This window comes from Nuphar pumila, chromosome 1, assembly GCF_984573655.1.
Source record: "Nuphar pumila chromosome 1, dmNupPumi1.hap1.1, whole genome shotgun sequence".
In the NCBI taxonomy this organism is placed as follows: domain Eukaryota; kingdom Viridiplantae; phylum Streptophyta; class Magnoliopsida; order Nymphaeales; family Nymphaeaceae; genus Nuphar; species Nuphar pumila.
The window spans coordinates 39,301,766-39,445,944 of record NC_143249.1 but is presented as its reverse complement, the minus strand read 5'-3'; the positions used below and the strand labels follow the sequence as shown (position 1 = coordinate 39,445,944).

Sequence of the window (144,179 nt, the reverse complement as noted above, 5' to 3'; positions counted from 1 at the left end):
AGAATCACATATACAGCTTTTTCCTGCCTTAGAGCACATATGAGCATGGTAGAATCACATATCGAGTTTTTATTACTGCCTTAGAACACATATGAGCATGATATAATCACATATAGAGTTTTTTTACTGCCTTAGAACATATATGAGCATGATAGAATCACATATAAAGTTTTTTTTCTGCCTTAGAGCACATATGAGCATGATAGAATCACATATAAAGTTTTTTTGTCTACCTTAGAACGCATATGAGCATGCTATAATCACATATTCAGTTTTTTGCCTGCCTTAGAACACATATGAGCATGATAGAATCACATATACAACTTTTTGTCTGCCTTAGAGCACATATGAGCATGGTAGAATCACATATAGAGTTTTTCTAACTGCCTTACAATACATATGAGCATGATATAATCACATATTCAGTTTTTTGACTGCCTTAGAACACATATGAGCATGATAGAATCACATATAAAGTTTTTTGCCTGCCTTAGAGCACATATGAGCATAATAGAATCACATATAAAGTTTTTTTTACTGCCTTAGAACACATATGAGCATGCTATAATCACATATTCTGTTTTTTGACTGCCTTATAACACATATGAGCATGATAGAATCACATATACAGCTTTTTGCTTGTTTTAGAGCATATATGAGCATGGTAAAATCACATATCGAGTTTTTCTGACTGCCTTAGAATATATATGAGCATGATATAATCATATATAGAGTTTTTTTACTGCCTTAGAACACATATCATTCATGATAGAATCACATATAGTGTATAATTTATTTCAATATATTTTGTTGATCAATACTGACCTTTCGTTTCTTGTGTAGGTTGCTAGCGATAATCAGCGTAGTGGAGCTGAAGGGACAGATCAAGGCAATGAACAAGAAGACGCACAAAATTTTGGCGATGATTAGATTAATGTGTTGAATTTGTTCTACTTTTTTTTGTTTTGAAAATATAAATGTTGAATTATAAATAATTAAAATTTGCGAATTTTAAAGTGAAATGATTAATTGTTTTAGTTTCCTTTTATATGTATTTTTATGTGTACTTTGTTTTTTATTCACCGGAAATATAAATTATACCACAAGAAATTTTTTCTCGATATTTAATTTTCAAATATTTTTTTAATTTTTTTTCCTTGTTTGCAGTGGATTAGCGATGGATATATCTGTCACTATTTATTATTATCGTTAAAGTTAGCGACAGATTAGAGACAACAGTAAATCCGTCACCAAACCGAAGTCGCCATTTAGTAACGACGACCTTGCGATGGAAGTTGCCATTCGTTATTCCGTCGCAATTTAGCGACGGAACTGGCGACAGATACAGTCTGTGGCTACTTAGCGACATAATGGGCGACGAATATATTTTGTCGCTTATTAGCGTCAAAAAATTCGCGATGGAAGATATCCGTCTCTAATCCAACGCTAATCCGTCGTTAAGTTGTTTAGCAATGGATTAATGGTGGATTAGCGACGGATTTAGGTCATCGGTAATTCGCTGGTTTGTTGTAGTGTTATATCACAACTCATGCATTACATAAATTTGTTTATGTTATTAATCAATTAAACATGCAGTATACATAAAGATGTGTTGAACATAATACATCTAAGCATGCATGATCTTAAGTGCATACTATAAACATCAATAAAAATACATATTGATATTCAATCATTCATATCTTAATTTGGTTCAGTTCTAAAACTAAACTTTGTCCCTATTGGTCCACTTTCAGAGCCTAGACAACATGAGCACAAGAGTTTCAACTCATATCTATGGAGACTAAATTTTATCAGTCGGTATAAGTGATGTCTCGGTTATGTTACAACGAGTAAAGATTTAAATTTTTAATAGTAGATAAATGAATGTGTTAACTAAACATAGCCATAGACTTTGCCTAACTTGAAATTTGAAGCACAAAGAAATAATTATTTTACTGAAACTAATTTTTCTACTCCTGAACTGACCTTTCAGCTTCAGTCCCTCCAAAGAAGCTTCAAATCAATAACCTTACAGAATCAGAAAAATTTTCTAGGAATTACTGTAAATAGATAGATGTGTCTAGAACAATCTTCCATAGAAATCATGTCCATACTCTATCAAAGTTGTGAACTAAAATTTGCGGATTGCACTCTGTTTAAGTTCTTGGTTAGACAGGGCTCCAAAAATTTTAAGTTTTTGTCCAAATTCTATGATTTTTAACTCACAAACCGTAATGAATCTGTGTACCAATTTTTTATTGGGACTTCATCAATATGTATCATCCATAACTATAGTACAAATTAAGAAAAATAAAATTGGCAATATAATATAGCCGATACAAGATGTATGTCAGAACATAACATGTTTCGACTTCCGAAGACTATAACTTCTCATTCGGAACTCGAACGGAGCCAAAATTTCTCCTTGGACTTTCTCAATGAGTATAGAACATCCCTCTAAAATTTAGGAATTTTTGGCCAAGCCGTTTGAGCGTACGATAAAGTTCTTGAAAAGTGTCAAGGACTGTAAAAATCAAGACTGTGTCTTTTTATGAAAAATGATGTATATTTTATACTTTTCACAAAATAAACCATATAAACATGATTTTCATATATATTAGATCTAATATGATAAATAAAACATAGTTGATCATGAATATAGTAAACATATATCACAAATAGAACATTACAATCATCAAACATAAATTTAAATATAACAAGGTTCATCAGGCTTTTCCCCAAAACTATTTTTGTAAAAACCCTTCCAAGGCCTTACAAAAAATGTGAACCATATATTATCAGTTCTAACATGGTTTAGGGGTTGATTTGAATCCCAAATAATATCTTGAATCACAATAAATATATTTAGTATAATTTTTTTTATAAAACAAGTTCTATTTGAGGTTTTCTCAAAAAAGGTTTTTTGTAAAAAACCCTTTCGAGGTTTTACAAAACAACAAACATTATGATATCAGTTTCATAATAATTTATAGATTGATATTACAAATTAAAACATATTACAAATAACACAAATCAAATCTAACATGATTTGACAATGAAAAATAATTTATACGATGTTTCCTCAAAAATGATTTTTTGAAACCCCTTTTTGGGTTTCTAAAAAACTAATAATAGGTGAGATTAGTCCTAAACGTGTTTAGGGATTGATTTTACACAAATACATACCTATGAAATGTATGCATTTTTGGTGCATGCACTAGCAAAAATTCTACGAAAATCTTATCTCGGAAAATCGGGTAGGTCAAAATTCAGAAAATCGATGGATTCGGGTGCTCCAACACCTTCTTCCTAAGCTCCTTCAAGTTGCGGGTTTAATGGTCGCAACCCACCTCTAAGAATCCTCTAAGGGGTGTGAATGAGGAGGGAGAGAAGAAGAACAAAAAAAACAAATAACAAGAAACTAAATAAAAGAAAAAGAAAATATGAGAATTTAGAGAGAGATAGGATAGGGGGGCGTGTCCCACCCCTCTTTCCTATTTACAAAGGGACTCTTTCTTCCAAAACCATGTGGTTTAGGAGAGAGTCTCATCTATTTGGATTCTAGTATTTTTTTATCACCTTCTACTACCATTTTTTTTAAACTCTTTGTTAATTTAGAACCCCATCACTTTTGACTTTTTCACTTTAATAACTTACCACTAACAATTAACTGTTGTTTAATGATTTGAGAGGTGGGGGACGTCCCACCCTCTTTGATTTTATAATTAATTACCTAATTAATTAAGAATTCTAATTTTCAAATAAAATCCTAATTAATTTCTAATTAAAACCAAATAAAATTGAGATTCAAATTACAAGGACTCTTGGATCCAAACAAAGCCCACATAGGCCATTCCATATGAGGGTCCAGTCCAATGGTATTGGATCCAATTAACCTTTTTAATTAAACCCTATCCATTTATTAATCCACATTCATATTGAATCAGAATGCTAGGTTTTAGATCCAAATCTAATATCCAAAATCTAAAATATCAAAATCGTCTAATTGTTTGTTTAGTCTATATATTTTGAATTCTTACAATTATTTGAATAATATTATAAATACATTAAGACTAAATTCCACACTAATTTGAAAATCAAGAAAATAAAAAAAAATCAAGAATTTCAAGAAAACCAAAAAATTCAAGAATTGAACTCAAGTCATAGATGCACATAAAAATCCAATTTATTGATTATAATTTTAGAGAAAAATCTCAAGTTTTATATATATATATATATATATATATATATATATATATATATATATATATATAGAGAGAGAGAGAGAGAGAGAGAGAGAGAGAGAGAGAGATACAAAAAGAAAATGACGGAATTGTTTGACAAGTATTTAAATTCTGATATGTGGACTTGAGCATACACAACATTTGGGGGGCAGAGCACATGTAACATGTACAAGTCAATGGCTGCCCTACTTCTTTAGGAGGGGGTCCCACACCGCCTCTCAATGGTCCTCACTCCATTGCCGCATACCTACTAGAATACCAATTTGCCCATAGCCACTAATAATGCATTCATTATCGTTATCCTTTCTGATAACACATATCCATGTAATCGATGATAAATCGTTATTAGAAAGGATAACTCATATCCATGTAACCATGCATATCCATATCCTGACGATAATGCATATCATATGCATTCCTTTCTGTTGTTTGTAAACTATAAAATCCCTCATTGAAGGGTCAATATGATTAATGATTTTTTTTGTCCATCGAGTTTTTCAAACTTTCTCTTTTCTCATGGTATCATAGCAAAACTAGGGTGCCACTATTTATTGAGTCTTTCATTGTTGTTTTTGCCTTTGCTAGTCCTGTTCGAGCAGTGCTGCTGGTTGAAGTATTTATTGATACCTGCAGATCATCTTGTGTTGTTGTTGATGACAGCCATTGCACTGCGAGTTTGGTAACTAGTTGGTTGCCATAGGTTCCATCGACTTCCATAGTTGATTTATTCAAACTTATCTACATAAAATTGATGGCCTCTATCGAAGCGCAACATAATGATGACAAATCGAGAGCCTCAAATATTCCAGTGACGCAATTTTATTTGCACTACTATGATAATTCAGGTGCAATTCTAGTCTCCTTTCTCTTGAATGACGATAATTATTCAACTTGGAAGAGAGCCATGAAAATGGCTCTTAGCACCAAAAATAAATTTTGATTCTTTCATAGATCCTTACCACAACCCGATTTTCCTCCATCAGATTCCCAAGCATGGGACCGATGTAATCATATGGTATTGTTATGGCTTTTAAATGCCCTAACTAAGGAATTGGCGAAATGTGTCATTTATGTTGTCACCACTAGAGAGGTATAGGTCGATCTAGAGGAACAATTTTCTCAATACTTATTCCGGATTGCACATGTGGGGCCTTCAAAGAGTTGAATGAATGTCAACAACATGAAAAAGTGTATCGATTTCTTATGGGTTTAAGTGACTCGTTCACTACTGTGAGGTGTCAGATCTTAACCATGAAACCTTTATCGATTATTAGTCAAGTGTATGCCCTTGTAATGCAAGAAGAAAACTAGAAAATGTTATAAGCCAATCTCGCAGTCATAATTGAATCAATTGCTTTCGCTGCCAATACAAATCTGCATAATCGATGTAACACCTTTTCCCATTTTTTGGGACAAGGTCAAGGATGCCCAAGGTGCAAACATTATGAAATGGTTGGTTACATCAAGCCACAATGTTATGCCTTACATGGTTATCCGGTTGGCCATCCTAAACATAAGGCCAACAATGTGTCTGCATCCAAACCTCACTCTTTAAATGTCATAAATGCAACAGTCGAGCAACCAACACCACTTGCCATGAAAAATGATGTTTTTTTTTCTTTGATGCAACTCACTAATGACCAAAAGAATAAGCTTATATCTCGGCTCAACACCGATGCTCAAGTCACCTTGGCTAATCTAGCATGCAATACCTTTCCAAATGTTTCTTTTTGGATCATAGATACGAGTGCTTCAGATCATATGACTCCACACGTCTTTATTAACCGATTGTTTTTCTGTCACTAATATTAAACATGTTAAATTATTCAATGTCCAAAGCATGAATGTTACCCATGTAGGTACCATCAAAATATCTCCGGATATTTCCCTCAAGGATGTTCTTTGCGTTCAATCTTTTCAATTTAATCTATTACCGGTTAAAAAATTATCTCAATCTTCTAATATTGTTGTCACCTTATTTTCGTCCTTTTATATATTTCAAAACCGTTTAACGAAGAGGTCGATTGAAGCAGGTGAAGTTCGAAATGGGTTCTACCACTATCCACTCACCGACTCACACCGTCATGCTATGGCTTTCACAAAAATTACTACCTAAGAAATATGGCATTCACGACTAGGTCATCCCTCTAAGGATCGAATTTCTCAGTTATCTAAAGAGTATTATGACATTTTTTCTTATTTAAGATTTTTTATGTGATGTTTGTCATCATTCTATGCAAACATGGTCTTCGTTTTCTCTTAGTGCTAATAACGCTTTTGATCTTATACATTATGATATTTGGGGTCCATATCATGAGTCTACACATACTGAGGCTCATTATTTTCTCATCATTGTTAATGAATTTTCTAGATGTACTTGAGTTTATCTCATGAGATACAAAAATGAAACCTTTCATTTCTTTACACCATGAACAAAACTCAATACAATTGTCACGTGTAACATGCTTGTACAGACAATGGTACTAAATTTATGTCCCACATGATGCAAGATTTTTTTACCCAAAATGAAATAGACCATCAACGTTCTTATGTTCATTCACCCCAAAAAAATTTGTGAGTGAAGCGAAAACATCATCATCTTCTCGAAGGCACTTGTACCCTTCATTTTCAAGCTAATATGCCATTAACTTTTCGATGAGAATGTATTTTAGCTGCCACTTACCTCATTAACTGAATTCCTACACCAATCCTCCAAGGCAAAACTCCATATGAGATGTTACTCAATGTCAAACCCTCCTATACCCACCTACGTGTTTTTGGTTGCTTATGCTATTCTAGAAATTTGGAACCTCGCAATAAATTTTCTTCTTATTTCAAACGTTGTGTCTTTGTTGGATACCCTTTCAGTCAAAAAGGTCATCGTCTATATGACTTGGATAAACACATTTTCTTTACTAGTCATGATGTCATATTTTATGAGACAATTTTTCTCTTTTAATATCAAATTTTTTTCATCCAGATCCATATGTTCTACCCCATCTTGTGCCCGATTTAAAACCTTTACCACCAACTTTTCCTTAGCCTCCCACACCACCCACTAATCACACTCATACCACATGTCATCGCGTCCAACCTATCCCCAATCCATTATGCCAATCTGCTCGACCTCACCATCGTCCTTCTCACTTAGATGGCTATGTGTGTTCGTTCGCCCATCATGACTTCAACCATTCATTGGTAATCCTTAGGTAATCTTACCCAATTTTTTACTTTCTACCATATCATAAATTCACTCATACTCATCTTGCTTTCCTAGCTTCCATTACCTCTCAGGTTGAACCCCATAGTTTTAGCGAAGTTGCTAAACATGAGCATTGATAAAAGGTTATAGTTGCTGAAATTGATGCATTATAGAATAATAACACTTAGGATATTGTCCATCTACCTCTTGGCAAGAGACCGATTGGATGTCGCTGGGTTTTCAAAATTAAATATTATGCTAATGGATCTGTCGAACACTACAAAGCATGTTTAGTTGCCAAAGGGTACACTCAAGTTGAAGGATTTGATTATCATGAGACCTTCGCTCCAGTCGCCAAACTTGTTACTATGTGTTGCTTAATCTCTCTTGCTGCAATTAATGGATGGTCGCTTTTCCAACTGGATGTTCACAATGCATTCTTACAAGACGATCTCCAAGAAGAGATTTACATGGATCTTCCCCCTGAATTTCCTAGTAAGGGGGAGCACCATGTACGCAAACTCAAAAAATCTTTATACGGCCTTAAATAATACTCTCAAAATTGGTTTGCAAAGTTCTCACTTACTCTTAAAGATGTCGGATATCATCAGTTCACCACAAATTATACTTTGTTCATCTGCCGATCTGGACCTCGGTTCACTACTTTACTCGTTTATGTTGATGATATAATTATTACTGGTAATGATTCTCAATATATTACTCAACTCAAACTTTTTTTTCACTCACGCTTTCACTTAAAGGATCTTGGTAAGCTAAAGTACTTTCTTCGCATCGAGGTAGCCCGCTCGTCCCAAGGTATTTTCTTGACCCAATAAAAGTACACACTTAACATTCTTTCTGACAATGGCTTATTAGGTGCCCGCCCAATGGACTTTCCCATGGAGCAACATCTTTCTCTTTCAGATCAAGGCGCTCCACTCGACAATCCTACTCGTTAAAGATGCCTGGTGGGTTGCCTCATTTATCTGACAGTCACTTGACCAGATATCAACTATTCAGTTAATGTCTTGAGCTAGTTCATGCAAACTCTGCAGAAGCCCCATCTTGATGTTGTCTATTGGGTCCTTCGATACTTAAAATCCTTCCCAAGCAAAGCCATTCTTCTGCCTTCTTCTAGCCAACTTCAGCTCACCGCATATTGTGACTCTGTTTGAGCAAGTTGTCCCACAACCCGTCGATCAACTATGGGATATCTCATCTTTCTTGGTAGCAGTTCTCTATCCTGGAAGACCAAAAAGCATCATACAATTTTTTACTCTTTCGTTGAAGTTAAATATCGCTCTATGGCTACTGTCACTTGTGAACCAATCTGACTCAAAGCTCTTTTCTGAACCTTGGTGTTACTCATTTACAACCCATGCAGTTATATTGTGACAATCAAGTCGCCCTTCACATTGTTGCCAACCTTATTTTTCATGAGCGTACTAAGTATATTGAACTTGATTGTTACCTTATTCGTAAAAAAACTTCAAGCTGGTGTCATTACCACGGTTTATATTCCTTCTTGGGCCGTGACCAGTTTCAGTTCTTGACATCCAACATTACGGATCTCCATGCTCCAACTTGAGGAGGAGTAATAACGCATTCATTATCATTATCCTTTTGATAACACATAACCATGTAACTGATGATAAATCATTTTCAGAAAGGATAACGCATATCCATATCCCTAAGATAATGCATATCATATGTGTTCCTTTCTGTTGTTTGTAAAGTATAAAATCCCCCTCTATGATTAATGAATTTTGTTTTTATTCATCCATTTTCTCAGACTCTTTTTTCTCAGCCACAAATCTTGGTATCCCTAAGCAAAGCAAAACATCACATCAAAACCTCATGATTGCTCCACTTATCTCAAGTACGAATTTATGTGATGCTGGTATCGCCATGCTTGTGAAAACGAAGTTACATTTGGTGTTTGTTGGACTCAATATTTGACTTGGATCTGTTTGGTTACCAACTCTTGATGGGATCAATGAAGAAGCTTTGGTTATTCCGTTCTTCGGTTGAGGTGGGTGTACTCTACTGATGAAATTCGCTTGATCGCTTTGTGTCTCTGATCATTTAACTGTTTGTCAACTCCTGTTCTTCTTTTGAGCATGGTGGCATTCGTGCATATGCTTGGAGCCCCAATTCATAGCCAAACAAATTCAGGCAAGTGCGCATTTGCATGTCGCAGAAGGATGTTTCTCATTGCAATCCATTGAATCGAAACCCCTATATAGGAAACCTTACTATGGTAAAGTCATATTGAATTCAAATGCTAGGATTTAGATCCAAATCCAATTCATGCAGAGAATCCTTCCACTGTAAATTGGAGTGTCCTTCCCGTCTATTTTGACCCATGTTTTCTTGTGGAGAGCAGGTGTCGTGTTTGCATGTGATGTGCCTGCAGGCCAAACCTAAAAGGTTTGGGGTGTCACGCCATTAGGCCAAAACCTCCCTTTTAGGTGACATGCAAATGAGCCCTTAAATATCTTAAAAGCCAGAGATTCACAAGGAATGACCACCATTCATTCTTTATAACACAGTTTCTTTTCTTTTGTGAGCTTTTATGACAAGGGGAGCCCAAACTGTGACTGGCAAAAATTTTCCATGAGACAATGACAATGCATGAAGAGAAGGGTTCTTACAACGATAAGATTCCCACACAAAAGTATGTGGTAGAAAAATGGATATGGTTAGAAAATGCCTCTCTAAAAACAATATTGGCATGTCTTCTACCTCTAAGGTGGATGCCCACCTCATCCCAAACTTAAATATTGGTGGCCCAACCCAAACAGGATCTCTCTCTCTCTCTCTCTCTCTCTCTCTCTCTCTCTCCTGGTATTACACGCCAATGGTTTTTTTTATGATGAGAAATCATGGCACAAGTGAGAAAAACGACATGTGGGTAAGGGTGTCAACGGGGTGGATTTGGTTAGGACCCAAGTGAAATCAAACTTAGACCAGATTTTTGGATATGGTATTGGGTTCAGACCCAAGTCTAATGGTGTCTACTATAATAAAAATCATACCCAGATCCGATAAAAACTACATGATCCAGGCCAAGATCATTCCCAGTAAAATAATATTTTTTTATCATTTTTACATTAAAAATTTGTGGGTCTTAATTGGAACTCAGGTCGGGCCCAGGTCTGGTATAAAATTTCACAAACTATACCTGGGTCCATGTATTAATCGGACCTTCAGGTCCCAATCTGAGTCTTCTTATTTGTCACCATACCGGGACCTTTAGGGTTTGGTTCGGGTCGAGTCTAGGTAAACCTGACCCATTGACACTCTTATGTGCGGGTCTTCACCACCACCCTGCCTTACCTCACCTACCTCTGAAAGCTACGGACATACCCGTGTGCCAGCGAGGGTTGGATCTAGTGTCTTCATCTCAGCAGCCTCACTAGAGCCAGCTAGAATTAGCTGATTCAATTTGAGGCCTACAATTGCCCGATTTTCAATTGAATTAGGTTGATAAAGCCTGAATTGATATTCTTTTTTCTTTTCCAAATTTTGTGTGCTAATTATGATTGTTATTATATTGTTTAATCATTAAATGCACATTTTAAAATTTGATTGTACCTACAAGTTATCATTTACTTCATGCATTTTTTGACATTTTTTTTAAAAATTTTAGGTTTTTTGAGGAAAAAATCTAGTTAGGGCCAACCATTTGTCACTAATTCCAAAAATGGTCTTGCATTTTTTATTTTCCAGATATGGACCCTTTTTTTTCTAAAGTATGCCAAACACGAGCCTACCTTTATTATTATTGCCTATTACTCAGGTTAAATCACAAGTCAAAATACAATAATATCTTTTATAATCAACTGTTTAAAATACTTGTTTTTTTTCTTTATTTTTTATGACCACGAGTATTCTTCAGTTTCAACAGACAATACAAGAAACAAAAAAGGAATCACGTTTTTTAAGAGGATGAGGATTGACCTGAGGTGCCTGTTTGACCATTTCCAAGAAAACTATGGCCAATATTAGAAATTTGAGAAGAATAAAGCCCATTTTTTGGAATTATGAGCAAAAAGTTGGCCCCTAAATCAAATTTTCTCTTTTCTAAATAGATAATTAAAACAATTCAATTCCACATGTTTCAGGATGATTTTCTTATTCTTTTACCAAACTAATTAGATTTAGAAAAAGATTTTGACTGTTGGTAGTTGGTGCATGCATCTTATCATGCTTCGAGCAGAGAAATCAACCTCTTGTGAGTTGATTTACTCTAGGGTACGTTCGGCTGCTCCTTTAAAAAAACATGATTCAGAATCACTTTCCAATTTGCTTGAGATTCATAATCACATTGGGACTCATGTGATTTTGAATCTCAAGCAAATTAGAAAGTGAACTTTCTCACAGCTTAACTTTTTATGTTCAGCTGCTTATACAAATCATATTCACTTTCTCTAGAAAGTAAATGATCCAACTAGACGTCCCCTAAGTCATGGATTTTGTTGTTTGGAAGATTGATGAAGAGAAAGGAAAAATCAACTTCAAGACAATATTGATGAAGGCGTCTTTAGAAACATTTCTATCAATGAAATGTTGCTAGGAAAATGGTTTGAACTAGGGATGTAACTGAGTCAGGTCCAGATGATCCAGTTCAGGTTGGCTTGACAAGCCTGATTTTGAATTGGGTCTGAAAGTTAAACCCGAACCTAACCTATTCTGATACAGGTCTGGGTACAGCTGAAAATTCTGAACCCATAAATATTAACTGGTTCATGTATGTAATATGTCATATCTAGAATAGACTTATTTTTTCATTGGGTCTAAGAATTAGACTCAAATCCAACCCTTTTTTAATCGAGTCAGGGTATCTTTTGAAAAATATAGACCCATATGGATTAACAAGTTCATTAGTTTGGGTTTCAACAAGGGTATGAGAAAACTCAATCACTCCATGGTCAAAATCTAAATATGTAAATTAATGTAATATGTTATTCTTTATGAATATTATATGCTGGCAAATTTTAGGCACTTAAATTGAGACACTTATTAACTATTCTAAAGTATGCCAAAATCTAAAGATAAAAGTATCTTTTTGAAAGTAATTGATCATATCAAGTTAAAATAAAAGGCATAACTTTATATCATATTCAAAATGAATCAAAATCAATGAATCTTTCAATATTAGTTCTTAGAATTATGATATACTTTAATAAAAAAAATTCTGCAAAACAATGACAGTGAGGAGTATATGCAAAAACATGAATGAAAGTTTTGATTCCTAAAAGCCAATGCATACTGGTTCTAAGTTTATCAACACCTTTAAACATTTAATTAATTATATAATACAATATTTACCAATTCTTCTAGTTATCTCATCTTACTCCTTTTCTATCATCTTTTTTTGTTTCTTCCTCTTCTTCTTCATCTCGAATTATATGATAAACAACAACACATCACATCATGTTAATAATATAAATAAATATATAATTAATTTATTATTTCTTAATGTAAGCCAAAGATAATCTTGTGTACAAACCAACATTTTCAAAGTTTATGGATTCATTGTACTACAAAATTTGTTGATAACACAACTATTAATACTAAATACTGATTTAGAAACAATGGTTGACAATGGAACAATCAATGTATCATGAGCCATCTTAGAAAACACATGATGTTTAAATTTGTTGTTTTTCAAAAAACAGAAGACATCAATTCCCTCCTTAATTTTGTGAGATTATTTATGAAGATATAAATCCACAATATTTAATTAAAACAAAAAATATTAATAAAGAAGAGAAATGTAGCCTTAAATTTTATTAAAAGAATATCTTATATAATGCAACTTATATTTAGGATAAGAACCATTGCAATTATAAATAATATATAATAAGTGTTTCACTACTTCCCAAATTTTGTAGTCATTTTTTTATGAGTGATTTTATGAGAGTTTGGATGTCATCACATTCCTTCTAAACACAATTAAATCTTACAAACTTTTCTAAAAAACAAGCTTGCATTTATGCATTTAGATCTTAAAAATATCAAAGTTGAATGATAAAATGGTTTTAAAAACTCACAAAGAACCTTTGCCTTTGCTTAATCAACTTTCTGTAAGTGATTCTAGAGTTACAATCATAAATGGTCAAATGCATCATTTGATAATAATTTCTGTTACAACATTTTGTATATAGAATTTCATTTTAAAGCACATCAAAGTGTATATTAATTTTCTCTTAATATTTGATAATCTCACCTTTCCAAAGGTTTTTTTTGTGTCTGAGAGCTTTTTTATACTTTACTCTATTTTGGATCCCTTCTATTGCATCTTCTATATAGTCAAATCCTTCTTTAACAATTAAATTTAAGATATAAGTAGCACATCTTGTGAAAAAAATCTTAAGAAAAGTGTATCCTTGATTTTTTTTAAAGAAATTTGGAAATGGATTTTTTTGAAATGGGTTTTAAAATTAGATTTGTTTTACAGAGACAAGGGATTTATTATTCAAGAATGTGCACCTTCCCTCTTCCGTTGAGCAAGAAACGGTTGATTCAAGAGTATAGCCTTTCATCTTTTAGTTCTTTGAGTGTGATATGATATACCTCAACTTGAACTCCTAGAAAAAAAGGCGAGGCTAATGATGTGGGGTAGCACCAACACTCAAAAACACAAAAAAATGAATTAAATGTGAAAATTAAAAATAAACACACTCTAATGAAAACTAAAGTAAATAACAATAAATAATTAAGGAAGAAAACTTTTCACAAGCTTAGGTATCCCTTTTATGACATTGATGAGTGCAACATGGGCAGAATTTTTGCAAGGCAAAGATTCTGAAGACCTAGGTTCGACATAGTGGACCCAATAGGCTAAGGATCTAGACCTAAAGATGAGATGTAGACTAGATAGGGTGTGGGTAGCTAGGCTAAATCAACTCCTCACAATAGCAGCACTTTCACACTCTGGATCTAGATGCCCTAGAATGAGTTTCATGCTCTTCTTAAAAATGAGTTGTGGGATCATGTTCCTACCTCACAAGCCACTAGTTTGTTAGATTGTAAGTGAGTGTTCAAGATAAAACAAGGGTCTAATGAGTCCCTTGAATAATAAAAGGCTTAGTTAGTTGCTCGTGGGTTCACTCAACAACTAGGTCTTGATTTTGATGAGACCTTTAGTCCAATGGTTTGGCCTATGACCATTCGTTTGGTTCTTAGTTTGATCATTTCTCAAAATTAGTCTATTCAACAACTTGACGTCAATAATGCCTTTTTATATGGTTATTTAGATAAAGAGGCTTACAAGACTTGCCCCCCCCAAGAATTTAGCATCCCAGTTTTTCTAACCACGTTTGCAAATTAAAAAAGGTTAACTATGGTTTAAAGTAGGCCCATCGTGCATGGTTTCAACGTTTCAGTTCTTTTTTGTTTGAAGTTGGTTTTAAGGACAACTCTGCCGATCTTTCTATGTTTCTTTATCAGTCTCCTAGAGTTTGCATGATTTTATTGGTGTATATGGATGATATTATTCTTGCTGGGAATGATTCTTTTGGAATTCAAGCTTTTATTACTCGTCTTAGTGCTCAATTTGAAATGAAAGACCTGGGTTCTCTTTGTTATTTTTTGGGTATTGAGGTTTCTTCCATTGCTAATGATATTATTTTGACCCAACAAAATATGCTTTAGATTTATTGACTTGGTTTCGTTTGGATGGTTGTAAATCGGTCACAACTCTTGTTGCTTATGGTGGGAAATTATCGCTTTATAATAGTAACCCTCTTCTATATCCTACTGAGTATCGACAATTGGTTGGGTCCCTGCAATACTTGACTCTCACACGACTAGATATCTCCTATGCAATGAATCAAGTTTCCTAATTTATGCACAACCCCACTATTGTGGATCTCACATATGCTAAATGTGCTTTACATTACCTGATCGATTCCTTATCTTATAGACTTCAGCTACACCATGCTCATTATCCTAGTCTTGTTGCTTTTTGTGATGCTAATTGGGATGCCTACCTTGATAATAGGCGATCTACCATAGGTTATTGTATTTTCTTTGGTCCGAATCTTATCCCATGGCTAGTCTAGTAAAGAAGCAACCGACAATGGCCCATTCAAAGTTTGAAGCAAAAAAAATCCTTAGCTACTATTGTTGTTGAGTTAGTTTGGATTCAATACTTGATGCAAGATCTTCATATTTTTTTTGGTGATATTTCATATAATGTGATAATATCAGTGCTCTTTACGTGGCTTCCAATCCTATGTTTAATGTTTGCGCACGCCAAATGGAGATTGACTATCATTTCATCTGAGAACGTGTAGTTCAAGGTGATTTTCAAGTTAAATATGTCTATAGTAAAGATCAATTGGCTAATATATTTACTAAAGGTCTTTCTCACACTCAATTTTTTCATTTTTTAGACAAGTTCATGGCATCTATGCCCATTCGCTTGCAGGGAAGTGTTAACAAGAATATTCACACCCATCCTATAAGTGGATGTGATTTAAATGAGGCAATATGATGTGATCCACAATCTGGTTCAAGTAAAGAAGATCTCTCTAAAAACATTGGCGTTCCTATCCAAAAGGAGTTGAACTCAAGAAGAAAATTCAAGGACTTACTAAATCTTCAAGATGAAGGTTCCAAAGAGAGAATTGTTGCCAAAAACCATGTATTGTGAAAATTTTGAAAAGTGTAACAAACCCCTTAAACATTATATCATTGTCTTCCTTGTTGAGAGAGAGAAATAAGAAAAAGTAAGGATCCTTAACAGTCATAGACGCAAGTTCTTACAATAATTGAACCACGTTATATTGGCTTGTCTTCCTTGTGATGTGTCTTTTATTTGAGAGTGGACCCCTATTTATAGTTTTTCTACTGGCTTTAAATCTAAATCCTAAGTCATTTAGATTTCGCTATCCAAATTTGGATGTTGCATAACATCCAATCTTGATTGGCCATAAGGACTACATGTAAGAATCCTATCGGTTAAGGCTGCATGTCAATTCTTGATTAGCTAGAACTATCCTAACTTAAGGGCTAAGCAAGGTAAGATAGGCCAGGTTCATTGAATATGATTATATGATAAGTTCATTGAATATGGACGATAAGAGAGGTTAATTGAATGTTGAACTAGATAAACTTTTTTCTTCCAACCAATAATCCAACTAAATCTAGGATATAAATCCAAGACAAGTCAATTGGATTTGGATTAGATCCAATTGCATAAATGATGATCCAATGTTACACATTGACCTAGATGACAATTTAGGTCTATGTCAGATTTGGATATGGATCAAGTTTATTTTAACAACAAAATTTGTTTTGGCTATAACTTTTGATTCAGATGTTCGTTTGACATGATTTTTGGCTGGCTAGAAATCTTATGACCACTACTTTAATTCCTTTTTTAAGTAAAAATATTTTTTTCTTGGCAAAAAATGCACTTAAAATGGATCCAACCATTTTAGATGTAAAACATCGATGTTTCAAAAAACCAATCCTTTGGACAAAATCACAAGAATATGATTGGTTAAGATTGTGTGTCTACAAAAAGTGATAAGGAGTACTTCATATGATTTTTTTATTTGTGAACCAATAATGTCATTTGTTAACTTATTATCTAATATAGCTGCAAATAATTTTGCAGAGATATCTTAATTCTACAACAACTCATAATATATGGAGATGAAACCATCTTTTTTTTTCTTTTGTAATTTTTATTCTTTGTTAACAAAGTGTTGTTAAAAGCACATATCCTATTGCCTAAATAGATACTCATATATGAAAAATGAAGCCAAGTCTTTCAAGAAAATTATTTAATAAATCTTTGAGTTTTTTCATGTCTCGCTTATACAACCTAACACAATCTTTTTGCACAGTCACCCATGAATACATTTGAAACATAGGTTGCAAATTCATTAACAAATTATTGAAAGTGGGTTATTCAACTAATTTAAATGAATGACCTTTGTAAAATGATGAATTTTGCAAGATCTTCTCTATTATGCTCTTGATCAAATTTATGAACTATAAGTTCATTACTTTGTGAACCATCATTCTTTTGAGCAACTCAGCACTGCTTGATTTCTATCAACATTTCTTTTCTTTGCACATATATTACAATGACTTCTCAAACCGTTGTTTCACTTGTTACCAATAATTCATTTCCACAAAGTTTACACTTTCATATGCCTTTCCATCTTTTGTTTGCAATTCAAAACAATTCATATGCTTGATCTTCTTTTATTCTTGGATGCACTTGAGTCAACCACAATACAATCAATTTATTAAGATAATAATTATCTTCTTTACTACTTCAAATTCTCAATATCCAACATCATACTGAGAATTTGATACAACAAGAAAATAACTATTAATTAGAACAAATAGAAATAACAAAAAACAGACAAAACTTTACATTGAAAATGAAAAGTATGCAGTTAAGAAAACTATATCTCTATATGGAGTTGACCTATTAGTGGTTGGATTTGGACATACTCTATCAATTTATGCTAGATCTCAAAGAAGGAAATTGAAATTTGCAACTAATTGAACTAAGTGACAACTGACACCAAAAATATGCAATATCAAGCTTTTATCTACAAGAGAAAAAATTCTTATGATAAGTACCTTTTATAGAAATTTAAAATAATATCAAATATAGAATTCAAATAATTTAGTATAATATATAAAAAAATGTGAAGAAAAAATTGGAAAAAATAAACAAATGACAAACAAGTTAGTGTCATGTTAAAATTCATGTTATTTTGAAAATATCATGAATTGACCAGAATTTTAATGCATTATGAATATATCATGAGAAATTATGTTATTTTAAAATATGATTGTTGGTTGTGATTCTGGCATTAAGAATAAGAAAGCATTGCAAATTGATGATGTTGTTGAGAGGTTGTGGTGGTAGTTATGCAACAATTGAGACATTAGTTGGTGGTTTTAGTAATAGTCAGTTTTCATTGAGGCTCTGTTTGGGAGCATGTTACTGAAGTATTCATAGTGTAATCGGAGACGATTATCTTACGTGGCACTCATCTCACAGATTTGGCTATTGTTTGGAAGTAGGAGTTGGAGGGAGTCGATATTTTAGGTTGAGACTCCAATACCATCAAAATACCCATTTAAACTCCTCTTAAAAAGAGGAGGTATTTGCAACTCCTTGAATCATAAGGATTCTGATAGGTTCCTAAATTTTTGATGGTTCAAAATTTTTATCCCATTTACCTTAGTATATCTTATATTCACCTATTTTACCTAAATAAACAATAGGATTTTACCTCAATAAATCCTAAATTTTTATGTTATATATACATAATATATATACATACATAAGATATATGCATACATAATATATATTATATGTATATATACATAATATACATGTATACATAATATATGTATATATACATAATATATATATATATATATATATATATATATATATATATATATGTGTGTGTGTGTGTGTGTGTGTGTATTATAGAAAATATATATACATATAGGCTAAGGCCTAATTTATAAGCCCCATCTCAGCTCAAATACCGTACTACAGGTTCCCAAACATAGTGAAGAATCAAGAGTAGTTACAAGCTTGAATCCTTGAAGGAGTTGTTTATGCTTCCAAACAAAATAGGAATTCACAACTTCTCCCAAATCCATTTTTTTTAAATTCCAGTGGTTCTGCTCTCCCCAACTCCTTGCAACTCCCTCCAACACAGGTTACCAAATAGAGGGTGATGGTAGTAGGACTTAGGCTTGGAGTGTGCAAATAAATCAAACAAGGTTTGAGTTGAAGCAGTTCAGACCCATAAAGATAGAAAAATCAGGATCCTAGACAACCAAGCCTGGCCTTAAACTAGGCCTTCTCACGTGTAGTGAGACATGTTGGACTAGATCCCTCCAAAAAACTTCACTTGGACCCAAGCCCAGCATAATGTCTAACCTTAGTGATAGGGGTAGAGCTACATATGGGCCGAGCCAGTGTGGGCAAGTGCCCACCGTGACCCAAAAATCCTCAATAAAAGGATTTGGGACAAGCTAGGCACTGACACTCAGTTACTAGGGTTGGTAAATGAGCCTGACCTGTTTGGGCTCGACTTATCACTTGTGCCCACCCTAATTTGGATTTTAGGCTACGCCATTGCCTAGTGTTGTGGGTGCATGATGGAGACTGAGCTAAGGATAGATATGAACTTGATGACCCATAATGATATAAAATAGACATTATTCCTAAACAAGAATCCAAACTCAATATAGATTGATTGGGATCTAGATCGAACTTTTAACTATGCATTAATGACTTGGGGTGGGTTATGTCAAATTAGCTTTTCATAACAAAGAAGGAGCAACTTCTTGTACCAAACATGTGATTAAAAAATATAGTATAAAAGTTAAACAATGAGTTAAAGATTTCCCATAGATAACACATTAAGTAATATAAACTCAAAGCCAAAAAATATAAAACATTAGACCCACAAAAATAGGAAAATATGCACAATGTTGAATTAACAAATGAAGACTCAAAGTTTTGCCACAACTCAGAATTATAAAAAGAAAAAATCACAAATTCATACATTCTCTACACCATACTATGTTCAACAGTAAAACTATAACGCCTACCTAGTGGGCGTATCCCCTAACCTGGTTTGGTTACGAAGAGGAGAGGGTAGAACCTCTCTCTCTCTCCCATTAAATGTGGGAGTAACCCCTCGCTATCTCCCATGTTTGGGTAGTGGGGGGAGAGAGAGAGGGGGTGCCTTTTAATGGAGGAAAGAAGAGGGGAGAGGGGTAACGCCCCTCACCCATGGCTATAAAAGCCATGGTCTCTCTCTCTCTCTCTCTCTCTCTCTCTCTCTCTCTCTCTCTCTCTCTCTTAATTTCACTTCATGAGGAAGAGAGAGGAAAATTGAGAGATAGGGAGAGACTGAGAGAAAGAGGGAAGAGGAGGAGAGGAGAAGCAGGGGACAATGAGGAGAGTTGCCGCCGACGAACAAGGTAAGTCAACTTCTCTTGCTCTTTAGAAAAAAAAACCCAACAATCGTGTGGTTGCCAACGACTGCATAGGGGCAGGGACAGGGAGGCGATCCCATCTGTGCCGCCCAAATTGATGAAGCATAGAGGGGGGTTCCCTCTGTCCTCACAGCTGGCAACCCGCACGTTGTCTGCGGTAGAAAAAAATTGAAAAGAAATCGACAACCACGAGGGTTGTCGGCACAGTTCAGAAAAAAAAAGAAAAAAGAAAATGGCAAGGACAAGGGTTGAACCATGCCGCCTATCACTTTCAGTGGGGGAGACACAGAAAGGATCATCCCCTCTACCCTCACCGCCAACAATTGTGTTGCAGGTGGCATGCTATTGCAGAAAAAAAAAGATGAATACCGGGGAGAACAACCGTCGATTGCCGACGGTGCCTCCACATTCGCAATGGAAGGCAAGGGGGGATGTGCCCTGCATCAGCCGCCGACAACGTGACGTTACTAGAGGAAATCATAGCAGAGAAGATGGGGAGACAGAGAGTTCTGACTCTCTGTCTCGACCCTGAGTAACCGGAGTAGACTCTATATGCACAAAATGGCAGACCGAGTCGGCCACGCTGCTCGACCTGGGTATGACCCAGACTGAGCTAGTTCTACATCAAACCAAACTACCCAGACCAAGTCACAATAGATAGACCAACTAACTTGGTTTGGCAATGGTCCAGATCGAGTCAGGCAAGAAAAAAAAGCCATCGGACCGACTCAGTCTAGACAGACTGAGTCAGGTCTATTTTTTGGCAGACTGACTCAGTCCAGACCGAGTTGGGCCAGCTTTTGGACAGACTGACTCGGTCTAAACCGGATCGGCCATGTTTTTAGAAAAAAATAATAGTAGTAAAATATAAAATAAAAATAATAAAAAACTTCATATATATATATATATATATATATATATATATATATATATATATATATATATATATATATATATATATATATATATATATATATGTGTGTGTGTGTGTGTGTGTGTGTGTGTGTGTGTGTGTGCGTCTGTGTGTGTGTGTGTGTGTGTATAAGCAAATATTGGCATGTATATGGAACAAGGCAAAAATTGAGACGAAGGGGACCTCGATTTTTCGAATACAAGTCAGATTTGGGTTTAGATCTAAATTGTATCTAAACTCAGATCGAACCTCATGTATATACCGTGAATCTAAAACAAATTGGATCCAGTTGGGTTTAGTTCAAACTCAAGTCCTTTCCATTATTGACACCACACTTGTACCAAACCTTTTATGAACAAGATTGGATATGGATCCGGAACTCAATCAATAAATCTAGTTAAACTAAATCTGAACTATAGTGAATGTAAATTAGACGTGGTGTAAAGACAAAATGAATATGAGAAAAATTACATAAACCCAGTTATTGGTCGAAGAGTAAAAAAGACCATTTTGCCTTTGATATGCTCGATCAATAGATTTGACATAACTTTTCACCTTGATATCAGATTCAAGTGATTTTTTTATCCTTGGATTCTTCTTTTCAAGTAGTATCCATTAGCATAGGAGATCATGACAAACTCTTAAAAAAACTAGACAAAGTTTGGCATGAAAGCTTAGAAGTATTTTCATAAATTTTTATAAAGACAAGACTCTAAGTGATGATATAGGATTTTTGTCTATTTCAGATCAAAATTTGTGAGAAGACTAAAGTTATTCCTTAGAATTGAGATTTAAGCTTTTCAGATAAGTGAACATTTGCAAATTTCTCCTTAGTTAAATAAAATACATGTTGGTTAGTTTAGGCATTATGTAATGTGATTTCATGTATTATAAGTATGCTAGTGCCATCTTTTTTAATAGAACAACTAAGTACCATGCTTAGGAATTCATAATCTTGATGTTCATTATTATGCTTAAATATGATGATATATGTTACATATTCTTTGACTTATGACATGATTTAGATTATGAATGTATCCTGTGTAAAGATAATCATGATATTGATGTATGTAAAATATTGTTAAATATTGATGTATGACTTTGAGAAATGATAGTAGAGTTTCAAGATAGGACTTGTCTTGAGAATGTTATACTTATGACTTGGGCGGGGCATTGTAAGTGTCATGACATAATGAGTTAACTCTATAGTGAATTGTTATCCTTAGATATATGACATGTGTCTATATGTTAAAAGTAGTTAGTGAACATACATTAGTTGTTATATAAAGCACTAACGCCAAAAACTTAAAGCTGAAAGAATAATGTGCATAAGATAATAATACAGAGTATGATAATGAAATCTACTAGGTGAGATATGGTCTAGGACATTATTTAGGTTGTGTAGCTCATTCGTACCTCAGGATTTGCTCAAGAATTCTTAGGCGACCCTTAGAGGTTAAAAACACTGCCCACTAGACATAAGTAAGATGTAGCATGAACCACAAACCTTGGTAGCAGGTATATCTCCTTGGGGGCAGGTATAGCTCTTTGTGCACCTTGGGGGCAGATATAGTTTCTTGAGTTTTTCGGCTAGCTACTCATGAGTACTTTGTGGCTCCTAGCAAACAGTGATTGTGAGTTCATAGTCTGAGCCGATTTGGACTATGTTGTTGTGGGTTCATATGTCTGGCCAATAATATAGACTCTGAATTATCTATATAAGTTGATAGTCTCAAAGAGACTATTTCCGAAATAGTCGATTAGATTAGAATGTGAATATCTATTTTGAGAATGACAATAGAGAAACAATAAGAGGGTATAAAATCCATAAACGCATGTACTTAGTTAGCAAACTAAACTAAAATTAGGAGCTTAGAGCTCACTCCAGTTGTAATAGTCATGTCTAATTTATAAATGAAAACTTATTGAGTTGTAGACTCACCCTATTTTTTGGTTACAAATGTAGGTTCATGGACTGCTATCAATCGAAAGGATTGACTGTGGACTTAGACTCTGCCGCTACCAGACTTCTCAACACTAGGAGTATTTTTCATCTTGCATTTTCTTTTATTCTGAATATGTAATTTGGATGCTTTATTCAGATGGTAATAGTTGCTATTGATGGATGTATGAACCTTTAAATAATTTGAAAAAAATATAGCATGATTTTTTAGATTATTTTGGATTTTTTTTTTCTAAAAACTAACGTCCACAAATCTGAGCTCGAAAGGCCCAGTTTGGGTCGTTACAAAAACACACACAACAAACTTCATGAAAACAAAGGAAAAGAGGAAGAAGAAAACCATGAACCAACCTAAAGGATAAAACTGTTAATGCAATGTTCTCATGACACCGCATAAGTTTGTGAAATCCAATAAGGCCTAATTAAATAAAAGGAGAGATACCCACCAAGTTTCGTGATGTCCCCTTTCACTATTCAACCTTCTAAATTTTTCTCTAGAGTAAATCAATCTTACTGGCATTACGAGACTATTATTGAAACATAAACAAGCAATATCAAATTAAAAAGTAAAAAAAAAAACATAATTCTAATTTATAAAATTCTTAAACATACACTTTCTTTCAAGTATGTGTATGGTTTAGATTTAAAAGTGCAAGTAATTTCTTCTTCTTGCATCAGGCAAGTTTTGAATTCATCCATTTCTATTGTACCCTCACATACTGGCTTAGAATAGCTATTGATTGAAACTTCACAATTTTTATTAGGTTAATATTTATTATAAATTGTTCCAAACAATCACGAATATGATGATCATGTATAGCAACTAGAGGAAGAAGAAGACCGAGAGATTGTGAGTCTTAAGTAATCTCAAGGAGTCAGCAAAGCACATTTATCTACAACAATTTCTGGTGAACCTCGGCATTAGAAAGATTAATAACCTCATCTTGAAGACAACACTTATGTTTATTTCTCTTGTAATCCTCGTGTTGGGATATGTTAACTTAAGACGACATTGGTCATTCCTCTTATAGGGCACGTTTGGGAGCAAGAAAAAGTCTCAGAGAAAAGAAAATTTTGCCTATGAGAAGTTTTGATATAATAACTTTTCTAAAATGAAAAGTTTTCACTTGTTTGCCTAGCATGAGAAAAAAATGAAAATTTTCATAAAAGCCAGAGCTTGTTTGCTGAAAACCCCCACCTGTGCAGCCCCCACCTCGATCCTTTTTTCGGCGATCTCTCACCGTTCAAAAGCCCATTGATTGTGAAGTTGTTGTTTCTGCTGTCCCCCTGTGGTGAGGGTTGTTCCGCTCTCTCGTTGCTGCCAAAGAAGGGTCAAAAAAATTATACAACTTTTTCACTTTATATCATTTTTTTTACATCTTTCCCACTTTCAAACGTGCCCATAATCCAAGAGTTAAGAGTCAAATTTTATTTTAAAATCATTAAATGAGAATTTGTTTTTATTATTTAATTATCGTTTTGGATCTGGATCGACCAGAGGTGGCCCAAACCCATATGGTGCCCCTCTAGAGGACTTTTGTGGCCATGAGGACCAGCTGGTCAATGGTTGACCAGCTGGGTGGTAGCATCCTTGTAAAAGAATGCTTTGCTTGAAAAGGGAGGGCCACGATTGGCCAAGCCCTTGGTTCAAGGTCTCATGATGAGGCTCAAAGCTTCATCATGAGGGACGTCTTTCCAAGAGAGGAAGGCATGGAGCTGCGCCCCATGGCCTTTTGGTAAGTGTTTTAAACCTTTTCAAATTTGCAAGCAACGATTGGTTGTAAGGGGCGGTAGCCTTGGGGCTCCCCTTGTAAATTTCTTAAGATTTAAATGCTTTTACAAACCCTTCTCAAGTGGCATTTTTGAAAACCTTTTTGAAAATTTTGAAGAGAGGATTTTGGTTGGTGGAGTGGGCGGCTATGGGGGGGCGTGAAGTACCCCAGCCCTCCATCTTTCCCCAATGCATCCTAGCCATCCATGATGTTAACCCTACCTTTTTAAGCTTTGAGTGGAAAGAGAGAGAAAGTATTTTGGGATGAGATTTATATTGAAAATACAAATATGAGACCCCTTATTATTTACCTTTTCTGAGAGAAGCATAGTTGAGCCATTATCGTTCCACTTTGGTGGAAACGACAATACTCATAGTTGTTCCGTCTCTTCAATTCTCAAGGAATTGACTTCAGTTGGTGAAAATAGCAGATCATGTAACCAGAGACAATTCAGCATTGTACCTTTAGGTACGAACATGCTTCAAGGGCTGAAAAACACATCTACTATGACACCCTTTGTAAATTTGGAACACAACGACCTACCTTTGGGTAAAATCGATGTTTTATAAATTCACACACAATCATAATGATGAATCTTAATACGGTCCAAAGAATTCTCAATCAACACGACTCAGATCACTTTGGTGATTACATGAATTGGCCAATCAAAATCTTTTACCGAAAACATATTTGTATTATAGAGCACATCTATGCACACATTTTAATGCATGTATATTCATGACATAATACGAGTTCATGTTTCAACTAATATACATAAACTAACTATCACGAATTTAGTCATAATTCATGCTTAAAGCCATCATGCACAACTTAACCAACATGAAACACATAAATTAATATGCCTAAGTCATGCTTTTCATACAATAAACACTTTATAAAGCATAAAAAATAACAAAAGCATGCTCATAAGAGTAAAACCCAGGGTCTTCAAGTAGGAACAGGTCTAAAAACACCCTGAACCGATCTGAAATAGCCCCAAACCGGTCATCAAAGGGTTCAACAAAAAAAATAAAAAATTTCTAAATCAAGTAGCGATTTACGAAAATCGAGTAGTGAAAAAAAAAATAGAAAATCACGGGAAAGGGTGTTACGAAAATCTCGAGCAAGAAACAACTGAAGAAAATATATGAGCGTCACGATCAAACAAAACACTTTATTGATCTTTTTCAACAGTTACAAGAGGAAAAGAAAAGAAAGAATTTATACAAAGCCAAAAAAAAATTTATTTTGGGGGGCACGACTCCCCCTGGACCGCTACCCGCTAACCACGCAGCGGGACCCGCGTCGGGGGGAGCCCCCGAACCCCCCTTCTTTAATGACAAAATCTCTGAATCAGGCTTCATAACTCATCAAGTTGAACCATGCTACAGTCAATGTGCAAGTCCGTCGGTGCTTGATGGAGCAATGTAGGATTGTTTGTTGGATGTGCAGCGAGAGAGAGAGAGAGAGAGAGAGAGTTGATGTTCATGGCCTTTTTCAGGGGGGATTCCTTTCTCGGATAATCCTGCAGTGGAGTGATTGCGTCTTAAATAATCATCTTCGCGGTACTTAAGTCTTTGCAACCATTCTTTTTCTAGAATCGTCATTTTATGGCATTAATGGAAGAAAGGGTGTCTTTGCAACTGCACCAAACTCCGACGCTAACTGATGCTGACAAACATGAGGATACGAGCTGCACGTGCTTACATACGTAGCGCTCATTGGAACCCCCGAACACGAGATGTAGCTAACAACCGTCTTCGGGTGAGGGGAGGGACATATAACCAGACCTGAGTTGTACATGATAAAATAATATTTTTTATCATTTTTACATTGAAAAATTGCAGCTTCTAATAAAAACTCCGATCTGTCTGGTATAAAATTTCACAAACTATACTTGGCTTCATTTATTAATTGGACCTTTTGGACTTGAGTCTTGATCAAGTCTTCTTACTTATCACTGTATCAAGACTCTATAGGGTTTGGTACGGATCAGGTCTGGGTAAACCCGACCAGTTGACAACCCTATTTAACCACAGTTTGATGCAGGTTAATAAAAAGACATTTTTACCCATTGTCTACCTTTTTTTTTTTGCCTAGTAACACTTCTGAAAAAGTTATACCCTCGTAATTTTTTTCCAAAAATTTTCAAACTTGCACGTGTAAAACCTACGTAGCGTGTCGCATCTACCCGTATCATTGTGACATAATTTGCGTCCCTACTTGTCCACCAAGCAAAAGACAGTGGCTCCTGAGAAGGGAAGAGCCTTCGAGACCTGAAGACCATAACTATAACCCTTCTTTGCTGAGTGATAGGGGAAGAGAAGAGAAGAGATCTGTGTCTCCAGAGAGGGAGAGAGAGATGTTCTTCTTCTTCGTTGGGGGAGTGGAGCAGCAGGTCCGGCAGGTGCTGAAAGAGGGGGCCGCTCGCTGCATCCGCTGCGGCTCACGCGCGTCCCTCGTTGAGTACGAAAACGTTCTGAAGCTCTTCTTCGTGCCCGTCTGGCGATGGCCCGTCAAGTCCCCCGCCATCTACTGCGACAACTGCTCCCTCCTCATGCCCTACAGCTCCTCCCTTCCACCCCCACCGGACGAGAAGGAGGCCCCTGCCCTCTCCGACGTCCTCCGCTGCCACTCCTGCGCCCGCGTCGTCGACCCCGAGTTCCGCTTCTGCCCCTTCTGCGGATCCTCTCTCTGAACAAGTAAAAGATCCAGATCCCCCTTTTGTTGTAAATTGGTCGAGAGGGGAATAAGTGGGGGTTGTGCCTTTGTTTAGGGGTTAAAGAGTTTTTTCTGGGTTTTTATAGGAAATGGAAAGAGTGTTGCTTAAGAGTGTGAAATAAATGAGAATCTCCATCACCATCAAGTCATAAACTTCAATTTGGTCTTTCTTCTTCTCATTCCCATTGTTTTTTTTGCAGCCTTTTTTTGGTTATTTTCTGTCTTTTTTTGGGTGAGTGCATTCTTAGCCAATGTCCGACCGTAGATAGTGATTGTTGCGATTAAACAATTACGTATCACGTTGAGTCTCTGCATCCAAGTTAAGTCGGTACTCTGTTCCTAGTTTTCACCATGTTAATGGAGTTGCCTGGAGGGAGACATACATACATGGAATTGGTGCAGATGAGTGGAGCACTGACTTGCGTTCGTTCTTTTCATTTTCCCTGAGTTTAGAAATGCGACGCATACGATATGTACTTGGCTGATGGCTCTTTCAACACTTCTTTTATGATTTTAACTGTTGAATGTTCTGAAGATCTAAGCAAACACAAATTGGCTGTGTTTGCTGTTGTTAAAAAAAAAAGAGAGAAGGATGACCAAGCACGACATTTTGAAGTTTGAATCAAACATATGTTCACAGACATTTCAAATACAAGTTGAGGGATAGACCTTGGTACACTCCATCCTTCTGCATAAGTGTATGTGTGTCGAATGGTGCATGTGCAAGATCCAAAAGATTATTATCTAGAAGCATTCCATGGTGATCTGAAACTATAGCAGAAGAAAACATTCCCTTAACAGACTTATGCAGCAAGTATGAATAATCAATTCATAAATCCATATCTACCAGATATACAATGAACAACTTGCGGTACATTATGTAAATTGGTAAAAATGTAAACACATATACGCCCATTCAGGCACAGAAGCACTAATTTTACACGCCCATGCAGGCACTAAAATTATAGAAGCACTAATTTATACCAAGGTTGACAGACTAGAGAGCTGACAGACTATGGGAAGAAGAACGGAAGCGATGCATTTTAAAATATATAGAAAGCGGGAAGCTAAAATAAAAAATAATATAAGAATTGAATGAGAATTAAAATAAAATACAAATAAAAACTAAAATAAAAGTGATTATTCTTAAATATTATGATTTTTTAGCATAAGAATTAGATTTTTACCAAAATTTAAATAATGATGATTGCCAGTTTAGCTAAAGCATGTGGAAGTGAGCCAGAAGCCTGAGACACACATAAAAACATGAAAAGTAGAGTGAGAAAACATATAAGCACGGGAGGATTGAGATTCTCATCAAGTTTTGAAAGCGTGGAGTATCTTTCGAAACGAGTGTTTATGAAGCAGGCTTTCCACCTATCTAAAAAGCTTCCGGTAAGTGTGAGAGACCCCTTATCTCAGAGCTTGGATTTTAAAAACTGGTGCAGGCTGCAGGGAAGGGAGGGTGGCTGTTGCATAACCTGCCCAGATCTACACCATTCCATCTTGTTCAAAGCATGGCAGAGATCTTATTCTCATATCCAACAATCTTGCTGATGGCATTTTCTGGGCAATACTCTAAACCTGAAACAGAGTAATGGAGTCAATAAAGGAGTCCAGGAGTCACTGGGGACAGGGGCGTAGCTAGGATTCATGTGAGGGGGAGGGGGGCAAACAGGGGTGCAGCCAAAAAAATTTATTTGTGCCATAGTCGAGGGTTCGGGGGCAGCGCCCCCGGAATTTTTTTTTCTTGAGATAAAAAAAAATGGCTACAATTATTAATAAAAATCTATTTCATATGGACAAATCAAACTATTTGCTGCAGTCAGGGCTGGGCTGGGCTACAAAAATGGATAAAAATCTATTTCATATGGAATCGGGGCTGGGCAAGGACTGGGCTTTAAAAAAAAAAAAAATTAACTGTTTCGGGAGGCAGGACTGGGCTACAGCCCAGTCCTGCCCCCCCCTAGCTACGCCCCTGACTGGGGACCTAGTTTGGCAAGAACTTTAGGAAACATTTGTTGGCGACATGAAATGTTCAGAACCTAATAACTAAGTTGAAATTTATGAGAAATGTTTCTCAGTTTTGTATGACCTACCAGCAGAAATGTGTCACTTAGCCTGTATCTGTATGCCTCGGATTTCGTGCTAAGAATTATTCTTGCACTTGCACTTGGTTTCTGCCTAGGCAAAGTTTCAGCTGAGAATAAATCCGTTTTTTAACTTTCTATTTAATAACCGTGGTAAGGGCATCGGATATGGCCATCATTCAGAAACCATGGTGAGGAAGGTAAGCTGTAAGAGCACATGTATTGTGGATGCAAGAGGAGATCCAGTGATCACACTGATTACCTTGCAATACACTCGGTTCAATCACTGAATGCCATGCATTCAGTTATTCGGGTGGCCGTTCATGGCATTTAGTCATTCGGGTGGGGGTTCAATCGAGTACCTTTGCGAGGTAGGAACTTGCTCGATGGAGCAGATCCAGTGATCGAGCTTGAGTACTTTGCAAAATACTTCGGCCACACAAAACACAGAAACTCGCTGAAGTTATAGTGATTTTCTGTGTTTTGTGTTTTACACAAAAAAACGCTGTGGTTGATTTTTTTTTTTTGTGGCCTGAGTACTTCGTAAAGTACTCGGGTCTGATCACCTAACCATGCCTCCTTAGTTAAGTACTCTATCTGTTCTCTGTGGCAGCCTACTTTCTTATTAAGGCTAGACAATCATGGTGTCCAACATAACCAAATCAAAATGCACCAGCTACATTGATTGAGATAATGCACTAATATCATTGGTAGGTAGCCACACACAACATGCTTGGTCATTCCAGAAAGTACACCCAGCTATAACCTTGCGGCAAGGGATGCCCCTATGAGTTTTTAACTCGTAATGTCCCTTCAACTTGGTAAAGTTCATGAGTTGCCCTTACCAGATGCTGAGTGAAAACCTCATGGGCTGCTAAATGCAGTTCATGATGTAAAACATTTACAATTTAAATTCTACACGCAACTTAAAGGATTAGATGTATGGTGCTACACTAAGTTGGTGAGGGGAAAATATGTTGACCCTATAGACTTTGCCTTACATATTGTCATCTTTCAGATCATCTGTGGACACAGGGTGCTAGAAATTCTTCAGTCTGGGATGATATAACCTCTCCTTGCATCCTTGCCTTGAGATTATGAAGTGCTTGGAGAAATGATGATGGATCAGATTCTGGTGAATATGGATGGAAACGGGTCAGACTTGGGTCATATATTTGATCTAAATCAAATTTAGAGTCAGACTTGAAGAGTGCTTCTAACAAACTTGGATCCAATTAGGCTATATAACCAATTCGGATACACATTTACATGCAATTGGGTTGGATTTCAATTCTAACTAGGATTTGGTTAGTTGGGCATACTCCAAACAGATTAGAGTCCTATTTGTCACCAGATACATGTTTCTCTACCAAATCCGATCCAGCATACTCAGATTCCATCTCTCTCTCTCTCTCTATCTATCTATCTATCTATATATATATATATATATATATATATGATAAAAACCTGAAACATTTACATTCCTATTGGTTAACAAATTTTCTAAACTATGCTATCATTCCTCTGGTTGTCCAAAGCTGTCAGCAACCCCATGTGTTTATCATTGTTTGTTTACTAGAAAGCATGCTTTCAAACTATTTTAAGGAAAAAGCCTTCATAATTTTATTGTAGAATTTAGATGCAATATGATTCATTGACTTTTAGATGGTTTTAGAAACATGCATAGCATAAATTTCTCTAATTTAATACATGTTTTTACCAAATAAACCACAAAGATCATTTTAGATTCTAATTTACAAAACAATGTACTGCGACATTGAATCCACGCTCTAAATTGTTTTTCTTTGGATAACGGAAAAAGTGCCTCTCCACTGAGTTCATTGATGTAAAAAACCCAAGTCAAGTTCGCTCACTAGTGAGTTCACTCAGTTTCAGCCTCAGGCCAAAGGATGGGCATCAGTGGGTTTCGAACTCATAATGTTGCCAACTTGATGATGTTCATGGGTCACTCTTGCCATGAACGAAGCCCGCAAAGGCTATATGCGAGTACTATTCAATCCTAACCATCCAATCAACAGCTAGAACTGGTCCACAATTTCACTTGGATGTGGACTGATCGTAGCCGTTCAGATGCTTCAGCTGGACCGCTAGGATCTAACTGTGTAAATGCACTCTACGTGGTTTGTTTGTTAGGGATCACGTCTTAATTGTGCCATTTGACATAAAAAAATGCTTTTTGAATTGTAAATATTTAGTGCATTGCGAGTTAACGTCATGTCTTTTTTTCCTGAATAAAATCGTCATAAGTCTTTCAAACACTTGAAGAAGCTGTTTAGATGACATCAAATGTTACCTTAAGTTGTGATGTATTTTCTACTGAAAGTTGTGGTCGCATGCTTTGCATAATCAGTCTGACGGCCACTCATGGTTTGTTTTCTTGAGGCTGATGATCAGCTCATCATATGCCAATCTTGACTGAAAAAAAACAAAATTTGATGTTTTAATATATATATATATATATAATATACTTTCTAATGTAATATTATTAAAAGCAATAAAATAATATTTAAAAATATTAAAATAATTCCAGTACGTGTCATGGTTGTGTTGGCATGCCATGTCGTAGCTGACTCGTGTCAGCCATGACAACCCCACCCCACCCCCAAATGGCGTGTCATTGTGACTTAGGGTAGATCACATTGGTTAAAGCAGATCAAGTTTGGATCCATTTATAAATTGGATCCAACCCAAATCATAGGGTATGCATGACCCTATGCCCCCTCTAGGTGGGATACTGAGCGAATTTCCAGCAATCATTCATTGCTTCTGATAACCGGCAGCACCTCATTCACAATTTCAAGCTCAATCTTCAAGGTTACAATTTCTTCAGCAATGCAAGTCTTCTTTTTTTTTGGAATATACCAAGGGAAAACAATTCCCCCCACCCAACTACTGCACATTGGGTGGCTTTCGGTTGGTAAAACTCTTGAGGTTCCCCCTGACCACCGGAGTACACGCAGATTTAATCTTGTAATAAGGGATGTCTCCCATGGGTTTTGAACTTGTGACGTTCCGTGAACTTGATGACATTCATAATACAGATCTTATCAAACCTAAACCAAGAACCTTTAGCTACAAAATAATAATTCCTTCTCGCTTCTACCAACCATCCTAGTCCATGTTTACCATTATGGTCCCATTACTACCTGGAAACATGTAAAACTTCTATGGTCTATTTTGTTTGTTGATAACAAGTTTTGTATTCATCAACTCTTTTTGGACATGTTAAGGAATAACAGCATCACCCAAGAAAACAACTATACATCAAAATGGTGGAGGAAGCACCTTTTATTCCATTAGGATATATAAAGGCTATAGCAACATCTTTATTACAAAAAAAAACTGTATGCACATATGCATTTCTTATGTGCAGCAATAAAATCTCTGTACAATCGACCAATGCAATCTAAATCACAACCTTGTGTTATGTTCCATGATGGGTTCCTACTGACAGTTTGAGCTCACGCCTGAAACTACCCTTTCCTTCCCAATAAGAAGTCACCAACAATGTACCTCATGCTCTCAGCCTCAGCCAGCGCTGTTGAAAATTGTTGCAGTCCTGCCCCAGAAAGTTTGGATTTCACTCCCAGTCTCCTAGCAACGACAATAATGCAACCTAACGCAAAAACAGAAGATATAAGTTGCATTTAGAAAGGGAGACAAAGCAAATGAAAGACGAAACAGCTTTTGGAACTCTGTGGTTCTCAAGGCATGGAATAGAGCCTCACTTCTTCTTTGGGGCGCACGTAACTCCCAATCTCCTCGTTTGAGATGTTATGACCACAATTAAAGACGTGCAGATCAAGCAGAGAACGATAATGTCCCTTCTCTATTTCCTCTTCGCTTACCTAAAGTCGCAAATCCAAGTTAAAGAAACATTGTTAATCACTTCACATGCAACAAGCTGGCTATCTCACTCCTGGGCTGAGTACACAAAAACTTGTGCTATAAATCCATGGCATGCTAACACAGAACATATGAATGATATTTAGGAAAATGTGTCATGTTTATACACATACCATCAGGTATTCCTAGTCGTCTGAAGAATAATATTGCTGCTGAATATAAGAATTACGGTGAGATGTTTTTCATATACATATATTCACTCAACCATTGTCACCGACATCACCGATATTTTGAAAATATCATGATATTATCACCATTTTCAGCAAGCCGATAATATCAGCAAAATATTGCGATATTTTCAAAATATTGCCAAAATGAAAATATCATGATATTTTTTAAAAATTCTTTTTTTTTATATATTTTAAGTTCAGTTTTTATTTTATTTTTTGGTTTATTTTGTATTATTAAAAAATTTTAAAACTTGTTTCTTTATATTTTTGCAAGAAAAATAATAGAAACCAATTATTTTCCTATCTTTCTTATTACTATTTATATTTCTCAAATTTAAAGATTCCAAGATTTTTTCGAGAAATATTACTTTCTGAAAATATCTCCGAGAAAATACCTTGAACGATATAGGTAATTATGCAATCAACACACCAGATTCTCTCTCTCTCTCTAGGAAAGACATGACCAATCATTAATTATTTTTATTATTTTTTTATATGGGGGAAACAGCATTGGGTCAGGGGACGTGCCAAAGTCCTGGCTAACTATGGTTGTCATGCCCAATGGCATAAAACCCAAAGGCTGCCTCTTCCCTCACCAAAGAACCTAGAACTTCATGATGTCCATAACTTACAGCAAGGGACACACATCCAGACTATCGAACTCATGATGCCCTTCAACTTGAATGTGGAGCCCCTGTGGGCATGCATTAAGTTTTAATTAATCAAGTGAAAAACATAAAGTACAACAACTAGGAGGTGGTGTTGACATGTTTGCATCCTCATCTAATTAAACAAGGAAAACCAAACATTTTCAGGAAAACGCTAGTAGTACAAAGAACCTTGGATACCTACTCATTACATACTGAAATAACAGAAGCAGATGATTATGATCATTAAACATCACAATAAATAGGTCATTTGTCAAAACATGATTATGATCATTAAACATCACAATAAATAGATCATTTGTCAAAACATGTTAATAACTTCAATACTTTCCTTCTTTGGTAGTTTTTATCATGATGTCCAAGTTACTTCTTGCAATCAATAAGAGAACTACAAATTACCATCTTACTGGTTGCTGTCAGTCAAGAACCCTTGCTGAGAAAGAAACCATAAAAGTAAAATCTTCACATATAAATAGAGGTGAATCAGATTGCATATACCTGATGCAGGAGGAGAAGTTCAATAATACAATCTTCCCAATCAATATCTCTTCCCATTGCTTGCTGATATTGTTTGGTTGTATCCCAGGTTGCTACACTGCAACCATCATCTGCATCTGAAAGAAAACCTCGCTCAATCTGACTGTCATGGCTCAGAGATAAGATTTTGGAGCTCATAGTTTTGTGGATTCGCAGTTTTGCAGCTATTATCTTTCTTCTCCTCCTGAACCACAATGAAATATAGGCAATCAAAATCTTGCTTGCCAAATTAAATGTTGAGAAATCAAAATCCATGAATCACGCACATTTTCCATCAAATTTTTAATGGCTTTTCTTTCAACTTTAATGAACGGAAAACATGTGGATGAACCCTGGTCATCGGGTCACAAACTGTTGGGTCATGGACTGTGGTTTATTAGGTGCCTAGCAATCCCAGCATACTATAATAGTAGCAGTAGCGATAGTAGTAGAATTGCTATTATTATTGTTGTTGTTGCTGCCCTTGTTATGATGTACATATCATAGTCATGAAACTAACATATTTATAAGTTTAAAGTTATATAAACCATATGCAAAGTGGATAGTGCCCATTCGTTTCTTTCTCTCTTTTTTTGCTCCTTCCAAAGACTCATCTATGAAAATTTGGATTTGCTGACAGCACACCATCCAGTTTGCACAAACTAATTCATGATCTGATGGCAGATCTAGCAAATCTTATGGCCATGAAACAAAATGATTGGACTGCCATAGACAAGCCAACTTAAACAAAAAAAAAAAGACCAATCTATGAAAGCAACACAAACAAAAATAAACAGTTACCTATTTCAGAAAACACAAGTTTAGAGACTAAACAAGCAACATAAAAGTGAATGGTACACTCTTTTATTCTTGCATATCTATTTGTACCTTGTCTAATCATCTGCTCTTTGTTCAATTTTAAATGCATGCATGCATGTACATATTTAATTTTTTTGGTGCAGACAGCCATAGCAAAATTTTGTTTCAAACGAGTGGATTCTTTTTTACTCATGCATTTTAAGTAGATCTGACCATACAGTTGCATTTATTGTGATTTATTTTGCATCTTAGAAAAAGAAAAACAGCTTGACCAAAAAACTTGATCTCATCAAGCTCATTTGCTTTTGTTTTTTCTTCTCATGGCCCAAATACCATCAGGTCATTGTACAGAACAAAATGGAAGACTGGATTTAGCAACCAGAATAACTTCTATTATGTAATACTTTCCTCATAAATATCCTTAATCAGAGTCCAGACAAACCAAGTCAGAGAGAAAGAAACGGAAAATAAAATAATCTAATAGTGAGAATAAACAAAAAAAAACCTATAGCCATGTCACAGGAGTTAAAAAGGTGGCTTGTTAATGGGAGACCAAACCACAAGATGACACGACACCTATGCTGTGAGCGGTGTTAGACACCATATGCATACATTTCAACAATTGCCTTAAATACTTTTATGGTTGTTTTTTGTGTTTTACCTAATAATTGAGGGTTTAACCATTAATTGTGGATATTATAATTGAAAGATAAATATTATCTGACATAAGTTATATATAAAAAGCTGAAATAACATATTTTTAAGACTTAAACATTTTAAAAAATGCATGTGCTGATGTGCTAATTCTCATAAAAAACATGAATTCATGTCTCGTGTCCATACAGTATCCATGTCGATATCCATACCCATGGGATGTGTCCTATAAGCATCCATATGTTTATGGAAAAAGGAAGAATAAAACAAGTTAAAAGTGAATGATAAACAAGATAATAGGCCCAAACCTCCTAGAAGCATCCACATTTGCCAGAAAAGATGGAGGAAAAGCATCCAATCCGACATCTTGTTCAAGTAGTTCATGAGGTGAAACCCTCTTATTCAAATCAAAGTTTAAGTTAGAGATACCAGCATATGTCATTTCAACAGATGGTGGTGTATTATTCCTCTTTCGCCTTTTTACACCATATGCTGTTTCTGGTGCATCTTCCAACAAAGTTTTAGAAACATCCCTCTCTTGAAACTTTGCATATGCATTCTTCAAACACTCCACTGAAAGCTTGAGCTTTTCATAATAAAAAAGAGATGCATGTGACCTGTCGTCAAAATTCACTCTTGCATCTGGTTCTGACTGGGTATCCCTTGCTACAGTACACTTATAGGTGGAAGATTCACAAGATTCCAAGAGCTCACTTAGCACAGCTTTCACAGAATGACTGGATCCAGAACTGAATGGCACAGTTTCAACATTCTGGCATCGTATCTCTGGAAGAGACTCATCCGATGTAGATGCAGGATTTATCTTTGATTTCATCTGCATAAACTTTAGAAAGAGAAAACAAAAAAAGGCCATGTTATGTATTGTCAAAAAATAAGAGACTCTGCAAAAGATAAAGCTAGAGTCTATCCAAGGCTTCCAATGCAAGTGGAACACAAAAGAAATAGAATATTGGTATATTAAGAAAGTTGATATAAGTATAAACTTTGTTCATGCAGAATGATTCTTGCGCTTTCCAATAAATGACCAGAGATTCCCATCAGATCACATCTTTGTATTTAGCAATTCTGTTGTCTCTTGCTGTATGATAAAATAAGAGTTACCAAGAAGCATATATAATCCAATTATGGACCATTTGCTTAAAGGAAACCCTACAAAATCGTATCTGAATACGCTCAGAGCTCCAACAAGGAGAGTGAGGGAAACATAAGTATGTAGTCCATCATTTCTTTCCATATTGAGTAATGCTCATAACTGGTGCAAATGTATCGAACTGGGTGTGCCCATGTTTTACTTACCAGATGCACGATATATACGAGATCAAGACTAGAAATTGTAGGATATATGAGACTTCCCACCAATTGTCTACATCAAGTACGATAATGTTAACTCTTTACTTCATTTGAGTTTGCCATGCACTTTGGTTGGTTATTAACATTCTTTTCATCTTCTGTCAATCATACCTTTGCTCCATATCTACAACACATGTTAGTGTAATAACTATCCTCTCCTTAAATTCTAACCCAAGGATGTTAGGAATGTGTTTTGTAAAATGCCAAAGGGTGTTTGTGTAAATTGTAAAAGTGCTGTGTGTATCTTGATATTTTGTACATCATGCAAAGGTATTCAGGTAAAATATCAGAACCCTAATGTAATCCATCACTATATATATACATAATGATAAGAGCAGCCAACCCATTGTGAGAGCACAAGAGGCATGGGATTGGCCTTCTACATTAAATACATTCTCTCTTCTTCTCTCTTTTTGTGATGGTATCAGAGCAGTCAAGGGATCGTTCAAGGTAAGTATCCAAGGGTCTCCTAATCCTATCTCTAGTCCTCTTTCTGTTTTCCTTCTCCTAATCCTTTCCTCCCTTTATTCTTTCTTTCTTCTTTCCCTTTCTTCTTGTCATTACCTTTCTTGATCTACATCAGATCCAAGTCTGACTAGATCACATTGTTTCTCATTATCCTTCTGTTAGATCTGAATCTGATACAGACCTGGTCAGATCTGAATCAACCTTGTGATCCTGTTTTCTCATTATCCTTCTGTCAGATCTGGTCAGATCTGAAACAACTTTGAGATCCTACCCACGTCCTTCATATCTCAGTTTCCAGAAAAATCTTTGGGTTTTCCCCTCCTTTGTTTCACCATCTGCCTTTCTCATCTTGTTCTCATCAGATTTGTAACAGATCTGATAAACAAATTGTGTTCCCTTTTCCTTGATCCTCAAGAGTCTTTGTTTGCCATCACTCCAGCATATTGAATCTCTGCTGCAGTCCAACAAGGTACAGGTTTCAAGACATTGTGCATGTTGGCACACAAAAAAGGTCGGCTTGCTATCATTGGAGCTTCCTTGAATCTGAATCTTACGCCATAGGGGCCTTTGATCCGATTCACTCTTCTTCCTTGAATCTGGATCTTAAGTCGAAAGGCATATGATCCGATCCAGTTATTTTGGATCCATTGTGTCTCAGATATTGGATCTTACGTCGAAAGGCCGTTGATCCAATCCAATTCTTTTGATCCTACATCCATTGGATCTCCAATATCAGATCTTACGTCGAAAGGACTTTGATCTGATTGGGTCCTTTGGGATCTTGGGTCTTGGATATTGGATCTTACACTGAAAGATCTTTTATCTAGTTTCACAATTCGATTTTGGATCCACATCAGATCTCAAATCTATTCAAGGTTTTATATTGCTGAAGTTATGGCCCTCCCTTTTTCATTACCAATCAATTCCTCGTTCCTTTCACAACTTGTTCCTGAAAAGCTGATGACTTCCAATTACTTAATTTGGAAGCACCAAATACCTCCCTTTATTGAGAGCAACACATGGACAATTCCGATCCTATCCCATCGGAGTTCCTTGAGGAGACAAAAGAGGAAGGAGAAGGTAGTAAGACCAGAGTTACCGGAAACGCCTAGGTAAGTGGGGAAGCGTGCTTCCCCGAAACGCGTTTCGGAAGCGTGAAATGTCGCACTTCCAAAACGCGCTGGGAAGCACACTTCTCTTTTATGGGAAGCACATTTCCCTTTTATGGGAAGTGCGCTTCCCCCTCACTTCCCCCCTCACTTCCCCCATTTTTTTCATTTTGGAACTGCGAGTTACAAGCAAGGACAACACATATTCAAATATAACAGTCAGTTTAAGCCTTATCAAGATTTACTGCCTGTCCTTTCAACTATATCTTTGAAGCTGAAAGCATAAAGTAAAGCTCAGTTGAACATGTAATTCTTATGACCGAGAGCAACAAACATACAATCACATTTAACCTGGAACTTGCAGGGAAAGCATGAAGCAGAAATTCATAAGTTAATCAATGCAGAAGTTTAAAGGTTAACCAGCGACTATTTCCAATAGTTCAATCACTTCTTATCTCTTGATCCCCTTTGACATTGAAGTTAACTTTGAAATTCAATTAATGTACCATGCCTTATGAAAACAATTTTAGCACCATGCAAGTATAGGCTGCGTGGGGAGATCAAGTAATACCAACTGTAGTTATCAAATGAGAATGGCAACATTGAAATATTTTTATTCAGAAGAATTGCCAATGTTAGAAAATTATTTTCCTCTGATAAATCACTAACAAGAAGACATTTGAGAAATGCTCTTTTATGAGTATGTTTACACTAGCATACTTCTTCTGAGATACTTCCACATAGAAGATCTGCATATAGTACTTGGGCAAAATAGAGTATCAACAGCATTACTTGTGCCTATATGTAAACATATAGATGTGATATATCTGGTTATCAAGCTATGCCACTAAGGAATCATTACATGTGCAACCAATGTCACAATAAGAGAAGCAAAATTATCAGAAAAGAGCCAATTATCAATACGGTCTCTCATTTGCAAGCAAGAGTTGGGAAATTTTAACAATAAGAGTTATGCCATTTTTTCTCTTTTTTTGCTTCCCCCTCGCTTCCTAGGTCGCTTCCGAGACGATTCCTGATTCGCTCATAAGTCGTCCCACGCTTCCCGCTTCCTAAAATTTTGAAAGTGCCTCGCTTCCCGCTTCCGCTTCCCGTATCGCTTCCCGCTCCCGCTTCCTCGACTGGCAACCATGAGTAAGACCATCCTCACACGTAATCTTGCATTTCACAACTGGATTCGACAAGACAAGATGTTTGTCGCATATTTGCTATCTACTCTATCACAGAAAGTTCTCATTAGTATCGATGACGGAATGTCTGCTAGGCAGCTTTGGAATAAACTTCATGAAATGTACTCTCAAATTTCAGAATCTCGTGCGATGGAATTGAAAGAGCACTTTCAAAATGCAAAACATGGAGATACTAGTGCCATGGAGTATATGAACAAGATTAAGAATCTTGTCGGGCAACCGGTGTAAAACCCATGTGAAAACAAAATATCGGACCCGGGTCGGGTCTGGACCCGACCCAGGCCCGTCCTCGTTAGGGTTTTAAAACCCGACGCAGGAGAAAGGGTTTTTAAGAAAACCCTCTCCCCTGTGTGCCGCACCCCGCCCGTGCCGCTCCATCCCTTCGACAAGATAAGGGAAACCCTTGAGGGTTTCCCCGATTGTCGCCCCTTCCTGAGCTCTTTAAGAGCATCGCAAAAGGGGAGGATGGACGCATCTCCCTCTCGAGTCTCCTCCTCCTCGCTCTCCTCGCGACGGCCCTCTTCTCGTTCCCCGCGCATGACACCAACGCCGTCGATCCTCCCCCCCCCCCCCCCCCGGTACGTCCTTTTCCCCCCTTATTCTCTTCTCCTTCCTCCTCTGTTGCTGGAAGGCCGGCAGGAGGCCGTCGGCCCCCTGCCATGCATCTCCCTTCTCCTCCCTCTCTCTATCGTCTTGCCAGGAGGCCGATGGCCCCTGTCGTGCCCTCCCTCTTTTCCCTCTCCTTGAGGGTTTGTCGGGAGGCCGACAGGTGGCACACGGCCCCTGCCGTGCCCTCCCACTCCCTCTGTGCCTACCTGAAGGGTGGCAGGGGACCGACGCCCCCCCCCCCCCCCCCTGCTGCACCTTCCTCCTTCTTTTCTTTGCGTTGTCGGGGGGGCTGGCAGGGGGTCGACGGTCCCTGCCATGCCCTTTTTTTTTTCCTTTTTTCGCCATTGTTCTGTCAGGCAGGAGCCGGGGGCCCTGCCATTCGTTGTTTTGTCAGGTAGGGGTCTTGGGCCCCTGCCGTTCAATTCTTTCCTAGTAAGCAGGGGCCTTGACCCCTGCCACGCATCAGATTTTGTACGACAGGAGTCTCAACCCTTGTCGCTCATGCTTTTCTACCGACAGGGCAGGCCTTACCACTGCCCTTCTGTTCTTTTGGACAATTATGGCATAATAGCTCTCATACTCTTGCAGATTTATGCAACGGGTCTCGTTCGTGCTCCGTAGCCCGACCCCAGTATCATCTACACTCGTAGGTGCACACAACTACACAACATCCTGAGGTAGGGGAAAGTCGCACGAGGATTTTAAATGAATGAAATAAAATATAAGGATTCTGAGATAGAATAATTTATTTTGCATACATGCTTACCTGCAGGATTATTTAACTTATGATTGTCTGTTTTGTGTTTCCTCATTCTTACTCCGTTGAAAGTACATGCTTGATGTATGTTATATGGGTAGATTCATTTCTACAGAAATCTCTAGTATTGTGTTTATGTACTTGCTCACTGTTGTGATTTTTCTATAGATGCCCTGCTTGTTATTGCATGATGAATCTTGTTGCCACCCTCAGACAAGTCTCGTAAGGTGTGCAGGTGCACGTACCACATTTTGCCCCTTTTGGAAAGGTGCAAAATTGTGCACAAGCACTAAAAGTTCGAGAGGAGGTGTTTCCTTGTGCAAGGTTGACTCCTCGAGAAGGAATTTCTGCTTATAAAGCTTGTGATCTAGTTATGTGTTGCTAGATGCAACTAATGGTACCCTGAGTCGTTTACTCGAAAGAAATGATTGGATCCACGGTGATCTCAAGAACCATTTAAGATTTCTTATGACATAGTATTTGAGCATGCCAAGTAAATTACTGATTCTATAAGATACTGTGATGGGTTATCCATCGAGAAACCCACAAGTTTGCTATCGTAACCGGACCTTAAGACAGGTACAGTACAAATATTACGAGAAGTATGAGAGGTCATTGAGTACCTCGAAGTGGGCAATAAGCACTTTATTGAAATAAATAAAATAATAATGTCGGCCTCCAGAGGCCAAATGCTCAAAGAGCAATGCATATCATGTATGAACTAAAGGAATTGCAAGACATTAAAAGTTTGCCCTCTCATCGTAGTCACACCTTCAGGCAGGTACGATCGTACTTTTAGACAAGTACATCACGTTGGTGTTACGATGTTTGAATGATGAGGTTGTGGCAACCTCGAAGCGTGCATATGGCACAATGCAGAGATCACATAAATGGTGGCAACTCGCCTTCACAAGCAAGATGCTCGAGTGGGTCTAACAGACCAGAGCATGTAGAATGGGGCAGCGGTTAAGAAACCCCCATCGTATCCATTTGACCTTCATGGTTCATCAAGAGAGAGGATGGATGGTACAAAAACTCTGATGGACAGGTTGTTAACAACCACCCTATGGGCAAAAAACTCAGATTTCCCGGTCATCGGAGTTAGGAGAATTGGGATTACCATAAATTATTTTAGGTGGTAACTCCCAGGTACTTCTGCAGAAGTTGGATGCATCCATAGGCCACGAATGCCTTTGGAGATTTACTCTCTTGGTCACTGACCGTCCCCTTAGGAGCGGACTCAGTCAGCCATCCAGGTTAATGAAAAACACCTAACATAATAAACCCTCGGATCGGTCTCGACTGTTTTTACGTTTCGCGTCTGTGTGTACCCACATGCTAGTTAATATCAGAACTCAAAGAATATCATTTTCATAATAAGTTGTAGATGATTGAGATTTATATTACTCGAAATGTTGCTATATCTGTTTCAAGACAATAGAACTTTGCATATGTTGTACCTGCTATAGTATATTATATATTGTACTTGTTGCTTTTAATGTAATAAACTGTTTATCTCGTGAATGTTCTACTTTATTTTATTCTACATTGTCTATTCGTGCACCTACTAGTTTGTTATGAAACTGACCCATTTCATGGGCAGGTGATGAGTAGGACTTCACAGGCGGCCGATGGCGCGATGCAAAATGGCTCAAGATTTTCCTTCTTTCTGCTAGCGTCTTGGCTCTGAGTTTTGAGTTTTTCTTTAGATTATTGGATAGTGGGAAAATGCTCATTTTGTAATAAACTGCAAATTTTATTAATAATCTATTATTTTATTTCCTCACTTCCTTTAAGTAGTTGTTTCATGTGAAATGATGATTTTTCAGCTAACGTACCCAGAATTTGGTAACTTGTGGTCCTTTCTAAATTGTTTCCGTTGTCGATTTTTAAAAGTAAAAACTTTAATACTTGAAAGGTTTTTCGTCAATGTTTTCAAAAACACAAGTTGAAATTTTGGGGCGTTACAACCGGTGTCTGAGAGAGAACAAGTCCAACAAATTCTTTCTGAATTAGGTCCTGAATACAGTATGCTAGTGGTGTCTATTAAAAAGTATATATATATATATATATATATATATATATATATATATTATGTGTACATACCAGAGTTGTCAGTCGAGGAAGCGCGAAGCGATTCGGGAAGTGGGAAGCGAGGCACTTTCAAATTTTTAGAAAGCGGAAAGCGTGTGACGACTTAGAAGCGAACCAGGAATCGTCTCGAAAGCGACCTAGGAAGAGAGAGGGAAGCAAAAAAAGAGAAAAAAATAAAAATAAAAATACAAAAAAAGGGAGAAGCTAGGGGAAAGCGTTCTTCCTATTTTTTTTTGTGCGCTTCCCAGCATGTTTCAGAAGCGCAACGTTTCGTGCTTTCGAAATGCGCTTCACCACTCTCAAAGGCGCTTCCGATAACTCTGGTACATATCAATGTATATACATGTAGTTGTTAAATATATATATATATATATATATATATATATATATATATATATAAATTTATGTAATTTTGATATATTGCTCGATATGAGTATTTTAGTCTTTTCACTTGTACAATAAGTTGTTTATTTGAAACAACTTATTTTTCATTTTTTTTTTCTTTTTTATCTTTTTTATTTTGCCTTTTTTGAAGCACCATTGGAGTCGTTCGGGCCCCCAACGGTCATAATATGACCGTTGGGAGCTCCCCAACGACTCAAGTGTGGGGAGGTCCCAAGGGCTCCCTCTCCTTTTTCTTGTATATATATATAGGGGTATTCCCGCTTCATTTGTTAGGAGTTTTCTCTCTCTCTCTCTCATTCTCAATAATATTTATGTTCTTTGCCTTTTGGCATTATCCTTTTGTGGATTTATGTGTGTGCACTTAAAGTGCTTATGTGACTTGTAAGTGTTCTACACTCAATATTTGTATTTTCGCTTACTTCGTTACATGGTATCATACCCATTTGGGTTCTCTTGATCTTGGAAGTCTTTCTTGTGATATTTAAAGATCGTGACAAAGGTACTATCACTCTCTTCTTCTCAATCTTCCTCTTACTAATATGGAGCATGAATTAAGGGTGGAGCTCTCCTTCAAGCTCAATGGATCAAATTACTTGATGTGGGCATCGGCTATGGAGAATCACCTTAGATGGAAGAAACTTTGGGGCTTTGTGATGGGGACCTCTCTTGAACCATCATTGAAGCCCATCAAAATCAAAGAAGGTATTGAAAAAGCTCTTTTTGGGAAGGATCGCCTTAAAGTCATTTATAATCATCAAGTAAAGGTAGAAGATTGAGAAAGTAGCTATGCTAAGATTTTGGCGTGGTTTTTGAACAATGTTGACATAAGGATTTGTGTCAACACTGCTAAGTTTAGAAGAACCAATGAAGCTTGATTCTTCTTTAAATGTAGTATACCCAAAAAGATCTTGGTAAACAATATTTTTGTCAAGATAAAATTAGATCCACTAAACAAGGGAACATGTGTGTCCGTGATTATTTTAGTACTTTGTCCCCTCTTTGGGATGAATTAGCTCTTCTTGAGCCTAAATAGGTGGCTCCCGAAGACATTGAAATGAGAAGAGATCAAGTTGAAAAAGAGCACTTTTTTCAATTCCTTCATGGTCTAAAACCGGAATTTAAACAAGTGAGGGCATCTCTTCTTCATAAGAGCAAGGCTATGCCTATTGAAGATGCTCTTGCCAAAAGTATGCCAAGAAGAAACCCGTCTTGGCATGGCTCATAAGAATGATGATATTTCGGCCGTTACTAGGCTGGGTTCCAATGTAAAAACCAATAAGCCACCTCACTTTGCAAAAACTAATAACTATGGAAATAGAAGCAACTATAATAGTGGTTATAGAAAGGGTGTCACTTGCCATTATTGTAATGAACCGGGACATATTAGACCAGTGTGTCCTAAGCTTAAGGGTAAAGTTGCTTTTGTTGGTGAAATTACACCGAAGAAAGAAGAAGCAAACAAAAATGGAGATATTAAAGATACACCTAATCAAATATCGGAGGCACTTCAACAACTTCTCAAATCATCTTCAACTTCGGGTGCCGCCATTGCAGCATCCTCGTCTCCTCCAGGTACGTGGATTCTTGACTCTGGTGCCTCTTTTCATATGAGACCACATAAGAATGTTCTTTCTAAAGTTTATTCCAATCCTTCCTCCACTTATGTTTTTGATGGAACTTATTTGAAAATAGAAAGTATTGGAACACTTGATTTAAAACATTTTCAAAATTTTCTAGTTTCAAAAGTAAGGGTGGTTCCAAACATAAATTTAAATCTATTTTTTGTCTCTTAAATTTTTAATCATGGTTGCAAAGTTTTTTTCTTACCTAAAGATTGCACTGTGCAGGATCTCTAGTCAAGGAAGCTGATTAAGCAAGGTCATAGGAAAAGCGATCTTTATTTTACGAATTTTTTGTCTCTTCCACCTGTCATTTTGTAATTTTGTAAATGTCAAAAGTATTGATGTTTGGCATAAGAGACTTGGTCACCCTAGCTTTTCAAAGATATCGCTTTTCTCTTTTTTAGAAAATACATTAATGAAAAAGACAACTTGTAAAGATTGCATTTATAGAAAAATGAAAGCAATTCTCTTTCCCCAAATAACTTTTGTGTCTACACGGCCTTTTGAATTAGTTCATTCAGATGTATGGGATCCCTCACCTATCATATCAAAAGGAGGTTTCTCATATTATGTGATTTTTGTTGACGATTTCACTAGATACACATGGGTCGATGTGTTCTCTTTCTTTAAAGAATTTTATATAATGATTAAGAATCAATTCTTAAGCAATCTTTCTATTCTAAGATCGGATTCGGAAGGAGAATATATATCTAACGATTTTCAAAATTACTTAAAATAAAATAAAATTTGTCATCAAAGGTCTTATCCTAGAACTCCGCAACAAAATGGCTTAGCGGAAAGAAAACATAGACATATAATAGAAACCACTAGCACTCTTTTAATTTTCAAGATTATTCCAAAAAACTTTTGGGCCAAAGCCGTTCTAACTTCAACTTGATTAATAGAACTCCTTCAATTTCATTAAACAATGTTTCTCCATTTGAAAAACTTTTTAAAATGACTCAGAATTTCAAAAGACTAAGAATCTTTGGTTGTAAGTGTTATGTTCTTACTCATAAAAATGATAAACTTTCTCCAAAAGCCATTGAGTGTGTTTTCTTAGGCTATAGAGAAAATAAAAAAGGATACAGATGTTTTGACCCAATAAATAACAAACTTTATATATTGAAGGATGTTACTTTTCTTGAAAATGAAAATGGGTTTGAGAGTAAAGAATCAAGAGAAAACATTGATTATTCATTTCTATTTGATTTATTACCAAGAAATGATAAGTCTAACCCTATTGAGGTTTTTGAGTCCTTTGACAATGGTTCTAATAATAATGAACATTCTCTTGATGATAAGGATAGTAGTCAACATGAGAATTTTAATGAACATATATCAAGTAATACACATGTGTATACTAGACGGGGAGAAGGTAATCATCCATATGCTCTTGACAAATTCTCTTAAAACATATCTTTAGAAGAGTCTCAACTTAGAAAATCAAATTGTATTACTAATGCACCAAATAGATTTGTATCATATGAATCATTTTCTCCAAATTTTAGAGCATGCTTAATAACCCTTCACTCTTACTATAAACCATACCATTATAATGATACCAAACAATATCCTCATTGGAATGAAGCTATGGAATTTGATCTTAATGCTCTTAAGAAAACCAACACATGAGAAATAGTTAATCTTCTCTTAGGTAAGAAACCTATAGGATGTAGATGGGTTTTAAAGTAAAAACCAAAAGTGATGGGTCATTAAAAAGATATAAGGCAAGGTTAGTTGCCAAAGGGTATGCTCAAGAATATGAAATAGATTATGATGAAACCTTTGCCCCGGTTGCTCAAATGACAAGTGTTTGAGCTCTCATTGCCATTGTATTTATTAGAAAATGGTCTATTTATCAATTATTTGTTAAAAATGTTTTTCTAAATGGCGATCTTGGTGAGGAAGTTTACATGTAACCCCCTCCTGGGGTGAATTTAAATGAAAAAGTTTTAAAATTAAAAAAGACATTGTATGGTCTTAAACAAGCTCTTAAGGCTTGGTATGGCAAATTCAGTAATGTGTTAATTAATTTGGGATTTATTTATTGTTATATTGACACTGCTCTCTTTATCAAGAAAACAGGTGACGCTATTGTGATCCTCCTTTTATATGTTGATGATATGATCATCACAGGAAAAGACAAAGAAGAAGTGAATGAAATTAAAACAATTTTAAAGAAAACTTTTGATATGTCTGACTTGGGTTTCTTGAAATATTTTTTAGGCATTGAAGTAGCCTACTCACATACAGGATATATTCTCTCTCAAATGAAATTAGCTGCTGATATTTGTGCTAAGTCGGGGTCTCAGATGAAAAGAAGGTAGAGACTCCAGAAGTTATAAATGCAAAATTAAGACTTGAAGATGGTGTTTTACTTGAAGATCCTATTCCATATCGACAATTAATTGGATCTCTTACTTATCTCTCCATTACCCGACCTGATATTGCTCACATTGTTCATGCGGCAAGCCAGTTTCAACGTGCCCTTACCATTGTGCACATGGCAATAATAATAAGGATCGTGAAAGGGCTTTTCTTATCTTTTAATTTAACTGCTTATACTGATGTTGATCTGGAGGTAATCCCAATGATAGAATCTCAACTACTGATTTTTGTATTTTTTTAGGAGATTCGCTAATTTTCTGAAGGTGCAAGAAACAACAAAAGGTATCTCTATACTCAACCGAAGCCAAATATTGTGTCATGGCTACTACAACAACAGAGACTGTGTGGCTTAAAAGTCTTATCAGTGATATAGGTATCATCATCTCAACTCCATCGAAGATAAGTGCAATCTACATTGCAAGCAATAATACCTTTCATGAGTGCATTAAACATATTGAAATGGATTGTCATTATGTTCATGATGAATATTTAAGATGAACTATCACTTTGTCATACGTCACCTCGAAGTATCAATTGGCCAACTTCTTCACCAAAGCTCTTCCTACTCGCCAGTGTTGTGAAAAGCGTTGAGGCGTATCGAGGTGCTCCACCAAAATCTGAGGCGAGGCGTAAGCCTCGAGGCGCAAAGCGTAAGCCTCAAAAAAAAATTGAACTTAAAAAAGCAATAAAAATTAACTAAAATTATAAATAAATAAGAAATGCTTTATTGATGAAGCACCAACCAACACGAAATAAAAAATCTCAAATAAATACAGAAAAAATATGAGATTAACATGTAAAAGTAACTCATTTACTAACTCTTTTAGCACTAGCAGATCAGCCAATTTGGACAGGAGCCCAATCCCAAGTTGAGCCAGGATTTTCAACAATGAATTAAAAGAAGGGGGAAGAGAATGGACTGTATACAGGTGGATTGTCCTGAGCAGAATTGTATAATGGTCTGACCTAGATCCAGATCCAACTGGATGAGTGCATCTGACTCATGTAGTTCGAATCTAGCCAGATGGGGCCATACATAAAATACCATATCCTACGCAACTTGTTCAGTAACAGGACAAGCCCCCATCTCCAGCTGATTTTGCTCATCATGAAACCCTTGACATATTAGAGGACATATTGGTAGCTTGTGAAAGTCAAAAATCAAGAATGCCTCTCAATGAATTCATTGTGTAGCATTGAAAATTTCAAGCCAGTGGAAAATGAAGCAATTATAACCAAAACTATCTCTAATACAGACGTTGATTTGGTGGTAGAAGCATAAAAGGAAACACAAACAAAGTAGAGATTAAACCTACAATAACTGCCTCACTACAGCAATCTGCCTACTCACAATGAAAGGCGACGACAGGGGCTCCGCCCCCCTGTCAGTCGACCAAGAGAGAAAAGTAGAGTGGGGGAACCCCCTGCCGACGAGAGGCGACGACAAGGGGCACCGCCCCCCTGTCGATCGACCCCAAAAGAAAGGCAGGGGGTAACTTGAGAGGTTCCAGAAAAACTAGCTTAGAGCATTTCCTGAGGTATCGCGATCGGCAATCAAAAAACAAAAAAATCATGGCAGCATCGCTTAACAGCATCACTTCGTCGGACTTTTCTGCATAAATTGATAACAGATCACTCCCTCTGAATCCGTACTCTTTCCGGAATTTGATCTAACGCGCGACGAATTCATTCGGAGAGTTGCTTCTCTTTCTAAAGATTTAACCGGCGAAGTATTTGCCACCAGCTTGCCGGTAACACATACCGGTACGAAATAGACTCCAAAACATCATCAATAGCCTTCACAAACGGCACTGTTGGGAATCCACTGGAAAGACAGTGAAGGCTTTCACTGAAAACAATAGTACAGGTGCTATCAAAAGTGAACCTGAGAAGCACATCTTGGAGATCGATGGTCGATCCCGAGAAGGCGGGTCGCTGTAGGATTGGGATGAGCTGGGTCTTGATCATCTCTTCGGTAGTCCGGGCCACGAATTGCCGGAAAAGCTTGGAACAGACGTGAGCATTTGCAATCTTCCGCTGCATCTTCCACGATTTTGCCGGCGTCGCGGCTGATTCCGGCGAGGAGGAGGCCGAGAAGGGAGAGACGAGAGAGAGGGGCTGCGAGAGAGAGAGAGGGAGAGGCTGTGAGAGAGAGGAGATGCGAGAGAGGGAGAGACAGACGAGATAGAGAGGGGCTGCAACAGCCAAATTAGGGCCCCCGACCCTTATTAGGGTCGGGGTAACATTTTAATGTTGGTCAAATGAGGGCTTTGAGCCTTATTTGACCAACAAAATGAGGCATGCGCGCCTCACCGTGAGGCGCGCCTCGCCTCGAGGCGTACACCTCAAGGCGCATGAGGCGTACGCCTCCATGCTTTTATGCTTTATACCTGTGCCTCAAGGCACAAAGGCCCTCGCCTTGAGGCGAGGCGCGTTTTTGATAACACTGCTACTCGCTTTCTTTTTCTTCTTAGCAAACTTTTGGTTCTTTCCTCGTAAAGTTTGAGGGGGAGTGTTTATATATATATATATATATGTGTGTGTGTGTGTGTGTAATTCTGATGTATTGCTCGATAGGGGTATTTTGGTCTTTTCACTTGTACAATAAGTTGCTTATTTAAAACAACTTATTTTTTATTTCTTTTTTATCTTTTTTATTTTTCCTTTTTTTAAGCACCTTGGGGACCCCACCATTGGAGTCGTTCGGCCCCCCAACGGTCATTTATGACCGTTGGGAGCTCCCCAATGACTCCAAGTGTGGGGAGCTCCCAAGGGCTCCCCCTCCTTTTTTTGTATATATATAGGGGTGTCCCCCCTTCATTTGTTAGGAGTTCTCTCTCATTCTCAATAATATTTATGTTCTTTGCCTTTTGACATTATCTCTTTGTGGATCTACGTGTGTACACTTAAAGTGCTTATTTACTCTCTTTGTTTCTTGTCCATTGTTGGACTTGTAAGTGTTCTACACTCAATATTTGTATTTTCGCTTACTTCATTACAATAGTAGATATGTATATTATATATTATATATTATATATTTATATAATATTTTTTTTCTTTATTTATTTTTCTTTTTAGTATCTAGTTCCATTTGAAATAGTTAAACTAGTCAACATATTGTTGACTAGTTTGAGAGTCGTTGGAGCTAGTCCAATGGCTACAAATAGAGCCATTGGACTAGCTTCAACGACTCTCTTGTGCTTCTCTTACCTCTACTCCAAGAACAACTTTGTGTGTAAAAATAGGGGTCATCTCCCTCCAATTGTATCAATGCTTTTTAAGCATTTTATGTAAAGTTAAATAAAGATTATTCATTTTATTCTTGTGTCTTTTTATTTGTGCCCTTTTGTGGGCTTTTGTTAATGTGTTTTTAATAGACACTTGTGAACATTTGTGTTCTTATTGAAGGCTTGTATTTCATTACATGGTATCAAAGCTTGGAAGCTCTTGGATCTTTTTTTGAAAGTTGTTGCTTCGTTTTCCGTGACTTTGAAGCAAGAAGATGACTCTTCCTCCGTCCGTGATTCAAGTGTTCTTATGCTTGCATAGTTGGAGAAAATAGTGGTTTGTTGGCTTGTGTGATCGTTGACTCTACTCAAATATCGTGGAACCGTGATTGTGCTATTGTTCTTTCTCTCTTTCAAATTCTTTTCCTTTCTGTCTCTCACTTTTTTACCCTTATAAGAATGGATGACAATGATAAAGTTACTATCATGCCCATAAAATTAAATGATACCAATTATATAATGTGGGCATCAATTATGAAACATCTGTTAAGACATATGTAATAATATGTAATAATACATCTATATATATATAAATATAGATGTATTTACCATAATACCCGATAGGGGTATTATGGTCTTTTCACAAGTACCCAATAGGGGTACTTGTTTTATTTCTTTTATTTTGCTGTTTTTTATTTTTGTTTTTTTTGTTTTTTAAATGTATTTTGGGATACCGAAAATGGGCCCCACAATGGAGTCGTTGGGGCCCCCAACGGTCACAATTGTGACCGTTGGGGGCTCCCAACGACTCTATTGGGAGCCCCCTTTGGTCTCCCTTCTCTTATAAATAGGGGGAACCCCCCTTGTATTTGGCATGGCTCTTAGAGAGCTCCTCTTCAATAAAAGAAATATTCTTTTATGTGTGTAGCCTTATTATAAGGCCCTTCGTATATCCCTTGGTGGATTTTCTCTCTTGTGCTTGTTTCATTTGTCCGTGTTGGACATTGTGAATGCTTTGGCATATTCTTGAATTCTTCTGCATACTTCATTACATGGTATCAGAGCCATACGATCTTCTAAGGTAAAATCGTCTCTCTCTACTTCCTTTCTTTCTCACATCTTCATTTTGTAGCAATGGAAGTCAAGATCGATCTATCATTCAAACTCAATGGGAAAAATTACATGATGTGGGCATCCGCAATGGAGAATAATCTCAAAAGCAAGAAGCTTTGGGGTTATGTAATGGGAACCATTCCGGAACCCCAACTTAAGCTCACAAAGATGGAAGGAGATCAAGAGAAAGCACTTGAAGGCGATGCTCATCTCAAGGCCATTGAAGATTATAATCACCAAATGGAAGATTGGGAGAGCAACCATGCAAAAATCCTAGCATGGTTTATGAATAATGTCGAACTCAAGGTATGTGCAAATATTGCAAAATTCCGCCGGGCAAATGAAGCTTGGTTTTTTATGAAGGGTATGTTTACCCAAAAGGATCTTGTAAGAGCTTATTTTTTGCAAGAAAAAGTAAGAACCACAAAACAAGGTGACATGAGCATACAAGATTATTATAGTGCTCTAAATCCTTTGTGGGATGAATTGGCTCTTTTAGAGCCTAAATGGGTGGCTATGGAGGATGTGGTACTAAGACAAAAACAAATGGAACAAGATAGATTGTTTCAATTTTTATTTGGGCTTCGTCCCGAAAAGCTCCTTCTATTATTGATACTATCGAGAAATTAATTATGGAGGATAATAGGCTAAAAAAACATAATTCAAAAAATGAAGATGATTCTGTTATAGCCGTATCTAGACTGCGGAATTACATGTGTACCTATAAACCACCTCATTTTGGAAGACAAGACAATGATTATGACAAAAGGAAAGTGATTTGCCACCATTGTCATAAACTGGGACATTATAAGCCAAAATGCCCCAAATTAAGAAGGGATAAAAAGAAAGTAACTTTGATTGGCTCATCACAAGAGTCAAAAGATCCAAGTAATCAAGATTCTCCTCTATCTATGGCACAACTAATGAAAATACTTCAACCTCTTTTCAAATCAACATCTTCATAAACTATATCCTCAATTGGAGCCGCAATTTCATCCTTCCCCGATCCCGATAAATCTCCTTGGCTTCTTGAATCTAGTGCTTCTTTTCATTTAACCCCAAATAGTAATATTTTGACCGAATGTCATAATAACTCAAGTGTGCTAAATGTTTTCACAGTCGATAGTACATCTCTAGAAAAAAAAATGAATAGATAATTTCGAAAATTTACAAAAACTTCAAAAAAAATTCTATTCTAAAAGTTAGATATATTCTCAAGTTAAATTTAAATCTTTTATCTGTCTTTCAAATATCTGATCATGGACGTAATATTTCATTCTCTTCTCATGGTTGTTGGGTACATGACTGGGAAAGGCCATAGAGAAAGAAGTATCTCCTATATGGATTTTTTGGAATTACCCAAGGATACTTTTTGTTATAGTATTCAGAAATTGGATTTGGATCTATGGCACAAAAGACTTGGTCATCTTCATATATCCAAAATCCAACATTTTCCAAGTTAAAGAAAATTTAGTAATTTTAAAAATTTTGCTTGTAAAGATTGTATTCTTGGTAAAATGAAGAGATTACTATTTCATTATAAAACTTTTGTTTCCTCTAGGCCACTTGAGTTAATACATTCAGTTGTTTGGGGTCCCGCACAGGTGACATTAAAAGGTGGATAAGCATATTATGTGATTTTTGTTGATGATTTTTCTAGGTATACTTAGATTTACTTCCTTAAAAATAAATCTGAAGTTTTCGTACACTTTTAAACTTTTCATAAAATGGTCAAAAACAAGTTTCAAAATGATATTTTCATTTTTTGTACCGATTCGAGGAGAATTTTTAACAAAAGAATTTAAGGATTATCTCAATTTACATGGCATCATACACCAAAGATCTTGTCCTCACACACCACAACAAAATGGTTTGGCTGAACGAAAACACATACACATTATGGAAACTATTAGGACCTTATTAATAGCAAACCAAGTTCCAAAAGAATTTTGGGCTGAATCAACCTTAAATGCACCTATCTTATTAACATAATGTCATCTTCCTCATTAAAAAACATAACTTCAATTGAAAACTTGTTAAATTATCTCCCGATTACTCTAGATTAAGAGTTTTTGGATGCAAATGTTTTGTTTTCACTAACAAAAATGATAGACTTTCTCTCTGTGCTATCCCCAGGGCCTTTTTAGGTTATGCAAATAATAAAAAAGGCTATAGATGTTTTGACCCTCAAAATAAAAAATTGTATATTTCAAGAAATACGTCCTTTTTGAAAAAGAAAGTTTAATTTATTTTGAAAATGCTAAGGAAGTAACCGAGTAGTCCTTTCTATTATTAGATTTAACTTCGAAGCATGATAGTTGTAATTATGAATGTGACCTAGATGATGGTCAAGATATGATAGATACAGAACAAAACCTTGACAATGTATTTAATGATGAGCAAACCCAGAGGGACACCAATTATTTATAATACTCCAAGCGTAAGTATCCCAATCTTCCATGTGTACTAGAAAAATATTCTAAAACGCAAACCAAAAGATCATTTAGAATTTCTAAACCTCTTGCTAAATTTGTATCCTAAGAATCTTTTTTCAAAACTATAGGGCATTAATTACATTAATACTCATAGATAAAACCTTCAACCTATGCTCAAGCCAAAGAACATTATGAATGGGTAAAATCCATGAGAGTAGAATTAGAAGCCTTAGAAAAAGTTACACTTAGACTATTTAAAACATTCTACAAGGAAAGAAACCCACAAGATGTAGGTGGATAATACAAGGTTAAAACCAAGAGTGATTGAACTCTTGAAAGATATAAAGGGAAATTAGTTGCCAACGGATATTCTCAAGAGTAGGACATAGATTACGAAGAAACTTTTGCTCCAATTGTCAAGATGACAACAACCTTAGTAGCCTGAGCCTCCATTAAAAAATGACATATATTTCAAATGTATGTCAAAAATGTCTTTCTTAATGGAAACTTAATTGAAGAAGGATATATGGAAGCAACACTTGGTATAAGTATTCCTAAGGGTAAAACTCTTCGTTTAAATAAAGCTCTTTATGGTCTTAAACAGGCACCAAAAGTCGGGTATGATAGATTTAGTCATGTTATGATCGTTATTGGATTCAGATCTTATTTGATTGACACTGCCTTGTTTGTTAAGATTTCTGATGCAGATATTATTATTCTCCTTCTTTATGTAGACGACATGATCATTACCAAAGGAGACAAACAGAGAATTGAAAACATTAAAAGGCTTCCTAAAAATCATTTTGAAATGACTAATCGGGGTTTATTGAGATATTTTTTAAGAATTGAAGTTGTTTATTCTCCTAAAGGGTATCTATTATCTCAATCTAAATTTGCTTTTGATATTGTTTTCAAGTCTGGAATAGCAGATGATAAGAGAGATGATACTCTTGAGGTTGTCAACACCAAAATGTGAATATCAGATGGAGAACCTCTTCAATATCTGACTCCTTATAGACAGCTTATTGAAGCACTTTTTTACCTCTCAATCACTAGACCTGATATAGCACATGTACACAGTCAATTTCAGCATGCTCTCACTTCTGCTCACATGTGAGCAGTTTTGCGTATTATTAGATACATTAAGTCTTTTTTTTCTCGAGGCCTTTTCTTGTCTGCTTTATCTTCATTAAATTTAATTGCTTATATTGATGCTGACTGGGGAGGTGATCACAATAAAAGCCACTCGACCACTGATTTTTGTGTTTTCTTAAGAGAATCATCGATTTTGTGGTGGTGCAAGAAACAACAAAAGGTTTCTCTTTCATCAACAGAAGCTGAATATCGAGCTATGGCAATCACAACCATGGAGGTAGTTTGGCTCAAAAGACTGTTGGCTGATATGGGAGTTGAAGTGACAATAGCATCACGCATGTGCCATGAAACCAGAGTGCGATATACATAGCTAGCAACCAAACATTTTATGAACGCACTAAACATATTGAAATGGATTGTCACTACGTCAGACAAGAGTATCTACATGGGACTATTAATCTGCATTATGTTACCTCAGAATATCAATTAGCAAATATCTTCACCAAACCTGTCGTTACTCTTAGATTTCATTCTCTTAGACAAACTTTCGGTTATTGTACTGTAAGTTTGAGGGGGAGTGTTAAAAAGTGTACATATATAGTTATATATATGATATATATGTAATATATATTATGTGTACATACCAATGTATATACACATAATATATGTATATTATATATATATATATATATAATATATTTTTTCTTTATTTATTTTTCTTTTTAGTATCTAGTTCCATTTGAACTAGAATTAAACTAATCAACATATTGTTGACTAGTTTGAGAGCCGTTGGACTAGCTCCAATGACTCTCTTGTGCTTCTCTTAGCTCTATTCCAAGAGCTCCTTGGTGTGTATAAATAGGGGTCATCCCCTTCCAATTGTATCAATGTTTTTTAAGCATTTTATGTGAAGTTAAATAAAGATTATTCATTTTATTCTTGTGCCTTCTTATTTGTGCCCTTTTGTGGGTTTTGGTTAATGTGTCTTTAATAGACACTTGTGAACATTTGTGTTCTTATTGAAGGCTTGTATTTCATTACAGTGTATTTGACTTCTAACATAAGAAGCCTTAAGTCCCACTCTTCTCCATTATGAGGCATCTCATGTCCCAAAGAAAAAAATGAACAAAGAAATAATCATGAGGTGTTGAATGTTAACATAAATACAGGGGGGACGTGGTCGTGGATGACAAAATAGTAGAAGAGGAAGAAATAATTGGAATGGTGGTAGGGGTATTTTACAGTCATCACAAATTGCCAATGGCAATCAAAACAACAAGCAGAATGAGGTATTCAATTAGCAAAGAAATATAGTTGTTTGTCAATTATGCAAAAAGAGGATCATAGTGCCTCAGATTGTTGGGATTTACCATACTATAGAGTTGCTGCCAGTGTAAATAAGAATGGACAATATAATGTCAATTATGCACATGCTTAGGATAACAATGGACAACAACAACCAAGCACTGAGGTTCTTGCGCCCGCTTATGAAAATCTAAAAGTATATCAACAACAATCACCTACTGAAGAAGCTTGGTTTATTGACTCGGGAACAAGTAATCATGTCACTGGAAATGCAGTTAAGGTATCTAAATTCCAAGTTTATAAGAATAGTGTTAGAATTCTCACTGGAGATAGGACACATCATCCTATCACATATACAAGAAATGCCCAAATTTGTTCTAACGTGGGTCGTTTGTCTTTACACAATACTTTTGTTGTTCCTGGGATTAGGAAAAATTTAATCTTTGTATCCCAATTATGTGATCAAGTTAATTATTACGTCGTCTTTACCCCTTCTTTTGTTACTGTGAAGAACCTCTGTACGAACAAAAAGTATGCTGAAGATGAGACACCTCATCCTATCACATATACAGGAAATGCTCCAATTTGTTCTAATGTGGGTCATTTGTCTTTACACAATACCTTTTTGTTGTTCCTGGGATTAGGAAAAATTTAATCTCTGCATCCTAATTATGTGATCAAGTTAATTCTTACGCCGCCTTTACCCCTTCTTTTGCTACTGTGAAGGACCTCTGTACGAACAAAATGTATGTTGAAGGGGTGAGGCATGAGAACCTTTACATCATTAAGAAAGGGCGTAGTAATTGTCTGTCTCACCCTTCTCAATCAAAGTTGCTAGTTTCTGAAGTGGAGTCAAGTCGAAGATTGATTGACTTATGGCATCGTCACTTAGCTCATTGGGGTTTTCTTGAATTCTTTGTTTAGTAAAGGTCTTTGTCTAAGATGTTGTATAATAGAGAGTTGGTGAATGAATCTTTATGCTCAAGTAGTCAAATATGTAAAAGTCATCAGTTTCCTTTAAACTTTATCAATAAAAGAGTTTCCATGTTGATTCCTTTCATCTGGCAGATATTATGTTTCATTCATAGATGATTACAATAGATTTACTTGGATCTTCCCCATGAAACATAAATCAGAAATCTTCAGTCTTTTCCAAAATTTTCATATGTATGTTGAGAGTCAATTTGGGCTTCCTATTGTTAATTTCCAAAGTGATAGGGGAAGAGAGTTCTGCACTCATGAGTTTAAAGATTATCTATTGAGTCACGAGATCCATCATAGAAAGCCTTACTGCACACACCCCAACGAAAATGCAAGCACATTATAGAAAGTGCTTTGAGTATGACAGATACAAGTAGAGCATCATTTCGACTATGAACCAATGCTTTTCATTTTGCAGTATATGCTATTAATAGACTGCCAATGAAGGTTCTTCATAATAATAATTCTCCTTATGATATTCTATTAGGCCCGCTTTACTATATGGTACGGAATGTTGGGCTGCCAAGAGACATCATATTCAAAAAATGAGTGTAGCTGAGATGCGTATGCTGAGATGGATGTGTGGAAATACAATAAAAGATAAGATTCGGAACGAGGAGATACGTAAGAAGGTAGGCGTTGCACCCATTGAAAATAAGATGAGAGAGAATCGTTTACGGTGGTTTGGACATATTCGGCGAAGGCCTAATGATGCTCCAGTTAGAAAGATGGAGAAATGGGAAAATATATTAGTTAAAAGAGGTCGGGGTAGGCCTAGGAAGACATGGATGGAGTGTTAAAATATGTGTACTCCTACACATATTTGTTGAAATATAATCTTTAAATTGTACATATATATATTTATATATATATATAGATACGTATACATATATATATATATATGTATACGTATCTCTATTTATATATATAAATATACATATTTTATCTTCCTAAAATACCCTCAAGGGTATTCTTGTAATTTGTCATTTTACGCATATTCCAATTGGAATATGCATTGTAATTTTTCCTTTAAATTTCTGTTTTTTATTTTTTATTTTTCGTATTCGTACCACATTGGGGGTCTCCCAATAGAGACGTTGGGGGCTCTCCAACGTCTCCTTTGGGAGCCCCCAAGGTGGTCCCTTTTGTGCTTATAAATAGGGGCTTGTCCCCTTTGTATTCTTCACTCCTTGGAGGAGCTTATGCTCCATTGTATAGGGTTTCTACCCTCTTCTTATTTCTTCAATAATATTCAACTTATGACTTTAAGTCATATTTACCCCTTTTATGGGTTTATGTATTAGCACATGATGTGCTTGTGTTGTTCCATTAAGTGGGTATATTCGCACTTAATGTGCATGTATATAGGTTCATTATCGAACCTACAGTATTCAAAGCCACTTTCTAACATGGTATCAGAGCCCGGTTACGATGGGGTTGTCTCTTGGTGCAACGGAAAGTGTGGTGCTCAAGAAATGGTGAAGTATTCATTGTTCTTCTCTTTTTTTTAGAAGTTTTCGGTATGTATCTCTTTTCTTAACACATTTTGCATTATGAAACTATTTTTCTTGCACATTTAGTGTTTTTGATAAGTTGAATCATTTCCTTTCTCATTTCGTGTGTTCGTATATTTTAAAATATCTACTTTTAAATTTAGTAAACTTGTTTATTGTTCAAATATATAATTCTTGGCTATATATTTATCGATTCCTCATCACATATAATAGTAATTTATGTTGTTAAAATTGTTTTCAATTATGTGGGATTTATGATGTTTACATAAGTATTTCATGATTAACCTATAAATTAACTTTTAAATTATATATGATGTCTTGATTAATGATCTTTGTTTAAAACTCTTTTCTCTCATATAAAGCCTAATTTGTTTTAAGCTCCTCTCTTGTTTATGGATTTTAGTGCATGTTTTTTTTTAATCTTGATATAATTCTTGTATAAGAATCTCTCACATCTAAATCTTTGTTATGAATCCTAAGTAGTTCTTGTTAATGATAACTATTTATGAGAACTCCTAAAAGATATTTCAATGTTTTTGGTTTATTTAAAGGATTTTTGATAAATAGGTTGTTCGAACCATTGTAAAAGATTTAAAAAAAAAAAAGAATTTCCCACACTATATAGAATGCATAGTGTATCTATTGCATCCTTTGGTATAAAAGATTTCATTTATTTTTGTATTTTTCTTCTAATGATGCAACTTTATAAACGGATTTTGTATTTTTCACATAAGGTTTCAATTGTATCTCTAAGGATGCCTACATTGACCATAATATGGTCTTCTTCGCCTTAAATCACATTAAAACTTGAGAGACTCAAGCATTTGCATCTTTTATGAAATACATGCATTATTGCATGTTTGATATTATTACGTTTTTTTTTCGTATTTTGTCCAAGTGTTGTGAAAGTGTCTTCGTACACTTCTTTTATAAAGTATTCATGCTTGTATGCGTATTGTCTATTCATAGACATTTTCTCATGGTACTATCTTTTCAATAAAGAGATGTTTTTATTGCCTTCTTTAGGGCTTGTGTTTGTCTTTTTAATGGACTTGTAAGATTGTTTCTTTTATCATTCCACAATATCTTGGTACATGTTATCATAAATTTGCACTTTTAAGATTATTACCATTTTACATCTTGGTATACGTATAATTGCAAATTATAAATGGTTGATTTGTTTCTTGGATTATTCCAATTCGTTTCTCACACATGACATAGCTTAAATATTTCATGTTGTGTTTATTAAAGTCTTTTTTTGTATAATGATCATGATTAAACATAATTTCGTATATATGCAACATTATTGTTATATGGCATATTGTTGTGATTAATTTGGACCTTTGAATCAGCCCTCTTTGTAAAAATCACATATTTGAAAAATGTTTTCCCTAAGAGTTCATTGCTTTTTTATGGCATTTTATCTTCTATCCATCACATGTTATATGATGCATCAATCTTTTTCTTATGGCCTTATTATTATATTAGAGATGGTTGTTGAGGTGAGTTATGGGCACCTTGTGTTATGTCATTTTAGATTGTCCACTTGCCATATTATAGATGGTGATTGAGGTGAGTTATGGGCACTTTGGGACTCTAGAATGATTTGGTATATGATCTCTAATTATGAGTGTGTCACTCGTTTGTTTTTTGCCATTGATTTTATGGATGCTCTTATTTATATATAAATGTGATGGATATATGATGTTTGAAACCTTAAATGTTTTAAGGTATATTAAAATCAAGGTTTTGGGGATTATTACTCAACCTTTTATTGTTTATGAATCTTATGAGTGCATTTGCACATTTGTGTTTTGTGCTTTTGTGCACAAGTATTCTTGATGTGTGTATATTCACACATTTATTCCAAAACATTGTTGTTATGGGTATTCTTTTTATTGTTTTATTAATTCAAGGTTTTATTTATATGTTTGTCATTACAAGTTTTATTGCCTCAAAAGTCTTCTCCTTTTATAACCCTTATCTAAGTGTCATCATATGTAGACAAGAATTTTATTACACTTTTGTGTGTTGATAGCCCTTTGTTGGCTTTGTTTCTCTTGTTCTAGTAGCTAAACACACTTGTCTTGTGTTATCACATGTAGACAAGGCACGTTGATTCACACCATGGTGTGTGATCTTTAGTCCATGTTGGCATTTGTGTCCTTGTTCTAGTCGCTGAGATGTAAGACCATGGTTGGCTTCTTTCACTCAATTCAAGTGTCATTTTATGTAGACAAGAGATGTATTGTGTTTTTACCCCATGTTTGACTTGTTACTCTTGTTCTAGTAGCTGAACATACTTGGTCTTGAGTGTATTTTTACGTAGACAAGAGATGTTTTTAGTCCATGTTGGCGTGTATTCTCTTGTTCTTATCGTTGATACACACATTTCAAGTATTATTACATGTAGACAAGAGGTTCTTTTGCACACCTTTGTGTGTGTTATTTGGCCTTTAATGACATTATATTTATATTCTTGATCTAGTAGCTTATACACTTGATTTATGAGTTTTGGAGGACTAATGATGTAGTTGCTTGTAGTGGATGAACTATTATTGAAAATTGCAAAAATTTCATTCATAACTTGTGTTTTTAAGTAAATCATATCCATGATATGTTTTTAAATCAAATTGATATTGTAGCATTTAATCTATATATTAAGTGCTTTCAGTTTTTCGGCAACTTTTTGATATGCACAATGAGTCTTTTGTCTCAAATGATATTCATTTTTTGAATCTAGGGTGAACATTTTAATATACTTAGTCAAATCATGTTTCTTATTTATGACATTTGTGTGACATAGATTTTCTCCCTAAAGATGTGAAAAACTCTATTATGCTTGTTAAATATACCTTTATAAAGCCCCTCTTATTGAAAATCATATTCGTCATGCCTTTGAACACTTGTATCCGTGTTTTTTTAAAAACCTTTTGAACTATTGTGTTCATTTTGACTAAAGTATGTTTGGAGCATAGTCATTAATGATTTTTTTAAGTGTTAATTCATTTTATGATAATATATGCATACGCTCATTATGGCCTTTTAGGCCCTCATTCAATAAAGCATATATAGCTTATGCCTCTTCGTAGGCTTATTGAGGTGTCCCTTAGTGGACCATTTTGTTATTCCCCATTATGGGGTTGTGCTTGTCCAATGTTGGACCTTATGAATGCATTATGCATTCTTGCAATTCGTTTCCGCTCACTCTTTAACATGATATTTGCACAAAGAAACAAATATCATGTTAAAGAGTAAGCGGAAACGAATTGCAAGAATGCATAATGCATTCATAAGGTCCAACATTGGACACACACAACCCCATAATGAGGAATAACAAAAAGGTCCACTAAGGGACACCACAATAAGCCTACGAAGAGGCATAAGCTACATATGCTTTATTGAATAAGAGTCTCAAGGGCCATAATGAGCATATGCATTTATTATCATAAAATGAATTAATATTTAAAGAAATCATTAATGAACATGCTCCAAACATACTTTAGTCAAAAAATGAACCCAAGAGTTCAAAAGATTTTTAAAAGAACACGGATACAAATGTCCAAAGGCATGACGAATATGATCTTCAATAAGAGGGGCTTTATAAAGATTAACATGCATAATAGAGTTTTTCACATCTTTTAGGGAGAAGATCTATGTCAAACAAATGTCATAAATAAGAAGCATGATTTGACTAAGTATATTAAAACATTCACCCTAGATTCAAAAATGAATATCATTTAAGACAAAAAAGACTTATTTTGTATATCAAATAAAAATGTAGCCGAAAAACTGTAAGCACTTAATATATGCTAAAATATCAATTTGATTTAAAAACATATCATAGATATGATTCACTTGTATCTAAAAACACAAGAAATTTTGCAATTTTCAAAAGTAGTTCATCCACTACAAACAACTACCTCATTAGTCTTCCAAAACCCGTAAATCAAGTGTATAAGCTACTAGATCAAGAATATTAATGTCATTAAAGGCCCAAGACACACACAAAGGTGTGCAAAAGAACCTCTTGTCTACATATAATAATACTTGAAATGAGTGCATCTACGACAAGAACAAGAAAATACACGCCAACATGGACCAAAAGCATCTCTTGTCTACGTAAAAATACACGCAAAACCAAGTATGTTCAGCTACTAGAACAAGAGTAACAAGCTAACCATGGGCTAAAACACAATACATCTCTTGTCTACATAAGATGGCACTTGAAATGAGTGAAATAAGTCAACCATGGGCATACATCTCAGCGACTAGAACAAGGACACAAATGCCAACATAGGCTAAAATCACACACCATAGTGTGAATCAACGTGCCTTGTCTACATATAATAACACTCAAGACAAGTGTGTTCAGCTACTAGACCAAGAGAGCAAAAGCCAACAAAGGGCTACCAACACACGAAGGTGTAATAAAATTCTTGTCTACATATGATGACACTTAGATAAGGGGCATAAAAGAAGAAAACTTTTGATGCAATAAAACTTGTAATGACAAACATATATATAAATCAAACCTTGAATCAATAGAGCAATATCTTTCAAAAAGAATACTCATAAAAATAACATTTTGGAATAAACAATGTAAAAGTATATTCAACAAGATACAACAACCGATAGAACAATATTCTTGAAAAAAGTGTGTGAACATACACACACCAAGAACATATGGAACACTTGTGCACAAAAGTACGAAATCACAAATGTGCAAATGCACTCATAATTTTCATAAACAATAAAAGGTTGGGCAATAATCCCTAAAACCTTGATTTTGATATACCTTAAAACATTTAAGGTTGCAAACATCATACATTCATCACATTTATATATAAATAAGAGCATTCATAAGATCAATGGCCAAAAACAAACGAGTGACACACTCATAATTAGAGATCATATACCAAATCATTCTAGAGTCTCAAGGTGCCCATAACTCACCTCAACCACCATCTATAATATGGTAAGTGGACAATCTAGAATGACATAACACAAGGTGCCCATAACTCACCTCAACAACCATCTCTAATATAACAATAAGGCCATAAAAAAAAGGATTGATGCATCATATAACATGTGATGGATAGAAGATAAATGTCATATAAAGGCAATGAACTTTTTAGGGAAAACATTTCCCAAATGATTTTACAAAGAGGGTCGATTCAAAGGTCCAACATAATTAATCACAACAATATGTCATATGATAATAATGTTGTATATATACGAAATTATGTTTAATCATGATCATTATAAAAAGACTTAATCAACGAAACATAAAATATTTAAGCTATGTCATGTGGGAAAAGGATTTGGAATAATCCAAGAAACAAATCAAGCCTTTATAATTAGCAATTTATATGTATACCAAGATGCAAAATGGCAATAATCTTAAACGTGCAAATTTAGGACAACATGTACTAAGATATTACGGAAGCATTTATAATGATAAAAGAAACAATCTTACAAGTCCATTAAGGGATAAAAACAAACACAAGCCGTAAAGAAGGCAATAAAAACATCTCTTTATTGAAAAGAGAGTACTATGTGAAAATGTCTATGGATAGACAATACGCATACAAGCATAAATATTTTATAAAAGAAGTGTACAAAGACACTTTCACAATCACTTGAACAAAATACGCAAAAAGCGTAATAAAGGCAAACATGCAATAAAGCATGTATTTCATAAAAAGAAACAAATGCTTGAGACTCTCAAGCTTTAATTATGCAATCATATGCAATTTAAGACAAGGAGGACCATATTATGGCCAATGTAGGCATCCTTAGAGGAAAAATCAAAATAATGAAAATCTTTTTTACCAAAGGATGCAATAGATACACTATGCACTCTATAGAATGTGAGAAGATTTTTAAAATAAACAACAAATATTTAGATGCGAGAAATTCTCATTATATCAATATATATATATATATATATATATATATATATTGTTTTTCACAAAAAAGCACTAAAAACCATACACAAGAGTTTTTAAGCAAAGATCATTAATTTAGCAAGAAATTATATATAAAAAGTTAACTTATAGGTTAATCACGAAATTCTTATGGAAGAATCATAAATCTCACATAATTGAAAACAATTTTTAAAAAAACATAAATTACTATTATATGTAATTTCAATTTTGAAAAAAACATAAATTACTATTATATGTAATGAGGAATCGATAACTTATAAGAATTATATATTTGAACAATAAACACGTTTACCAAAATTAAAAAGAGATATTTTTAAAATATACTAAAAGGAAATGATTCAACTATAAAAAAAAGGATCACTAAATGTGCAAGAAAAAATAGATTCATAATGCATAATATGTTAAGAAAAGAGATACATACCGAAAGCTTCTAAAAAAGAGAGGAACAATGAATACTTTACCATTTCTTGAGCACCACGCTTTCCGTTGCACCAAGAGACAACCCCATCGTGACCTAGCTCTGATACCATGTTAGAAAGTGGCTTTGAATACATTAGGTTCAATAATGAACCCATACGTATGCACATGAAGTGCGAATAAACCCATTAAAGGGAACAACACAAGCACATAATGTGCTAACACATAAACCCACAAAAGGGGCAAAAATATAACTTAAAGTCATAAGTTGAATATTATTGAAGAAGAGGGTTAAAACCCATTACAATGGAGCAAGAGCTCCTCCAAGTCTTAGGAAATACAAAGGGGAAATCCCCTATTTATAAGCACAAAAAAGAGCCACCTTGGGGGCTCCCAAAGAAGACGTTGGAGAGCCCCTAACGGTCACATTTGTGACCGTTGGGGGCTCCCAATGTCTCTATTGGGAGACCCCCAATGGTTTATGAAAACAAAAAATAAAAAAATAAAAATAGAAAATTTAAAGGAAAAATTACAATGCATATTCCAATTGGAATATGCGTAAAATGTCAAATTACAAGAATACCCTTGAGGGTATTTTAGGAAGATAAAATATATATATTTATATATATAAATAGAGATACATATACATATATATATGTATACGTATCTTTATATATATATAAATATATATATGTACATTTAAGGATTATATTTCAAAATATATGTGTATGAGTACACATTTTAACAAAGGATTCATGTGGAAGACCCAAAATGATTTTCTTTTTTGGTTCATATCGCCGACCCCAATTGTTTTGGGATGAAGGCGTAGTTGTTGTTGTTGTTGTTGATGATGATGATATTCTATATGGCAAACATCCACAATATGAGGAGTTGAGATGTGGGGTTGTGCGTGTTAAAATACATGCACTCACATATATATTTATAATATATATATACATGTGAAATACTCAATAGGGGTATTTTCATCATTCCACATAGTTGTTTATAGAAACAACTATTTGTTAAATAGGTTAGTTTATTATTTGTAATTTTTATATTTTCTTTTTTTTAATCTTTTTATTTCACGCAAAAGGGGGCCCCACATAGAGCCGTTGGGAACTTGGGACCCCCAAAGGTAACAAATGTGACCGTTGGGGGCTCCCAACGTCTCTATGGGGAGCCCCCAATGGGTCTCCTTTTTGAGCTTTCTTTTTGTGTATAAATAAGGGTGACTCCCCATCGTATTCCTTAAGCTCCTCTCTAATAAACTTATTATTGTTTTTTATGTGTTGCCTTTTAAAGGCTTGTGGTATTGTCCATTAAGTGGACTTTTCTCTTATCTCTCTCTCTTGCATTTGTCCATTGTAGGACATTGTGAATGCATTAAGCATTCTTTATAGTTGCGCATATTTCATTACAGTGTGTGCTATGTGCATGTAGATGAGTAGCAAAGAAATAAATTTGCTCCAAAAGCTGAATAATGCAGATTTGTGGGTTATGCAGACAGATGCAAAGGATATAGATCCTAGAATCCCACAAAAAGCTGTATTACCATATCATGTCATGTTCTATTTGATGAGAGAAATTTTGACATTGCTGAAAAGAAGAAACAACAAGAGTTTAGAAAGAGCCAACATGCAACATGTATGGATGATATGAATCTGTGGACGGATTCATTGATGTTGCAAGGATTTAGCAGCCCGTGTACAATGGAACATGGTGATCAGTTAAGGTAATTAAATTGTGAAGAGGATAAATGTGATGACACTAACACGATCTACAAACAGATATGTCATGGAACGAAATATCAAGCCAACAACAAGAAGCTCATGGAGAAGGCATTGCATGCGAAGATAAATACTATGGTCAGGTTTATCAAAGGAAAAAATTTAGAGATGTAATCCCTGAACAAGATAAACATGAAGAAGAAGACAATATTGGACTATTGAGTGTCCATTAAAATGTGTTCCACATAAAGGTGCCCTGACACTAGAATCACATGAAACAATCCAATCATCAAGACTGGTATTGCGTAGATCTCTTAGAGAAAAACATCTTGGCATTAGATGGGTGCCATGTGACAACTTAGCTTAGAATTCCACACATATTTCAATAAAATTCAGCAAGTTCAGGAACCTGTCAACTTCGCTCAGGCAGGTAAAGATTATAAGTGGGTAGAAGCGATGAATGAAGAAGTAAATGTTTTACACGTTTGTGATACTTGGGATGTAGTAGATAGACCCTCTGATAAGAATGTTGTAGGGTGTAAATGAGTATTAAGATTAAGCACAAGGAAAATGGAAGCATCAAGACATTCAAAGTGTGCCTAGTGGCAAAAGGGCAGACTTAGGGTATGTTAGGTTGCATGTTCCGCACAGGACACACATCCCAAGAATGGTGAAACACTGTTTCACCCCTTCCGCATTATGCTAAGAACGGGATGGGGAGAACATTATTAAAAGAAAAAAAAACTCAATTATTGGGTGCAACCCCCCCCCCCCCTACTTCCCCTGACTCCTCTCCTCACCCACTATGCCCCAGCCCTTGACCTCCCGTCCCTCCTCCTCCTCTTTCTCCCAACCCTCGACCTCTCCGGCGACGGCGACAAGAGGAGAGGACCTCCGCTTTGACCTCTCTCTCTCTCTCTCTCTATTAGGGATTTTCGATTTAGGTTTGAATTAGGGTTTTCGGTTTAGGGTTTCGAATGAGGGCTTTTTTATTTAGGGTTTGAATTAGAGCTTTTTGATTTAGGGTTTGAATTAGGGCTTTTCTTTTATTTGATTTTGTGGATTGAATTAAATATAAAAAAAATAAGAAATTTCTTTGATCAGGGCTTTGAATCAAAATTCTTTAATTAGGTTTTTTTATATTTAATTTGATTAGGGCTTTTCTTTTATCTAATTAGGGAATTTTTTCTTTGGTTTTCTTTGATTAGTGTAAAAACCGTAAGTTTTTGCCATTTATTTTTTTTAAAATGTTTGGAAACATGCAGTTTGGACCTAAGATCCATATTTCGGATCTTGGACCCATAAAGTGGTCTTTATATCCACATCAATAATAAAACTAATAATAATAATAGATGAATAAAATTTTAAATTTTTTTTTATCCGAGGATCCACAGTTGGATCCAACTTGTGGGACCATATCGTTTGGGGGCCGGGTTACGGGTCTCGGGTCCGGACCCGAGCCGCGCCCTGTGTAACAACTTTTAAAAAAAAGGGGCAACTCGATAACGGTTGCCCGATAAGGTTGGAGCCGAAAACAGAAAGGGGGGCAAGGGGGGGGGGGGGGGGGGGGTTACGCAGATCGTAACCGACCCTGTGCCTCTCGGCAAGGGAGGGGATTTGGGCCGATAAAGGTGGGAGTGGAGAGGGGGTTTCGCCCTCTTCACTCGGCCTCTCTCTCTCTCTCACGGTGTGTGTACGCTGGATAGCTAGGGCTACAGGCTGCCATTGAAGGCCACAGAAAGCAGCCCCGTCACGAGGAGCGTCAGCCGCAACCCTGCCTTCGCGTCTCCAGCCTACGATCGCCGGAAATTTCATCAAAAAGGTACGGGTCTTCTTGGAAGCGGGGTGAGGGATCGAATAGGGGTTCGATTCCGTGTGTGTGTGGGGGGGGGGGGTTGCCGTGAGTAGCAAAACAAAAAAATTTTGTTTTGGGGGTTTTATTTTTTCATTTCCGACTGAGTGATTGCTGGAAATCCACAGTGAGGGGAGGAATTGGGGTTTCTGTCAACCCTAAACCTAAAAACCCCCAAATCTATGCTTTTGGGGGTTTCAGATTCTTTTTTTTTATGAGTGGAGTTTTGTCTTTGCTGGATTTCGGGAAAAAGGGGAGGGGTTTCGATTGTTGCTATGGGTTGATGTGCCATGCATTTCTCGTGTACCCTGTTGTTATATATTTTTTGTTTGTCTGGTTGTGGTGTGGTACTCGAGTGTTATTTCATTGTTCAGGCAAGACAAGGATGCTTGTATACTATGGACACTTAGATCCATGTTGATGCTTCTGCATATTGGCATTGCATGTTTGCTGAAGTGCGGATATACTTTCCCCATTAGTATGCACATGATTATGGGATTGTAGATGGACGATAAAGTGTGCTAGCTGTAGGAGTCAGTAAGTGCACAAGATGAACTGTGTCTGGGATTTTATTGTCCATTCCAGAAAAGTGGCGAGTATACCATATTGTTTGCAGAAAACATTTTTTTTATCTTGCAACTTTCTTCTTCATTTGTGAAACATAGTCAAAGGGGAATCTTGGCCATACCCTAGGTTTGTGCAAGACAGTATGAACGACCAGTTCCTTGTTGCTTGGTGTAGGTTTCACATTTTGTTATCATAGCACAAAGAGCTCTAATATACATATATGCCAAATGTAGGTTTAATATGAAAAACATTGAATCTGCACATTTAAACTTGTACTCCTTATTTATGCAATTACTCAATGGTTTGTAAACTCTTAATACACAGGAATGACCATTTGTAACTTAATCATGTATAGTGTTAGGCTCAAAATTTAGTGATCATTAGGAGTATACTTGCTAAAATGAATATCAGTTAGTGTTAATAGACTACACTAGCATGTGCTCAACAAATTATGTCAATTGAATACCTTAGTGTATGCTGAACAGTTAATAGAAAACGTATATTAGGTGATATTCTGATTTTCCTACCCTATCTTACTAGTGTACCCTACTATCCTCTGATTTGACATAGTGAGCTGTATTGCAACAGTGTGACTTGCTTCCACCATACTGATTTTTATTGCACCCTTGTGAATTGCTTTCACCGCTCTGATTTTCTGGAAACAGTAGGATTTGACTTCACTTGATTGTGACTATGACTCAGTTAATGTTTCTTCTTGAGCATGTATGCTTTAGGGATATATGAAAGGAAATGACTCAGTTAATGTTTCTTCTTGACTCAGTTACTCTCACACACTCAAAGGAAATGTGCATTGGTTATTACTCGTATATGATGTAGTTACCACACGTAGTGAAAATGCACATGATTGAGAAAGTACATGCATACGGTTGGGTTATGTTTGCATGAGTACCCAGCTATGTCACATGGGTGCGGGTGAGGGTGAGGGTGCGGGTGCGACACGGGTGCGGCACAATTTTAAAATTTTTGGACACGGGGACTCGGCAAAAAAAAAAAAATAAATAAATACCACAGCACAGTCCGTGTGAAGTCCACAGCACTGTGACTGTGCACACTGCACAGACTGTGCACAGTCTGTGCACAGTCTGTGACTGCAGCACAGTCACAGTCTGTGACTGCAGCACTGTCACTCTTTTTATATATATTTTTTTAAATAAAAAATATAAAAAATTGGTTTTTAGGGACATTTTTGGACTCGGTCAAAGTTGACCGAGTCCAAAATGTGGACGGACTCGGCCTGGACTCGTTGACCGAGTCTGACTCGTCGTTGACCGAGTCCGGGCCGAGTCCGAAGCCGCACCCGTGTCGGGGCGTGTCGACTCGGGTGCGGCACCTCCTTAGCCGAGTCCGTGTGACATAGGTACCCAGGCTTTTGGCATTTTGGCCTAGTGTTATAAATAAAACACTACTTTTGTTTTGTTATGTGATGTATCGATGGCCTAAATGGACCGTCACCGGCTTGGAGAGCCGTGGGTTTGGTTTTCTTCCACATATGTTTTTACTGTGTCACTTAAACTCGTAAGATGATTTGGCACATTACTACACTGTTCTAGTGGTTTATACGGACTGGAGTCCCGTATGGGTCCCCGCAAGGGAGGATGCGGGTTTTCACTTCAATTTTGCATATGGTGTTGCAAACATAAAAGAATTGACTTAAATAAAAATATAAGAACAGTGCAATATGCATTCTGGGACATCTCATCTGGAGTATGAGAATCTTAGAGATCCAGTCTTGAGGAGACTGTGAGGATACAAAAACTCCGTGTGTCGTAATTTTGTCCCCTGAACCCGATATTGAGGTTCTTTCTTCTAGCCACGGTTTTAGGGAGAGTCCAACACTTTACCCGGGAATGGTGTGTTTGACACAGCTGTTGTTTATGGTACCAAGGAAGTGACACTTGTAGGCATGGAGTGTCCCTTGTATCCTCGACATTAGATGTGGAGGTCTAATGTTCCGAAGGTGATTCGATCGAGGGCTAAGTTGGAACCCAGTAATAAAATACAAATTGTGTGTTAAGCTACCCTGAGAACCTACTTGACCTCGGGGATTGTACTCGTTTGGTGTATCCACGGGCAACAGTAATTAAAAAAAGAAACTTAAAGTTGTGTGCATTTAATAGGGCATGCATATGGAAAGATGGAACTTAAATGAAAGATAACAAAAAAAAAGAATCATGTGTTGCACATAATCATGCATTTTCCTGCTAAGCACTAGATCATGCATAATTGAATTGTTCTATAAATCATGATAGAATGGTGGGTGAATGTTATTTACTTCCTAAGAAGCATGTTGAAAGATCTTGTTACTTAATTCTTGTATATGCCCATGCATTACTATTTCTTTCTGCTTAGCATATGTAACTGGTTGCATGAATGGTTAGTTAGATTCTGCTAATTTTTATATCTGCACTCACTCAAATCATCACGTGGAATCTTATCTATGTTCTTTGTCTCACCTGGTTTCTTTAGAAGTAGTTGTGCTCAGAATTTTGGTTCTAACACCCTACTTTGTTGGTTTTTCATAAGAAATGGTGAACAGTGAAGTTGGACATGCATCTAGGGATGGATGAGAGTCATACTTGAGCTTGACCGCTTCAGCAGGGGACAGAGTGGCTCTTTCTTTTGTCTTAGTTCTTCTTGCTTCTTCAGTTGTTATTTTACTTTCAGTCGAATAAAAACATTGTCTCTACAATTTACTCTTATTCATAAATAAAGAAATTGTTATGGTTCTTATGGATGATTGTTGCAAATTCGTTTGTGGTGTTTGGGTTATCCAATGGAAATTGGAACTGTAAGGACCCCGGATTTCTTGGAAGGTTTCCGCATGGGAAAAAAAATATTCCGCATTTCGAAAGGGTGAAATTTGGGGTTGTTACAATTAGGGTCTGAATTAGTGCTTTTTTACATTTAATTTTATGGTTTACTTATAGTTTCTTTGATTTGATCATTTATTTATGGTTTATTTTTCTTGTAGCTTAGGGATTTTTTTGTTTATTTATGATTTATTTTCTTGCAGTTAAGAGTTTAGTTATAATTTATTTTCATGTAGTTTATTTATTTTCAAATAGGAAAAATATGATTTCCTATTTGATTAGAAACAAACGTTGGACGAAGAACAATTGTTACAAAACAAACAGAACATGTGTTTTATCTATTCTGTTCTATTTTTTGTCCAATCTAGGACGAGCAATCAAACACATCTTCAGGAGCATGGACTCGACTATGATGAGACTTTTAGTCCACTTATTAAATTGGGAACCATTCGACTAGTATTATCTTTGGCTATCATGCATGACTGACGATTATTCCATATGGATGTGAAAAATGTCTTCTTATATGGAGATCTTAAGGAAGAAGGGTACAAGAACAACTTCCAAGATATGCAGTGGGAGATCTTGTTAAGAAAGTATGCAAATTGATACAATGCTTATATGGGTTAAAACAAACATCAAGGGCTTGGTTCCAAAGGTTCTCTGATGAAATTCGAGCCTATGGATTTCAGAGAAGTAAAGTCAATTATTCTTTGTTCACTAGTGTCGAGAGTCATGTCATTACTATATTATTGATTTATGTGGATGATATCATGATAACTTGGATGTGTCAAAACTCAAATAAACAACTTGAAGAATTATATACATAAAAGATTTCAAATGAAGGATTTAGGAGACTTGAAATATTTTTTAGGAGTAGAAGTTGATCAAAGCAATGAAAGAATGTTTCTCTCACGAGTCACGACAGAAGTATGCATGAAATTTGAGCGTATGGGTTTCAGAGAAGTCAAGTCGATTATTCTCTATTCACTAGCATCGAGAGATATGGCACTACTATATTATTGATTTATGTGAATGATGTCATGGTAATTGGGACGTGTCAAAATCACATCAACAATTTGAAGAATTACATACAAAAGAAATTTCAAATGAAAGATTTAGAAGACTTGAAATATTTTCTAGGAGTAGATGTTGATCGAAGCAATGAAAGAATGTTTCTCTCACAACAGAAGTATGCCTTAGACTTATTCAAAAAGAGTGGACTGAAAGACTGCAAACCCGTTTCCACTCATGTTCCTATAAATCAAAGATTAAAAGTGGAAGGGAAGGCATACAAGGATCCTAGATTATAAAGAAGCATTGTGGGTGTCTCGGACCGAGCCTTCGAAATGGGGCATGTGCAGTGCGGAGCTCTACTGAATGAAAAAATGCATCGAGTGTAGGAACGTGCGGTATGTGTTGGCTTGATCGGTGACATGCGGTGGTAGCATAGCATGCGATAGGAAATGATATCATCGTTGGTGCGACGATGTGTAGCAGCACAGACTTAGAGCATTGTTTGGTTAAGCAGTGCCAACGGATGTTACCTTTGGAGATTTGGTTAAGGACCACTTGACTTGGATGAGTTTCCCACACGTAGCGTTTGAACGCACAGGGGTCCATGTGGGTTAGGTCTAATCCCCCTAGGGATCACCTTCGGTGATTCCAACCGAGTATGGTGACTTAGAGCTAGGCGAGTGAATGCCTAGGCACCGACGAACGAGTCTGGGCGATGCTCTTCGCTATGGTGTTCAATCATCAACTGGTCTTCGGACTGGGGGCCACAAAGTCTTGTTCCTTCAGTGGCGAAGTTTTGTTGTATTGTGCGCATGGAGTCGCAATACATTCCATGGCACGCAAGGCTAAGGCAATCTATGCACCAGTGTTGTGAAAAGTGTTGAGGTGTAGTGAGGCGCTCCACCAAAATCTGAGGCAAGGCATAAAGCGTAAGCCTAAAAAAAATTAACTTAAAAAAACTATAAAAAATATCTAAAATTATAAATAAATAAAAAATGCTTTATTGATGAAGCAACAACCAACAAGAAATAAAAAATCTCAAATAAATACTGAAAAAATATGAGATTAACATGTAAAAATAACATTAATGCAACAACTTGATCTATGTAAGTATCTAAGAAATAAAATATGAGCATTCATTCAATAAAAAATTAACATTAACAACGAAATGCATATTAGCATTAACAACATCATGTCATAATTAGAAAATGCAAATAACCATGAGTGGGTGGTGTTCTTTGCCAGCCCTAGATCCTAATAACCATAACCAAATCGATCACACTCATTATTTCCACCAGATCAAAGACTAAGTAACCTGCAAAAAAATGTGATGTCACAAATTATATATCACTCCCAAATGTTGACCAACCATAGTGATTACATATAAACACATCATGAATGGGTTTTGTTAGCCAACCTACACATTTTGTTATGGTTCAACTATGGTAAAGAAATAAAGAGTGCCCTTACTGAATAACCCATGCTATAAGCAGCATTAATCAAGTTACTTGTGATTATAACCAAACCTCATGGCATCACTAACCTCTTTGACTCACAATTAAAACAGGTTGAACAGTCCTTATGCTCCAGATCCTGAACTATAACACATTCATCAAACATATAGTTTGGTATGTGCACTCTCCAGTCATAACGTACAGCACCAAAATTTGGGATATCATGCACGATTTAGCAAGCTACTGCTACATTTTATAGCATCAAAATCTTCAAACTCTGAAACACACACTCAAATATTATAGGATATACCCTTCTTAATAGACAGCCCTCTGTAGATATATATTTTATTATCACATGCTGCACAGTGTTGAAAGTTCTGAAAAAATGCCTAACTGAACCACATGCCACACAATGCACCATTGCCCAAAAGCAATATTTTCTGGTCTTCTCTATCCACGAGTTTCACAAGTCTCATTTTCTTAAATGAAACCTCACTCAAAACTCGTAAACAATTTGTTTTTGTGATCCCCACATAATACACATGATGAAAACATCCCCAATCCCCATGTGATCCCTCCCCCAAAAGAAAATGAGAAAAAGCAGTCTGTGAGGTAAGAGTACCTATGTGAGAAAAATATGAGAGAGAGGGAGAGTATGTGTGTGAGAGAGAGACTGCGTGTGAGAGACGAGAGAGAGAGAGAGAGAGAGTGTGTGAAAACATAAAAGATTAGGGTTTGTTTAAACTTTAAACCCTAATTTTTGGTCAAATGAGGACTTTGACCCTCATTTGACCAAAAGCCCCAGGCATACACGCCTCAGTTTGAGGCACGCTTCGCCTCGAGGGGTGCGCCCCAAGGCGTATGAGGCGCACGCCTCGAGGGTTTTGCGCTTTATATACGCGCCTCAAGGCATAAAGCCCCTCGCCTTGAGGCAAGGCGCGCTTTTTGCGCCTTGAGGAGCGTTTTTAATAACACTACTATGCATTGTTTGGAAGTGATAGCCGGTATGGGACAACTATGCACGAAATGCATGGACCAAGTAGAATACGCATTTAGAGATGTGCTTCATCAGCTTTCGTTAGAAAGTTGTGCACAAAGTGGTGCGTAGGGCCAATGAAATGATTCAGTACATGGAAAAGTATTGGTGCGCGGCCTTTGGTAGTTAGGTTGGCCAGACTGGGCAGTCTGGCGTATTGCAGGTTTGTGAAAAATTCTATACCCGTGACAAATTGACATCAAAGCAGAAATATTCATGAAAACCTTGTTGTTTGTTGAGTGCGACACTGAAGAGTGCAGTGATGGTTTATCATGTTTACGCGAATTTGGGCAGCTGAAGTATAGTTGACCGAGCGCAGAAGCAAGTTGTTGGAAGGGTGGTATGGGTTATCTTGTTGATAGTAAGTAGAAGTGTAAGGTTGTTGTTCAGTTGGCTAAGAGAAGGTGGATAAGCCAAAGATTCTTACCAGTTATGTGTCAGGCTCGCAGGTGGAGCGTGGCGTTTTGCCTTGTGCATGCAGAGAATACACGTTAGATCCAGTTGGATGGATTTGCACCTTTGAGTATGAGAGACTTAATTGAACTTCTATATTCTCTCCCAAGATTGTGGGTTAGCGGAGTGCCCATCTTAAGCAAAATGCTCGTTATTTTGGTCCCTTGAGATTGATAATTCCCATGTGGATTGTGTGTGCGCAAAAAGTCGTTCGTGGCTCATTGGTTTGGTTCCTGCGAAAACGTGTTTGCTGGCTCCGGATGAGAGTTGCAGCATGCTGGCTCCGGATGTGAGTTGCAGCATTGGCTCGTGAGTTGCCCCTTGTGTAGACAAGTGACGATATGCAAGTAGGCATCTCCCACCTGAGGACTAGGTTTGACCATTGGAAAACCGCAAGTTGGTGCTTTAAGGGAGTTGATATCACTATGGCACATGTTGGTGGTCGTCTTTCTCTGCGAGGACCATAAAAGGCTTGGAATTACCCTTGTTGGGGTCGGAAGGTGCCTCAGTCATGAGCGTGATGACGACAAGTTTGTCACACGGGCGAGGATGACTCGCTTGTGTATGGGACTACATTGAGGTCCCACAAGCGAAAAATGCTCGATAAAGTTGCCTAAGTGATTTGAGGGGCACTGAGGAATGGGATTTGGCGTGCTAAAGGTTACGGCAATGGCAGATGAAAACCAGAACACGTTGAGTAGGGTGAAGAAAAGAAGACCAAAGATAAGTGCAAAGGGAAACTGGCATAAGTAAAGATTGTTTTCTTACCTGCATCAACATTGTCGAGGACGACAATGGTTTGGGTGGGATAGAATGTCTCGAATCAAGCCTTCGAAATGGGGCATGTGCAGTGCGGAGCTCTACTAAGTGAAAATTGCATCGAGTGTAGGAATGTGCGGTATGTGTTGGCTTGATCGGTGGCGTGCGGTGGTAGCATGGCATGCCATAGGCAACAATATCCTCATTGGTGCGACGATGTGTGGTGCCACAAATGTAGAGCGTTGTTTGGTTAAGCAGTGCCAGCGGATCAGAGGATATTGCCTTTAGGGATTTGGTTAAGGACCTCTCGACTTGGATGAGTTTTTCATGCATTGTGTTTAGACGTACGGGGTTGTGTGTGGGTTAGGGCTAATTCCCCCACGTATCACCTTAGTGATTCCAACCGAGTATGGTGACTCGGGGCTAGGCGAGTGAATGCCTAGGCACCAGCGAACGAGTCTGGGTGGTGCTCTTCGCTATGGTGTTTAATCATCAACTGGTCTTCGGACTGGAGGTCGCAAGCTCTTATTCTTTCAGTGGCAAGGTTTTGTTGTAGCGTGCGCATGGAGTCGCAATATGCTCCATGGCACGTGAGGCTAAGGCAGTCTATGCACGATTTGGAAGTGATAGCCGGTATGGGACGGCTATGCACGAAGTGCATGGTCCAAGTAGAATACGCATTTGGAGATGTGTTTGATTAGCTTTCGCTAGGTAGTTGCGCACGAGGTGGTGTGTAGGGCCAATGAAATGATTCAGCACATGAAAAAGTGTTGGTGTGCAGCCTTTGACCGTTAGGCTAGCCAGACTGGGTAGTCTGGTAAGTCGCGGGTTTGCGAAAATTTTTATGCCTGTGACAGTGGGAGCCCTTCAATATTTAACTTTTACTCGTCCAGATATTTCTTATGTTATAAATCAAGTGTCTCAATGTATGCATGATCCACGAGGTCATATGGAGGTTGTAAAGGGTATATTACAATATCTCAAAGGGTTGATAAATGATGGGCTCAAATATGGTAGCGAAAGAGATAATACAATGATTGTAGTTGGCTACATTGATGCAGATTGGGCAGAGAAGGTCCATCTCTAGTTTTTGTATATTTCTCGTTGCAAATTTGATATCTTGGAGTAGAAAAAAAAAAACACAATGGTCAGATCAAGTACCGAAGCAAAATATAGATCCATGGCATCCTTAGCTGCAAAAGTGACTTGGATAAAGCACTTCTTTACTTTAAAGCTACAGATTGGAAGGTCCATTATTTATTGTGACAATCGAAGTGCCATTAAAATATCTTTGAATCCTGCTTATCATGGAAAGACAAACACATCCAGATAGATTAACATTTCAAAAGAGAGAAAATAAAAAATTAAGAGATAGAAGCTCGGTTTGTAGGATTAGAGAATCAAGTTGCAGATATATTTACCAAAGGTCTTTCAAAGGTGAGGTTCTGGTTTTTAAAGGGAAAGCTGTCCATGATAAAAGGGATATATACAGCTTGAGAAAGACTGTTAGGACTGTGTTTTGTAAAATGATAAAGGGTGTTTGTGTAAATTGTAAAAAGCGTTGTGTGTATCATAAGGTATTCTGGTCAAATATCACAACCCTAATGTAACCCTTCACTATATATACATAATGATAACAGCAGCCATGCATTGTGAGAGCACAAGAGGCATGGAATTCGCCTTCTACATTCAATACATCCTCTTCTTCTCGCTTTTTGTGAAAGGATGCATTTCAAGCTGCCAAATCCTTCATTTCAAAGTTTTGTTTAAAACTCTTTGTTTGAGCTATTTTTTCTACATCAACCCTATTCCCATCATAGCATCCGTGTATAAAAGCAATAATATCACTTGTACAAATAAAGAATGATCTTCATAACTTTTTTAAACCACGAGGTAACTATAGTACTAATCTTCTCAAACCAGACTCAATAGTGCTTGTGTCTGATTATGAACATTTACCATTGTTGATGGCAATTTCATATGAACTATTTTAACCAGACCTTCATTTAGGAATGCCTTCATTACATCCTACTTTGTAATTGCCTAATTGTTGCAACTACAAGCATGTTTTCTCCTACGGTCACAAGATCTATTGATGCAAATGTATCTCCTAAACCTATGACATATTGTTTATTGTATTTATGTTGGTTTTCACTTGAATACCCATTTGCAATCAATGAACATTTTCTTAGGGGAATAGTAAGATCCCATGCTTTCATTCTCCAACTGTACCGAGCCCTTCCACCATATCTTGTTCTAACTGAAGATAAAGAATTGCATATTTATAAGATTATGGTTCAACATATGAGTAAATTAGGGCAAGGGAGGCATGATCTTATATGGTAAATAACATAAGAAACTAGGTGTGGAGGAATTGAGATTATTGCACTGCAGCGTAACTCAGCAAACACATATGCACACACGTGCGCATACACAAACATAAAACACACATGAACGCACGCACACCCACACATGCACAGAGACACAAAACAGTAGAGCTCCAATATTGTTAAAGGTGTACCATTAAAAAGTTTTAAATTATAGAAAATAAATTCATGAATTCAGATTGTACATCTAAAACATATGTTTAAGAATTAATACTATATTTTTAAGAGATGAAGTAAGATTTTCAATTTTGGAGAAGTAATTGCCCTCCTACACACTCCCCAATTTGGATTCTCTTAGTAAGTCCTTTTAAAGATAATAACCTTAAAAAAAAGAATAGAGGACCTTCCAAACTATATTGGAGAAAAAACGAGGGGAAAAGGCGGGCGGGAAAGATAGAAAAGAACACACACACACACACACACACACACACATATATATATATATATATATATATATATATATATATATATATATATATATATATAAAACAAGTTCAAAGAAGGACTACCTGAATAATGAATGGTGCATGATGCACTAAACTTCTGATTGTGACATCTCCTCCCCAAGGCAATGTCTTTGAAACTTTAACTAAAGACTCCTGTAAATTTGTAAGTTTCAAGAACATAAAACAATTACCATATTGGCTAAAGAAAGTTCATAGCATAAATTTTATATATACATATATATAGGGTAGCTACCAGCTGTAAGAACATGGAAGGGACCAATGTGTGATTCTCTCAATCAAGTTCCGCATAAATACCAAAAGTAGGAAAGATGGCTTAACAAAAAACACAAAGAGCGCATTATGGACTTAAGGACAAAACTAAATGATAATATATGAACAGTCTAAGAGATAACTCATTTGCATTTGTTAATTGCAAACAGGCACCAATCAGCAATAATATGCACATCTTCGTATCCAAAAGATGAAGAAAAAAACAATTTTGGGAATAAAAATTGTTCAACACTATGACATATAATAAAACAACAAAAATATTGCCCCCCAAAAAAAAGGCATGTGCATAGATTGTACACCAAAATGCACCCTTGCACCTTGCTTTCAAATCACAAGAGCTTTCTGAGGAAATGAAAAGATATATAGGAAGATATTTTGCAAAGAAAGCAAGCGCTGTCTCTGACAATGAAAACCACTCCATATGCCTCTTCCTCTCATGAAAGGTATTGCTGGTCTTTTTTCTTCTTAAAGAAGAACAGAATTTTATAAAAGTTAATAAATGGACTAAAAGGTTGGCACGCCATTATTTTCCCTAGAGACCTTATCGAGGGATTGCATTCAGGTATGGGTCTAACATACTTAAGAAAACATCGCGTCGTATATCTGGCACAACTCAGGTTGAGTTTTTTTACTCAACCAAATTATATCTTGTAAGAAGCAACGGAAACCAACTCTATAGAGTGGCACAGGCATCCCATTGTAGCAACCAGTGCCGGTTAACAGTGATGCTATAGAAAATGTTTTCTATCCTTGTACACATGACCTAGTGGCAGTCCAACCCAAAATTTACTCTAGAATAACTATTTGAATGTCTTGGGACAACATAGAAAACTTATAGCTGGATATGGAAGATCTCACATCTTATCCAGCAAAAACCCATGCCCGAATCTGAATCATGTGTGGATTATGGTTGACCCTGCCCGACCAATTGATGGCTATAGGGAAGATGGCATGTCCGAGTGACAAATCTGCATGGTCTTCAGGGAGACTTGACAGAAATGTATTGCAATGAATCAAGCCATGTATGAATTCCAGTTCAGCTAGTTACCCCCTTAGCGTCATCCTAGCCACCCCAGCAGTCAGCTACAGTACATCATTTAGATGAAAACCTGTGTCACATGGATGCGGGTGCGACACGGGTGCAGCGCAATTTTAAAAATTTTGGACACGGGGACTCGGCTATATATATATATAATTTATTTATTTTTAAAAGTGCGTGGCTGTGCATACAGCACAGCTGTGACTGTGCACAGTGCACAGCACAATCACTGTGCATTGTGCACAGCAGCCTCTTTATATATATATATATATATATATATTTGTTTTTTTTAGTTTTTTCACCCTAAAATAGACGAAAACATTGACCGAGTCCAAAACGAAGACGGACTTGGCCTCGATTCGTTGACCGAGTCCGGGTCGTGTCCTAAGCCGCACCCGTGTCGGGACGTGTCAACTTGGGTGTGGCGCCTCCCTAACCGAGTCCGTGTGACATAGATGAAAACAAAGAGCAAATCCTTGGAGAACTCATTTTAAGTACAAAGGTCCTATCCAAGCATTGTTCAATAACTTTGTCAATTAGTTGTCTAGTTTGATGACAATTCATTTTCAACTCCTCCAAGACTTTGATCAACACCTCCAAAGGCCCAAAGCTGACAGCCAGCTGCCATGGCCAACCTCGTCCAATGCCAAGTATAAGACAGCATAATTAGCCTTCGGCAAAAAAGCCAACCACCAGTGTATTGAGATTAATGACCACCACAGTTTAGCAATTCAGTGTTTAATTATGATGTGACGTCATATTATATATATATATATATATATATATATATATATGTTATTTTTATTAAAAAACTTTAATTTTTTTAATTATCGTTGGACTTGTTTTTATTAAATATATTATAAGGCTTATTTGTTTAATCTTGTGAAATTATATATATGTATGTTTTCGAAATCATGTTTGAATCTTAATTTTTCAAAACTTTCTTTGTTTGATATATATGTATATAATCTTCTATGCTTGAGCATGTATTGTTGGCATTTAGATGCTTTATTTGAACAAGTCATGATTATAAATGTGAAATCATGTCCGTATTTATTATTGAACTTTGTTTTGTTCTCTTTTAAAAAATTGTCATATATTTTAAAATAATTTGAGATATTTTAAAAAAATGATGTGTGTATTTCACAAGTATGATCTTATGAAATTTTGCTTAAACTTGTGTTTAATTTTTCTCTTTACTCGGTGTATTAAAAATAGCATATGAAATGTTAGAAATTATAATCTAACTTATGAATAAATAATTTTTATATTAATATTTGATCTTTGTGCACTTATGATTGCCTTACATGATGAATAAAATTGTTTATTCGTGCATAAGGTATTGAACATAATTTCTTATGGGAAGTCATTCACTTTAATAAATGTCTTTTATGGTCTTTTGTGGGACAATAGTTATAATATTAAGTGTTTCTCTTATTGATCGTTATTGTAGTACTTATAATTATGTTATTTTCTTAGTCTCATGGCAATATTTTATATGTTTTGCATGAGATTATGTTGCATACTTAGTTTTTAATAAAATATTAAGTTGAGAATCATGATAAACTTCTTTGTGTTTATTCTTTATGGGTGTTATAAGTGTTTTACTCATGGTTCACTTTAGTATTTGTCCATTACTGATGGTCGTGCTTGTCCACCTAGATCTTTAGTGGACATGTGTATTCTTGATTAAAAGTCTCTTGATTCATTGCATACTTGTTATTTATAAAATATAAATTTTTATATTGTGCCCTTAGTGCCTTAATGTATCACTTGCATATATATGAGTTTTTTGATCTCTTTATGGGAGTATTGATAATTAGTTATACTTGTGTATATACTTGGTTTTCTATATGGTACTTTGAGAATCTCTATATATGTTTCGGCCCTCTTTAATGTTATATGGCATTAATTGTTTCATAGTAGACTTATAATCTAAATTTAGTTATCTCTCTAAATAGCTTGCTTATATTGATATTGCAAATGATTGCATTGCATTTGATTGCATCAATTGATATCTTGTTGTGCATATGATTGCACTATATTCATTTGAAGTTTTCATCTACCATTATTAGGATTTGATTTGAAACTTTGTTTTTTCAAATCGATTCTTATATATGAGCTCACTTTTTTGAAAATTGATTTTCGTATTTATTGTTTTCTTATGGCATTTGTGTTGTCCATCACAGACTTTTATATGATGCATCATTTTTCTTGGCCTTGTTATTGTTGAATCAAAGATGCTTGTTGGGGTAAATTGTGTGCACCTTGTTTTATGTCAGTTTAGATTGTCAACTTGTAGTTTGGCTTTAACTGGAAATTATGTGATTTTTTATTGTGTGAGTGTGTTGAATCACTCATTTATTTTTTGCCATTATCTTTATTATGGATGCTTACAATATGTGTATCTGTGATGGCTATATATTTTTGAAACCATGGTGTTTCGAAAGATTGTTAAAGATTAATATTCTTATTAGTGACATTAGCTTGTTTTCATTACAAGCTCTTTTACCTTGTGTGTTTTCTCCTATTATGCTTTTTATCTAAGTGTCATTATACGTAGACAAAAGATGTTTATTCACACCTTCGTGTATGTTTTTAACCCATTAGTGGTGTTCTTGTTATACTCTTGTTCTAGTCGTTGATACATTTGTTTTAAGTGTTATTATAGGTAGACAAGAGATGTGTTTCAATGTGGTAAGTTATGTGCATCAATTGGTTATACTCTTGATCTAGTCGCGGATACACTTGTTTTGATTGTCATTATATGCAGACGAGATATTTATTCCGACCTTCGTGTTTGTATTTTTTTACCATTAGTGGCATTCTTGTTATACTCTTGTTCTAGTCGCTGATACACTTGTCTTGAGTGTCATTATATGTAGACAAGAAATGTTTATTCATACTTTTATATGATTTTTACCCATTTAGTAGCATGGTGATTATGCTCTTGTTCTAGTCGTTGATACACTTGATTTTTGATGTTTAGAGGCTTAGTGAGGTGATGGCTTGTGGTGGTCATACTATTGTTGAAGTTTGCAAAATATTACTTCTTGATATATGTGAGAATTTAAATATGTTCATATTTTTCGCAAATTGGTATTGATTTGCAAATATCATTTTCTTTGTTACGTGGGATTTTTAAAATCTCTTCTTGAAATTTTTAAACTTTTACTACTTGTTTTTCCTTGTATGGAAGATGTTTATGGATAAAATTTTCAAGCATTTTTGAATACTTGTGATGTTTAATAAAAATTTTATTCTTTATATTGTGAGCCTTCTTGTGGGTTTTGAGAGTGTGTTTTTTGTTAAAAATTGTAATCTCATAGATAATCTCATATGTAAATATCCCATAATATGTAATCTTTTTTCCAGTTTAGTTACTATAGCATAGGTTAGTTAGGTTTTTGCTTTTTAGTTTATTTTTCATTTTTGGATATAATATAGACCTTTTGCTTTTTGACCAAGTCAAAAAGCAAAAGTTGTGAGAGTCGTTGGACACTCCAAAGGCGGCTCTATTTAGAGCTGTTGGAATGTCCAACAACTCTCCTTTGCCCTCTCTTTTTGTGTATATATATGGGGAGTTACCCCATTGTATTTCATCTTGTGTAGGTGGGTTTTGTCCCACTTAAATGAAATCAATTCTTCACTTTTTCATTTGGAATCTCTTTTTTGAGTATTTTGTGTGTGAACCCTAGTGGTTCTTAAGTGTTTGCCTTGTGTGTGAACCTTTATGGTTCTTGAGAGAGTTTATTCATGAGGAAGCATTTGAAGTTTGTTTGAGGATTCCATTTTCTTACATGGTATCAGAGCTTGGTTGAAGCAATCAAGATAAGTTCTTTCGGTGCATTGAGAAATGTGCCATACAAGTCTCTTGCAAGAAAGTGATCCTTCCTGAAGTGATGATCGTGTGAAGGCGTAAAAAGCTTGAAGGATATTCGTACTCATCATTCGTGGTAGAGTATTCTTCTATTTATTTATTTATTTTCTTCTCTTATCTCTTTTCCCAAATATTGTAAAATAGATGACAGTGATAATGTCACCATTAAGCCCATCAAACTAAATGATTCCAACTATGACACATGTGCTTTAATTATAAAGCATCTTATATGGGGGAAGGGTTTATGAGGATTAGTAGATGGAACCGATGAGGAACCTACTCTAATTCTTACAAAAAGGATGAAGGAGAAAAGGAAATGCCTCTCACGAGGTAGAAAGAGTTAAGGCCATATTTACTTACGAGAAAAAGTGGAAAGAATGGCGTATGGGACATGCCAAGATCATGTCTTGGCTTATTTCAAGTGTTGATATAAAAAAATGCTCAAGTTTAGCAAAATTTGAGCATGTAAACGAAGCTTGGGACTATCTTAAGACAATGTATTCTCTTAAAGATATTGCACATGTGTGCAATCTTCAAATTAAAGTAAGAAATATGGTTCAAGGAGACAAGAGCATTAGGAAGTATTATAATGGTTTGTCGGAATTGTGGGAAGAATTAACTCTTCTTGAACCAAAGTGGCATTGTCTACAAGATATTGAACTCCGCCAAAACCAAATCAATGCAGAGCACTTTTTTCATTTCATTAGTGGATTAAGATCGAAATTTGAATCCACTAAGTCTATCCTCCTTCATCGTGAAAAAGTACCTTCACTAGAAGATACAATAGAGGAGTTAAGTATGAAGGAAAATAGACTCAAAAATAGAATCTCCAAAAATGATGACTCAGTTCTAGCCGTCTCAAAACCCGAAAATTATGTCAGGACTTACAAACCTCCTAACTATGGAAGGGAAAATGATGAAAAACAAGGAAACGATTTTGAGAGAAGGAAAATCATTTGCTACTATTGTCGTGAACCAGGACATGTAAAAACCCATTGCCCAAAATTAAAAAGGCCCTATGAGAAAAAGGTCGCCGCCGTCGAACCTGTTAGAATCTGCACCTTCAAGCCTTGGAGATCTGCCTTCAACCTGAAAATACAAATTAGGGAGAAGAGAAGAGAGAAGAGGGAGAGAGAAAGAGAAAAAGGATGCTGAATGGGAAAATAGGGTACGTGATATCGATACCCTCTTTGCTGTATGTATTTATAATAAAACAACACAGAAATTACAAGTATGCCACATTCGTTTGGATCTGTTCGGATATGGATCCTGAAATCGGATCCATATCCAATACAGATATAAATCTAACATCCCCCCTCAAGTTGTGCATGATATTTCATCATGCCCAACTTGTTCTTCAAATACCAAAACTGTGATCCAGTAAGTCCTTTGGTGAAAAGATCAGCAACTTGTTCAGAAGTATGTATATACGCAGGGGAGATTTCCTCATCTTCTATTTTCTGACGGATGAAATGTTGATCAATCTCAATGTGTTTGGTACGACTGTGAAGGATGGGATTGAATGAGATTTTGATGGCACTTTGGTTGTCAACAAGCATGTTAGACTGAGCAATAGGAAGAGACAATTCCCCAAGAAGATGACGAAGCCAAGTAGCATCGGCTGTGCCAGCAGCCATGGCCCTATATTCAGCTTCTGTGCTGGATTTGGCAATGGCGCGTTGTCTGCGACTACTCCAACACACAAGATTAGAATTAAGAAAAACACAATAGCCAGAAACAGAGCGGCGTTCATCAAGATCGCTTCCCCAATCAGCATCAGTGTATGTAGAGATAATATGGCCATCCACAGTAGGAGAGACGCGTTTATAAGTAAGTCCATCGCCAATGGTCCCCTTGAGGTAACGTAAGATACGCTTGACAGCTTCCATATGAGCATCTGTGGGAGCATTCATAAACTGGGAAACCTGATTGACGGCATATACAATGTCGGGACGAGTGAATGTTAAATATTGAAGTTTCCCAACAATACTGCGATAAAAAGTAGGAACAGGATATGAAGGACTGCCATCTGAAACGTTCAACTTTGTATGCAAAACACTGGGTGTGTTAGTGGGCTTACAATCAGTCATACCAGAGGATGTAAGAATATCAAGGGCATATTTGTGCTGAGAGAGGGTAAGGGAATCCTTAGTCCTGTCTAATTCAACCCCCAAAAAATATCTGAGGTCCCCAAGGTCTTTCATTTTGAAATGTTGTTCTAACACTTCTTTGATCTGGACAATATGAGAAGAAGTATTACCCGTGAGAATAATGTCGTCCACATATATCAATAACCAAGTAGTGATCCCTCCTTTGTGATAGATAAAAAGAGAATGGTCAAGGGCGCTCTTCTGAAAACCAGCTTCTTGAATGTGAAGAGAGAACCTTTCAAACCATGAACGAGAAGCCTGTTTTAACCCATATAATGACTTGTGCAACTTGCACACCCATAAATTAGGATCACTAGTAGCATATCCTGGTGGCTGTTCCATGTAAACATCCTCTTTGAGAAAACCATGAAGAAAAGCATTTTTGACATCAAGTTGATGTAATGACCATCCAAAAGTAACTGCAAGAGAGAGAATAACCCGGATTGTACTCATCTTAACAACAGGGCTGAAAGTCTCATCATAATCTTCCCCATGTTGTTGAGTGAAACCTCTGGCTACAAGACGAGCTTTATACCTATCAATACTTCCATCTGGTTTATATTTGATTTTATAAACCCATTTGGATCCAACAATATTCTTATCCTTTGGTCGAGGAACGACTTCCCATGTTTGACATTCATTCAAGGCTTCCATTTCTTCATTCATGGCTTCAATCCAACGGGAATTGTGAGAGGCCTGAGAATAACACTTTGGTTCAGTCTGTTTATGCAAACTGGTCATAAAAAGTTGAAAATCCAAAGTGAAAGAGTCATAGCTTATCCATCTATCCACGGGATGTCTTGCTCGAGTGGACCTTCGTGAATGAGAAGGAACAATGGCAGAGTCAATGGTAGGGGCAGGAGTGCGACGAGAATAAACCAAGCCAGAGAACCTGTCTAAAGGAGGATCATCCATCTGAGCATCAGACATGTCTGCTTCATTATGAGTACTATCCATCTGGGCATCAGACATATCTGCTTCAATGTGAGTACTGTCAGAAGAAACTGGAAAAATAGTCGGTTGAATTCCACCACTTAAGATATTTGAACACAGCCATGGATCATATAGTCTAGATGCTGAATCATGAACGGCCTTGGATGAAGTATGAAATTGCAATCTGAGTTCATCAAAAACGACATGTCTTGAAACATGTATACGACCTGTAAGGGGATTATAGCATCTATAGCCTCGATAATGATCCGCATAACCCACAAACTGACACATTATAGCTCGTGTCTGAAATTTGTTCCGGATGCTGGAATCAACATGAACATAGCAAATGCATCCAAAAACCCGAAGCTCATCATATTTAGGATGCTCATTATTCAAAAGAAAGAAAGGAGATTTCCCAGCGAGAAGAGCTAGAGGCAGTCGATTTATAACATAAACAGCTGTGTGAAATGCCTCAGTCCATAGAGTCATAGAGAGATCAGTGTCATGAAGCATGCTTAAGGCAGTCTCTACAATGTGTCGGTGCTTGCGTTCTGCAATGCCATTTTGCTGTGGTGTGTGTGGACAGGATATCTGTCTAGTGATGCCATGATTCAGCAAGTATTCGGTAAATTCAGATGATAAATATTCACCACCACCATCACATTGAAAATGCACTATGTTGGATGAAAATTTATTTTGGATGAGGGCATGAAATTGGGTAAATAGATGAAACACTTCAGATTTGTGTTTTATGAAATGTATCCATGTATAGCGAGAAAAGGAATCAACGAAAATGACATAGTATCTACTGCCAGAAGGAGATGAGACAGGAGCTGGTCCCCAAACATCGGAGTATATCGTTTCAAACAATTTAGAAGCTCTTTTATTTATGGAATTAAAAGGAAGAGCATGACTCTTACAGAGTTGACAACTTGAGCACATGCCTGACTCACTAACAGATTTCAAACTGGATTTGTGTAACAATCCATTATTAACAAGACTGGCAATAAAAGAATGACTACAATGGCCTAATCGATTATGCCAAATGGTCGGCATATCAACTTGAGTCAAATTGACTTCATTCGGATCAACTGAAGGAGAAACAAGCGGACTGGACTTGGACACTGGAGGAGCTTCCTTGAGGACGTACATGTTGCCTTCACGAATTCCTTCAGCGAATATCGTCTTGGTGAGAGGGTCCTTGACAAAAACAGAGGAAGGAGTGAATTCAACTGATGTGGAAGAGTCATCAATGAGTTTAGATACTGAAATGATGTTTTTCTTAACATTAGGAACAACTAAAACATTTTGTAAAGGAAGAGAAGTATTTGGCAAAGACACATGTGCATTTCCAATGTGAGTGATTTTGTGATGGGTGCCGTCACCTGTAACTACAGAACCTCTTGCTAAGTATGGAGAAACACTAGATAGTTTACCTGCATCATCAGTCACATGAGCGGCAGCACCGGAGTCCACATACCAGACACCATCATTGTTTTGCTTGAGATTCAGATTAGAAATCGCCGTCATTAAGAGTTGTTGAGCATCAGGTGTGAAGGAGGAGGAAGACGATCTAGGAATGGCAGAGGGGTTTGGCCTGTGATCACGTCGACCTCCCTTAGATTTGTTCTGAGGATTGTGCCAACATTCAGATTTAACATGTCCTCTCTTGTTGCAATAAAAACATGTAGGGATGCGCTTCGGCAAGTTAACATGAGTGCTGCCCTGAGGAGTAGGGAGAATACCCTTTCCTTGTCCAGATGTATGACCCAAGATGTGTGCACGCTGCCCTGACGTACCATGTGTAGAGGTGACTAAAATACTAGCCGAAGTAGGAATAGAAGCATCATGCCTGTGAACTCTACTAGCCTCATGCTGAATCAGTTTTGCCTTTAAGTCTTCAAAAGAGGGTAAGACAGGGAGAACCTCTAGGGCAGTGCAAAATATATCAAACTCTGACCCTAGACCACTAAGGGCCTGCTGGACTTTATCCTTGTCTGAAATAGGATGACCTATAACAGCAAGTTGATCGCTTACATTTTTAATTTCATAAAGATACTCAAGTACAGATCTAGAGCCTCTATTGATACTTTGAAATTGACGCTTCAATTGAAGATATCTAGCTTCTGAAACTTGAGAGTATGTCTTTGCAAGTGTATTCCATAGTTGGAAAGCCGAGATATCATCATCAATGCCTGCAAGTACTTCTTCAGAGAGAGTAGAAGTAATATAAGCCACTAAAGCCTGGTCATGTGCCATCCATACAGCATATGCTGGGTTAGGGATATTATCTGTAGCGGTCCCTGAACTGGTAGCCTCCTTTGTTTCACCCAAGATGAATTCAGGCGGGACTAGGGTGGAGCCATCAATGTGACCATACAGACAATGGCTCTTAATGAAAGGGACTATCTGACGTTTCCACGTCAAATAGTTGGAATGGGTTAACTTTTGGGAAATGAGTTGGGAAAGAAAACTCGAAGAGAGGGTAGACATTATGATGCTGATATAATATTGCCCTTAAAAAAAAAATACTCGGCTAAAAAAAAATGAGAAGTTCAATACTCAGCAGACGTGGACAGGCAAGGATGCTCGACTGCTAATGCTTAACTGGAGTGAGATAATCAATGCTCAGCAGTCATTGACAGGTAAAAATACTTGACTGCGTGTCCACAGATGCTCGGTGGAACGAGGTTTGATCGTGATGTTGCTCGGTGAAATGAGATCTGATTGGCAGCTGCAAAGAAGAAAAACCAGCGAACCAGCGAGGTCTGATTGACAGGCGTGAAGACTATCTGATCGTGATCAGTCGTGGCTCGGTGGAGTGAGGTTTAATCGTGATCAATCGTGGCTGAGAGGCTGAAGAATGCTCGCTCGATCGCAACAGGCGTGAAGACTCGCTGCTCGATCGCGACAGGCGTGAAGGCTCGCTTGATCCTGCAGAATACTCGTTCGATCGTGAAGAGGACTTGCTCTATCGTGACAGGCGTGAATACAGGGAAAAGATCGATCACGGATGCTCTGATACCATGTTAGAATCTGCACCTTCAAGCCTTGGAGATCTGCCTTCAACCTGAAAATACAAATTAGGGAGAAGAGAAGAGAGAAGAGGGAGAGAGAAAGAGAAAAAGGATGCTGAATGGGAAAATAGGGTACGTGATATCGATACCCTCTTTGCTGTATGTATTTATAATAAAACAACACAGAAATTACAAGTATGCCACATTCGTTTGGATCTGTTCGGATATGGATCCTGAAATCGGATCCATATCCAATACAGATATAAATCTAACAGAACCATCATAAGAATCAAGCGAATCTTCCATTAGAAGCATGTCACTGGCACAATTAGTGGAAGCTCCTGGACCTCTACTCAAGGGAGCATCTTCATCTACGGGAGCTGCAGTCTCTTCAGTTAGCACTTCCGATCCAGGTAAAACTCTATGGCTTTTTGACTCAGGTGCTTCTTTCCATATGACTCCGAATATTGAAATGCTATTTGAATGTCATAACTCAAATGGGTCCAATGTTTTTACTGCTGATGGAACAACACTAGAAATTAAAGCAATAGGGAACTTTGAAAAAAATTCTCAAAACTTAAAAGGATTTCATATTCCTCAAATTAGATATATTCTAAAATTTAACCTCAATCTCTTATCTGTTTCTCAATTATCTGACAATGGATATAACGTTTTATTCTCTTCTCATGGTTGCCAAGTGCAGGATCACCAGTCAGGGAAGCTGATTGGGAAAGGCCATAGAAAATGAGGCATATACTACATGAATTTTTTGGAAATTCTCAAGAATACATTTTGTTGTAATGTTCAAAAAATGAACTTGGATTTACGACACAGGAGACTTGGTCATCCTAACATATCCAAAATTCATTTTTTTTCAAACTTTTGTAATTTTGAGGCATTTAAATGTGAAAAATGTATTCTTGGAAAAATGAAGAGATTACCCTTTCAAGAAATTCTTTTTATCTCATCTCGACCTCTTGAGTTAGTACATTCAGATGTATGGGGTCCTGCACCTGTCATATCAAAAGGAGGGTTTTCATACTACGTTATTTTTGTAGATGATTTTACAATACATACCTGGATTTATTTTCTCAAATATAAATCTGAAGTATTTTTACATTTTCAAATATTTCATAAACTGGTTAAGAACCAATTTAAGAATGATATCTCTATACTTCGCACTGATTCAGGGGAAGAGTATTTATCAAAAGAATTTAGCGATTACTTAAATCTATATGGTATTTTACATCAAAAGTCATGCCCATATACCCCACAGCAAAATGGTTTAGCAGAACGAAAACATAGACACATTATAGAAACAACAAGAACTCGAACTCTGCTCATTACTCATCAAGTTCCAAAAAAAATTTGGGTTGAAGCTACTCTAACCGCAGTATATCTCATTAATAGAATGCCATCGTCTTTGTTAAAAAATGTATCACCTGTTGAAAAACTTTTCAAACAAATTCCAGATTATTCGCGATTAAGAGTATTTGGTTGCAAATGTTTTGTTTTCTCCAACAAAAATGACAAGCTTTCCCCCGGGTCATTCCTGGGTCATTCCTTGTGCATTCCTTGGTTATGCAAGCAATCAGAAAGGCTATAGATGTCATGATCTCAGAACTAGGAAGTTATATGTGTCATGCAATATCTTTTTTAGAAAACGAAAGTTTTTTTGAAATTAAAAACCCTAGAGAGGTTGATGAATACTCCTTGTTGGACTTAGTTCCAGAAATTAATTAAGAAGAAGTTGATCAAGAAGATCAAAATAGTATAATCAACATTGAAACATCTCATCCAGACTACATTCAATACTTCAGGCGAGAAAATCTAGAGCAACCTTGTGCTATAGAAAAATATATTAAAGCACAGGATCAAGTAGAAACGAGAAAATCATCTAGGGTGTCAAAGGTGCCGGAAAATTTTGTATCCTATGAATCTTTTTCATCAAAACATCAAGTATTTATTGTCCTATTACACTCCTATATAGAACCTTCAAACTATAATACAGCAAAAGAACATTCAAAATGGGTCAAAGCTATGACAGCCGAGTTAAATGTCTTGGAAAAAGCAAACACGTGGACTATTCAAGATATTTCACCTGGGAAAAGGCCCATAGGATAATGATGGGTATACAAAGTTAAAACTAAGAGTGATGGTACTCTTGAACGATTTAAAGCTCGACTTGCCGCCAAAGGCTATTTTCAAGAATATGACATAGACTACGAAAAAACCTTTGCACCAATCGCTAGAATGACCATTGTAAGAACTCTAATAGCCCTTGCCTCCATAAAGAAATGGCATATCTTTCAAATGGATGTTAATAATGCATTTCTCAATGAAAGTCTAGCCGAAGAAGTCTATATGGAACCACCTCCTGGCATTGAAGTTCCTCAAGAAAAAACTCTTCGGTTACATAAGGCCTTATATGGTCTTAAGCAAGCCCCAAAGGCTTGGTATGATAAATTCAGTAAGGTTATGCTTGATTTTGGCTTTCAATTTTGTCTTACTGACAGAGCTCTGTTTATTAAGAAATCTAATGCAGGGATCATCATTCTTCTTTTCTACATGGACGACATGATCATCACAGAAAGTAATAAACAGGGAGTTGACAATATCAAAAAATTTCTCAAAACCAACTTTGAAATGAGTGATTTAGGTTTTTTAAAAAAAATCTTGGTATTGAAGTAACTTATTCTCCTAGAGGTTATTTACTAACTCAATCTAAATTTGCTCTTAATATTATTGGCAGGTCAGGAATCACAGATTACAAACATGTTGATACTCCTGAAGTTGTGAACATCAAAATGAAAATTGACGATGGAAAACCTCTTGAGAACCCAACACCTTTTAGACAACTAGTTGGGGCATTGTCTTACATCTCCATCACAAGACCTGACATTGCACATGTTGTTCACACAACAAGTCAATTCCAGCATGCCCCCACCTCCGTTTATATGGGAGTTGTGTTATGCATTATTAGATATATTAAAACTTCCATTTTTAGAGGATTGTTTTTGTCGGTTTCTTCCACACTAGAATTAACTGCTTATACTGATGCAGATTGAGGTGATAGAAATGATCGACACTCAACTATTGAACCGTGTGTTCCTTGGAGAGTCATTGATCTCGTGGAGGTGTAAGAAGCAACAGAAGGTTTCTCTTTCGTCTACTGAAGCCGAGTACAGAGCCATGGCTACCACCACCATGGAAGTGGTATAGTTGAGACGACTACTTCATGATATGGGTGTTACAAGTACAAGGGAATCACGGCTATGTTGTGACAATAAAAGTTTCATTTACATTGCCAGCAATCGGACATTCCATGAACGAACCAAGCATATCGAAATGGATTGCCACTATGTACGTGAGGAATTTCTACAAGGCACCATTGATCTTCCCTACGTCTCCTCAGAACTTCAACTGCTGATTTCTTCACCAAACCGCTTGCTACTCCTCGATTTCACTTTCTTTTGGACAAACTTTCGGTTGTTCAACCGTAAGTTTGAGGGAGAGTTAAAATTTGTAATCTCATGTGTAAATATCCCATAATATGTAATCTTTCTTTTTTAGTTTAGTTACAATAGCATAGGTTAGTTAGGTTTTTACTTTTTAGTTTATTTTTCATTTTTGGACATAATATAGACCTCTTGCTTTTTTACTAAGTCAAAAAGCAAAAGCTGGACATAATATAAACCTTTTGCTTTTTGACTAAGTCAAAAAGCAAAAGCTGTGAGAGTCGTTGGACACTCCAACGGCTCTATTTAGAGCTGTTTGAATGTCCAACAACTCTTCCTTGACCTCTCTTTTTGTGTATATATATGGGGAGTTACCCCATTGTATTTCATCTTGTGTATGTGGGTTTTGTCCCAATTAAATGAAATCAATTCTTCACTTTTTCATTTGGAATCTCTCTTTTGAGTATTTTGTGTGTGAACCCTAGTGGTTCTTAAGTGTTTGCCTTGTGTGTGAACCTTTATGGTTCTTGAGAGAGTTTATTCGTGAGGAAGCATTTGAAGTTTGTTTGAGGATTCCATTTTCTTATATTTTTTAAGTAAACTTGTGTGTTGTCCACTAGATATTGGACACTTTGGTTTGTAATCGAAGGCTACTTGATTCTTTACATTAAATTCATGCATTCTATGTGCATTTTATTGATAAAAATAGTTATTTTTATTATCGTTTCATGTAAATTACATATGCTTTAACTGCATATATGTGTGTTTTATATTAATTAGTTTGTTCATATTATTGTTTGCATGAATTTAATTAGCTCTTCTCTTCGTGAGGTCTCTTTTTGAATTGTTATACATGTTATTTGAAATGTTTGGGATATCATTTATGCATAATTGTTTATCTCTTCTTGATGATTTATATATCCTTTAGTGATCGCATCTTCTTATTGATCAACATTTATGTCTTCTTAAAAAATACGTTGATTTTGAGTTTATGGTTTGATTTAATAAAAATTGATCCTTGAGGAATACTCCTCTTATCTTTCTTAATGATTATCTCATGTTTCTAAAAATTATTACATTTTTTTTAAATTCTACTTGAGTGTTATTTTTGTTTTGAAAGTATATTGCTTTTTAAAACTTTATAACTATTAGGTTATGATATTTTTCTAGTGTAGTTGGAACCTCCTCTCTGCAAGTTCTTAAAGATGTAATGGATTGAGGAAGGAATATATTTGATGAATCATATCATGAAGATGGAGATAGTCGATGAAGGCGTTTGTGGTCGATCACCAATGAAGACATTCAAAGACTTGTGTTTGCAAAATTCTCTGATGCGACATAAAGATGAAGATTTCTAATGAAGACATTTGAAGACTTTGATCCTTCCCGTTGATTCTTTTTGTATTTCAAACTTTCGTATATCACACCGTAAGTTTGAGGGGGAGGGTTAAGTTGTACATGTATATATATTGTTCATATTGTACATATATACATATCTATGTAACACCGACTCTTCTAACAAGACATTGCACCAGCGTCGCACCCGCATCCATGCGGGTACGACACTAGGACACGACTTCCTTTGTATCAGGTGAAGTCAACCACACTAAGGTCTATTTTTGTCTAAAAGTAGATTCAATTAACTCTAACCAAGTCTAGTTTTATCTATAATTATATATATATATATATAAATACATAAATGCAGACACATACACGTAGTGTTAAGTTAAAAATTATATATCGCACCCAAGTTTTTTAAAGTGTCGCATCGCTGCATCCGCACCCGCACCCGCACCTATGTGACATAGATACATATGTATATATATGTATATATATATTATTTATAAATGATATAATAGGTAAATACCTATTAGAGGTATTTTGGTCATTTCAATTCTTGTAATAGGCTATGCCCATTAGGGGTAAACTAGTACTTTATTTTATTCTTTTCTTTTTCTTTTTCTTTTTCTTTTTCTTTTTTTCTGTTTTTATAGGGACTATTTGGTCAAATACCAACTATAACTGCTAGGTTCTTTTTTGACTAGTCAGCATAGAGTTGACTAGTCAATAGAGCTATTGGAACAATCCAACAACTATATTTATAGTTGGAACAATCCAAAAGCTCTATTGAGGTCTTCCCCTCTCTTGTATGTGTATAAATAGGGGTCTTTATTCCCTTTCATTTTTCAATGCTTCTCTTAAGCATTTATGCTTAATAAAGATGAATATTTTTATGTTTTGTGTTTTTCTATTTAGTTCTTTAATGTTTTATATACACTTAGTGCTTTTGTGTTGCCCTTTGTTGGTTATTGTATTGTCCCATAGTGGACTTGTGCTTGTGCATATTGTGATTGTGATCATGTAAGCCATTAGTAGCATTGGTTTGTACTTGTGCACTTTTGTGCTTGTGATCTTGTAAGCCCTTAATGGCATTGTTTTTGCATTTTTTGCTATTTCATTAGACTTATCAAAACCTCACATCCTTCCACAACAAGGGCAGTACCATCATAAAGATCCCCTTTTCCGCCTTTTTCGAGAATTAGGTGTAGTAACATTATGTAAGACCGGTTACATGCTAAAACGTGCATGATTAAGGTTATTCTAGAGTTACCGAAAGCTTCTTAGATAGGTGGGAAGCTTGCTTTCCCGAAACTCGCCTCGAAAGAGCGATACTCCTCACTTCTGAAACTTGATGAGAACCTCGATTCCCCCACGCTTCTCCTATGCTTTCCACATGCTTCATATATACTTCTTATATGTTCTCTTACTCAACTTTTTATGTTTTTAATGTGTTTTCTCTCTCTTCTCACTCACTTCCATGTGCTTTATTTAAATTTGTAGTCATCATTTTTAGATTTTGTTACAAATTTAATTCTTACACTAAAAAATCATGAAATTTAATATTAGTCACTTTTATTTTAGTTTTTATTTGTGTTTCATTTTTATTCCCATTCAATTCTTATATATATTTTTTATTTCTCGCTTCCCACTTCCTATACATTTTAAAATGCATTGCCTCTCTCACTTTCGCTTCCGGTATCGTTTCCCGCTTCCGCTTCCTAGTCCGGCAACCTTGGGTTATTGTGCTTGCCATAGAAAGGAACTTCACCATCCAAGCATGGACTCATACTCTAGTCTTATTCTACATTCTAGGCTGTGGAAATATGTCAAGATATCCTATAAAAGCTAAAGCCTGATCATTTCACATGTAAAGTACTGAAATTGCAGTTGAAAATAGCTAAAACTGCTGGCAAAGACTATCTTCCATGTCAAAGACCAACAAGCTACACTTATTTTCATTGACATTTAGGCCAGAGGTAAAGCAAACAGCTTTAGAAGCAACCAAAATCTCTTGCACCTTTAGCCAAATCACATGAAACTGCTAACCATTTAAGGCGCATTAGAAGCCTCCAGAGATCCTACTTGGTCTGGGTGGTTCCCACCTGCATCTAGACCTAAGACCAACATGTGAGAAAACAACAAAGAGAAAACTAAGTAAAATGTCCAAATACATAAGACTTGAGAAGCTACCCTTGTTAGATATTGATTTGTTATTTGGATCAGAAATAACAGTTCAAATCTCCATCTAGTACTGATATTTGTGACCACTACAAATCCAGTTCCATTCAGAGCCCTACAATGTCCAAACAGATTGTCACATAGCCCTTTTGACAAAACATTCTTTTGCAGTCCCTCTAAAAGGCCAATCAGCTATGAATTACTAATCGAAATGATTCTAGAAAGGAAGATCCAAAACCAGCAAATAGAGGAAGATAGATGAGGCCTTCTTCAGGTTGGAAGATTGGCAAGGTCTTAGATGAAAAGAAACCTAAGGCAATGGCATTGGCAGGAAGATAAAGTTGGTTCCACTCTTCTACCAATAACTTCTTCCTGCTAATTCTTTTAAGGCAAACCCAGCTCATAGTATAGTATTATCAAAGTAAGATGCAAGGAAGAAAGGATGATGAATGTATATAATATAACTAAGATGGCCTTACAACTCATGAAAAAGTTATGTGGAACGAGAAATTCATATGCAAGAAAAATAGCCCTATAGTTTTCTGTATATCAGTTTATGCATTAAATCTGCAATAGAACATATGAAATATACAAGCACATCATACACATTTGCTTGGAATAACTGAAAACCTATAAAGTCGCAGCAAACCACAAATCACCTATGAAAATTTAGTTGTAAAATTTCCTTTTAGTCAAATGAATGCTTTCTTGTACCACCTACAGAAAAAGGTGCAGGATCCGACCCGATCCATGTAAAGACCATATAACTTTCTTTTTAGTTATCGGGTCTGGATACACCAGACTCGGACCCATAGTGTAATGTAAACTTAAATACACATTTAGGTCACGATTTCTTTTACTGAAATCGTGACAGCCGCAATCGATACCTCTCTCTCTCTCTCTCTCTCTCTCTCTCTCTCTCTCTCCTCTTTCTCAATACAGGGACGAAGGAAAACTTACATGGTATCAGAGCCAGGTTCAGCTAAGGGTTGAAGAGGATACCAAAGGTGCGATAGATCAAAGGTTTGAGGTTTCATCCTTTCTTTCTTTCTTTCAGATTTCTTCTTTCTCTACCTCCATTCCCAATCTCCATCTCGTTTCCCCCTTTCTATTTTTCCAGCCTTTTCTCTTCTTCTTTTAGTGGATTCACGTCTCACGTGAATTCCTAAACTGTTCACGGAGAATTCACGTGAATCTTGGTTCACGAAAACGTTGTTCATCAAAAAAAGGAAGGGAAAAGCTTGTTTCACGTGAATCTCATGTTCCACGTGAAACACTAAGATCAAATTATAAAGATCGTGCATTCCACGTGAATCTCCTGTTTCTTTATTCAAATCTGTCTTTTTTCTGAATCTCCTGTTTCTTTATTCAAACAGTTTCTTTGTCCAAATCTGTTTTTTTTTTTCTGCGTATCCCCTCTTCATTTTGGGCAGACGTGCGACATAAAATCTCGGACTCTAAAATCTGACATAAAATCTTTTTGTTATCCAGCCTGCCCTTTCTCGTATCATATTTGCTCTGACTGTTACGAGTGGGATCCACATTGAAAACTCAGTCCTTCTTCTGACAGCTTCTGGTCGTCAATCTTTGAGTTACTCAGCGCAAAAAAAAAAAAAAGAGGACGACGATCAGCAAACCTCTCTGGCTGCAGACTGAGCACTCTGTGAATACTTCAAAAAAAAAAAGTTCTTTTTCTTATTAAAACTCCTTTTTCATGGATCTTCATTCTTCTTCATCCAATCTTTCTTCAAGTTTTCTCACTCAACTCGTTTCTGAAAAGTTAACTACCTCAAACTTCTTGATTTGGAAGAGACAAATCATTCCTTTTATAAGGAGTCAAGGTCTCTTAGGTCACCTTGATGGAACCACTCCCGCTCCACTCGAATTTGTTACGAGAGAAGAAAAAGGCGACAAAGGAGTAAGTTCAATTGTGTATGTCAAGAATGTAAAGTACCTCAACTGGGAAAGGAAAGATCAGTCAGTGGTTGCATACATCACTTTCACCTTGTCCCAAGAGGTCCTTGTTTCAATTCCCGACAATTGTACTGTTGTGCAACTTTGGGAAAAATTGGTTCAAACATACTCACAAGTTTCGCAGGCGAGAATGGTTTTTCTCAAGAGGGAATTTCAGATGTTGAGAAAAGATTTCATGACCATCATGGAATATCTGAACAAAATGAAGAATGTCACAGACCAACTTGCAGTTATAGGATGTGCGGTGAGTGACAGCGATATGGTACAACAGACTCTGAGTGGATTGGGATCCGACTACAATATGATCGTCACTTCACTATTGTGTCTCCCTGCTCTTCCTACCTTTGATGAGTTGCGAGCAAAATTGATTCAGTATGAGATGACTCTGAAAGGGTTCTCTGAGGAATCTCACATTCACACAAACTCTCAGAAAGTTTTTGCCACAGGGGTGACTTATGGTAGAGGACGAGGATGAGGAGGACAAGGGCGAAGTGGACACGGAGGGCGTGGTCTGCTTCCCACTCCAAATATGTTAACTCATGCGCAAGGGTCAAGATCCACTCCTACCTGCTTCCTTTGTAACAAAAAGGGGCATATCAAGATGAATTGTTGGCATAATCCAGAGAATAAAGGAAAGGGTCCACAGACAGAAAACAAAAAGAAGTTCTCAAGTAGTGGAGAGATTAAAGATCTGTTGATATATGTCTTGTCAGAGTTGAAATTGAAGCAGAGTGATGAAGGCACTTGGTTTGTCGACTCAGGGGCAGCGACTCATGTGACAGGTGATTCAGGTAAGATTTCTAATCCTATTCCTTATTTTGGAAAAAGTAAGATTGTCACTGGAGATGGATCCCACCATCCTGTTTCTCATGTTGGAAAAATTGTCATTCCCATGTCATATTCCACTCTTACTCTTTATGACGTTCTTCATGCTCCTGACATTAAGAAAAATATTGTCTCTGTTTCCAAACTTATTGATGATAATAATGCTTCAGTTGAATTCACTCCCTTCCTCTGTGCAGGTCAAGGACCTACGCACGAGGGAAACATTCGCTGAAGGAAAGAGACGAGGCAATATTATGTCTTTGAAGAAGCTCTTTGTCATGTTGTTCTCCCTGTCCACCTGAATTCAAAGTCTTCATTAGAGTCGTGTTCATCCTCCTCTACTAATGTTTTTAGTATTTCTGAATGTAATAAGCCATTCCTATGGCATAGTCGATTAGGACATTGTGGGAGTCATTTTATTGAGAAACTTGTATCTAATAATCTCATTCCAAAAGAAAGTCTAAATAGGGATGAGAACAGTCACAAATGTTCCAGTTGTCTTTCCTGCAAGAGTCATGTATTGCCTTTTCATTCAATTAATAAGAGAGCTTCAAAACCTTTTGAGATAATATGTTCTGATGTATGGGGACCCACCCCAGTTGCCTCTGGATCTGGGAGCAAATACTATCTAATATTTGTTGATAGCTATACTCGATACACTTGGATATATTTCATAAAAAATAAGTCGGAAGTCTTCTCTTTGTTTCAAAATTTTCTTTCCCTTGTCAAAAATCAATTTTTTGAGTCCATTCAATTTTTCCAATGTAATGGAGGTGGGGAATTCTCATCCCGTGATTTTATTTCTTTTCTTCAAAATAACGGAATAGGAAGAAGGGTGTCCTATCCTCACACCCCTCAACAAAATGGAATTGCTGAACGAAAACACAGGCATATCGTTGAAAGTGCCATGAGTATGCTTCATGACAGCAATTTTCCCATCAACCTATGGACAGAAGCTTTCCATTCTGTCGTGCATGTCATAAATAGACTGCCTATGGTTATTCTGGAAAATAAGTCTCTTTATCACTGTCTTTTTGGAACTCATCCTAGTTATTATAATCTACGTGTTTTTGGATGTGTCTGTTATGTGCATATCGATCAGTCCCTGAGAAACAAGTTTCAAGATAAGGCTCAAAAGTACAGATTTGTGGGATATGCAGATGACTACAAAGGATATAGGTGTTATGATCCCACCAACAAACGCATCAGAACCTCAAGAAATGTTGTCTTTGATGAACAAAATTTTGACCACGAAGCTGACACAACGAATATGTCAACTGAAATTTACTATCTTTGGTTGAGCTCAGAACTTTTTGTTGGCTCTAATGAAACATGTTCCTCAGATTGCGTGCAACAAGAAGAAGAGGTATTTGAGAACACTGGGACGTCGAGGTCACAGAATGCAGAGGAAGTACCGGGCAGATACAAAGGCATTGTCTATTCCAGACAGAGACCGACAACATCAAGCCATTCAGATCATGTCTCAGTCGCCAATCCTACTCCTTCTCATACCCTTGCAGTCAGAAAATCAAACCGCATACGACATCCTATTGACAGGTGGGTTAGTTATAACAACTTATCCTTGGATCTTCAACTGTTTTTAACTGCCATCAATAAGGACGAAGAGTCCATCATGTATTATCAGGCAGCAGCTTCTATGAAATGGGTAGAAGCCATGAATGATGAAATGCAAGCCTTGCATGAATGTGGAACATGGGATGTTGTTCCCAGACCACCTGACAAAAATGTTGTCGGATGCAAATGGGTCTACAAAATCAAGTACAAGCCAGATGAAACCATTGAACGATATAAGGCAAGACTTGTAGCAAAAGGATTCACTCAAGAAGCAGGGCAAGACTATGATGAGACTTTTAGTCCGGCTGTAAGAATGGGAATGATTTGAATTATCATTTCCCTGGCTGTTGAACATGGATAGAAGTTGAGTCAGCTTGATGTAAAAAATGCATTCTTACATGGGGATTTGAAGGAGGAAGTATACATAGAACAACCCCCGGGATATCAAGAACAAAATTGTAAAACTCATGTATGCAGGCTAAAAAGAGCCATCTACGGCCTGAAGCAAGCATCTCGCTCTTGGTTTGATAGCTTCTCATCAGAGATTCAGAAACATGGATTTTCACGTTCCATGCTGGACCACTCATTATTTATCTTTAAAAGCCAGTCTGTGACCACTCTATTATTAATTTATGTTGATGATATTATCATCACAGGAAACTCTCCGGACCACATCCAAGAAATAAAAGACTTATTAGGTCAAAGGTTCAAAATGAAAGATCTTGGAGTTCTACGCTATTTCCTTGGTGTAGAAGTTGATAACCAGGCTCATGGATTGACACTCACTCAACACAAGTACACTGTAGATGTTCTCAGCAAGGCAGGCATGAAAGACTGCAAACCTCTAGAAACTCCGAGTGTACTTCATCAAAAACTTAGTGCTCATGATGGAGATCTGTGTGATGACCCCACCAGGTATCACAGCATAATAGGAATGTTACAATACCTCACATTCACTAGACCTGATATTATTTATTCAATCAATCAAGTGTCTCAATTTATGCATGCGCCACGTACTGGACATATGGAAGCGGTCAAGAGGATCCTTAGATATCTGAAAGGAACTATTGGGGATGGATTGATATATTTACAACAGTCATACAGCAAAAACGAGCACGAAATTATTGTATATTGTGATGCAGACTAGGCAGGAGATCCTGACGAAAGAAAATCTACATCAGGATATTGTGCTTTCATTGGAAGAAATTTAGTCTCTTGGAGCAGCCTTGAGGCTGAATATAGATCCATGGTTGCAGCCACTGCCGAAGTCACATGGATCAGGCATCTTCTAACTAAAGTAGGAGAAAAGATCTCCCACACTACCTTGCTCTGTGACAATCAAAGCGCTATCAATATTTCATTCAATCCCGTACATCACAATCGTGCCAAGCACATTGAGATCGACCAACACTTTGTGAGACAGAAGGTTGAAGAAAAAGAGATTGAGCCTGAGTTTGTCAGTACTGAAAGACAGGTTGCAGACATATTTACCAAAGGGTTAACCAAGGATCGCTTTTGGATGCTTAAAAGCAAGTTGTTCATGGTCCAAAACCATGATCAACTTGAGGGGGGGTGAAAGAGGTGCAGGATCCGACCCGATCCATGTAAAGACCATATAACTTTCTTTTTAGTTATCGGATCTGGATACACCAGACTCGGACCCATAGTGTAATGTAAACTTAAATACACATTTAGGTCACGATTTCTTTTACTGAAATCGTGACAGCCGCAATCGATACCTCTCTCTCTCTCTCTCTCTCTCTCTCTCTCTCTCCCTCTCTTCTCTTTCTCAATACAGGGACAAAGGAAAACTTACACCTACATGATACCTAAATTTCACCTACATGATGCGAATGCCTATGGAACTATGTTGCATAGGTATCTCTTTTATTTCTAATGACCACCAATGTCATACAAACTGAAAGACAAACAGCAAGAAATGGAAAGATTCAGTGATGTCCAACAAGTAAACAACCTTACACAATCAAACCAGTTGAGGCCATCTGACCTAACTTGACATTGATAAAGTCAACATATAAATGCTAAAATCTTTGCTCCTACTCTGTTCATTTTTTTTCCTTCCTAGTCCCAGGCTTTCCACCACACTCCTGATAGCAAAGATACCAATACAAAATGCAAACATTTTTCAACTCTATGGTGTCAATACAAATAAAACTAAAAGGGTCCATGACACCTGTAATAGATCCAAGCATGTTTTTCAACTCCATGGTGTCAATATAAATAAAACTACAAGGGTCCATGACAACCTTTAATAGATAAAGACAAACACGGCACTAGAAAATCTAGCAAAATGGACATGGCATTTACCAAATACAGTTGAGAACAAGAACATGAGATGATTCAAGCGCCACCAATATTAAAAAAAATGTCATAAAAAACTAAGAACTAGTAAAATAAAACCTGCAGTTCCTTAAGTCTTTGTTTGCTGGTAACCTTACATGCAGAAAGCTCCTTTGAAATATCCTCTACTCCAACATTGACCTGCTTTTATTGATAGAAAAATGCATAAGTTTATTATCATCCAGTAACAAGTGAAGTTAAATGCAAGAACACCAGCAAACAAAATGTCATAACTGGTGTAAGTAGATTAAAAAAATACAGCAGAACTTTCATGCATGACAACTCAACTATTGCATTAAAGAAATAACCAAAGAGATCATAAAGTAAATCATTGACATAAAAATACAACATACCCCATTGATCTCTGCAACAAAAGTGACTACAGCAGCAACCATCTGCATCACAAAAACACAAAGTTGGAACTGCATCAATTTCATTTTTATTTTTAACTCAACTTTTTGAATTCTACATGTACGGACATTAAACTGAGAATTAAAGGCATGTCCATGAGGGATCATCATGATATTTCGTAATTTCAGAAAGTTGTGATTTGATTTTGATGCATGCAACCCATATGCCCACATGCTTTTAGCTACTTCATTGAAAAAGAAACATCCATCAATATGGTAACCTATGTCCATAGGCACGGGTTCAGGTACATAGGGTACAAAACAAGGATTTTTAAAAGTATGGATACGAGGGTACAGCTATGTGTGTGTTTTTGTATGCATCAAACACCACAAAAGAATGAAAACAACATTTTCTGCACATTAAAGATGGATGGAAATGATCCTAGATGACAGGTACCATGTCAGGTATGGATCAGGTCAGATCTGAACTGGTCTGACCCGTACACATGAAGTACCAAAACCAGTACCTGTGTCATACCATGCCGACACAGGTACGCCACCCTTCTAGAAATGCACATCTTACATAGATGATAATTAACGAAAAAATAAATAAGAAATTGCAAGATATTTATACCGGAAGAGGATGTCGTCCTGTAGTTAAAAACCACTTAGTGCAGCATTGCAAAAGAAACCGCCCTTGCATAATCATGACACCAATTTTGTCTTTTGGAATATCCTGAAACAATTTATACATGATTAATTCACCAACCAACAGACCTCCCTCCCTCACACATGAAGGTCCCCTAATTCATACACATTAAGTTATTAAAAACCTGAACTTCCATTGGACAGCGCGTTAACAACCCAACGTCCAAGAAGTGATGCATGTACTAATAGGAGTTTAAATTTGGACTATCATGAATGTATTTTGATCTTGAAAAAGGTTTAATCACTATTAATAAATCTCATAAAAAACTAATGGTAAGCAGATTATTTCAAATATGATAATCAACAAAACATTTTTTGGCAACCAATGGCCCTTGGTCCTTGACATTGCAACATGCCATCTCCATAGGAAGTGAATGTTTTGTACACTGGCTTAACATGAAATGTCAGACAGGCATGTTGGCATGTGTTTCTAAGACAATATCTAATTTTACACCCTAACTTTACCCCTTAGAACCTCCAAATGTTCAAGGTGGTTGCTTGTTCAAACAGCATCTGCCCACACCATGAGCATTGATCTTTCCACGTAATGTAGTCCCAAGATTTATGCTGATTGCTTCTTCAAAATATGAAACTTCCTAGATGTGCAGTCATAGGGGATATTTATGTTCATCTCAGGAAACAACATGTATGAGATGCCTTTTTTGTATACCAAGATATTTAATGCACGTTATATCAAAGTTGGTTAGACCAAAAAAGCAAGTCTGGCATTGCATTCAAAAAGTAAAATAATCATTTTCCATAAACTAATTTTGAAGGATACTAATACTTATGAACTTGTATGCACTCTGTGTGCGATTGCGTGAGGACATATAGATAAGCTATGCATGCAATACACACTATGTATGCTCTCTCTCTCACACACACACATGCCCATTTACCACATGCCCAGAATATAGATACTAACTCAATATAAATAAATGGAAAATTTTAAAAAATAGCACCTAAAATTTTGAAAATAATAAAAAACACACCTAGCATTTCCATTTTGTCAAAAGCGCACCAAAACTTTTAACTGTTAAATAAAAATTCATTTCCCTATTCAATTAACTGGGGTTTTCATTAGCCCAACATGTGTTAAAACCTGAATTTTACATCATTGCCATTAATCTATTCAAAGACCTGCCCCATCACATTTTTAGGGAATTCCAGCCCATGCCAACAGTGAAAATGCAGCTGAAATCACCATCAGTGGTGGTTGGAGAAAGGAGAAGGGAGAAGAAACAGGCGTCGGTCATGGGAGAAGAGCTGCCACGTGCACATGCGTGCACGTACACACACAGAGAAGGTGGGTTCAAACGTTTCTCTTTTTCTGTTTAAATTTCTATTGCAACAAAGGAAATAGCAAGGTAAATTACCAGTGGTTTTAACAGATTGAGGGCCATTTGGATGATGAGCAAAATCGACTTTTGATAGTTTTAAAAACTATTTTAACATTTGAACATGTTTGGCTGTCATTTCGAACTGAAAAAGGTTTGCAGAAGTGTGCTTTATAAAGCCCAAAAAAACTTTCTGGGGAATGAATGGCAGTCAGTCAACTTTTGCTCTTATTGTTTTCAGGCCCCTTATGGCCGAAATCAACCGGAAAAAGGAAGATGAAATGGGGATTTATTTGCCTTCTTTCTAGTGACTTTTCAACCTTGAGTCACCAGAAAAAAAAAATGGCCATCACCTTAGGCTTCAAAACATTTTTACCCTTATCCATGACAGATGGCTGTTGGAAATGTAAGAGAGAGGGTTTTTTGGCTTGGGCATTGGAGATGATGGCAGTGGACATGGCTATGAGGGTAAAATGGTAATTACAACACACATTTAACAGAAATGTTGACGGAAGTTAACTTGGAGTATTTTAATCAGTCACCGATATCGGTGATATTTTCAAAATATCGTAAAAATGAAAATATCATGATATTAACACAATATTTATGATTTTTTTCTTATATTTTAAGCCAATTTTTTGTATATTTGTTTCTTTTGTATTTTAAACAGTTTCCAAACTTATTTCCTTATATTTTGCAAGAAAATTGATACAAACCTTATTATTTTCTTATCTTTCTTATTACTTTTTGCATTTTTAAAATTTTTAAAACTCCTGAGAAAAATCAGTTTTTGAAAAATCTCTCCAAGAAAAACCTTGCCAGGATGTTACCTTGAACGATATAGGTGACTATGATTTCAATTAACCATGAAAATGTTTAGGGGTAGTTTTTATCATTGCTAAAAATTTAGGTGGCCTTTTGAAAAAATCCCTAAATAAATTCTTTTCGTTGAAGGCACAAGCTTTCCTAGATGAAGACTTTTCAAAAAAGAAAAACAAGCACCATTAGTTGAGCCCTGAGTAAAATTGGGCAGCAAGTTAGGTAACTGCAGCCAAAATTAGCATGGAGAAGGGTCTACCGTGAAGCTGGGAGAATCTTGAATTGCCCGCTCCATAAGTGTAATAATATTTGTCTCAGGCTGCACAAAAAGAAGCAGGTGAGCAAAAAAAACATGTTCAGTCAACAATAAACCAAAATATACAATGGTGTGCCTCTAAACGGTAAACATTTTCCCTAATTATGAGTACAGTAACTCTCTTCACAGGCATGATATTTAGCAAACAACAAAGAATTCTAAAGAAAATGACTTGATTACAGGCTGCGGAAAAAGGAAATAAGCATTAAAACTTAAAAAACAATCCAATCCTATGGACCATGTTATAAAAGCATCCTGAGCAGGAGTAACAGCAGTTTGAACTAAGATCATGGACAATGGCACAAGCACAGGAACAACATTATTATGTATGTCAGATCGCCTTCTTGGTTCCATACAACATATTCACAGCCTTTTCTTTGGTCAAATACATGTTTCCACTGTCTGATCATTGGGCGTATGACATACACTTTAAATGATTACGCATATTATCATTATAGCTTTGGAGCAAAATGTCCAGACGAGGTAATTTTCCAAGGTTTATAAAAAGCCAGTCGTTAGACCACTCGAGTAGGTTGCTAATTATGAAACAAGGACTTTCACTACCTTAGGACAGTTAACATTTAAAAGTTATTGCCACTGTTTACCAGGGCTTCCATTCAAAGCTTATAATACTTCTCCTTCTGACCTTCCAGACCAGGTAGGTTGTCGGAGGAGTTGATCATGTCACAAGGTCAGGCAGAATATGCCAACCTAAGAATCTTAGGAGGCCATTGTTTGCTCATCAGATCCAAGAAGTAGTTGTGGTAAGATAAGGCCCAGAAGATAGGCTCAAGAAAATCTTGGCAATTTAAAAAAATAAATAAATACAAAAGAGAAGAAATATTTTCTTCTATCTTTTGCAACCAAAAAATAAATAAAATTTACATAAAAAAACAAGAAATTATCTAAAATAGAAGTTGATGATAAAAAATATCATGATATTTACATAGTGTATATAGAGAGAGTAAAATGTATATATGTATGTATTTGATTAGCTCCAACTTAATTCAAACCAAAACAAGCAAAAGGAATTGAATAAATACAGTGGATCTTAACATGGAGACATGACAATAGCTATATCATATATCAGAATTCTGTGTGTGTTTGTGTATGTGTGCACGTGCATGTGTGACATACACATCCAATGTATCATATTAGAAGGGAAAAATAATGGGCAAGAAGTGAATTGAACGTAATTGGACAACTAATGGATTAAAGTCTGAACTGCAGTATCCTGTAAGATCATGAAAACTTATATAAAGATCCTCCTTAAGACTTAGGGGTACTAAGATTCCCAAATATCAAACAGTAAACTTTACAAAACATAGTGCCGAACAAGATTTGATAAGATAAACAAGAGATGATATGCTGAATGAGTCATACCAAATCTAACTCAAGATACTCCCGAACCCGAATATACATCCGCCCTAGTACATGAGCATCACAGCTAATAACAGCCTGCAACAGAAGAAGAAAATTCTTCTAAGACAAAGCCAACCAAGTGAAATCAAGCAAAATTGTGCCAGATTAATGACAACTAAACTTAGAAAACCAAATTGATGATGCAGAAGGCTATACCATTCTTATCCTTTGTAATTAAAAGAAGAAACTACTTGTCTTCTAAAAAATGTAAAGAGTTCAATAAGATTCTAGCAAAATACTCATTCTTGTGATTTCCTTTTTTAATAGAAAATGTAGGCACACTATAATATGCCCTTGAAAGCAAGACTCTAAATGGAAAAGTACTTACAGAGACTTCCATAATTGTAAGAGGCAGTTGATTCTGTCGAGCCACTACATAAGCACAAGCACCAACAAGGATAGGGAACCAGGTACCCCCACCCCATCCACCTTCAGTTATCTTTTCAACCATATGTTTCACATCATTAGCTCTTGAAGGCGACAATCCTAAGCTTGATGTTATACTCTCAATTGTCCTTCGAGCCTCAAACTGTCCAGAAAAAAAAGATGCATTAAATTAGCTAATCTGCTAAATAAAACTTTACACTAGCAATAACAAGGACAATTTTGAATTCAGTTATGGCAGGATACCCTCACTGAACTTGCTGCAGTCACACCATTTACCTACAATCTCAATAGAGTTAGCAGAACTCGCAATTCTGAGTTTCCATCAACACCAAGAGGTGTCAATGGAAGGACGAAATTGCAGCAGCAGTCATGCCCAACATTGCCATTTTGTACAAGCTCCATATGGAGTATCATATACAGGCAAAAATAAGAGCCATCATTCAGGGTATAGTAAACTAGACAGCTGATAATCCTGCTTAACTTAGACTATTAAGTCATAACGCTAACAGATTCGGCAACATTGCATTGAACTTCTTAAAATAATCACGAACACGCACGTGAAAATCATGGGGGAGAAGCTCTCTACATGAAATAAACAACTCTCAAGGAAGGTATGTGGAATTTTGGATACACCAACTTAATTGGATATCGGGAGATGGATTGGGATATAGCAGAGTATCCCACAATACAAATTTCCTTAGCCAACCAAATCGAACTCTATCAACAAACGTCGCGTAGTTTCAACTTCAATTAGATTCCAATCAAATCATATCGATATCAAAATCGCATCAAGATCGATAAAATTCGCAACTACAAAAAGAACAAAAGAAAGGAAGAGGAGAGAAAGAAAGACGATAGCAAGAGGAGAAGGATACCTCCTTGTGCTCTCTGTAGTTATAGCTGCCCTTGATGTAGAGGCGGCGATCGCCGTACGGGACGCTGGAGGTGGGGTTAGACCGTCCGATCTCGACGGAACGGCCGAGATTCTCGGTGAAAACGTCGAGGTGGGAGACGAAGACGCCGGAGTCCTGGACGGTGCCGCAGAGGTTGCAGACCCAGGCGGACGAGTCGGGGTCGAACACCACCGACATCGTCTCGCACTTGCCGCATCGCCCCATAGCCGCCCGGCCAGAGATCGGCCGACGTGGGCCGCACGTACCAACGTCGCCGGCGTTCTCGTCCGTACTAGGGTTTATACTTCAAGCAGAATCCAAACCTTACAGCGGTTTCTTTCGGAAACTTTCAAATCATGGCTCATCTTTTGCACAGAATTCCATATCCAGATCTACGTTTTAAGAAACTCGGAAAGCGACCAAATCTTTTGCAAGAATTTTAAAAAATAACTAAAATAATTCACAAAAACACGGCTAATTTTTAACCTATTTATAAATACAGGCCTAGATTTTCAGGTTTTACAAATGCATGGTTGGGTTAGCAAAATAATGCTGAGCCACCCACCTCCCTGACCCAGGTCAGTTGACTGTGGTGAAACTTCAGAAATTTATTAAATTACCCTTATTTCATCTTCCCTACCATTAAAATGTGTTTATGTCAAAAAAAACTTGTGGGAAGGCCATGGCTATTCTTAGGGATGGTCACAGGGGAAAATGGGGCCTCGCCTTGCCCTGTTTGGACCGGGGATGGAGGACATGAAACGGAGATGGCGGTTAAAATCAAAACTCGTGCGAGGATGGAGGCGGGCATGGACTTACGCTTTTCCCCACCCCACCCCACCCCACCCCGCCTTGCCTCGCCCCGCTCCATCCCCAATCCCCGTTAGTAAACCTTTCTCTCCTTCTTTAGGGATGACAGTGGACCAAGAGGAAATGGGGACTGCCCCGCCTCATCTCATTTGGACGGGGGATGGAGCACAGAAATGGGGATAGAGTGCAAAATTTCAAGAAGAGGCGGGGATGGAGACCTTGTCTCCTACCCCTGCCCCAATCCACTCTCATCCCTAGTTCTTCTCCCCAATCACTTGGAGATTGACCCGGTCATTGAAGCTCGACTATCCTCTCAATCGCTTGTCATCGGAGTGACAATGAGAGCATCTCTCTCACCATTGCACACACATTGGAATACAAAATCAGATGTTGCTTAGTAGGTAAGGCAATTGAGTATGAATCATGTGCATGTGAGGCATGTGTTACATGTATTGTCTTTCAAGCTATAGTTGCCCCAATTTAGAATCAAGTCCTTGGTGTGATGAGTATTCGTGTAACTTTACTCACAATATACAATTGAGCTAAAAAATTAGCCTACATTTTGCAGTAGGTGAGACCGAGCAACTCAACATAGATCAACCTTAATAGCATCTTGCTATGTTAGGTTGACCTATATTCATTTTGGGTTTAGTATATGAACCCACTAGGGAAGAAAACAAGAAAAGCACTAGGGAGAGAGCTCATATAGGCTGAGCATAGGGGAGTAGGGAGCTCACAAGGGATATGAAAGAGAGCTCAGATATCTTAAGACCACACAAGAGAGAAAAAGGGAGAGAGAGGAGCAAACTCATAAGAGGAGTAGAGAGAAGAGGAGAGGAGAGTGATGAAAAGAATGGGAGATGGTTGAGGTACATAGACCAGTCTAAGCAAGTAGTCAAGACTCATAAAGAAAAATTAGAGAGTCCAAACAACTAGCAATGAATGACTAGGGCTAGTCAAACAGCTAGGCAAAACTAATAGCTGAAAGTCTTGTTCAACAAAACAAACAAGGTCTTATCAAGGTAAAAAAAATATTCAAAACTTGGTGTGTAGTCAAAGGGCTTGGGCAGTATAGGAATATGGAGCATTCAATGTTCATGCAAAAATGTTGAGTCAAGGTCAAGGACCAGTTTAAGGCTCATAAATGGGTCAGTCTAGATTTAAAACATTTAGTTAACATGGTAGGTCTAAGAATTAGAGGATAAAATCGTCTCAAGTATTAAAAAGAATGGTCAAAGACCAAACCAAACATAACTGGAACTCAAATACAAATACAAATCCAAAGTTTAAAGTCCAATTGATATAACCTTAATGGGCTTTGTTCGTAAAGACAACTCCCTACTAAATAAAGTCAAGTAAAGTTCTCACACTCTTCAATATGGGACTAAATTTGTAGGAATAAATGAACACCCACTAACTTAGGTAAATTTAGGATCATGGGTAGGCAAACTCAAATCCTAACTAGATAGTTTTGAGTCAAAAAACCCAACAATCCTTCATGTGGATCAAAACTATGGAAACAACTCAAGAGGCTATTCACAAAGTTTCAGTGCATAAATGAAGGTACTTTTTGCGTTTGAATCTCCACATTAGTGTTACACAATCACAATTAGTCTGCGAGCTCAATAGCATTAGCTTTAGATTGAGAATCTTAATTGACTTTCAAACACTGTAACTAATGGTGGGCAAAGGGCTAGGAGGCCCAATGGCCCAATCCACCTTGGCCCGCTATGGGGGCAGGTTTGGGTCAAGGTTTTAGGCTCGAGCTTGTTAACTAACAAGCCAAAACCTGGCACATTATATACATGGCCGAGTCCGGTTCGGCCCCGGGGGCTGGCCCAACGAACCTGAGCTATTTATTAATTTGTAATAATATAAAAATTAAATTAATTATTTCATTACATAGTACCTTGGCAACTATTATTATTTACCTAATTAGTTGCATTATTTTATGAAAACTAGAAAGATAATTAGTTTGGTACATGGCAACTTATTCATTATTTACTATTTACATAATTAGTTGCACTAATTTCAGGAGAAAGAGGAAGATAATTTTATGGGACTAGGTTTATTTAGGAATTAGGTTTTTTGAAAAATTTTCACCACCACCTTCACTGTGCAAACTGCAAGTCCCCCATCAAGTAACCAACAACCAAAGGCTAGAGCACCGATGGAGCAAGTGGAAATGGCTACAGACATACTTGAACATGAGTAAGCCCATTTAATGAGGCATATAGAGTGATATTGTCAAAACGTTGGTTAGCAAAGGGTGATGTTTTTTTGGTCATGTCATATCATGTACTTAATAGATTCCAATGTATACATTGGTTTTGTTTCAAAAGCAATGTCGCCAATGGCAGATGTCATGTGTAATTGTGGAAGAGTTTTTTCTCACAAAGCAAAATCCCAAACAATAGCCTTATGCTGTATTGCAGAATAACTACTTGTTCTTGAGATTCTTTTGCTTAAAAACTCGTTTGTTATTTAAGTCTAAAATTCTATATTGCTACGTTTCCATTTGCACCTAAAAAGAAAAACAAAAACAAAAGTTGCTTAAAAAAATAAAGGAAAAAAAATAAAAAAATAGTACTCATGGCAATATGCCCCTACTAGATGAGCGGGTCCCTTGTAGGCAAAGTGTCTTTGTTCATTAGAAACCATGAGTCATGTTTGTTATATAAATATATAGGACATGTTTGTCATTGCTTTGATTGTTTTTTTTATAGATTTTATTGGTTTTTTCTTATAAATTTTAATGAGGTATACATGTTGATATTTGTCTTTTTATTTTATGACTGATATATCACTAGTGTGCATAATAGTGAGAGCTCATCGGATAAAGAGGAGGATGGATCTAAAAGAAAAAGAACTAATTGTTGAGAGCATCTCACTCTAATGGTAAAGAATAAGATATTTATTGCCAAGTGTAGGATTTGCACTACATAATTTAGTATTAACGCTAGAAATGGTACAAATCATTTGAATAGACACGTTTGTAGGTGTCTTTGTAGGCAAGTATATCACAATGGGCAGCATCTATTTTCTCTTACAAACAATGGTGAAAATTCGAGTTTGACATGAGAAAAAACATAGCTAAGGCTATTATTATTTATGAGTATCCATTTAAAATGGTTGAGCATGATTATTTATTATGGTATTTCAAGCATGCAATTTAAAGTTTGCTCCCTTTTCTAGAAGAACTATACAAAGAGATATTATGAAGATGTATAATAGTGAAAGGGAAAAGTTAAAGTTATTTTCAGTGCAAATAGTGAATGGATTTTTTTAACTTGTGGTACTTGGACATCTAGTTAGACATTAAGGTATTTATCTTTGAATGCTCATTTTGTGGATGATTAGTGGAAGTTGCATATTAGGGTCTTCAATTTTGCTTATGTTCACTTACCACATAATGCACATAGTATGACAATGTGTTTGAAAAAATGCTTATGTGATTGGGCCATTGATTCAAAATTATTTACCATTACTCTAGATACCTTGTGCATAAATGATGTGATGGCGATGAATTTTCCTGAAGATATAAGAGAAAAGGGTTATTTTCTCTTGAAGAAAAGTTTTTCATATTTGATGTAATTAATGCTCATGTCTTAAACCTCATTGTGCAAGATGGTATAAGTGAGATAAGAGATGTTTCAAAAATTCATGAATCAATTGAATTTTACAAAGGAATGGATAGGCATTGGCAACTATTTATGAATGTTGTAAAAGTATAGGACTTGCTTTCAAGACAAAATTATGATATAATGTTCCACCCTTTTGATGTTAGATTCCACACTACACTATAAAGAATTTTTACTTAAAATTTAATAAAATGCTTATCAAGATATATCTGGAAAAGATAATTGAGTGAAAGCAGAAAAACTTAGTAACTTTTTTGAAATGTTCTATACTGCAAAAAAAAATTCCAGGTACGAACTATACTACTGCTAACTTACATTTTCATGAAGTTTAGACAATTTACATTTGTCTACTTCATGATTGTCTCAATTATGATGGATTTATTAGATACATGGCTGCAAAAAATGATTCAAAATTTTTTTAAATATTGGAAAGAGTGCAATATATTTTTGACAATTGTAGTGGTGTTGGATCTCAGATATAAGTTGGATATTATTAAATTTTACTTTGAAAAAGTATATGGTAGAGATAATTATGAACCATATGTGAAGCTTATTTTAGAAGGATTAAAGAAGTTGTATTATGAATATGCAAGTATTTTGTCTAAAGTTTCATCTCATGGGGGATTCTTTCAATGACACATCAAATATTGTGGATAATGATGATGATAGAATAACAAAATTGTATACATACAATAAATGAGCTACCATCAATCAACTCATCAAAGGTGAATTAAAAATGTATTTGGAAGAACCTCTAGAGACTTCACAAAGTGTTGGTAATTTAAATATCATAGAATGGTGGAAGATAAGGTCATGTAAGTATCAAGTTCTTGCAAAAATTACACAAGATATTTTGGCAATTCCAATATCAACAATTGCATTGGAGTTTGCATTTAGCACATGTGGGAGAGTGCTTGATCAAACTTGATGCTCAATGAAACCAAAGTCGGTTCAAGCATTAATTTTCACCCAAAGTTGGATTTGAGATGAATTATTGAAGGTCTCAAATGTTACTGATGTAAGGCAATTTATATTTTTTGGTAATTGAATAATTTAGATATTGTGTTTTATTAATCTTTATGTAAGAACTAATTTATTTGTTGATTGTTTTAGAGTTGTTATGAATTCACCAAAAGAATTGGTTGATGATATGAATTCAAACTTTTAGTGAAAGATGATAAATTTGTTGTGGTTTATAATTTAAATTAGAATAACAATAATCATTTTTAAATATTTTGCTTTGTTTTTTTCTTTTTTATAAGTTATGTTGCATAATGGGTTAAATCATATCAATGGATTAAAGAAACCATATTGTGTTGGATAGGAGGACTAGAATTCAAGATTGTGCTTTATGTTAGTTTGAGAAATTGATGTTAATTTATTAGTTTAAATGTTATGCCATGGACAAAATATTGTTATGAACTTTTGATTTGGATACTTTGAATATTATTATATGTGAAACTTTAAATTATATATATATTGTTCATTTTTTGTATTCTTAAAATTAATTTATTAATTTTATTAAAAAATAATCTACAAATGGGTTTGGGTCGAGCCGAATCTGACCCACTTTATATTGGCCCATTTGGCTAATGGGTCAGGTCATGGGCTGCTCTTCAAACCTAAGCTCGTTAAGAACCAAACCAAAACCCAACCCGTTAGTAAATGGGTCAGGCCACACTTAAAGCCTGGCGGGCTGAGCTTTAAATGGGTTTGAGCTGGCTCGATGCCCACCCCTAATTATAAAATACACTTTGACTTTAGGTGGTCATAGTGTGTTTATCAGTATATAGAAGCTGCACAATAAGGGTCATGTGTTGTATCACATTTTCATGAGTGCTTTAGAGACAAAATCCAAGTCCCAAAGAAAGTGGCTCGCACCTTCACACTTACATATGTAAGCCTTTAAAGAGTGAAAATATGTTTGAAATACCCCAACGGCCTATAGATATTATTAAGAGTTAAGTTTGAACTCAACCTCCATACATAGGTTTCAAGCAATTGACATTAGGAATAAAAAAATATTAAGTACTCAATTCAATCTCTCAATGACTTGTTCTTTCTATTGAACTACTAGACTTGGTTTGACCCTTATCATGTGGTTGTGTTTTCATTAACAATGATTGTTTTTATAGACTTTAGTCACATTCTCCTTGATGTCTTAAAGACAATTTATTGAGAAAGTCTATTTATCAATAAATCCACTAAATTTTGGCAAAATTTTACATACTCAATAGAAAACACTTATTGCATAAGTAAATTATTCATATAATTATGCTTTAGACTAATATAACAATGCATAACTATCTGAGGTACCGATTTATCTCCTGATGGTATCTACATTAAGAGATTTTTTAGCTATTTAATTGTTACACTAGATGAAGCTAGTGTTATCAACTTTGCTTTCATTATAGAATAAGTTATCACGCTTGCTTCTTAAATTCTCAAGCAACTGCTCCAAATCTAAGGATAAATATCCAACCACTTGTGAATAATAAGTCATTGAAATCAATATTCTAATTTACATCATTGTACCCTTCAAGTACATCAGGTTCCTTCTCATATAATATCCAACAATCTAGAGTTCCTCTCAAGTATTTCATGATTCTATAGATAGTATCTCAATGATCTTGTCCTGGATTAATAGTATATCAACTCAATTTACTCATAAAAAAAGCTATGTCTGGTATAGTTTCATTCATAGCATACTGGAGACTAATAATAATACTCATACTCTAACAATGATATACTTCTTCCAATGTTAATCGATAACTTAACAATATGCTCAAATAGAGTAGCAACACACTTATAATTAAAATAATACTGTATTCTTAATTTTTCTCAATGTATTAAGATTAAGTTAATGTATATTTATTCTCATCTCTAAACAACTTAATACCAAGTATAACATCAACTAAGCCCATATTTTTATGTCAAATATAAATGAAAGAAAACATTTTCTATTATTTATGCATTCTACATTATTGCTCATGATTAACATATCATCCATATAAAAATAAATAATTATAAAATGACTATCTTCTACTTACTATATATACATTTATCAAAGTCATGAATCTTAAACTTGTATGATATAATCATATGATTAAAATTCTCATGTCATTATTTAGGTGATTATTTTAAACCATATAAATACCTTAGCAGTTTATATTTTTTTTCTTGGCCTGGTACAACATAGTCTTTAGGTTATTCCATATAAATCTCTTCATTCAAAATTATGGTATTAGCATCCATTTAATGAATTTCAAGTTTAAAAATCGAAGATAAAACAATCATTGTTCTAATAGATATAATCCTACTAACAGGAAAATAGGTGTCAAAATAATCAAGTCTAGGTTTTTGTTTAAAACCTTTAGCTACAAATCTAGTTTTAAAATTTTTAATAGAACCCTCGAGTCAAAGTTTTTTTCAAATCCATTTGCATTCCAAAAATTTAAGTAAATCAACCAAAATTCAAGTTTTATTTTCAAGGATAGAATCTAATAATTTCTCTAAGAGCTCTTTCCAATAAAGCGGTCATCCGGAGAGATCATAGTTTTCAAAAAAAAAAATTGGGTCCCTATCTATCATGTAGAGATGAAAATCATGACCAAAATCTTTTTGTTTTCTCAATCTTTTACTTTTTTGGCATTTTCGAGCTCATTTTTTTTTCTTAGCTTATTTTCAATGTCTTTTGAAATTTCAAATGATTTTAAAGTTAAATATTCTCTAAATTTAGCTTGGATAGATTCTAAAATTACTTTGCTTTCAATATTCATAAATCTATATATTTTGCTATTTTGGCAATATCCAATCAAAACACACATTTAAGTTTTTTGACCAAGTTTGGTTAATTTGGTTCAGTAAGCTTTACATAAGTAATATAACCCCAAACTTTTAAATAACTTAAATTTGATTTTCTACCTTTTTAAAATTCATAATGTAATATCCAGAAATTTTATCAAATATTTTAATAAAATATGGAGAATTATACCTATTCGAATTCTGGTCTACACTGTTGAATTTTGAATATTTAACAAGTTATTACTATCTACAGTGATTTATTGTTAATTAAGAATTTTTGAGGTTCAGTATGAGGTATTTGGATCTGGACCTTAGTAGGGATCCAAGATGATCAACCCACACAAATGTGAGTTTGAAATGTCTGAATGAGCATGTAGGATCCACTGGATCTTAAGATATCCACATTCGGTTCTCCAGATAATTCGGGTCAACCCAAATGGATTTGGGTAAGACTTAGACCCATATTAGAATTTAAATTATGTATGATAGAGTTCCAAATCCGTCTAAGACCCAAATAAGCCTCACTATATATTTGGATCTATTGGAGACTCAAACAAATCTCTTTAAGGTAAATAGGATTTTGGATCCATTTAAAGACCTAGATGGATCTCATTGAAGTAAAATGGTTTAGATCTGTTTGAGACCCAAATGGATCTCATTAAAAGTAAATGGGGATTTTGGATTCATTTGAGACCCAAATGGATCTTATTAAAACTAAATGGGATTTTGGATCTATTTTAGACCCAAATGGACCTCACTAAAATTTAAATAAGGATTTAGATCCATTTGAGACCCAAATGGATCTCACTAATACTAAATGGGAATTTGGATCCATTTGAGACCCAGACAGATCCCACTAAAGCTATATAGGGATTTAGATCCATTTAAAACTCAAATGAATCTTAATAAGGTAAAAATGATTTGGGTCCATTCAGGACCCAAACGAATCATATTAAATATAATTATATATTATATTATATATAATAATAATGGATTTGATTTGATGAGACCCAAATGGGTCTCACCAAATCCAAAACCAAAGCACAAACCCCATTCCCTTCTTTTTCTCCCCCTTAAATCCTATAAATATCTCATCCCTTGTTCTCTCTCTCTCTCTCTCTCTCGTGGTGGTGGTGGTGGTGGTGGTGGTGGTGGTTCACAACGACCACCCATCTTCTGGTCTCCTCTCCTTTTCAGTGAACAGAGCCACCACCGACGACATCACCATCAGCAATCTTGGTCCCACTAGCTACCACCCCACTTCTCACACTCCTATTTTGGCTGCAGACACTGAGTCGAGCGCCCCCAACCTCGATGCCACATTGAGTCCTCCACCTTTTTTTCTCTCTACTTTTCTTGGCGTCCAACCACCATCCACCACCTCATCATTTCTTCCCCTTTCCTATGACAATCGACCCAGTTCGAGCTCATCGATCGTGACCCAGGTACCGACCCTCCTCCTCTTCCCAATGTCTTGTTGTACAATGCTTTTGATGCCACTCGAACCCACCTCTCCAATGGTTCTCTTCCCTCTTTGTGCTTTTTTTTTATATTGCCGACAGAAGGTGGGCAAGTCGGCCCCGCCGCCACCACTTCCATATTCCACTTTAACCAAAAATTCCTGATGCCTCCCTGTTGCCTCTTTTGATTGCACCACCACTTGCGAAGAAGGCCACCTCCTGACGACCTTCCCTCTCGCTCCCTCTTCGGTTGTTGCTTTTTTCGATGACCAGAAACAGAGCCACCACCATCCTCTTCTTCTCCCTTTGCTCAAACCAATCCTGGTGACGTCAACATCTCTGCCACTGCTACAACCATCAGAAACCTTGTATCACACAAGTACCAAGGTTATTTTTTATACCTCTTTACGTAAGATTTTAATATTTTAATATTCATGTATATTTTCTATGTTAAACATATTTGAATATATTATTGTGTATTTTCCATGTTAAAAATATGTATATACTTGTTCTTATGTATTCACCATATTAAAAGTACATATTTATCAAAATACATAAAATAAAGCTTGCATGCATGCTCTCAATAAAGTGTTACGTAGAATAGTTCGCATGCACTCTTTTCCATAAAGTTTTAAGTATGATAATTTGTATGCATGCTTGTCAATACTATTTTTACGTAAAATAGTTTGCATGCATTATTGTCCATGATATTTTCACTTAAAATAACTCGCATGCATGATATTTTTACATATGATAATCTACATGCATATTTATCATTGTTAATTTACATATAAAAGATTGCATGCATAATTTTTAAAGACAATTTATATAAAAAAGTTCACATGCATGTTTGCACATTATATTTTTTATGTAAAACGGTTTGCATGCATGCTTGTCCATGATGTTTTTACGTAAAATAGTTCACATGTATTTTTATCCATGATATTTTCATATAAATTGATTTGCATGCATGATTATCCATGATAATTTATGTATGATAGTTCACATGCATGCTTTTTAATAAAGTTTTACATGAAATGGTTTGCATACATAATAGTTTGAGAAACTATACTTCATAAATGTACCAGCGCAAACATTTTTTAATAAAATTTTATTTGAGCTGGTTTGCATGCATGAAATGAGTATGATGTTACTTTCTAAAAAGATAAATGTTATGCACATGGCTCATGTTGGAGCATATGGTTTAAGAAACTAGTTATGAATTATTTATTGGAATATGTGTGATTTGATATTAAAAGACATGCACTAACATGCATGTACAAGTATCACTCATGAGGAGCAAGAGGTTGTTGTGAACCTAGTTTGAGGCGTAAGACACTCTCATTTATTGAATAAAAATATACACACACAATTAATACTAGGATCATCTTTACAGACAAGATGCTTCTTTGGTTTAAACATCCAAGCATAATGAATGGGATATAGAAACTTGTGACTTGTTGGTACCCTAGAGAGGTGCTTGGCCTAAATGAGCTCTGAGATGCCTAGGTTCGACAGACATCAATAAATAAATGAACAAGGCATAATTTAACAAAACTCGATAACCCATTTAGTGTTTTACTTACCTTGGAGAGGGTATGGGGTATAGCCTCAAGTGACCTCCAGTTGGTACTTGTTCGAGAGCAATTGTGTTTCATTGGTCTCTAATCACTCGTAAGTTAGGAGATCGAGGCTCTCGAATGTATCTTAGGTGATAGATCCCCAACTACTGCATCTAGTCCTAGATACATCCTATATTTTATTATACGTCATAGTAGGGTTTTTCTCTTGAACACTAACCACCCGCTTTGAGTCGGTTGCAGTTAGTCGCTTGAGTAAAAATATAGTTCTTGAATAAAATACTTTCGAAGTGGTCTGGACTATTGTGTCAGATTTCCCCATGTGCCCTTGTGGATACTAATAAGTGAAACAAAGACCTCTTTACTCTCAGTTTTGGTACTGAAGACATGCCTTACTAATTTAGAATGATTAATAATCATGATTTAAATGTTACTTCTAAATATCTATATGTTGCACGAACTGTATAGCATGTTTTACTGCTTTTGAATAATTGTATGTTATCATGATAGTTTTAATGTCACTATTCACATAAAATGGTATGTACTTATCAGACTTTCATGAGTTCGGCTCTTTAAAGGGATTTTAGGTGACTGACGGTGGATGATGAAATGCAGTGACAATGTCGGGGACCAACATTTTTGAGGATCCAAGGCCAGACTTATGATTTTGTGTATTTTGATCATAAGCATTTGTAAAACTTTCTATCTGTTATTTTATGAAAATTTTTTATAAATAATATGAATAATTTTGAGTTTTGTAAATGGATACTCTGTTCTTATGTTGATTCACACCTATAACCCACTCCAAAGTCGTTTAAACCCTTGCATGATAAATATCATTTTTTTACTAATTAAAGTTTTTTTTTTTTACGTTTAGATTTTGAGGCATTACATATAAGGTATAGTATTTGAATCAAAATATGAAACTATATTTAAGATATGACATGAACTAAGCAAAGCATCACCCCATAGATTACACTTTATTTCAAAACTTTTAAGCATCACATTAACTATATCTATCAAAGTTTTATTCTTACGCTTTGTTATACCATTATATTGATGAGCATATGGACCAATATTTTGTCTATGTATCACATGAATTTTACAAAATTTAATGAATTCATTTAAAAGATATTCACCACCTTTATCAAAACTAAAAGATTTTATTTTATAATTATGACAATTTTCAACCTATGGTTTTAAAATCTTAATTTTTTCAAAATATTCATCTTTTGTTTTCATGAGAGAGACAAAATATATTTTGAAAAAACATTAATAAAAGTTATAAAGTAGTTGTTTCTCCCATGAGTTGGAGTATTTTTTAAATTACACACATCACTTGTATTAAATCGAGTAATTTAGAATATTTCAACACCTGAAAAAGTTTTTTTCATAAATTTTACTTGAATACAATCATCACATTTTCTAACATGCTTAATTTTATATTTAGAAAAAAGTCCTAGGTTACCCATGCTTCTGAAATATTTATTATAATACCTCAAAAATTTAGAGACTGAAAATTTCACTAAAAAAATTTTGCTTTTTGAAACATAGCGGAAGACATAAACCAACTCTGAATCTTCGGACTCGTCACATGTAAAAAAATTACCACAATTTTTTTTAAAAAACATTTTATTAAATTAAACAAATATCAGAGTATATAAAGCCAAAATTATGAAAACTCAGATACAATTCAAATTAACCTAATCTATAACAAAATCACAGTTGAGTCCTCATGTAATGTAGCATCTGGTTATACATCTCTGTAAACCTAAATTTATTTAATAAAAACAAGTGAGACAATTTAATGTCATTGTATGTATTAGTAGACTTCTCTCAGGTCTTTAGTGTGTATGAAATTATGTACATAAAATATATCATAGTACTCATATGTGATATTTCAAAATACATCCAAAAGACATATGTTTCAAACATTTTTCTACAATCATAATACATATTCATATGACAATTTCTTGAACTGAGTCAAATCAAATTGTAATTAAATAATCACAAAGGATTGCTTCCATCTCATAATCTTTTATAAATTACATATATAATCAAAATAATTTAATCTAAATAATCATAAAGAACTGTTTGCATCTCACATTTATTTTATAAATATAAAAATCAATTTATAAAATTAATAAAATAGATAATTATATATTTACATACATATCCTATATGCATGAACCGTATTATTATCTTTCAAATTAGATTGCTTTTGTATTAAATGTCATGCTAACAAACAATTTACAAAATTTAAGTGATTATCCTTATTCAACATCATGAGAAACCACTCGCTCAGTCCACTGTGAGCATACATACTTCCAAGGGGTGTTCATTTACAAATTTATTCACATTTTACCCCTGAAAGTAGAGAAGTCGACATACTAGAGTAAAAGAACCTTTGTCAAGGCTTCCCGTGACTAGCTATGATCGTAGTCAACTGCTACACATGTGCATGGTTGGACTGCCGACATCTTTCAACTGAGTTTGTCCTTCTTTATATTAGTCGTGGATTAGGGACAAGATCACTCATCCTTTAGATTTCTTGATCTTGGGTTTTCACCCTTACAACCCTTCTCATAGATAGATTATTTGCTCTTGGGTTTTCACCCTCACAACTCTTCACAAGGATTCCACGAAGATGGGTGCAAAGCATCAGTACTACTTGACTGACTTGCTAGTTGTCAAGTTTCTATCATCAAACCAACTCCACAAATAATAGTGCAACTTCTCTTATCTTTTTGAAATCATCCTTTCAATATATGTCATTAAAAATAAATGTTGTATGCTCAAAATTCATAATAGTTGCACTTTTGGGTCAATACCCATAAAACATTTTATGTAGTCAAAATGCATCAACATGCAATTACAAAATTCATCATAATTGCAATTAAACACATATAGCATGAATCATCATTATGAAACATGTATTCAATAATAAATGAATCTCTAAACAATTCCAGAATCCATGGTTAATACTCATGGCTCAACCACAATCTTGTATGCAATTCTTAGCATACGTATCACATACAAGTCTCATAAATAATTCAATTAGATGTAGGGTTTTGAACCCAAAATCCATGCAAATAAAAGTGTCAAGTATTTTTTATTAATTTAGGAAAAATAGTGCCACCTCAGAGCCTTATGATATAATTTAAATTTTTTAAAATAATAGTAATTCCCTTTTGAGTATTTCAAATGAGACAAAATTGCTCCTATAACAGATTATGGTATAAAAATTTGGATCATATCTATATTATTTTAATATAAAAAACCCCAAAAATTATTTTGGAAATTTTAGCGAAACCTGTCCTAATTTAGTATAAAAAATCCTAAATTTTATTTAAAATTTTTGACAGAGTTTTCCCTATATATGAGAGTAAATGAACTAAGATTTTGACATAATAACTATATTTTAATTCATAAAAGAAATCCCAAGGGTTTAGAAGAAAACTTAGGAAGTCCTATAGATCCATACAAGGGACCAAACGAGTCCTACGGGCACATAGTTTGTTTGCAGGAGTTTGGGCAGCACTTCTGTAGAGTGGTTTCAAAGCCTATGAAAAATTTGGCAGTGCTTTCGCTATACGTTATTCAATTTTCTGATGGTGAGCGAAGATTTGGGCAGCCTAATGACATGACATAAGCATATTGCTCAATTTAAATGAAGGGACACACAACTAGGTGCAAGTTGTTCTGGTCTGCTGCATGCGGAGTTGTACACTGACGCAACAGTGCAAGCATATAGAGAGGTTCACTGTCAAAGAAGGAAAGCCGAGAAGGCCACTGAGGCCGTAAGTAAACTGTGATAGGTGCCTAGGTGAAGCCTATAGATTACTTGGTTCACCAACGAAGGAGGGTGGCTGAGAAGGCCTCTGGTGCCTTGAGCGGTCTATGAAAAGCGCCTTAACGAAGATGAGGGTGTTAAGAAAGGTGCATAGTAGTGAAGGGCTCCGCAAACAAAAGAGGGTGGCTCGTTAAGGCCTCCGGTGCTACGAGTGTTCGTTTAAATATGGCTTGACAGAGGAATGTGCACTTAGAAGTGTGTTCTAAGGGATGCACAGTAGTGGGGTCTCCACGTCATTGGGGGGTGGTCATTTAAGGCCTTTGGTATTGTGGTTGCACCGTGTGAAGCATCTTAAATATGCTTTAAGGATTAACCTACACAAGGGGTGTATGTGTGCACGACCAAGTCACATGAGAGTTCAGATTTGCTTATCGTGTTTTGAATCGGACAACAATCCTGCTAGCAACACTCTAAAAGCCAAATTTGTTTGGGCAAAGTTCACCCAAACAAATTGAAACGGTAGGAATATAGAGGTCATGGTTATGAGTCTTTCTACTAGAACAAATCAGAGAAATAACAGGGGTTGGGTAGAGTTTTCTAGAGAGAACCTAGGTTTTAGACAGAGAGCTAGAGAAAGAAGGGGGAACAATTTTGTTTTAGGAAAGAGAGAGCCCCCTGCTAGGTATCCTCTCTTGATTGGCCTTTCTCAAAACCATGTTCTGGGCCTATGGTTTCTAGAACATGGTTTTGTGAAACCATGTTCTGGGCCCATGGTTTATGGAACATGTTTTTTCAAAACCACTTACGAAAACCATTGGCCTTTGATGGTTTTACAAAAAGGTGAGAAATTTGATTATTTGATTATTTATTTTATGATTTCTATAAATCTTATTTATTTTTACCAAAATGGCGTGGGTCTGATTCCACATAATTAATTTGTCACTTGGGTTATGAATATGCCCCTAGGAAGGTAAATTACCATTTTACCCTTGTATAATTTAACCATTTCCCTATAAATACCCTTGAATCACAAAATTACCATTTTACCCTTAAATAATTTTATTATTTCTTATAATATACCCATGAGTTATAAAATTATTGTTTTATCCCTAAATAATTTAAATATTTTCCAGCATATATTCCTGAATTTTGGATCTAGATTAATACCCAAATATGTTAAAAATATCCACTTGGATATTGTCCATATGTGTTTAAAAGATCCAGTCACTATGAATCTGGATTAGTATCCAGAACAAATAATGGATTCAGATCCTTATCTCACTTTGATCGAGCTTCAAGACCTCGAATCTCATTTAGATTCGATTCAAATTTGATGGGCTTCAAGCTTACTTCAAAAATTATAAATCAGAATAAAAAAATTTATTAAACCTTTACAAATTTTAGGTATTACATTTATAATTAACATGTCCTAATTTAACATAAAATAAATCATATTAGTCAGACATATAAATAGAAGATGGATCAATTTTATTTACCAATTTGAGCTTAATCCATTGGTGGAGTAATTTGCCCATAAACTTGTGCTTCTTCGACAATACAATATTGCCAGGTTCTATTACAACTTTGAAACCATAAGTTGTAAGTAGATAGGCATATATAAGATTCTTCATAACAGTGGGTATATGATACATATTTTGGAGGGTTAAGCACTCTCCAGAGGTGAAGCGCCACACTTTTTTTTTATAAACCTTAGATTCATTCGAATCTTTCATGTAGATCTTATAGTTTTCTCTCGTGGTTTCATATGTCTTAAACTTACTTCTATCATTGCATGAATGGATCGTTTATCTGATTTGATCATAAACATCTCACTTACTACAACCATCAGGTTGTCATCAGATTTACTGACCTTATTGCCTTAAAATTTCTTCATATGTCGGTACTCTCTCGCATAGTGACACAGTTTGTCATAAACTTATTAACTAAAAATTTATGATCATTTATCCACTGTCTTGTATTTGCTTTTAAGAGCACATCATAGTTCCTTTGTCGTATCGACTTTTGAGTAGAGGTCAAACAAGGTGTCTAAGAGTGCATTGAGTATGTGACTGCGATACACGAAGTCATCCTCCTTCCACTTTCATCTTTTTTTTATTCTTAATAATGGTCTCGTTCTCGTGTTCTTCTGGACATTCCTCTATGAACACTATACCACGTTCACAATTGTAAGGAAAATGAAAATCTTGTATGGTCATGTCTTAAAATTTGCGCCATCGAATTGGGACAACTTGGACAGCTTCTGGTTTCCAACTTTCATAGTTTCCATTTTACAAGACTATCATTTAAAAATTGTTGAAAAAATATTCATTCAGTGGATAAAGCAACTGAGGTTAAATTAGGCTTGCTTAGAGGCACGTTTTACACATGCTGCCTTTCAAGTAATAGTTTTCCTATTTAGGATCAAATCCTTGGTGCAATGAGTATTCGTGCTACTTCGCTCTCAAGATACATCCATTCTTTGCACTGAGTGAGACCGAGCAACTCGGCATAGACCAGCCTGAATAGCCTTTTGCTGTATTAGGTTGGCCTATTATCGGCTTGTGTTAGATCTTAGGCTCGACTTGAGTATCTAAACCCACTGGAGATGAAAATAGGAAGAACACTAGAAAGAGAGCTCGTATAGGCTGAGTACACAAGGGTAGGGAGCTCGCAGGAGAAATAAGAGAGAGAGAGAGTTTAAAGCTCTAAGGAGCACACTAGAGAAGAAAAGGGAGAGAGAAGAGCAAACCTTGTGGGAGGAGTAGATAGGAGAGGAGAGTTGAGTGATGAAGAGAATGAGAGAGGGTTGAGGTATATAGACCGCAACCCAACAACTAGTAATCAAGTCCCATTAGTAATCAAGGTCCATCATGAGCTTTTAGAGAGTCCAAATAGTTAGGAAAAACCAAGGGTTAAAAGTCTTGGTCAACATGACAAACATATTCTTATTGAGGTAAAAAACATCCAGAATTTGGTACTTGGTTAATAGTGAAAGGGCTTGGCTGGTACAAGAACCCTGGAGCATTCAATGGCCATGCAGAAATGTCGAGTCAAAGTCAAGGACCGATTCAAGTTTCATAAATGGGTCGATCTAGTCTTAAAATGGTGGTCAACATGGTCGGTCTAAGACTTGAATAAAATCAACCCAAGTACTAAAAGAATGGACCAAACTAGAACATTCAATGGCCGTGCAGGAACAGTGTCAAAGTCAATGACCTGTTCAAGGCTCATAAATGGGCCAATCTAGTCTTTAAATGGTTGGTTAACATTGTCAATCTAAGATATGAGAGATAAAATTGTCTCAAGTACTAAAAAGTGTGAACCATACTAGCTGAGCCAAAACCCAAACTTAAATCCAAGTCCAAAATTCAAAATTTAATTGATATGCTCCCCATGAGCCTTGCCCATAAAGGTAACTTCTTAGTTTTTGCTAAATAATGCCAAGTGAAGCTCGGTTCAACGTCAGACTAAACTAATATGAATAAATGAACACCCACTAACTTAGGTAAATGTAAGATGATGGGTAGGCAAGCCTAAGTCCTAACTAAGACAGTTTTGAGCCAAAAAACACCAACAACAGATATTATGCAAAACAAACTCAGTTGCTCTCTCTCATATGTAAGACCCTAAAAACCACAGAAAACCAGATCAACGAAACCTTCAACCAATCTCCCAAAAGAGGAGAATGCCACAAGCCTCACTTCTTCCCAGAGCCGGACCTGTAAAGAGGCCAATGAGGCTTGGGCCTCAGGGCCCCTGGGCCCAAAAAAAATTTAGGGGCCTATTTTTAAGGCCAATGAGTATTGTTGAGGTAGTTTATATAAATATTTTATACATTTTTATTTAATATAATATAAAATATTTGGAATATTATATTTGTTTAATGTGAATGCAAATTTTATTGTTATTTTGATTCTTTAAAAAAAATTGGAAGGCGCTGCCCCCGAACTCCTACTATTAATAGGGGCCCCATTTTTTCCCTCTGCCTCAGGCCCCATAAAACACAGGTACGGCTCTGCTTCTTCCCCACACCCACCAAGGAACCAAACCCTAAGAAGAAGGAGGTAATTAAGAAGGAATGTATAGCAGTTTGAGAGAGAGAGAGAGAGAGAGAGAGAGAGAGAGAGAGCACCATGCTGGTGGGAGCAGTCCGACAATAGAAACAGCAGCTAGGGAATGAGCTCTAGTGGGAAAACTCGTTCTTTAGAAGGAGACAACAAACCCTCGTTTTTCCACCTTTAATTGAAGGGTTTTTCCAAAAATCATCGCTGCCTAATCTCACATTAGTCCCCGTCTTATACGTAATCTCACATTATTCCATAAACTTTTACATTACTCCTTTTTGGGTAATTATTAACCATGTATATCAATATCTTGATTATTTTTGTCTGAATTAAAAAGTTTAAATAAATTTCATGTTTGTTTGGTTCCCATGAAAGGGGTCTTTTATGTGAAAGGGCACAACTTTCTCATAAAAATCCTCTCATATTGATGGTTGGTATAGAGGCGCATTTGTTCGAGTCGAGATAAAAAAAGAGCGGCAAAGTGCCATAGCCAATCACATGACAGCATTGTATGGGGCCCATACGGAATGCAGACCCATATAAAATGCTGTCATGTGATTGGCTGTGTCTAATAGTCATGGCACTTAGCCGCTCTTCCCTGCTCCATTTGTTCTAGCATGAGACTTTCTCACCATGACGTTTGAATGCTTCACTCATGGTGGGACAAGGAAGCTAACTTGGCAATTTCCTATGAAAACTGCATGAAACAAATGAGCTCGAAAAAAATACAACATGAATAAATAGATTAACAAATTTTCAAATTATAAAGTGTGGACACACACAGGCACTGAGGCACATAACTGGATCAGGTTGAAATAGGTCACATGAGCCAGTGAAGTTCCTATTGTTAGACAATGAAGATTATGGTGATAATGTGTAGGAAATTATTCTAACGAGTACGTTGGGTCACATGGAAATTATAATCTCTTGGTATTTTCAAAAAATAAGTTTTTTATGAGAAAATTTCTTGAAAAAATGTCTATATAAAATCCTAACAACCAAGTGAAGTTCTATAAAAGAGGACCGAAGCTTAGCGAGCTTTATAAGGCTGCCTACTATATAAGCTTAGAGGTATCAACTTTCCAAGGTTTGAGCTTCCCTTCCATACGTTCCTAAGCCAAAGTCGTAGGCAAACTTACCGAAAATGTTATAAGAGGACGGGAAACACATTTTCTGGAAGCTGTTTTCAAAACGAGAAACCCGGTATTTTCGAAATGTTTGAGAAATGTGTTTCTCATCCTAAGGGAAACACATTTCCTGCACGTCTCCCATGTGTTCTCCTTTCATGGCATACATGTTTCTCATCTTTGGTTTCATTCATTTATTACGTTATTAAGGCTTTTCTTTTTCTTAAACATTTCTCATCATTTTTCTGATTCCTCTCTTAGTCCTTTCCCATTTCTGGTTGCACATGCACATGAAAGGCCTCATTTTCCCCTTTTGTTTTCTCAAGGTGTTTTCCATTTTCATTTCTCTTCCTAGTGATCTTGATCCCAGGTATAAAATATAGAGTTTTTGGGAAATTTCTCAAGAAAATGTCTATATAAAATATACAAATAAATCTATGCAGTAAACATGCAAGTGACATTAAAACAATGCAAAACATGACAAATCAAAAAAGCAATATATATATATATTTTAAATATCATGTTGTTCAAGGCAAATAATGGCTATTAAAAATGTGATGTTACCATGTGTTACCACAATGGAGTAGTAAATGGTGAAGTGAGGTGACTGCTCCCCACTGTGGGGATAGCATTTGCTACCCTCTTGGGTAATAAACCCCTTAGTTCGAACTCATAGTAGGAGGTTGTTTTGATCAAAGATGTATTTAGCATAGTCAAAATAGTAGGAATTGACCCTTGGGTTATAGTTTTTTGACATAAAAAAATATGGTTTTTCAAGGTTTATAAATTTGGTACACTGTAGGCCATTGAATTTCCAATCCTTATAAAATCTGGCATATACATCAGAAAAAGGTCAATTTCTACTGAATATGTAGATCACATTGAAGGGCCAGATGTACAAAAAAAAAATGAAATAAATAAATAAAAATATTATATTTTTTCACTAGGAGTTCCTTACCCACAACGGTAGCAAACATTACCCGCTCGGATTGAGGAGATAGCTCCATGAGATGCGATCAAACATATGACAGGACCTCAGCCATGTTACTCCACTTAACCCTAGAACAAGGGAAGCAGATCAGCTCATGCTGAACATGAGTGTTTTTGCTCATGCCGACATCGTGGCCGTCTGCTTGCATTTTAGATGAATGCCACGTGGTTTTGTTGACTTTTGAGCTTTTTAAAATGCAAATCGGATGGCCACGATGTCGGCATGAGCAAAAACGCTCATGTTCAGCATGACCTGATCTGCTTCCTAGAACAAGGGTTAGTGATCTTTGCTTCTCATAAATAGGCTGTGAGGTCCCATAAGCATGGCACATTAAAGTTAGCAGTTCGAAATCTGTAGGATCTTCATACAAGTCAAGCAATTTGTTTTTTTTTTTTTATATTTATCGAGACGAACCCCGGGACGTTCTACCGTATGACTCACCCCCAAGCGGTTAAAATCCCTTGGCCGCCCGGCCTGCGAGCCTGCACTAATGGGAGCTCCATATGAAACAAGTAGGGACAGACCAAGTAACTGAGGCATGATGATTTTGACAACTTTGGTAGTATACAAAATTGAGTGTCAGACAAGGAGGCAAGATGTCCAGGATTTTGGAGCAATATCAGCATCAGTCGCCTACCACTAGTTGGCTATTAATGTGTAGAACACGTTTAGTAATTACTAATTACATTACTTGGTTTACATCTTGCAAAAAAAGACCTATATGCGGATAGGGATGCAAACGGGTCAGATTCAATTCAAATCCAGGCATTATGGAATCTTATCAGATGTAGCTAAATCAGATTTGGATTCAGTGATGAGATAACACAATAACAAACCCAGATCTGATTAGCTAATCAGATACATTCTGTGAGCAATTGGGTCAGATTATCCATGGGATTCAGGTTTGGGTTCAAATTCAGAAGAACATCTGCAAACTGAATTCTATTCTCTTTATCAAATCTGACTAATGAGATTCAAACTCGGTCTGATATCTTAGTAATCAGATATCCAGTACCACAAATGTTTAGATCATTCAGGCGAACAAGTTCACAATGCAATGAAGCAATAATATTGTTTTTTTTTTCTGAAAGGCAAGCTAAGGCTAGGCAGATCCCTACCAGTCATACAACGATACCATTGGGATTTGAACTTGCAACATCTCAACACAAGGTGACCTGCACTAGCTACTCCTACCAGACAAGTCGAGCCCCAGTTGGTGAAGCAACAATATTATTGGTTGGGGGCATAGATTGGTAGGAATTCTTCTAAGAATCCATTTGTCCTTGAAAGGGGGTTTATTTCCTAATAAAAATTATGAAATAGGTCGGGGGATGCATTAATGTTATATATATATATATATATATATATATATATATATATATATATGGGTCCTCAACTTTAACATAAAATAAAGTGAAAAAATTGGATCTCAATTACTTGCTATCATCCTTTAATATATTAATATAGGACTAAACATTTTAACTTTGCAAATTAGTTTAGGACGGAAATCAAATTTTAATAGAGAAAATCATAGAGCAGAGTATCAGTACTAGCTATCTCACTAAAAGACAATGAAAAGTAAGTTTTAAAAAGTTATGTTCTACCTCAATATAGATTTCTCAGACAAACCCAAATATGTTGTTGTTTTGAAACTAATTTTATCATGTTATTGCTTGGATCTATGTAAGGGTGTCAATGGGTCGGGTTTGATCCAAATCTGACCTGTACCAAACTCTATAGGGTTAGGTGAATAAAAAGACCTGATTAGAATCTAGGTAGGACCCTAAGGGCCCGATTAAGATATGAAGACCGGTATGGTTCATTAAATTTCATAGCAGACCCTTGGCCTGACCCAAGTTCTGATTAAGATTCACAAATTTTCAAAGTAAAAATGTTAAAAAATATTATTTTACCGGGTCTGGTTCATGTAGTCCTTATAGGATCCAGGTATGCTTTCTCTTATGGTGGGTTTGATTAGACCTGGGTTTGAATCCGGTACCATCATCTCAAATTTGGTTCCATCTGGGTCCGAACCAAACTCGACCCATTGACACCCCTAGGACGATGTGATAAAGAAACCTAAAAGTGAAACCTATTTAGCTAAGTGGTAGGACTGGTTACATGCAGGTGCATATGGAACCTATGTGGATTGAATCAAGCTTCCACTCTTCTCTCAATGTGTACATGCCTTTGTGTCTGTGCATGCGCGACCTAGGATGCAGGTCCTTCTTTTTTTCTGGATAATCCAAGGAATAACATCCCCACCTTTAGTTGGTATAACCCTTGAGAGAGGCGCCCACTGCCCAACGGGGAGTACACCCTGCTTCGAAGTTGCAGTAAGGACGCCACCAATGGTTTTCGAACTTGTAATATGCTATCAACTTGACTACATTCACAAGTCGCTCCTACCAGATAAGCAGAGTCCTTGTGGTTTAGGATGCACGTCCTTGCTTGCAAGGCCAAAGCCAACAAAAAAACTATTCTGGGTGAGGCGAGGTGGGGTGGGGGAGTACCAGTGGAGTTATATACTGTGGACAATGGAAAGAAGGCAACGGTCAATGTGGAACCTCTTGACCCTAAACTGGAATGCCCAAACCGGCAGTGGTTTCTTCCAGTCACAAAACAAAAATGAAAAAAAAATAATTGTTATCTATTTGTCTTGAAATTATTCGTTCAGCTTAGCCTTTTGGCTTCATCACCCACATTATTCTTCCCTAAGTTTTAAAAATAAGCTTATTGGTAGGAAACACCACCTTTTAGAAATCTTAACCTTGTGTCAAGACTCACAGGCCAAGGGACAGTCTAGGGCAGACAGTTTTGATGAGGCCTATGCCTCCTAAAAGGTAACGTAAGCATGCAAAGATTTCCCCGGGCCCGACAGAGATTGGCCCTTGAGTGTAAATGCAGAAAGGAGCTTGACTGCAAGACCCATCAATCGAGCAGGGACGAAAGTTGGCCTTAGCGATCGGACGGTGCTGAGTAGAAAGGCCATTACTCAATGGATAAAAGTTACAAAAGTTACTCTAGGGATAACAAGTTGATCTTCCTCAAGATTTCACATGATTTAGGGTCACCACATAGGGTTACCACAGAAGGCAAGGTCTTCTACAAGAACTGAAATTTAACCTTTGGACTTGGACTTTGCCTGTGTGGAGTTGGGTTCCACTCATCCCCTATCTTTATACCCCTCTCACATCTTATGACGATGCAAGTTGTTTTGATTAAATCTGACCTTATACATAGATTCATCATGAACGATTTAATAAGAATCAGCTCTTGGATTGTTGTTTTTTTTGACGAAATAAAATGGATTTTTAAATCACAAAATTTTGTGTTTTATCAACCATTGATTTTTTAATCACCAAAAAATCCTGCACACAAGTTGGGTTTCAATGATTTAAATGGCATTCTTTACTAAATGAATGATTTTGAACACATCTATGGAGTAGGGTTTGATGAAAACAACTTGCATACCTACCGGCAACATAAAACTCTGAGGCTAGGACCCCTGACCCTTAGGCCTATGCTAGGCATTGGCTTGCGCAAAGGGGCGACACCCATGAGAATCAAACCTTGACTGCCTGTCTAGCATTCAAGGCCCCACCCCACTACGCCAAACCCCTTGGGCTTGAATGCACCTGACCTACCTGATCATTTTTGACTAAGCCATTTTTGACACTTCTGCTGGTTGTGTGAGAGTTATTCCTAGTGATTTGGTATTAATGCATTGGGCTTGGTCAATTAAGCACAGCCTCCTTCTCATTCAAAACATTGAATTCTAAGCTTTCACTCCCATTTCTCTCATTTTATATATGCCTTTGCAAAATCCTTTTATCTTGAGTCTAAAAAGCTATTTGAGGTTAATTTGTGTAGAGATATCGGGCTTGAATCAATTTTCAAAACAATCCGATTCAGTCTATGAACCGAACCAAGCTGAAGTGGCCAATTTTTAACCTGAAGATGACACGTGTCAATAAAATTATTAAAATAATATTAAAAGTCGATTCATCTTCTCTCTATGGAATCTCTTATATATTATTAAATACCTTGTCGGGTCTGTATCACAATATGTATTTTTTGACGTATGTACCTATACCAATAAATTTTTTTATGACGAGGAACTCTCGCTGAAGCAAAGAAAACTGTGCGCCAGTAGGGTTTGATCCGGTGCCTTCATCTCAATACCCTCACAGTCACCCCCACATAGCAATGTTGGACCTGCAGCAATGTTGTACACCGAGATGACCATCTGAATAACATATGCAGGGTCCATCACAAACCAACCTGTAACCATCTGAGCCTTATCTGGATCCAATTGGGTTTGGCCATGACCTCGACGTCTCGACCCACTTATGTCCAACAACGGCATTTCTACATTCTAGGATTGAACCTACTTCACTGCATGTCCTTGCTAATAATAAACAAGCCCATATAGGTCCAACCAATGACCTGACCCATATGGATTAGATCATAGTTAATGACTTGAATTGTACATGATCCATGAGCTGTATTGCCATTACTCACCCAAAATTGGGGTACTTTATCCTAATTAGGATTAAATCTGATTTAATGTTCAAGTCCACCCCCTTTGGATTTTTCATGTTTTAACCATTTATACACAAGTTTTGTCTTTAACCCTGTTTTGCAAATATAAAACATGTAGAGGTTTAGGTTCTTCTTCGTCACAACGGAGGAACGGGCCACAGTTGAGGGTTTCTAATCATGGCGGCCGGCTGGTCATCGGCAGGCGATGCACAGGGCGACGACAACGACATTGGTGATGATGATGCAGACCAAATTTGGGGTTCTAACTTCTAACAGCCCTCAATTAGAGGTAACGGATTAGGATTTCTAAAACCCAATCAAAACCAACAAATTAGGGGTTTGAAAGACCCCAAAACAAAGCATGATTAGGGCTCAAGCACAAGCACAGATCTGGGATTTAAAATCCTTCAAACAAAGTCATGAGAATATAATCATGCTATTGTGCATTCCAAATCATTGTTTTAGCTGCCAATTTGTCCATTATGATCAATTTGTGAGTATGTGTACGTGCAATTGTGTGCCTACATGGTTTTTGCATTTCATCAAAGAAATTTGCAGACGGTGCACACCTACTCATTTGAAGGGGTCATTTTATGAATATGTGGTGTTAACATGATTCTGCATGCACTATTTCAATCAAATATGTGTGTGTGCTAACTTCACATACAATGATACAAACATGGTGTTACGCTTATTTCACATGCATTCAAGATGCCATGTATGTGCATATGAACATGTGCATGATGTGTTTGCTCGATTGGTCATGCTTACACACAGTCACACTAATTACATATATATCATGCATTCACAAAATAAATTCTTTTATGGGTATGCATGCATATATATTAATGTATAGCATGCTCATACAAATTTTAGAATGTAAAAATATAAAGATATATAAATGTGTAAATAAAAATTATGATAGCATAAATTTATTGCAAGATAAGTTTTATTGTCGACAAAAATGTGATGTACATTTTGAGAATTCCATACATTTTGGGGTTTTGTACTGCCCCTTGAAAATACTCGATTTCATCATGATATTTTTCAAATGTAGGCAATATTTCTGACGTAGTGAAGGTAGGACATTGGTTGGTTTATGTTGTAATTCGACAAATTTAAACCTGAAAATACCTTTTTTATAAAACTAAAATGTGAGAAAAACTATGGTTGCAAGAGTGGAAAGGTGTACCACTGGGCTTGTGGTTGCAAGAGAAAAACTAAAATACAACTTTCTTGTTGGTTTCACTACAAGGATGAGGGTCAATAGCGATAAATTTTCTCTTTGTTATTGCTTTATTTTTTGCCACTATTGGCCTAAGTTGCCGTAAAGAAATGACTTTTGTTGACAAATAATAGTGACATTTATGAGTCAACGTTAAAGGTGACTCAACACCAGCAAGATTACTTATTAGAATTGAGAACACTAATAGTGGCGAGGTATCCTATACCAGTGAGATTATTTTAACTGCGAGATCTTTGGATCGTCATTATAGGCTTACCTATAGGTTATAACATTCCTGTGTCACCGTTATAGCCTATAGCGGCAAGCATTAACTCATCGTTGTAAGATATAATAGGGGCCGTTATAAGCTGACTACGATGGCAAAAAAGGGATCTCGCTTATAACGGTGAAACATAAATGTCGATGTTATAGGATATAAACCTGCAAATTAAAAAACTATCAATTAGTTTAAAAAAAATTACATTCAAATACATACACTTCAAATATACAGTTCAACAAAAACTTTAAATATACTTCAAAAAATAAGTATATACTTAAAAATACAAACCCCTTACATCCTCTCCAAGCTTGCAACAAACACACTTCAAATATAAACCCATTACATCCTTCAGAAGCATACTATAAATACACTTCAAATATAAACCCTCATACTCTATTTTATCCTCTCCAAGCTTACAACAAACATATATACTTCTAATATCTACATAAATCAAAATTTAATTTTAACAATTGTATTTAAAAGTCAATTCATCAAAACATATACACTTCTCATATAAGCAAAGAGTTTAAAATTTTTAAATCTAGAATGAGGGTTATGTATTTGGGAATCCATGAAGGCATACATCTCCTCTCTAAGCTTCCTAGTTGCTTCTCTCTCGCATCATTTCATCTCTTAATTATTGGACCTTCATCTGCATCACTTTCAGTTGAGAAGATAGCTGCAAAATTCGGGCATGGTTGGAGTATGATGATTTGGATGGAGGAAAAAATGCACCCATCACCTCATATGTTTGTATCATTTTTCGAGGACCTTGAGAAAGATGTCTCGTTGTATCATCGATGAGCTTCTTTATAAAGAAGATGAATTTTCAATCTTTATATATTGCAGCTTCATTTGTACACCACTAATAATTGATTATCAGTAACTAATGATAACATACAAAATAGAATGAATGAATGTGGCACTATAAAGTGTGAGTTACTTACAAGTGTTTTCTGCTTCACAACAAATCGTGTGATCTGAATGGGTGTGTGTATCTTTGTAGAATGCACTTACCATCGGTTCCTGTTCATCTATTTCAACCTATAAATAACAAATTAAGAATCTATTAGATCAAACATATTTAACACTATACTATATAAAAAAAACTTAAGAAATAAGAAACTTACTTTCGTATGATACATATTAGGGTACAAAGATGATCCATTGGTATGTTGAACCATCTGTTTTACTATATTCATCAAATTTTTCTTCGACACCCGCTATTAATCAAAGCAAAATCAATTAGTAGATGAAAATCTAAAAATTTGAATATTTACCAATATTTACTATCCAATAGTCTTCAGTGAAAAACATGTAAATTAACTTTCTACACTTTAGAGTTGACTCTCTCAAAAGGATGTTGTTCTGCTACGTCTTGTTTTGAAATTTCTGTTAATGATTGTAGAAATCTTCTCGCACCATTGAGTATGATAGTTGAAGCTACTTCTTCATGCACTATACACACCACTGATGTTCAAGTATATCTTTATCTAAATCAAATCCTTCATGCACCAAATTATCAAAATATTGTTAGTAATACTCTTTTTATGGATAAATATATTTATCAAACTATAGTTAGGCAGTATACTTAAATAAACTGTCTCTCACATTATCATCTTCTCGTCGTCTAGGATCTTCTTCGATGAGTTGTGAGTGAGTATGGTCTGCTTCCTGATGATGCATGAAAACCTCCTAGAGAATATGGATGAGCCCTCACTCACGACTTCTTATGTCTCAAGCTTGATAGTTACTGACATATTTTGTTGCTTGATTTGATTTTGGTGGGCTACATATTTGTGCTTCTCACGTTTGTAATAAAAAGACTCTGCAATTATTAATTTGTAGTAGGAAACAAAACAAATATTAATAGGAACAATAATAAATTTTTAATTATAATAAAAAAAATTTAGATTAATATTTACCTGAGGCCACTGTAGATGGCTTTAGAGATGCAATGGCCTATGGTGTGCGGAGGTCACCTCTTCCTCCCTTAAAGTATCACCCACCTATGATCTGAAGCTTATCTCGGTTAGGCGTTTACCTTGGCTGGCGGGTGGTGAACCAATCCTGAGAGAGGAAGAATGCCCACATCCTCATTGTGAATATGTCGATATATGTAGCAAACAATATTATATCAGACTACACTGTACAAAATTGAATCATATATGAATATTCACTATCATACAAGAATAACATTAAATTTGATATATATTATGAAGAATCTATTCACAAATTACATATATATCAACTGAACGACAATAACAAGATCATAGAGTTAAGATAACACATACTTATAAAATATAAATAAGGGTCATATACATTTTTGAACTCATTTTCAATAGAGAAAATGAACACAAAAGCAAAAAACAGAACAATAACACATGCACTTAGCGATGAGTCCTCCAACCAATTAGGATTTTTTTGCAATACAAGGTCTTCCTTCTCTACTTATAATGGAGACATGCTGCAGTATTTATAAATCCCAAAACTGCACACATGACCAACTAAGGCCCATGTACTAAAAGATCAACCAAATTCATCCAAAAGTAACAAATCACAAAAGTTCTATACTAAGTTCAATCCCCATTTAAAACATAAGCACATAGGAAAATAAATATTCATTTAAAAAAATATACTTCATAACCTAATAATCATGTAGCATTCTATCAAATATTTATAAAGTGCAAATAAAAAAATTATAATCTGAGTCAATATAGCATGCAGATTCTATAATTCAATTTATCTTCAAAAAGTTAAACTCAAATCCACAATAAGCATAATTTAATAAGCAGCAACAAACCTATTTGCAAGAACAAATTGATCATTGTGGATTTGAGTTGTCAGTTGAAAGCCATCTATGACATATTTGCCTAATTAGATCTCCAGTATATTTTCATTCATGCCAACTTGTTTCCACTAGATGCACATGTACAAACAACATAAAATATGAATGATAAAACTTGAAAATACCAACCAAACTTAAGCTTTCATCAAAATAAAGAAAGAGAAAAAGAAATAATTGAGGCAACCATAAAACATATATTAAACATAAAAAATGCAAAAATTTCTTTCAAAAGATCAACAAAACGAGTCTAAAAAATAAAACAATTTCCAAATAATTATAACAAGAATAAGAAACCAAATCAAGTCTACTCAATTACTTAAAGTTTTAGGTATTGAAATGTAAAAAACTGAGAAAATTAACTAAATTAAAACTGAATTTAGAAATAACTCCAAATCACCAATAACCTAACGAAAGATCATAAATCTAACAATGCAGAGAGATACATCTAAAATGATAAGCAAAACCGAGTCAAAATGTATATATTCCTCCTCCTCAACTTAAATTCACTGAGAAATCCATAGAATCAAAGCTAAAAAAAAAGTAAGGCTGGACCTACAAATACTTCATTTCTATGATTGAGTTACAGACCATAGAAATAGAAACAGATCACGTAAAGAATTGCAACAATTCTATCTCATTTTGCAACTACTACATCCAAATTCCTCAAGTACATTCACATAGTACAAAACCTAGTGCCTCGAAAACAAAAAAAAGAGCCTGAATCAGGATCTTACAAGATACAAAGGTAGAATCCATTGCATGTAGTAAACGGTCATGCTAGAATTCAAATAGCAAAAAAACGATAAGAATTCAAAATCAAACACCCTATTTTATCATGTTAAAAAACCAAACGGTCAAGCAAGAATCCTAACAGTAGGCCTACTTTGCAATCAGTCACCAAGAAAAGAATAAAAAGTATAAATAAAGCATCACCTTGATCGTCAAAACATAACATAATGCTTTTCACAAGATTTCCATCGATGTGTAGCGAGATGGGGAAACCTATTAACAAAGCAACACCATGATCACATACTTCATTTCATAGAAAGCAAGATAATACCTTAAAAATAAAAAACCCTAAAAATAAAACCCATATTCAATCATACACGAATGAGTTTAGAAAACACACACCACAGGATTCATAGAAAGCGAGTACCTTACGACAACAAGCATGAACACAAAGTTGTTTTCTTATGTGCACAAACAACGAAAGAAACAAGAGAGCAGAGAGAGATGAGAGAAAGAGCCGGATGCCAGGCAGGGAATCGCCAGACTAAGCAACGAATAGGGAGGGACTCGTCGGAGTGAGCAGGAATTGAGAGACGAGAGAGCAGGGATTGAGAGAAGAGAGAAGAAGAAAGACAGAGAGGCCCCCGTTGGAGCCCCCTCTTAAAAAGTTTTTTCAAATATTGGTAATATGAGGCTTTTGACCTCACTTTATAACGACAACATAATTGTCATCGTTATATAGTAACCCTATAACAATGAG

The 144,179-nt window shown here is 36.0% G+C and overlaps 2 protein-coding genes across 2 annotated transcripts; one reads left to right on the top strand and one right to left on the bottom strand.

The window, feature by feature from the left end:
* Positions 1-27,425: 27,425 nt before the first annotated feature.
* On the top strand, positions 27,426-27,983 carry LOC149848755 (zinc-ribbon domain protein). Its single transcript, XM_090012373.1, has one exon. It carries the CDS (start codon positions 27,468-27,470, stop codon positions 27,801-27,803), a length of 336 nt encoding a protein of 111 aa, XP_089868499.1. The 5' UTR covers positions 27,426-27,467; the 3' UTR covers positions 27,804-27,983.
* Positions 27,984-33,200: 5,217 nt separating this feature from the next.
* Positions 33,201-112,793, bottom strand: LOC149848754 (plant-specific TFIIB-related protein PTF2-like). Its single transcript, XM_089997237.1, has 12 exons — positions 112,505-112,793; positions 111,571-111,771; positions 111,204-111,278; positions 109,764-109,823; positions 107,275-107,376; positions 106,644-106,685; positions 106,351-106,431; positions 81,332-81,421; positions 36,979-37,514; positions 35,180-35,402; positions 33,666-33,785; positions 33,201-33,553 (listed from the first exon to the last, which is right to left on the bottom strand). Exons 1-12 carry the CDS (start codon positions 112,745-112,747, stop codon positions 33,518-33,520), a joined length of 1,809 nt encoding a protein of 602 aa, XP_089853363.1. The 5' UTR covers positions 112,748-112,793; the 3' UTR covers positions 33,201-33,517.
* Positions 112,794-144,179: the final 31,386 nt, after the last annotated feature.

Excerpts from the sequence above, each read along its gene's own strand:
- LOC149848755 (XM_090012373.1), top strand. The coding sequence starts at position 27,468 with ATGTTCTTCTTCTTCGTTGGGGGAGTGGAGCAGCAGGTCCGGCAGGTG.
- LOC149848754 (XM_089997237.1), bottom strand. The coding sequence starts at position 112,747 with ATGGGGCGATGCGGCAAGTGCGAGACGATGTCGGTGGTGTTCGACCCC. Across the intron at positions 109,824-111,203 it reads AGTATCTTGAGTTAGATTTG|CCTGAGACAAATATTATTAC; the intron begins GTATGACTCATT and ends CTTTTTGTGCAG. Across the intron at positions 33,554-33,665 it reads ACGTGCGCCCCAAAGAAGAA|GTTGCATTATTGTCGTTGCT; the intron begins GTGAGGCTCTAT and ends TTTTTGCGTTAG.